At 41.1% G+C, this 138,669-nt stretch overlaps 2 protein-coding genes across 8 annotated transcripts; both read right to left on the reverse strand.

Annotated features, from left to right (window-relative positions):
• Positions 1–12,542: 12,542 nt before the first annotated feature.
• gemin7 (gem (nuclear organelle) associated protein 7) lies at positions 12,543–22,535 on the reverse strand. 5 transcript variants are annotated; one of them, XM_039768067.1, is made up of 2 exons: positions 22,515–22,535; positions 12,543–14,253 (listed from the first exon to the last, which is right to left on the reverse strand). In XM_039768067.1, exons 1-2 carry the CDS (start codon positions 22,527–22,529, stop codon positions 13,846–13,848), a joined length of 423 nt encoding a protein of 140 aa, XP_039624001.1. In that variant the 5' UTR covers positions 22,530–22,535; the 3' UTR covers positions 12,543–13,845. The 5 variants fall into 5 exon arrangements, with proteins under 5 accessions (XP_039624001.1, XP_039624004.1, XP_039624005.1 ...); XM_039768070.1 differs by lacking the exon at positions 22,515–22,535 and adding an exon at positions 21,956–22,054; XM_039768071.1 differs by lacking the exon at positions 22,515–22,535 and adding an exon at positions 21,817–21,880.
• A 9,164-nt stretch (positions 22,536–31,699) lies between these two features.
• On the reverse strand, positions 31,700–73,463 carry LOC120538681. 3 transcript variants are annotated; one of them, XM_039768072.1, is made up of 6 exons: positions 73,437–73,463; positions 72,984–73,232; positions 72,727–72,845; positions 72,552–72,642; positions 54,285–54,588; positions 42,276–43,296 (listed from the first exon to the last, which is right to left on the reverse strand). In XM_039768072.1, the coding sequence occupies exons 2-6, from the start codon at positions 72,990–72,992 to the stop codon at positions 42,938–42,940; spliced, it is 882 nt and encodes a 293-aa protein (XP_039624006.1). In that variant the 5' UTR covers positions 72,993–73,232; positions 73,437–73,463; the 3' UTR covers positions 42,276–42,937. The 3 variants fall into 3 exon arrangements, with proteins under 3 accessions (XP_039624008.1, XP_039624006.1, XP_039624007.1); XM_039768073.1 differs by lacking the exon at positions 73,437–73,463 and having other exon boundaries at positions 72,984–73,058; positions 73,200–73,288; XM_039768074.1 differs by lacking the exons at positions 42,276–43,296; positions 73,437–73,463 and adding an exon at positions 31,700–31,805 and having other exon boundaries at positions 72,984–73,300.
• Positions 73,464–138,669: the final 65,206 nt, after the last annotated feature.

Consider the following 138,669-nt stretch of genomic DNA (forward strand, 5'->3'; position numbering starts at 1 on the left):
CGGAGGAACATTGTGTCTTATGTATTGAATGACTGCGACAGGTTCAAGGTGTGGACTGATGACGGTACAGGAGATAATTAGACTACACAGGAGCACTAGAAGAGTGAAATGCTTAAGCCCTTCACCTATGGATCTGCATGTGAGTTGATGGCTGCCGCTGAATTGTTTGGTTGTCGCTTTCAAGTGTACCAAAATGGCCAAATATTTTACACCTTTCGACAACGCCAATGCCTCTTAAACATCTTAGATTCACAGGTGATGATTTCAGTAGTGGACACTTTGATGTTTATGAATGTTTAAACTCTCAAAAGCTGGATGTGATTTTATCGATGAAACTGGTTGTGTGCTTACAACGCTTGACAAATGCTGAATGTCACTTCAACACAAGTCCTACAAATACTGTCGTAATTGAAACAAACCATGAAACTCAAACTGATTATGAGTATATACCTGTATATATACTCAGCAAAAAAAGAAACGTCCTCTGACTTTCAACTGATTTTACTTTCAGTAAACTTAATGTTTAAATATTTGTATGAACACTAAAAGAGTCAACACCATAAGACATAAACTAAAAATGTTTCACAATGTGTCCCTGAATGAAGGGAGGCTCAAAATCAAAAGTACCAGTCAGTATGTGGTGTGGCCACCAGCTGCTTGAGGTGCTGCAGTGCATCTCCTCATCATGGACTGGACCAGATTTGTCAGTTCTTGCTGTGAGATGTTACCCCACTCTTCCACCAAGACACCTGCAAGTTTCTGGACATTTCTGGGGGGAATGGCCCTAGCCATCGATCCAAATCGATCCCGCTCCAGGGTACAGGCCTCGGTGTAATGCTCATTCCTTCGACGATAAACACGAATCCGTCCATCACCCCTGGTGAGACAAAACCGGGACTCATCAGTGAAGAGCACTTTTTGCCACTCCTGTCTGGTCCAGCAAAGGTGGGTTTGTGCCCATAGGCGGCGTTGTTGCTGGTGATGTCTGGTAAGGACCTGCCTTACAACAGGCCTACCAGCCCTCAGTCCAGCCTCTCTCAGCCTATTGCGGACAGCCTGAGCACTGATGGAGGGATTGTGTGTTCCTGGTGTGACTCGGGCAGTTGTTGTGGCCATCCTGTACCTTCACGCAGGTGTGATATTCGGATGTACCGATCCTGTGCAGGTGTTGTTACACGTGGTCTTCCACTGCGAGGATGATCAGCTGTCCTTCCTGTCTCCCTGTAACGCTGTCTTAGGTGTCTCACAGTGCGGACATGGCAATTTATTGTCCTAGCCACATCAGCAGTCCTCATGCCTCCCTGCAGCATGCCAAGTGCACGTTCACGCAGATGAGCAGAGACCCTGGGCATCTTTCTTTGGGTGTTTTTACAGTGGTAGACAAGTCTCTTTAGTGTCCTGCGTTTTTAGAACTGTGACCTTAAATGTCTACTTTCTGTAAGCTGTTAAGGTCTTAACGACCATTCCACAGGTGCATTATGGTTAATTGAACATGCATGGAAAACATTGTTTAAACCCTTTACAATGAAGATCTGTGAAGTTATTTGGATTTTTAAAACATTATTGTTGAAATACACAGTCCTGGAAAAGGGACGTTTCTTTTTTTTGCTGCATACAGTATATATATATATATGACAGCAACACTCATAACAGTGACAAAACAATTACATTGACAATCATGTTACGTTATTTTTAATAACTTCTTTAACACACTACTTCTCCGCTACGAAGCGCGGGTATTTTGCTAGTATATATATATATATATATATATATATATATATATATATTGTGAAGGATGGCCGGCTGTTTATCCCGGCCAATACCCCCAAGCCGCCAGGTGGAGCCCTCCTTGCAGCATGGAGGTCCCAGAAGACCAGCAGGGCATCACGGACAATGTTTTTATGCACCGCCTTGCTGGATGCCATGGGGGCCACGAGAGGGAGCTGCAGGGAGGGACCGAAGAGTTCTTTGTGCCCTATGACCCGGAAGTTTGTCATAGGAAGAGCGACAGGCTTCGGGTTGAAAGAAAGGACTATTTACCCTGACCCGGAAGGAATAAGGACTTGTGGACTGTTGGGCAGGAACACCTCCGGGTCAGGGAGTATAAAAGGACTGTGGGAACTCCCAGATGGCAAGCTGAGCTGGGTGGAAGGGTGGGAACGCGTCTGGGAGCTGGAGGATTGTTTATTGATTGTATTGGTGATTTATATGAGTATTGTGGTGGAGAGTGTGCTTTGTGCACTGTGGCGACAAAATAAAGTCAACTTGAGGACTTTTACCTGGTGTCTGGAGTCGTGGACAGGGGTTCAAGGGAGCAAGAGCGCCCCCTATCGTTCACAATATATATAATATATATATATACACATACATATACACACACATACCGTATACATATATATACATATACATACATACATATATAAATCTATCTATTATATAAAACAAAAGCTTGGGTAGAGACGTGATCATCTCGGAGAGACACTTTGACATCCCGTGAGACTAGACATTACAACCTTAGGAAGCAAGATCTGTGAGACAGTGACTTTTGCACGTCACCGCCTACTTACACACAATTTAAAACAAGCTCACAGACATCTAACGTCGCAGTTGCTGGAATGCTTTTGGCAGACACACTTCATGTGCTCCCAGCTCTTAAAAATGCTATATGTTCTAGACGGAACGTGAATGACTAAGTAAAGAAGAAAGAGCAGCACGTCGAAAAGAGACACGGAAGTGTTGGAGAGAAAAGAAGGCAAAAAAAGGATGCACAAGACAACAATAATAAACTATGTGCAAATACAGAAAATAAGGAAAGTAATAATCAGACAGACAGACAAGTCAGAAAAGGAAATGATAGATACGGATGATTTTCTGGTTTGTCAGTAATTGAACTTAATAACAAGCATACATTCAGACGTCTCTGAATGAAAATGGGCCATTCTGGTCCTGTAGGACGTTGGATATTGTAAACAGGAAAAGAGCCCCTCAGGACGGAATGTACTCCTCGCTGCCCGCCAGAATGGTGTGATGTATCAGGGCACCCCCTCACCCAACCCAACCGGTGGGGCCATGCAGGCCAACAAATAAAGGATGTTTTTTACTAAAGCTGGATGGCTACTTTCCAGGAAAAGTTCTTCCCGCGGATGTTATAAGAGAGATAGACAGAATTCACTGGAAGAATTTTACTTGTAGACTCCAGATTGCTTTGCTTTTTCTTGGCAAAAAATAATAATAATAATAATAATAAATGATGTGGTGCTAAAAAAAATTCTGGAGACCTCTCCATGACCTTAAAAATCGTTAATAAAAAATATTTATAGATTCATGTTTTTAACCCACTTATCCAGCTTACGGCCATGGAGAGTCAGTGACTACCCTGGCAGCATTAGGTGCAAAGAGGGAACTGAAATCCACTTCTAAACGGGGAGAAGTTATGAGTCGTCAATCAGCTTAAACACAGAATTCCTTGGGACGTGGGAGGAAAAACAACAGAGACCCGGGGGCAAAATCCACTCCGACAGAAATAAGGAAATGGGCTGTAAATTAAGTGACTGATCATTTATAAGAATGGATGGCATTGTGGGGCAATGGTTAGTACTGATATGGCTCTATGGATGTGTAGGCTTTTATAGCTGGCTATTAATGTATGTGTTTATTAATTATGCATGTATGATCATTTTTATTGTTAAGCTCACCAGCTTTTAATCTACATTTGTCACACCACTTGACCAACAATGGAATAAGAGTGTGAATCTGTTAAAGTGACTCCAATACCTTCTTATATAATATGCTACCATGGCTGTCTGTTTGTCTGTCCAGGATTTTAAATAACCTGTAGCTCGCAAACCGTTTGACCGATTGACCTGAAACTTGGTACACATGTACTACGTGATGTCTACTGTCCACTTTCAGGGTGATGATTGACCTCCAAGGTTATTCCTCTTTTTATTTATTTATTGTAGAATCAATTCTCAGCAGCGGCCTGCAGGGTGGACTTGCGGTGCATGTGTATGGGCGCCGTTCTTATCCCTAACATCTTCGCTGTCACTCCGCCTAACTCTTCATATCTTAAATCATTCTTGAGGCAGATTGAAGACTTAAGTGCCAGCTTAACTGAAAATTTAAAGAAAAAGTACTAAGTAATTGGAACACAAACACTGACTTAAATCTGTTTTAACGTGAAAAGATGCCGACGGAAGAAGAGAAGAAGCGGGCCGCTAGGGTGGAGAAGAGAAGAGCTGCTCAGGAACAGCAAGAGCATCAAACTCTGAGCAAACGAATGGTAAACGTACAGAGAAAGAGGAGGAACACTAGGAATGCTCAAGTCAAGTGGATTCACTGCACGTTATCATGCAGTGCGCTGTTACAGGTATTAATATTTAAAGATATTATAGTCACTGTAATGTTTCACTTTCCACTTACTTACTATAATTTGCAAAACTTAGGTTATTTTAACCTTAGCAAGAAACATTATAATCATGAATAGTCAATGTAATGTCGAGAGGTTAAGTGACGATTAACTAGTGTGTACTTTACATTGAAATCTCAGGAGCTAAGCAGCTATCTTAGTGTGTGTTACATGAATTGTTTTTCACGTTCAACCTCACAGGCTAAGCGTTACTGATAAACATGATAGATAGATAGATAGATAGATAGATAGATAGATAGATAGATAGATAGATAGATAGATAGATGTGAAAGGCACTATATAATAGATAGATAGATAGATATGAAAGGCACTATATAGATAGATAGATAGATAGATAGATCGATCGATCCCAAGGGGTAATTCACATTAAACCTCAGAGGCTAAGCAGCTTAACTTAAAAGACAAAATCAGTATTTTTTGTTAAATGAAACACAAACATTGACTTAATCTGTTTTAACATGAAAAGATGCCAACAGAAGAAAAGAAGAGGCAGGCCGCTAGGGTGGAGAAGAGAAGAGCTGCTCAGGAACAGCAAGCGCGTCAAACTCTGAGCAAACGAATGATAAACGTACAGAGAAAACGGATGCAAACTAGGAATGCTCAAGTCAAGTGGATTCACTGCACGTTATCGTACATTGCTCTGTTTTTGGTATTATTAATATTTAAAGATTACAAGTCACTGTTATGTTTCAATTTGCACTCACTTACTATAATTTGCAAAGCTTAGGTTATATTAACCTTAGAAAGAGACACGACAATCACTAGGAATGCTCACATCAAGTGTATTCACTGCACATCATCGAGCAGTGCCCTTACTGGTTTCTTTATAAATATCATATGTATGCCCTTCACATTCAAAATTGTGTTTTAAGCATTTTCTAAAAATTGGAAAAAATATCTTGCTTGCCCTGGCATTTTATAATGGAAGATACAGGTCATAGAGCAGCACCAGAAAATAAAAGCCTAACAACTGACTAAATACATCCACTTTGTAGCAAGAAAAGTTTAATTACAAAACAAAATGTTTTCTGTGTTTGTGACAACAAAAAGGATCTGGAAATATTAATTTCATTGCAAATTCCTGGTGATAGTTTTCTCAAGGTAAGAATACGCATTTCTATTTCCTTGTGTAGCAGAAGTTCCTGGGAGGAATTCGCAAATAAATATGGAAGTAAATCTGGAATGGCAGCACATAAATAGCAAAGTAAAGATGACGTGGCAGCATAATGCTAATATTTTTCAACTTTTCCAAATCATCAACATCATAAGAAAAACATGTTATTTTCATAATCCTGGAGTTCCAAAAAATCACTAAAAACATGTATATGTTTTTAATATTCAGTTAGGGTAAACTCCCCAAAAAAATTAAAACTGCTGATTATAGCATATTCTTAAGTATAATAAAATTAATTTGACAAGGAAAAAAAAATCCCAAAAGAATTAAATTACAATAATCTCTCTCTCTCTCTCTCTCTCTCTCTCTCTATATCTCTATATATATATATATATATATATATATATATATATATATAGAGATATATATATATATATATATATATATATAGATATATATATATATATATATATATATATATATATATATATATATATATATATATATATATATATATATATATATATATATATATATATATATACACACAAACCGGATTCCAAAAAAGTTGGGACACTATACAAATCGTGAATAAAAACTGAATGCAATGATGTGGAGGTGCCAACTTCTAATATTTTATTCAGAATAGAACATAAATCACGGAACAAAAGTTTAAACTGAGAAAATGTATCATTTTAAGGGAAAAATATGTTGATTCAGAATTTCATGGTGTCAACAAATCCCAAAAAAGTTGGCACAAGGCCATTTTCACCACTGTGTGGCATCTCCCCTTCTTCTTACAACACTCAACAGGCGTCTGGGGACCGAGGAGACCAGTTTCTCAAGTTTAGAAATAGGAATGCTCTCCCATTCTTGTCTAATACAGGCCTCTAACTGTTCAATCGTCTTGGGCCTTCTTTGTCGCACCTTCCTCTTTATGATCGCCAAATGTTCTCTATAGGTGAAAGATCTGGACTGCAGACTGGCCATTTCAGTACCGGATCCTTCTCCTACGCAGCCATGATGTTGTGATTGATGCAGAATGTGGTCTGGCATTATCTTGTTGAAAAATGCAGGGTCTTCCCTGAAAGAGATGGCGTCTGGATGGGAGCATATGTTGTTCTAGAACCTGAATATATTTTTCTGCATTGATGGTGCCTTTCCAGACATGCAAGCTGCCCATGCCACACGCACTCATGCAACCCCATACCATCAGAGATGCAGGCTTCTGAACTGGCGTTGATAACAACTTGGGTTGTCCTTGTCCTCTTTGGTCCGGATGACATGGCGTCCCAGATTTCCAAAAGAACTTGAATCGTGACTCGTCTGACCACAGAACAGTCTTCCATTTTGCCACACTCCATTTTAAATGATCCCTGGCCCAGTGACAACGCCTGAGCTTGTGGATCTTGCTTAGAAATGGCTTCTTCTTTGCACTGTAGAGTTTCAGCTGGCAGCGGCGGATGGCACGGTGGATTGTGTTCACTGACAATGGTTTCTGGAAGTATTCCTGAGCCCATTCTGTGATTTCCTTTACAGTAGCATTCCTGTTTGTGGTGCAGTGTCGTTTAAGGGCCGGAGATCACGGGCATCCAGTATGGTTTTACGGCCTTGACCCTTACGCACAGAGATTGTTCCAGATTCTCTGAATCTTGGATGATGTTATGCACAGTTGATGATGATAGATGCAAAGTCTTTGCAATTTTAAGCTGGGTAACACCTTTCTGATATTGCTCCACTATCTTTCTGCAACATTGTGGGAATTGGTGATCCTCTACCCATCTTGGCTTCTGAGAGACACTGCCACTCTGAGAAGCTCTTTTATACCAATCATGTTGCCAATTGACCTAATTAGTGTTTATTGGTCTTCCAGCTCTTCGTTATGCTCAAATCTACTTTTTCCAGCCTCTTATTGCTAATTGTCCCAACTTTTTGGGATTTGTTGACACCGTGAAATTTTGAATCAACATATTTTTCCTTTAAAATGATACATTTACTCGGATTAAGCGTTTGATCTGTCATCTACGTTCTATTACAAATAAAATATTGACATTTGCCATCTCCACATCATTGCATTCAGTTTTTATTCACAATTTGTTTAGTGTCCCAACTTTTTGGAATCCGGTTTGTGTATATATATATATATATATATATATATATATATATATATATATAAAATCCAACGTCTGTCTATATGTCTGTCCGATTTTCAAGAGAGAACTACTTAATGGATTTAGATTGGGTTTTTTTCTATAATTTGCTTGAACATTCTGGTTGATTTTGAAAATTCTCTTATTGTGCTAAGTATCATAGTTCGCTTGCGGTATCGATGTATTTGGTGAATCCGAGAGAGCAGGCCGAGGGGAGGCCGGGTCCTCCTCACTCATACGCCAGCCTCTGTTCAAGTCCATCTACTTTTGTAGTGTAGCCTCTGCTTAGCTAGCGATACCAGTTTGTTTAATGATTTTTAAAGTTTGTCCTGTTTCACTACTACTCGGGCGGAGCCATGGGGGACAGCTAGTCTATCTATTATAATAAAAAAATCTTGGGTCGAGATGTGATCTTCTCGGAAGACACTTTGACATCCCGCAAGACAAGGCAGTGAGACAAAAGGACAGCTGCTGTACAGGCTTTTAAATGATCGACGCACAGCGCGACAAACAGAACACGCAGCTCGCCAGCGGCAGCAAGCCAGCAGCTGATCCGTCCGCATCTCCTTAGCCTGCTTTCAGCCCCCCCTTCACAACACGAGCGGCAGAGATGCTTTGAGCAGGGTTTCAAATACAAACAGTTAAAAATACACAAATTATACAAAGCAAAGCCTAAGAGCCAAACAAACGTGCTGTTCTGCAAGACAGGTATGAGTTAAAATAGGGATCTGAAGAAGAAATGCGAGTCAATAACAAAAACAAATTTAGTCAAACTAAAAAGAAAAGCCTAAATCAGGGTTCGGTAACCTTTCAGTGATGTCGTGCCGACCCTATGTTATAAAGTTATTCTGCGTGCTGACATAATTCTACTGATTTTGTTATATGTAGTATCAAAATTGGTCCGATAATAATGGGCTTCAAAGGTAGGTTGACCGTGGAGTGGGGCTCAATACAATACAATACAATACACAGAGCAGAACACAAATAATCCTCAATAAAAATAACAACATTACAAGTCTTGTATCTGGATGCTGCCAAACTTGTATTTGAACAAGCAGGTAAAGAAAATGAATGAACAGTGATGTATATATCTAGGGTTCCGAGTTGGACCCCTGGTTTGGCCACTGTGTATATTGAATTTTCATGATCTCCATTACTGCATGTGAATTTTCTGCCTCAATCCCCTCCTCGCTGGGTACGAGTGGGACTCTGCCTTGCATTAGAGAGCCAGGACCTTGGTGCCATCTAGTGGACACACTAGACTACAGCGTTCAGAATCAAATCTAGAGGCTTCATTTATAAAACAGTGTGGATTTGAGCACAAAAAGTATGCACATTATTGCAGCATGAAGAAAAACAGAAAAATGCATAAAAGAAACAGTCAGGTTTACATAACCTGGCATATGCATATTTCTACACAATGCACCCTTTATACTGAAAATCACAGTCACCGTGTAAATGTGCGTACATGAATGTGACTTGAATGCCATCTTAAAACATCCATATATGAAGCATGTCAATCAGCTTCATAAATATGCAATTGTGATGCTGCAGAACTTAACTGGCTGGTAGAGTACCCACACCCCAAACCCAGCCCACCCATCTGATGCATGAAGACCCTGCATTCAAAGGAATTTGGCTGTGCTCTGCAACTGAGTGAGGAGGAAGATCATGCCTGGGATTACAGTGCCTCTACTCTGCCTTCTAGGGGGTTAGGGTGTGCAGCAATGTCTGAGCGGGTAGCCACAATTATCTGGCACATGTAATGACATAACTGCTGCTACAATAAGTAGTACAAGACACATGACACACTGAGGGTTCGGACTATTACCTTAAAAACAAGCTACACACCACGGATAGCACCCATCATGTCTGTCCAACCTAATCTGCCAGGTTCACCCACCCAGGTCATTGAGCCACAGTATTTCTCAAGTCTCTCTGGCATCACAGACGACTTGTGTGTTAATGGCATATCACTGCTCACAATTAGCAAAAGCAGCTTCATTCTCCCTATGTGCCTTTATTGAAACATGAGTGCAGTAAACTGCTCCGCTTACGCCAGAACCAGACACAGCTACAAATTGCCTTTTTATGTTGGCAAGCTGTATGTATGTATGTAAATGTATGTACACCCACACCATACGGAAACTGGATGTAGCACCAATCAGTCAGTTAATGGTTTCAAGCACAATGGGCAAGAAAAAGTGAAGCTTGGTGACATATTCCTAACCTGTTGGCCAGTTCCTGGGGAAAGTGACAACAGGCAGCTGATATAAACTGACAAATAACCAAAAAAGATCTTCAGTGTAAATACTCAAGTTTGGGCCTGTACATCATTCATCACTTCCATCCATCCATTATCCAACCCGCTGTATCCTAACACAGGGTCACGGGGTCTGCTGGAGCCAATCCCAGCCAGCACAGGGCACAAGGCAGGAAGCAAACCCCGGGCAGGGCGCACGGACACACACACACCAAGCACACCCTAGGGACAATTTAGGATCGCCAATGCACCTAACCTGCATGTCTTTGGACTGTGGGAGGAAACCGGAGCACCCAGAGGAAACCCACAGAGACTCAGGGAGTACATGCAAACTCCACACAGGGAGGACCTGGGAAGTGAACCCGGGCCTCCTAACTGCGAGGCAGCAGTGCTACCCACTGTGCCACCATGCCGCCCCATCATTCATCATCATTTAAAAAAAAAAAAAGGTATAATTTCTACCAAATAGATAACACACAACACGTTACATTTAAGATATTCCAGCTCTCTGCACATTTAGAATCCTCAGATTTATACTTGATGTCATTTTCATGAGGAAATACATTAAAGTATGCATGTTACATTTTACAGATAAGTCGTTAACTTCATTTAAATAATGAACACTGATAATAATTACACATGTTGTGTTGTTATGGTGGCAGAGCGTTAGCGCTGCACAAGGCGTCACGTCCCTGCCCGGAGCTTGTTTTCCTGGTGGGTTTCCACACTGTGCTTCGGTTTCCTTTCAAAGACATTACGTTTTAGGGATTTGGAGACGCTGTATGTGTGTGCCTGTGTTCACCTTGCAATGAGCTGATGCCCAGTCCAGGGATTTTATTTCTTTCTCATGCACGATGCTTGCTGGAATGGGCACATCCCTGGATTTATGGATGTAATCATTAAACATCCTTTTCAGAGATATTGTGGCAAAGTGTCCTCGAATTTGATGGATGTTTCAGGCAATTCACAACACAATGAAACTGAATGTTTTCTCACCGTGATGATATCTCACACTACCAACTGTTGGAATCTGCCAGATTTATGTAAAGTACGCATGCAAGTATGAACAGTATAACACTTGTGTAGCAGTAGTGCCCACTGGAGCACTCGTCACGTGAAGTATAAACCAGGCATTAGTTATGCCATAAATAATATCACAAGCTCAAACCTGCCAACACATGGCAAACTGTTATAACACCTTGCATAAGCTTTGTGCTATGTGTTTAAAATTCCAAATGACATTTCTCCAAAGAATGTGGACTTTATATAAATTATTTTTTAAAAAAGTTAAGCCCATCTTCAAAATAAAATACTTATTAAAATATATAAAATTAACCATAACAGTATTATAGTAACCTTTTCTAACTGAAGTTTATAAAAGTACATATACAGTAAGTTAGTTGTTCTCAAACACAGTCCTGCGGACCTTTGTGCTCAGCTTTTTATTCCCAGACAGTGATTTCTCTCATTTAATTAGCTGAACTTTCTTCTGATCTCTTACTTTGCATTAAAAAAAGACAGCCGTACAATTTTTATATTTACAAGACATTTAAAAATAGCTGTTTTTTTCTTATTAATTTGCTTTTGTTCTGTGTTGCTTGCTACCTTAATTGGATCGTAATATAACAGTTGACAACGAGCAGAGCAGACACCCAGGTAAATGACACTAAACACTGAAAGGCTGCACCTACTTCAGCATCATACCCAGTACTCAGTAGTAATAATGGATTAAATAACCACAACACCTGGAAAAGGACAATGGAAATCATAATCTTGAAGAAAAATCTGAAATACCAAAATAAAAATTAAAAAAAAAACACTAAATTATTCCCATGTGGCATAGAAAAATAAACATTCTAATAAAAGTTTTCCAAACTTAGTTTTGTAATTTCTACATTCAACCCAAGACAAAGAAACTGTTGAATAACTGCTTGCTTAATTAGGCTAAGAGTCCAATTGAAAACAGACCTTGCCTTCAACAAAAACCTGCAGCCAAATGGGTTGGTTTGGAGTTGGATATAAATTAATTTAAAACTTACAAAAAACAAAGGCAGAACACTGTTACCTACTCATTTTATCTAAATTCACAAACTATCTAAAACACTTTTTTTCTTTCAATATAAATTTGACATGTGATAATATACTGAATCTGCTATTATAAGCTAATTTACACATTTCCATTGAAGTAAGACCCCCATTTCCTAGATATTATTCATCCATTTCCTAAACCTGCTTTATCCTGATAGGATGTGGTTTATCAAAACCTTATCTTGTTTGTCCTTTACACAAGAATGTTGCACATCTATCCAGAATTATGAAGGCTGTAGAAACAATAAACAAAGAAGAAAAAAGTTAATACCGATTTCCACAATAAGAGACATCCCCAAAGTTTAAATGCCTCTCTTAAATAGCAGGTTTAAACTTTCCACCAGTAAACGATAATAATGACAATTCTGGGGTAAACTGGATTGAGATGGTGTTTTTAATACTCAAATTTGCAATTAGTTTTAAAAATGTTAAAAAAAGACAGCATCAGTTCTCAGAATTTTCATTTCTGTTTATGATAAATTCCTTAAAGTCAAGAAAAATTAGAAATGTCATCTTTATTGCTTTGTGTGATCATCTTCACTCCATACTTTACCACCTCTTTCCGTCCCTTTGAGTGTGTTTTCCAGGATACAACCCAGTCCATGCACTTTGTTACTCAGTCTTCTTACGTACCAAATCTATATTCTATCGAGTATTTATAGTAGATTCTGGAATAATATCTGCAGCTGTGTCCTTCAACTTATCAAGAAGGTATAAACTGACTGGCAATGCATCTATCCTGCAGAATTCCAGACACTGGCATGAGGTATATAAGCTGTTATGGAAGAACATGGGGACTGAAAACACTGCTAAATAACATCATATTGGTGGTCTCATCTTTTGCCCATTATATGTTGTTTTTACATGTGACGGAATTAGGACTGGTAAGTTCAAAATGATAAAATAACTCAATTACAATATCCAACAGGGTTTATACTATATAATGATCCTAAGGCCCCAAATCCTTTCCATCTTCAGAACTTATTCCACCAAAAAATCTCTGCAATGGCTCAACACACTAATAGTATTTTATATATGACTCCCTTTCTGTATCGGTTGCAGCCAATGTGACCAAATTGGATAAGGCAGCAGATTATAGCCTAATAAGCTGTGAGTCAAACTTCAGATAAAATATGTCACTGTGTGATAGTTAACGAGTCAATGCATCTTCCAGTGCTCCCAATATAGAAGTATGGGCACTCACATTATTGTTGTCTGCCAAGGTGTTGTAGTTGATTTAAGTTAAAGCATCAGCTAACTAAGTATAATGTATCAAACACTTTTGGAGTTTGCTGGTCAGAGCAGCATTCAGAGCTTGACCTCTGTGAAGAGCACAACATCAAAAACCACAGTTACATTTTCAAACCTCCTTAAAACAAGTAAAGAATATACAGAGGCAAATTTAAGCATCCTTTAGGAAAAAAAAAATATATCTTGCATACAAATAAGTTAAGCACTTCAGACATTGCAATATCTATTTACAGTAATAATTCAAATCAAAATATTTAACATATTTAACTAGTCCAGTACTAATCCATCCATCCATCATCCAATCCGCTATATAATAACTACACGGTCACGTGGGTCTGCTGGAGCCAGTAGTCCAGTACTAATGCAATATAAAAATAAAGTATTATATACAACAGTATTGCAAAGTTATAAAATGAAAAGACAATACTGTTGAACATGTCTCTTTAACAACCAGGAAAAGAAATGAAAGTCTCAGGTAAACTTAATCTGTCATCATATTAAGTAACTGGATTGGAGACTTTTCAGCTTTGAGTTCATGCTTGATGAACTGTCAATCTTTCAGACCAGCATCTATGCTGAATGAGTAAGAAATGATATCAGGACACCTGATCAAAGCTTCCTTCTGAACTCCTAGTGGTGTCTGTAAATCAGACACTTGAAAGTTGAGGATATCTATGTCAGAGGCACCAAACACTGCATTTACTTTGACTCTTTCATACATGGTGAAGTGAACATCTTTTTTCACCATGGCCAGAAGGCTGCGTATGTACCGCTCTCTTAGAACTGTACGTGCCTTCTGCTCTTCAACGAACGTTGCTGAGTCCACTGCAGAATCTGAGGATGAGATTGTGGTAGGACAAAGTGCCAGGTAACGTTCTGAAGTGGGATCAAACCCACGACTGCTGCCATCTGGACCACGAGGCATCCGTAATACACACACTGGCTTCATTGCTTGAGCCTAGTAGACAAAATGTAAAAGTATAATAAATAAATAAATACACACATTTATATACATATAAAATGTATATATACACATACAAAACAACTTAAATACAGAAAATAAGTATTTTTATTAGACAGAAATCATAAAAACATGTAAGGAATGATTACACAGAGAAATATGGGGTATTTGACGTCATCCAAGAGTTTCCAAGGTGACTGAAGGTAAACCGAAATCGACATTTGTCTGTAATGCAACAAGAACTTTTTTTCTATGATTGTTTTTCACATTGTTTGCTACTGTCCAGGGTTGGTCACTATTGGGTCCCGTTCTATTAAAAAAACAATGAAATAGCTGCCCTTTAGCAGTCACTGTCCTTGTAATCAATTGTCAGTTTTCAGATACAATCAGGAGAGTAAACCTCAAAGAAAAAGTAAATGAAAAAGACGACAAGTTAAGCACCCAAACATATGACAATAATTCTTATAAATGTAAATCTAAAACTAATGCTCTTTACTGGTTCCAAAATATGAATAAAAATCTGATTAAAACAATTAGATCAATTAAAGGTATAAACAGCTCAGCGATTGTGAAACTGGTTGGAGCAAAAATCTTCAACCACAGGAGGCCCCCAGGACTATTTAGGACCATCCCTTCATTAGGTTAATGCTCTACCTCATCAACTCAGTAAGTTGAGAATCCCTGATCTAGAAGATGGTTTAAACATAATTTCAGCTTCTTTGTAAAGCAATTTCTGAGGAAGATGAAAGCGAAAAGCACAAAATACAATCTCTAATAAACAGGGCTGATATAGGCATGTTGTTTTTAGATGCATATAGGGACGTGACAACTATGGAAATGTTCTTTTGAACACAGAGCAGCACCCCAAAAGACACATAATCAATTAAAAGGCAAAAATACCAATACAGAGTAGAACGTGTGTGCATGAACTAACCTAAGGAGGTTGAAAACGTGTGGCACCGACTGTGTTTAGTATTCATGTTCTCCTAATAAATGGTTGGGTTTTCATCACATTATACAAAAATACTTAAATACTACATCAGTTGACATCTTTAAAATTGGTGAGGTGTCCATTTGGATGTATACGAGTGTACCGTGTTATAAACTGGCATCTTCTCCAAGGCCAGGACAGGCACAAGTTCTGATCACACATAACTCGAAGAGTGCATTTTGAAATGGAAACGTTGAAATTAGGGGGACCAGACTTCTTGGTTTGATTAGGACAGTCCCAATATTAGGCCATACATCCCAGCATCCTGAGGAATAACTAAAATATAACAATGTGTCAGTTTTAACAACTGCTGATCTAAAAAAAGGTTTTATTGTGCAGCAAACACAGCTCAACCAACGCAGACATCAAACCACCAATCGCACAAAAGAAAAGTAACACTAGCTAGGCTTCATACAGCTGTCAATCACAACTGGTTCTTTACACTCTCAGGCAGTTTGGATGTAGCTTTAAGAGTTTCCATTTGCCAGAAAAAAAAAAAGAACATAAAGAGACAAGGATGCTAACCCATGCTGTGAATCTCACAAATCTACCATTCCAAAGACAAAATGTGTTTTCAATCAGGGGCTACAGTAAACGATTCCTTTTCTCAAACCAACACCTAATGATGAGACTAAATCTTTGTGTGCTCATGGCAAAAGTATATTTTGGTCTCACATAGAAGAATGTCAGACACTGATGACCATCTACAGTCAAAGTAAAAAGTATGTGAACCCCTTGGAATTACAGTAATCCCTCGCTATATCGCGCTTTGACTTTCGCGGTTTCGCTCTATCGCGGATTTTATATGAAAGCATAACTAAATATATAACGCGGATTTTTCGCTGCTTCGCGGGTTTCTGTAGACAATGTGTCTTTTTACTTCCTGTACATGCTTCCTCAGTTGGTTTGCCCAGTTGATTTCATACAAGGGACGCTATTGGCGGATGACTGAGAAGCTAACCAATCAGAGCACGCAGTTAAGTTCCTGCTTGCTGAATGCAGTGTTAACCAGGAAGTCTTGTCTCGCTCATTCAGCATCAACGTGTTTCGCGGTGTAAAGAGTTGTGCTCTTTTGTGTTTATCTTTGTGCATAGTCAAGCCCTTCATTATGGCTCCAAAACGATCTGCTACTGCTTCAGGGGCCGTGCCCAAGTGCAAACGGAAGATGTTAACGATTGCGAAAAGGTAAGCGTTTTGGATTTGTTGAAGGCTACGATTCTTTTTATTTAAAAAGTAGGAAAGGAATATAAGATCTACGGCCGCAGTGTCCTTTTAACCAGGGTGCAAAACGAGTTGTAAGTGGATGTAATAAGGCAGTAGTCTGGATGGAATCTGCTTTAGGGATTTGGATTGAAGAAGAATAACGGCAGTGCTACACAATCGCCTGAAGTGGCTCCTTTAAGGGCTGTAACGCTCTCCTTTGTTGTGCAGTAACCATAATTAATTTTCTACTTACAGTACTTAGTACATGTACGTACGTTTAGTGTCACTGTACACACACATTTACTGTATACTATTTTTGTTGCATTGTACGTATTTATTGCTGGAGTCTATCGTAATGGCTGTAACATATGTGATATCGGAGACACTCAATATCTTTAAAATAATATTTAGGTTTTACTGTATATAAACAGTGTGTTTATATACATAATTTCAATGAATCTTACCTAATATCTAAGAGAATACAAAGGGATTATGCTGTATAACTCTGCAGGGAATATTTATAAACAGTGTGGGAGAGTTTATAAGGGCTTAAAATATATAAAAATAACCATAGAAACATATGGTTTCTACTTCGCGGATTTTCACCTATCACGGGGTCTGGAACAACCCCGATCGAGGAGGGATTACTGTATCTATCTTTATGTCTAATTCCCATATAAAACATGGCTGTATCTTCATGTCAGTCACAATAATGAACAAACACAGTCTCCTATAACTAAAGATACACAAATTTTCAGAGAATTGTTGACCATACTGAATAAATCATTCAAACTGTGAAATTGAAGGTTGGAAAAAGTAAGTGAACCCTAAGCTAATAACTTTTTAAAAAGCTCATTGCAGTCAGAATTTTGCACACCTGGAGTCCATTTAATCAAACGAGTTCAGAGGTGTGGCCTTGAATTACTTTGATTGATAACAAACACTAAAACGTTTGAGTATTTGACAAGCAGCATATCCAGATGGGAATCATGCCTCACACAAAAGAGCAGTCTGAAGAGCTACGATCGAGAATTGTTCATCTACATAAGGCTAGAAAGGGTTACAAAGTCATCTCAAAGATTTTAGATATTCATCAGTCTACTGTTAGGCAAGTTGTCTGTAAATGGAGACAATTTGGTATTGTGTCTACTCTGCCTAGAAGTGGGTGCCCTGCCAAGATGACCCCAAGAGCACAACGCAAAGTCAGCAATGAGGTAAAGAAGAACCCTAGAGTGACGGCAAAGGACTTGAAGTCATCAGAACTGGCTAACATCTCTGTTCATGAGTCAACTATACGCAAAACATTGAACAAGAAAGGAGTCCATGGCAGGACACCAAGAAGGAAGCCACTTCTATCAAAAAAGGACATTGCTGAACGCCTGAAGTTTGTCAAAGAGCACTTGGACACTCCACAACGGTACTGGGAAAATGTTTTGTGGAGTGATGAAACCAAAACTGAACTATTTGGGAGGAACAAGCAGAACTTCATTTGGTGTAAAAAGGGCACTGCATATCAACATCAAAACATCATCCCTACAGTAAAGTATGGTGGAAGGAACATCATGAACATCATGGGCCTGCTTTGCTGCATCAGGGCATGGACAAGCGCTTGCCATCATTGAGGAGAAAATGAACTCAAAAGTTTATCAACAAATTCTCCAGGATAACGTGATGGTGTTTGTCCATCAACTTAAGCTCAGAAGAGGCTGGCTGATGCAACAGGACAATGACCCCAAGCACCGCAGCAAATCCACAGCGCAGTGGCTTCAGAAGAACAAACTGCGCCTTTTGGAGCGGCCCAGTCAAAGCCCAGATCTCAATCCTATTGAGATGCTGTGGAATGACTTGAAGAGAGAGAGCCATACACAGAAGACAACCAAAGAATATGAAGAGTTAAGGCAGTTCTGCAGGGAAGAATGGGCGAAAATCCCCCCCCCACAATGTGCAGGTCTGATCTGCAGTTACAGGAAGCGCCTGGTTGAGGCCATTGCTGCCAAAGGAGGGTCAACCAGTTATTAAATCCCAAGGTGCACTTACCTTTTCCACTACCACTGTGAACGTTGAAAGAGTAGAATTTTTTGTGTGTCATTGGCTTAAGCTCATTGTGTACATCAGTACTTGTGACTTACATGAAGATCAGATCCCTCTTTATGACCAATTCATGCAGTAAACCAGATAATTCCAAAGGATTCACATACTTTTTACTCTGACAGTACCTACTTGCCCTCCACAAATGCTATTGAGCAGCATCCAATCTTTAGGCCAATACGTTACCTCATCGACTCGGTAAGCTACCAAATGAACCTGATGTTCGCAGAAGATTATAACTGAATACATTGTGGACCACCAAGGTGGGCACCACTGTCCCAACCCGACACAGGCAAACACAGAGGCATAACTTCAAAGCTTTTTCCTTTTCTCTTGTGAGAAACACCTTCTCCATTTCCCACAAGTATAACAGTCTCAAAAGCACAAAGCACAACACAATTCTCTTCCTTTTCTTTCTCTTTTCTCCTCCACTCCTCCAGGAAAGCTTTGTCTCCTTACTCCCGGAGTAGTGTCTGCTGGCCTCTTTTATAAGGCACCTGGAAGTGCTCCAGAGGCCCGTTGACGCATCTCCAGCAGCTCTTCTGGGTGTGGCAGAAGAGCTGCCTAAAAGGATTCAGCTGCAGCACCCCTGACGGCGCTCACAGATCCCAACAGAGCTGTATCAAACTCCAACTCCCATGAAGCACTGCGGGTGTCCAGGGGGCTGCCACTTAGTGCCAGCGTGAAGGCATCCTGGCCAGGCAACGGCCCCAGATGCACGCCACAACATATAATGATGTATTAACACTCAATACGAACCTTTGAAGACAAACAAAACACACTGAGTTCCATCCATCCATCCTCTAACCCGCTATATCCTAACTACAGGGTCACGGGGGTCTGCTGGAGTTTGTCCATTATTATCATGTATGAAATGCACTGCGATATTTAAAGAACATCAGAAATGTTTATGAACCATAAACTTTAATCTTAATAAATATGTTGTTTGATGTAGACACGTGTTAATTTTCTGAAAGTACTCTCCCCAGTCCCGAACCATCTCTGATAATGGTGAGCCAAAGCAGGAATTACACAAATGACAATGGGCATGAGTTACCGCACATGCATACACGCTACGCAAGTGCCCCAGTTGGGGTCCTTGAAAATCCTCCTAAAATAAAACAATTAAAAAAAAAATGTGAATCATGCAGAAGCTGAGAAAGAACGTACAATATAATTGTTTTTATTGTTTTCTCGAACTAATGCAATGATTTTTCAAATATTTCTCAAATTATATAGTTTAACACAGCGTTTCTCAACCTTTAAGTATTTGCGACCCCAGTTTTCATAACAGTTTTAATCGCGCCCCCCCCCAACATTTTTTTGAAAGGAGCCCACTAATACCAATATTGTTCTTTTGAAATTAATGATATATCATAGATGCATATTTTATTACACCTACTTTTATTGACATTTATCTAGCTCTATACAGTATTTATTTTTCTAGTATCAGAATGTAGTTTAAGTTAAGTTTTGGTATCAATAGAGGTATTTTTCATATTTTTGATTCTTGTTTTCTTTTTTTCACAATTTTGCCCCACTGGGTTAACGTTTACCTTATTGGAGGCTGTATGAGGACTACTGGACTGAGGCTCACTAAAGATCTCGTGTATGAAGTACAATCGTGTTTGGACTCAGAAGGTATTCTGCAAAAGACATGGGGAGACTCCGAAGTAAGCAATCCAAATTACTGGCACATGGACATCTATGAGAAACTCACAGCAGGGGAGGGGGCGTGGATTAGCCCAAAAATAATCAGATGGCATCCTGGCACTGAAATCGTGCCAACGTTAGCCGTTGCAGTTTGGACACAGAGCAAAGCAGACATGCAACAAATTATACGGCAAGATTACACCACTAGCAGAAACGCGCAATTCAAATAGGCTTTCATTTGTGTACATACCACATGAGTTATCAGCTAAAACTGTGTGTTTTTAATTGTTTTCTCGAGATAACGTAGTAATGTTCTCGATGTCTCGACAGAATGAAACTTAAAATCGGATCCTGTCGAACGGCTAACACATGACAATAATAACGAAATAGTAAAAAAGAGCAAATCACGAAACTCGTGTGATATGTACATAAACACAAGCCTATCGGCAACGAATGATTTGTTGCATGCCTGCTTTCCAGTGCTGTCTGTTGCTTTGTGTCAAACAGCGACGGCTAACGTAGGCACGATTTCAGTGCCGAGATCCGATCCGATCCCACACGCCCTTCCCAAAATCTTATATGGCCATCTTCCTTGGACGATCCTCCGCCTTCTTTGCAAAATGCCCTCTGCGTATTTCATGCACATGATCTTTAGTGACCCGCAATCCAGTCGTTAACCCGTAAGAACAAAATGTCCCATTTTAAGCAGCCGAAATGCAAATAGAAACCCGACCATACGCACCTCCCTGCAATTTCATGTACATTTTTTATTTATACAATGGACGGACACACACACGGTACTCCATGGTGGAGCTCCCCCGCCTAGCCTCCGTGGAGACTTAGGTTTTATTTGAGCCTAGCACACTGGTTGAATTAATGAGTTATATTCCGTTTTGGAACCTTGAAAATTTGGTCAGCCTATACCCAACTTTCCTGGTTTGGGTTAGGTCATCCTAATCACACGGTATCCAATAATATAAACGTTAAACTATACGCTCTGGGAAACATTTCGAAGATCCTTCTCTTATCTCAAGAAAACAAAAGAAAAAAAATATATCAAGCGTCCTATCTCTGCTTCCGTAGCAACGCGGAGCTAATCAGCCAAGTCGAACAGGAAGACGACCAAAACTTAAAAAAATGAGGGGAAAAAAAAGGAAAAACATCGAGAAAATTTATAAACTGTATGACTGTACCCGTAAGCTCTTCCACATACATGATGTCAATCCTAAGAAATATCTGAAGTGATATTGTAATATTACGGATGGTAAAAACGTTTAATTAAGTAAAAAAAACTTGCGTAAACCTGCCTAGAGTTATCATTTAACATTTTCAAACACAACATTCACTAGAACCTTTGCACCTTAAAATCAAATAAAGAATGGCAACCGTTATATGACACCGAGAAAGCACACGACACTTGCTAGCTAACCTGTTACGTATAAATTCACACCGCCGCCGCCACCGTCGTCGTCTTATCTTTATTTCGAGCGGGCTGGGAACTGCAAGTGTGTCGTTGTTTGCCAACCGCCGAGAAACAGCAATTGCCGTGCGTTAAAGTTCCGCCCGCTATCTTTTTTTTGTCTACTGTTATTACGTCTGTTCAACTAATCATAACATTATATTACCAGAAAACGAACATCAAAGGTAACTCCTTTCTGATAAAGCTATACACTAGATGTGTTTTGTTTTGAATGTCGTTTTATTTATCCTAATCGAAATTAAGTTCGTTTTAAAACTAATATGAAGTATATTATTGCCACCTACTGGACTGGGGTGCAAAGTGAAGACAGATATTTTCTCGCGCACTTCTTCAGTCTTGCCAGCTGCAGACTTTCGTTCACCTCGTTTTCCTTTAATGCCAGCCCTAAGCACGCACTAATTGTCCAGATACCATCTTTTTTATATACATGCAGGCATTACAAAATGTCATTCTCACATTTACTTCATCCAATGTGGGACAGCAGAAGCCAAAGGCTAACCTACTGAGCGCAAGGCAGGAAGAGATTTGCACAGGAGGATCCCAGTCCATTGGTAGACACTGAAATTCACTTTACTTAATTCTGTTCTATTGAACTAAACTTTTGAATAAATTGATTCTTTTGCTTCGTTTTAATTCATTTCGATTCGTTTGAGTCATCAATAATATCTGGGGCCACGTTGGATAACCTTCTAAATATATAATCAAATATAACAAACTAGCTGAGATACTCAGCGTTGCCCGGGAGTAGGCCTAAAGTGTTTTTTTTAATTGTTTGAGAAAAATATAATTACAAAAAAAACAAGTTAAAAATTAAAAATAAATTAGCAAACAATGAAGACTCACTAATGTGCTTGTCATGCGGTCTTGTACGTATATTATCATCCAGTTGACCCTCATAACCGTGCAACTCTATTTCATTTCAAAAGCAACAGGGACGTGCGGTGGTGCTCAAACATAAAGAATGCGGGCAGTCACCTCCAGTTCGCCCTCTGGTGGTCGTTCCGAGTGTCAACTGAATGATAACGTGCATACAACACCGTAAGATCACCGCACCCGCCCAGAAGGGGTTGGGATAGGGCTGATTTCACAGTACAGTATTTTTAGTCGACCATTGAGAAACATGTGTACCAAGTTTTATGAAAATCGCTCCAGTCATGATGCTGGAACATACATACATACACACATTGACTTTTATATATATAAAAGAAGATTGTATATTCGGGCAGCATGGTGACGCAAAGGGTAGCGTTGCATCTCTCAGTTAGGAGACCCGGGTTCGCTTCCCGGGTTCTCCTCCGGGTGCTCCAGTTTCCTCCCACAGTCCAAAGACTGTGTTGGCTGGGATTGGCACCAGCAGATCCCCGTGACCCTGTAGTTAGGATATAGCGGGTTGGAGATGGATGGAAGATTGTATATTTAGCATGCTGATATTTCATATTGTATTACATTCTGTCCTGTTTCATTGAACAAAGCATGACACATTTAAAATGCATAATAAAGATAAGATGTTGAGAAATGTAAATGAACGGCAATTGTGCAACTCCTTCTCATGCAATGATTCATTTGGTGAATCAAATATTCATGATTTGTGAGACTCATTCTTGGGTACTCTGCGGTGGGTTGGCACCCTGCCCAGGATTGGTTCCTGCCTTGTGCCCTGTGTTGGCTGGGATTGGCTCCAGCAGACCCCCGTGACCCTGTATTCGGATTCGGCGGGTTAGAAAATGGATGGATGGTTGGATTCTTGGGTACTGATTCAGTTCATAAATCAAATAAATGTGATTTGTGACAACTGTTCTCAGGTATTGGTTCAGTTCATAAATCAGAAAATCACGGTTTGTGAGACTCGTTTTTAGGTAATGATTTAGGTCGCAAACCAGATAAACGTGATTTTAATTAAAAAAATAGTTTTTACTGAGGTTTTACAGTAAAAGTGTAAGTTTAAAAAGTACGTGCATGTAATTTCAAAGCCAAACAGAACGAAAACGTATAACGCAAAGCATACCTCTAACGAAACTTGAAACATAATTTTCTTTCTAATTTATTACGTTTTACTATTTTTTACTACTTCAAGCTTTTAGCTACAATCATAAACATTTTTCTCTCATTCTGCATGAAAACATGGGATTAAAATATTTTCTCAGCCATCTCTGCAAACTAGGGGCGGCACGGTGGCGCAGTGGGTAGCACTGCTGCCCCCCGTAGTTAGGAGATCCAGGTTTGCTTCCCGGATCCTCCCTGTGTGGAGTTTGCATGTTCTCCCCGTGTCTGTGTGGGTTTCCTCCCACAGTGCAAAGACACGCAGGTTAGGTGCATTGGCAATCCTAAATTGTCCCAAGTGTGTGGGTGGGTGGGTGTGTGTGCCCTGCGGTGGGCTTGTTTCCTGCCTTGCACCCTGTGTTGGCAGGGATTGGCTCCAACAGACCCCTGTGACCCTATAGTTAGGATAAAGAGGGTTGGATAATGGATGGATCTGTACAAACTACATTTCTCTGTTATAAAAGAAAATCTGGAAACGAGACTTTTGCCAAGAGATTTTTTCAAGTCCCATCCTCCTCTCAACCATTTCAGGTTAACGGCCCGCGCCCACAGTCCTCTCACCTCTCATTGGTGTGAATGCTTTTGTCAGACACAGTTCCTGCGCTCTTAGCTCTTATAAATTTTCACAATCAAATTGGCAAATTCTGTGGTGGGCTGGCGCCCTGCCCAGGGTTTGTTCCTGCCTTGTGCCCTGTGTTGGCTGGGATTGGCTCCAGCAGACCCCCGTGACCCTGTAGTTAGGATATAGCGGGTTGGATAATTGATGGATGGAATTGGCAAATTGGTTAAATGCGTATCAATAGACTATGCTGAAACAGTTGGTGGTAACAATATCCCGTAGAATATCTACAACCGTTAACACCGTCTGGTCTTCCACCGGCCGAATTACTGTTGAAAGGACGACGTATTGTAATGTTATTGCGTCATTTATGTCTAAGTGATGGGCTATGCAATAGGACAAGATTAGTTGTATTCAAACTTGGTCGAACAGTTCTGACATGTAAAATTGAAACAGGCGACAAGAAAGGTAATGTAGTACATCTTCTGCGGATAACATTAGAAACCAAAGGAGATCTTGATATGCCATTCTTAGTAAAACGTTAACAGTTTCCCGTTAGAATAGCTTTTGCTATGACAATTAACAAATCACAGAGACAAACATTTGAAAAAGTCAATTTATTTATAAGAGATAAAGAAATGAAATTCACTCACAGGCAGTTATACGTTGCTGGGGTTTTACAGTAAAAGTGTATGTTTAAAAAGTATTTGCATGTTAATTTCAAAGCCAAACAGAATGAAATTGTATAACACAACGAATACCTCTAACGAAACATGAAACATAATTTTCTTTCAATTTATTACGTTTTACTGTTTTTTTACTATGGTTAATTACTCACTGAACAGTGGTGCTTGAAAGTTTGTGGACCCTTTAGAATTTTCTATATTTCTGCATAAATATGACCTAAAACATCATCAGATTTTCACTCAAGTCCTAAAAGTAGATAAAGAGAAACCAGTTAAACAAATGAGACAAAAATATTATACTTGGTCATTTATTTATTGAGGAAAATGATCGAATATTACATATTTGTGAGTGGCAAACGTATGTGAACCTTTGCTTTCAGTATCTGGTGTGACCCCCAATAACTGCAACTGAACATTTCCAGTAACTTCTGCTCATTCCTGCACACCAGCTTGGAGGAGTTTGAGCCCATTCCTCCGTACAAAACAGCTTCAACTCTGGGATGTTGGTGGGTTTCCTCACATGAACTGCTCGCTTCAGGTCCTTCCACAACATTTCGATTGGATTAAGGTCAGGACTTTGACTTGGCCATTCCAAAACATTCACTTTATTCTTCTTTAACCATTCTTTGGTAGAACGACTTGTGTGCTTAGGGTCGTTGTCTTGCTGCATGACCCACCTTCTCTTGAGATTCAGTTCATGGACAGATGTCCTGACATTTTCCTTTAGAATTCTCTGATATAATTCAGAATTCATTGTTCCATCAATGAAGGCAAGCCGTCCTGGCCCAGATGCAGCAAAACAGGCCCAAACCATGATACTACCACCACCATGTTTCACAGATGGGATAAGGTTCTTATGCTGGAATGCAGTGTTTCTCGAAACATAACGCTTTTCATTTAAACCAAAAAGTTCTATTTTGGTCTCATCCGTCCACAAAACATTCTTCCAATAGCCTTCTGGTTTGTCCACGTGATCTTTAGCAAACTGCAGACAGGCAGCAATGTTGTTTTCGGAGAGCAGTGGCTTTCTCCTTGCAACCCTGCCATGCACACCATTGTTGTTCCATGTTCTCCTGATGGTGGACTCATGAACATGAACATCAGCCAATGTGAGAGGCCTTCAGTTGCTTAGAAGTTACCCTGAGGTCCTTTGTGATCTCGCCGACTATTACACCTTGCTCTTGGAGTGATCTTTGTTGGTCAACCACTCCTGGGGAGGGTAACAATGGTCTTGAATTTCCTCCATTTGTACACAATCTGTCTGACTGTGGATTGGTGGAGTCCAAACTCTTTAGAGATGGTTTTGTAACCTTTTCCAGCCTGATGAGCATCAACAACTCTTTATCTGAGGTCCTCAGAAATCTCCTTTGTTCGTGCCATGATACACTTCCACAAACATGTGTGGTGAAGAGCAGACTTTGATAGATCCTGTTCTTTAAATAACACAGGGTGCCCACTCACACCTGATTGGCATCCCATTGATTGAAAACACCAGACAACTCACAATTCAAACTAACTGATCATCCGTGAGGTTCACATACTTTTGCCACTCACAAATACGTAATATTCAATCATTTTCCTTAATAAATAAAATGACCAAGTATAATATTTTTGTCTCATTTGTTTAACTGGTTTCTCTTTATCTACCTTTAGGACTTGAGTGAAAATCTGATGATGTTTTAGGTCATATTTATGCAGAAATATAGAAAATTCTAAAGGGTTCACAAACTTTCAAGCGCAACTGTAATGTAAAATAGTTCTATTATGCATATGTAGCAATTGTCATTAAAATAACAATCTGTTTAAATTGTACATCTGCTTCCCCAAACGCGAGAGGCAGATCTGCGAAGTGGCCAGTGTGTAGCGCCCGCCAGGGAGCTGGTAAGCAAAGCGAGCCGGGGCAGAGCCCCATAGTTGTACAAAACAAACATCTGATATGTTTTAATATAAACATGTTGTTGCTGTATTGTGCTTGTATGAATGGCAAGAGAATCATTGGTGTCAGAGTTCTTATTCACTTGTAATGATTCAGTTCAGACCAGAAAGAATTGTAGCACTGGTGCCAAAGTAAAAGGATCCTCTTGCACTTTGTATGACTCTTTTATGTAGCTCACTACCCTTAAAAGGATTGCCTTGGAGATATATATATATATATATATATATATATATATATATATATATATATATATACAGTGGTGTGAAAAAGTAATTGCCCCCTTGTTAAAAAATAACCTGACTGTAGTGTATCACACCTGAGTTCAATTTCGGTAGCCACCCCCAGGCCTGATTACTGCCACACCTGTTTCAGTCAAGAAATCACTTGAATAGGAGCTGCCTGACAGAGAAGTAGACCAAAAGCACCTCAAAAGCTAGACATCATGCCAAGATCGAAAGAAATTCAGGAACAAATGAGAACAGAAGTAATTGAGATCTATCAGTCTGGTAAAGGTTATAAAGCCATTTCTAAAGCTTTGGGACTCCAGCGAACCACAGTGAGAGCCATTATCCACAAATGGCAAAAACATGGAACAGTGGTGAACCTTCCCAGGAGTGGCCGGCCGACCAAAATTATCCCAATTGTGCAGAGACGACTCATCCGAGAGGTTATAAAAGACCCCAGGACAACGTCTAAAGAACTGCAGGCCTCACTTGCCTCAATTAAGGTCAGTGTTCACGACTCCACCATAAGAAAGAGACTGGGCAAAAACGGCCTGCATGGCAGATTTCCAAGACGCAAACCACTGTTAAGCAAAAGAACATTAGGGCTCGTCTCAATTTTGCTAAGAAACATCTCAATGATTGCCAAGACTTTTGGGAAAATACCTTGTGGACTGATGAGACAAAAGTTGAACTTTTGGAAGGCAAATGTCCCGTTACATCTGGCGTAAAAGGAACACAGCATTTCAGAAAAGAACATCATACCAACAGTAAAATATGGTGGTGGTAGTGTGATGGTCTGGGGTTGTTTTGCTGCTTCAGGACCTGGAAGGCTTGCTGTGATAGATGGAACCATGAATTCTACTGTCTACCAAAAAATCCTGAAGGAGAATGTCCGGCCATCTGTTGGTCAACTCAAGCTGAAGCGATCTTGGGTGCTGCAACAGGACAATGACCCAAAACACACCAGCAAATCCACCTCTGAATGGCTGAAGAAAAACAAAATGAAGACTTTGGAGTGGCCTAGTCAAAGTCCTGACCTGAATCCAATTGAGATGCTATGGCATGACCTTAAAAAGGCGGTTCATGCTAGAAAACCCTCAAATAAAGCTAAATTACAACAATTCTGCAAAGATGAGTGGGCCAAAATTCCTCCAGAGCGCTGTAAAAGACTCATTGCAAGTTATCGCAAACGCTTGATTGCAGTTATTGCTGCTAAGGGTGGCCCAACCAGTTATTAGGTTCAGGGGGCAATTACTTTTTCACACAGGGCCATGTAGGTTTAGATTTTTTTTTCTCCCTAAATAATAAAAACCATCATTTAAAAACTGCATTTTGTGTTTACTTGTGTTATATTTGACTAATGGTTAAATGTGTTTGATGATCAGAAACATTTTGTGTGACAAACATGAAAAATAATAAGAAATCAGGAAGGGGGCAAATAGTTTTTCACACCACTGTATGTATATATTTTGCAACATTGCAGGCTTGCCATTTTTATGGGCACACCTGTCACTGGCTCTGAAGCTGCTCATTTGATTGATGGAACACCAGCTATTCTGTCCCTGAACGGCAAATTAGCAATTAGCGAGGCTTCTCTCCTAAGACCCAGCCTGTACGGATTGTGTGTCACCCCACTGGTTGTAGTGAATGTCAAGCAGCGCCAATAGCAAAAAGGGAGCCAGGGACATACCAATATGTATTAATTAAATAGTGGGTGGGGGTAGGAATGTACCAATTAGTCTAATAACAACATTAACACAGGCTGCTGTAGCAGCTCACCAGCTCAAACTAATGGTGACTCATCCCTTGCTTGTGCAACTTGTCCAGCACCGTCCCTTCAAAGTCGCTGTCTCCAGCAGCCACTTCCAATTCCTTGATGTGGTGCACAACTCTTCGAAACAGTGCGGTGATCTTCTAATCTTCTCTTCTGCTGAAGCTGGTGATGAGGCCATATCAGCAGGGGTCTTAAGGGCCTCGTTGTCAGATGGAACAACAGGGATGTTGAATGCTGTGCTGTCATGCAGTGCAGTAGAGGTGTCGGTGATTTGTCGATTGTAAGGCCAGGTTTATAACTTCACGCGACGCATAATGCAGTGGATGCTCCTGCTATGCAAGCGTTTTACTGTTTATACTTGCGCGTGTACTTTACGGAAATCTGGAGGAATCCAGCAGGTGGCAGTGCGAGATATTATCACGGTGAGAACAGGTTCGGCATCGTGTGTTATGAATTGCCTCGAACACCCATTAAATTCCGTTGAAACCTTACTGCAATATCTCTGAAAAGGATGTTTAATGATTAAATCCATCAATCCAGGGATGTGTCCATTCCAGAAAGCATTGGGCACGAGGCAGAAACAAACCCTGGACGGGGCATCAGCTCATTGCAAGGTAAATACATGCACTAACATACACTAGCGTCATTTTAGCGGCACCATATCCCCAAATCTGCATCTCTTTGGAAGGAAACCGGAGCACAATGTGGAATCCAAGCAGGGAATACCAGCGACGCGACTCCCTGCGAGACAGCAGTGCTACCGCTCTGCCACCGTGTCACCCCCATGTGTGTAATTATTAACAGTATTCATTATTTAAACAAAATTAACGATTGATCTGTAAAATGTAACATACAGACTTTAATGCATTTCATTATGAAAGTGATATCAAATATAAATCTAAGGATTCTAAATGTGCGGAGATTTGGAATATCATACAATTTATTTTTGTATGCCCCAAAATCACATACATTTAAATGTATTCCGTGTGGTGATCTATTGCTGCTTGCCATAACGATTAAAAACTGGGATGACGTTTAGGACGGTCTGCTTTAATGATAAAGTAAACTACGAGGTTAAAGTGGACATTTCGAGATTAAAGCCGAAATTTCCACTTTAAATCACAAAATGTCCTTAATTTTTTTTCTCTGTGGCTGTACATTATGTTGCTGTTGTGAAGTTTAAAAAAAAAAAAGACGGCACAAAAGATGGTATGTGAGACTTAAAATGTATCGTGTCATTACGATCGGGAATATGTGACACTTGAATATAAAAGCTGCGGTGGGTTGGCACCCTGTCCAGGATTGGTTCCTGCCTTGTGCCCTGTGTTGGCTGGGATTGGCTCCAGCAGACCCCTGTGACCCTGTGTTTGGATTCAGCGGGTTGGAAAATGGATGGATGGATGCTTCTGTATGTCAGCATTTTGCTTCACCACATCGAACCATTCATCAAACATCGAAGCGCGCACATCGATCTTTCTGTCACGTGTAAATAGTAAACAGAGACTCTGACGTCACATTCCGACTTTTATCACACTGTGCCCCCACTACTTTTTGCTGGTAATGCAACTCGCACACGCATCACGTTAATTTCTGAGGACCTGCTCAGGGGATGTATCAAATGAACGCTGGGAACGTGAAGCCATGATGCAGGTGCATACGCGTTCTGAGCGTGAAGCATAAACGAGCCCTAAGTGAGCAGGTGAACTTCCTTTTCTGGAGCTGCATTCCAAGTCTGGATCTCAGTTTTGAAATTCTCCCTCCATCGCTGCCCTGTTATGTCTTTGTGATCTGCCTTGTCCGGTGCCCCTGCAGTTTCATCACCGGCCCTGCTTCACACAACTCACCTGGGATCAGTGGCAACACGATCTGCCACACTTTGTCCCAGCTCCATGAGCTGGACGCACTACGAGTATCCATAAACTCAGGCCAAAATGACTTTAATGTATGGAGGAGCGTTGGTGGAGCCTCAGAGGTAGCAGTCCCTCAGTTGTCTTGCCCCTTGTACTGCTGCTGCAAAAGGCATTTCCAGATCCTGGATCTAAGCCTCAAAGCTCTCCATCAACTTTTCAGACATGCCAAGCAAGTCTGCTTTGCTAAGCCGATCTGTTAGGTCTTCTCATCCCACTGCTAACACCAATGTAGTGCTGGCACCGAGTGCTACAACAGATCGTTTGCCTTTTACAAGGAAATTTCAGGTAGCTCTCTATCCTTAAAAGAACTGCTTGCCATTGCAGTACTAGATGGAATTCAACCTGCGACATTGTAGACTTGCCGTTTTTATAGGAACGCCTGCCTCTGGCTGGTAGGGTGTACTCACACTAGGCACATTGGATTGTCCCCTCTCCCTACTCCACCGCTGGCCTGCACTCACACTGTGCCTGGGCACGCTTTCGTCATCCCCACACGACTTTATGTAAAGCCAAAACAAGATCTGAACATGGAGTGACAAGTCTTCTTCTTTCAGCTACTCCTGTTAGGGGTCGCCACAGCGGATCACCTTCTTCCATATCTTTCTGTCCTCTGTATCTTGTTCTGTTACACCCATCACCTGCATGTCCTCTCTCACCACATCCATTAACCTTCTCTTAGGTCTTCCTCTTGCCTGGCAGCTCTATCATTCTCATCCTTCTCCCAATATGCCCACCATCTCTCCTCAGCACATGTCCAAACCAGCGCAATCTCGCCTCTCTGACTTTGTCTCCCAATCGTCCAACATGAGCTGACCCTCTAAGACAGCATGCATGTCAAAATGACTTTCCTTATTTTGTGGTTTCTTTGGAGTTGTGTAAGGTAGGATAACGCTCTACCCTCTTACAGATTTATTGAGTGTGCAGGGCAGCATTTTACTGTACAAAGACAAATGATGTTGAGGGTGGAGTTTGGAGCTTTTCATGCCAAGTACAATTCATGTTCATCTGTAAGGTGAGAATAAAAAAACTGTTTTTAACTCAAATGGTCTCAAATGAAATGACGTCACATCATTGATGTCACTCAAACTTTAGTGATTGGCAAAAATGGATATAATGAGGGCATTAGAAATAAACTTGATCCATTAGGATTAAAAGTCAAAATGGAGGTAAAGAATTTAGGGGTAACTATTGACTCTGACCAGAATTTTAAATTACATATTAATCAGATTACTAGGACAGCATTTTTTCACTTAGAAAATATAGCAAAAGTTAGACCTCTTAGAACATTGCAAGATGCTGATAAATTAGTTCATGCTTTTGATTTCAGTTGGCAAGATTACTGTAACGCACTTCTCTCAGGACCACCCAAAGACGACGTCAATCAATTGTAACAAGTGCAGAATGGCGCTGCTAGAATCCTATCTAGGAAAAGAAAATCCGAGCACATCTCTCCAGTTCTGATGTCACTACACTGGTTACCTGTGTCATTTAGAATTGACTTTAAAATCCTGCTTATAGTTTACAAAGCCGTAAATAATCTGCCCCATCTTATAGTTCAGAATGCCTCTCACCTTACACTCCAAATCGTAACCTTAGATCTTCAAATGAGTGTCTGCTTAGAATTCCAAGAGCTAAACCTAAAAGAAGCGGTGAGGCGGCCTTCTGCTGTTAGGCCCCTAAACTCTCGAAAAGGCCTGCCAATAGAAATTCGCCAGGCTAATAAGGTGAAGCACTTTAAAAAAACTGCTGAAAACACATTACTGTAACATGGCTTTCTCATAGCTTCATTTTAGTGTAGCCCTGATAATTCTGTATATGCATTTAATTATCTTTTTTTTTTCACGCCTCCACAATCTGTACTAACCCCTACTTTCTCTGCTGTTCTTTTTCCAGTTTTCTGTGGTGCCGATCTTTGCCACCACCACCTGATCAGGACACCATGATGGCCCTACATTGATGGATTAAAGGCCAGAAGTCCACATGACCATCATTATCAAATTCATCCATGTGAACCCTGAATACAATGAGGACTGATTGAGGTCATTTATGTTAGGTAGAATGCCTAGAGGTGGCTGGGTGGTCTCATGGCATTGGAACCCCTGCAGATTTTATTTCTTTTCTCCAGCCGTCTGGAGTTTTTTTTTTCTGTCATTTCTGGCCATCGGACCTTACTTTATTCTTTGTTAATTAGTATTGCCTAATTTTATTTTTTATATTTTGTCTTTTTTCCTCTTCCTTCATCCTGTAAAGCACTTTGAGCTCATCATTTGTATGAAAATGTGCCATAGAAATACTGCCTACTCGTTCTCTTGGCCTGCGCCACCACCACCTACTCAAAGCATCATGATGCACCAACATTGATGGACTGAAAGCCAGAAGTCTACGTGACCACCATCATCAGGTCCTTCCATGAAAACCCTAAATACAAAGAGGACTGTTTGACTTATGTTAGGTAGATTGCCCAGAGGGGACTGGGCGGTCTCATGGTCTGGAACCCCTACAGATTTTATTTTTTTTCTCCAGCTTTTGGAGGTTTTTTTTTTTTTTTTTTTTGTCCACCCTGGCCATCGGACCTTACTTATTCTATGTTAATTAATGTTCACTTATGTTTATTTTTTATTTTTCTATTCATTTTGTAAAGCTACATTTTTTTGTATGAATATGTGCTATATAAATAAATGTTGATTGATTGATTGATAGAAATAAATATTGCTGTTGTTGTTGATGTCTGTGTTCCATTTAGCGATCATACTATTCCTGAATCCTACTAAACCAGGGGTCCTCAATCACGGTCCTGGAGAGCCGCAGTGGCTGCAGGTTTTTGCTCCAACCCAGTTGCTTAATAAAAAGCACTTATTGCTAAAGTAACACTTCTGCTTCACTTTAGTGATTTTGAGCCCTTATTGCTTAATTTTGTCTTAAACAGCTATTTTAATTGCTCCTTATTATCAATAACATGCAAATGACAAGAGAGAGCAGCATTTCTCCATTTAGCTTATTTACATTTACACCTGTGTGTATTTATCTGCACTATTGGGTTTAATTAAATACTTGGAAGAAAAATGAAGAGAAAAAAGTGAAGGACTGAGAATTACTCGCCCATTTTAGCCTTCAAATCATTTGCATGATAGAAAGGGAAAGAAAATCTAGGATATGAGAATGACCTGACATAGCAGAGTTAATTTAATTTCATAGCTTGTTAGAGCTTTATTGGCAAGAATTGCTTTCTAATTAAGCAACCAGGTCAGAACAAAAACCTGCAGCCACTGCGACTCTCCAGGACTGGGATTGAGGACCCCTGTACTAAACCATGCCCAGGCCCACCTCTTTCAAGCCGGCCAGGGTAGAGTATGATTGCCTCATCCTGGAGCGATCACACCAGTCAAATGAACTTGACTTTGGGGGGTTACATGCGGACAAACGTGCTCAGGCACAGAACAAATTGCTAGTGTGAGTACACCCTTAAATCTGTTCTTTTGCATGATTGAATGTCAGCTCATGCTATGGGTGACTCAGCCCTGGCTGATGCATCTTGTTGGTGCCATGTGTGGCCCACCAGGGTACAAACAGCACACATTTGTTTACAGCTGGGGTAGCACTTCTTCCTCACTCCCCAAAACACAGCACAGTACATACGGCATCAAAGCACAATTCACAGTCCTTCCGCCTCCACTCCTCCCAACTCTGACTGGAGTGAGGCGACTCCTATTAAGCAGACCCTGGGAGTGCTCCAGGTGACTCATTAATCAGACCTGGAATCACTACCAGGCGTGGTGAAAGCCCAACAGAGCTGTACCAAACCAACTCCCAGCATGCCCTGTGGGAATCCATGGTGCCACAGCCACCCAAGAGGGCTGCCCTTTAATGGCTCGGGGGAGGTAGTACCTTGCAGATGCCTTCTTCCCTGGTCCTTCAACCAGCTGGTGTCCTGACCAGGTAATGGCTATGGCCGCCCATCACACATGACATCGTCATAACAGAAGTTAAGGGGAATCGTGAATCAGATGGGTGGTACTTGCATAAAGCTGCAACATGAAAGACGCTGACTGCATCACACATACTATACAATGGAATCAATTTGTGCTTGCAAATTAATTTGTATGATGCACTGAAAAGAATTGTTTAAAAAGACCTAGTCATTCAGAAAATTGCCCATAAGTACAGTCCATCACAGTACGTATTTGAGGATATGGCAGGAAAGCTGAAGTACCCACAGGAGAACTCATACAGACACAAGGAGATCATGCAAACTAAAGAACAACAGCGGGGCACAGAATTTAAACCCAGGAGGTTCTGTGGCGTGGCGGTGCATAACATTACGCTACCATGAATTAAAAATGGGTTTCTCAGTTTTTTATAGGAGCACAACCAAAACAGCAATGAATTAGTTTCTAATATTTTGTGGTTATTTAGGCTGTCACTTACCAATAAGCACACATGAAGTTACGATACAAAGTTTCTGCCATCACTCTGATCAGGTTCATCTTTGTCTCGTCTGTCCACAGGACCCTTTTCTAGAATTCTGCAGGCTCTTTGAAGTCCTTTTTTATTAACAGTAATCTGGTCATCCTGTTACTGTGGTGTTCATCTTGCAGTGTGGCCTCTGCATTTCGGTTTATGAAATCTTCTGCTGATAGTCGTCTCTGACACGTCCACATCGGCCTCCTGATCTGCTGGACAGACTTTTGGGGTTTTTCTTCCATGGCCTACCAGGTCCATCGTGATTATTGAGCTCACCAGTGTGTTCTTTCATCTTTATGATATTTCAGTTGATTTTGGTCATCCTAAGGCTTTATCAATGTCTCCAATAGTTTTACTTTTGTCTGTTAACCTCATAATGGCTTCTTTTACTTTCATTGGCACAGCTCTTGTCCTTATGTTGAACAATGGCAACAACAGACTCCAAAGGGTAGAAGCAAGCCGAGGTATTTTATGAAGCCATGAAACACACCTGAGAGACCACAAACACTTGTGATACCAACTGTCCCAAACATTATGGAGCCTTGAAGAGGGATTTGGTGACAACCATGTAATTAAAGTGCTGTCATTTCTACATGGTGGACTGAAATCCCCTTAAGTCACAGTCTGCAATGTGCACCTTAATCACAATGTCTGAACTGCTTGATTTGTAATTTTAAAGCAATTATGGAGGACACTGTATGAGAACTCTGAAGGAGTTACAAGCTAAAGTGGCTGAGACTGGAGATACTGTACAGATAAGAATTTTTGTCTCCATTACCTGACTTGTGCATTTCAATCCCCTTGGAGTGTTCCTTTTGTCTTCATCATGTAGGTTAGTCCTCCATACTAACTCCCCACGTATTGTCTCATCCACATATACGTAGGTGCCAAGAAATTCACCAGTACAGCTTTATGGGAAAGTGGCAAAGAGAAAACCACTGAAAAAAAGGTGAGAAATCTTGTTTTCCAGCAAAATAACAGGCCCAAGTGTAAAACCCTATGCGAGTATGGAGTGGCCGAGTCGGAAACCAGATCTCAATCCAACTGAGAATTTGTAGAATTTTCATTCATGGCCACCGTGACACCCGACAGAGCCTTGTATAATAAGCAGGTTAGGGAGAGGGATGCCTTTAATGTCTGTTCATTTCTTTTTCCAGTTGGGAAGAGGATATGATGGACTACACAACCAAACTAGTTGAAAATTGAAACAAAGTAATACATCATCCCTTAATTCAGAACAAAGAAAACAGATTATGAGTGTGAAAACACCTTTACTGCCCTCCTGAAACCAGCATATTTGAACCTTAAAGTTAGTTCTGTGTTCGCGAGCAGTTTTATACACAACAAGGCTAGGACTCCCGACCTGTAGCTGCACCTGATGTCTCAACACTTCTGAGCCATCTGTTGGCCCAACATGGCCAGGTGTTTAAGGTGGTGTCTTTGCTTCATTCTTGTATTACCGCAGTATTTCCCTCTACCTACTTACCCTTTACCTGTTTTCTCAAGGGCAAGTGTCCTCGTCAAGTTCGTTATCGGGTTGGTCTAATGTTGCACTTTAAGATGAACACACACATACTATACGCATACACACAGACCTAACCACAACAGTGCCCCATGAATGACACACACACGCTGATTAACCTCTAAGCACTTTAAATCACACAAGTGCTTTAGGAATAACACAGCCCGTCACTCACTCAGCACTTCAAGAGACTTACTTATAATGATATCTCAGACCTAAATATTACTTTTGGTCTACAAGAATACATTTAAAAATGCAAAGGCTCAGCATCCTTAACTATAGGGTGGTCCAGATCTAATTATGAAATTTTCATTACGCTAGAATTTATTAAGTTTATTACATAGAAAATCACCCAAAAAATCCCGGACATAGAGAAGTGTGCGAACTGACAACATGAAGAATCGTCTTCGTGCCGAACTGGAATCATCCCCGCATAAATTAAAGTCATCAAGAGGATCTGGATCTGCATAATAAGATCTGGACCACCCTGTATAGGCCATTTATCAGCCAAGAATGCCTTACTTTATGTCCTGTTCCCTACTATTTGGTGGAGCTCATACCCTCAGCCTTAATAAACTTCTTAGCACAGAGGTAATGGCAAATCTCTGGCTGCACCAGGTGTTCAAAGAAATCTAACTTATTACTTCAATCACTCCATAGACATTAAGATAAAGCATATAAAGTTAAAAGCAGCAAGGTATTTATTACAAGAATAATAATAATACCACCACTGGAACAAAGAATAATAGAAAATAAGACTGAGAGATAGAGATAGAGATATATAGATATAGATATATATATATATAATGTTTTTAGAAAAAGCTTACAAAAAAGTTACAGATAACAAGGATGAACACAATCGATGTTCATGAAAATATGAAAATGCTGTTAATTTGACGAACAGATGAAAACTGGTCACACGTCTTTGTTTTCTTTTCTGACGTCACTCTTCCATCGTCGCGGTTTCTCTTCTTCCGACATTATAATAATTATGCCTCATTTGAAAGTAAAGTTTCATGCCGTGGTTTGACAACATGATTGTCGCATGCACCTGATTGGCTGGCTGTCAATATGATGGATGAACTTTGCTCAAACTCATCTATCCTTTCTCAGACTGTAAAACAAATTGTTGTCCCAGATGTCCAACCATACAGTAATCAATAGCCTGAGGCATGGCTCAGTATTCCTTTCCTAGGCTGTAATACGAATTTAGCACTATGCTATGAACAACGGTTATAAAAGTGAGGTGTAAGGGAAGAGGATATGCCTTTTTATTATAATGCCTATGCAAGTGTCCGACATTTGAATTCATCTTGTTGGGACTGAGCAAAATATATAATAAAAATAGATAATAATTTGTAGATTTTATACACCATAAAAATTCTTCTTTCAAGTTTCGGAGCAAATCTGTCCTGTTTAACATGGTGCTGCTGTCAGCTTAGGCTCTGGTTCTGTGGGAGAGAACTTTTAGGGTAACATAGCTTTCATCTTAAAGAAACAGCATAAATGTCAGAAAAATTTGCAGGCATATCAAGAAAGTGAACAACAAAATGTACTGAAAGGTGAGTAAGAAGACAGCAGATGGCCTGTAAACAACAATAATGGACAGTTGTTATATACGCAGAAATTTCAAGGGTGGTGGCTCAACTCAAAAGGTATAATAAGAACCAGAATATAATATAATATATAATATATTATATTATATTATAATATAATATATACACATACATATATACACACACAAAAACCCGATTCCAAAAAAGTTGGGACACTATACAAATCGTGAATAAAAACTGAATGCAATGATGTGGAGGTGCCAACTTCTAATATTTTATTCAGAATAGAACATAAATCACGGAACAAAAGTTTAAACTGAGAAAATGTATCATTTTAAGGGAAAAATATGTTGATTCAGAATTTCATGGTGTCAACAAATCCCAAAAAGTTGGGAAAAGGCCATTTTCACCACTGTGTGGCATGCATATATATATATATATATATATATATATATATATATATATATATATATATATATATACATATATATATATATATATACACACACACACACACACACACACACACACATATATATATATATATATATATATACATACATATATACATATATACATACATATATATATACATACATATATACATATATATAATATATATATATACATACATACATACACACACACTGTGTGTATATATATAATTCACTAAGGGCACGCAAGACACTGAGGGCATGCAAGACAGAGCCCCGCCTGCCAACTCTAACCCTCCTACTGCGTCATGGGATACGCACAAAAGAGCCAAGCAAGCCAACTGTAACCATCCTCCTGAGACCAGAGTTGCTCTCGAGGCACGCAACAACTCACCAAACACAGCCTCAGTCGCTTTCGTCTGTGCAAAAGTCCACATGCACCTCTGAACCACATTGACCTTACACTGCACGCAAGACAGAGAGCCACGATCGCCAACTCACATAGCCCCGCCCACCAACTCTAAGACCATGGGATACGCACGCATTTAGTGTATAAATGGATATAAATAATTGCATGTAAACGATTTGCCAAAATCTGTTGTATGTAAACGATACCATTTAAAATGTTTTTTTTTTTCATCAGAAAATCCGGTTTCCACGTCTACCTGTATTAGTTTAAATGGTACTTTTACCACTCGCAATAGGGCTGACGTGCCGACTTATTGTGTCGACTGGGCAACCCAGTGAATGCAGAGTCTATCTATATATGTCTATGTTTTCCGTAGCCTGCTACAGGAAGGTACTCTCTTGAACATTGGCATTGGTTACGCTCCTTGCAATTTTCGTTATACTGCGACGGTGGTTTCCTAAGCCTTTGCTATACTGAATTCCTTTCTCACCGTTTTCCGTTCCTATTCTTACACCACCATATGCTACGGCGGGCTTCGGCTAGTAATAATAATAATAATAGACTTTCATTTTATAGAAGTCATTTGGATGTAAACCAACCCGAGTAAAATACTATGTGCGAAAAACCATTTGCCCCCTTCCTGATTTCTTATTCTTTTGCAGGTTTGTCACACAAAATGTTTCTGATCATCAAACACATTTAACCATTAGTCAAATATAACACAAGTAAACACAAAATGCAGTTTTTAAATGATGGTTTTTATTATTTAGGGAGAAAAAATCCAAACCTACATGACCCTGTGTGAAAAAGTAATTGCCCCCTTGTTCAAAAATAACCTAACTGTGGTGTATCACACCTGAGTTCAATTTCCGTTGCCACCCCCAGGCCTGATTACTGCCACACCTGTTTCAATCAAGAAATCCCTTAAATAGGAGCTGCCTGACACAGAGAAGTAGACCAAAAGTACCTCAAAAGCTAGACATCATGCCAAGATCCAAAGAAATTCAGGAACAAATGAGAACAGAAGTAATTGAGATCTATCAGTCTGGTAAAGGTTATAAAGCCATTTCTAAAGCTTTGGGACTCCAGTGAACCACAGTGAGAGCCATTATCCACAAATGGCGAAAACATGGAACAGTGGTGAACCTTCCCAGGAGTGGCCGGTCGACCAAAATTACCCCAAGAGCGCAGAGACGACTCATCTGAGAGGTCACAAAAGACCCCAAGACAACGTCTAAAGAACTGCAGGCCTCACTTGCCTCAATTAAGGTCAGTGTTCACGACTCCACCATAAGAAAGAGACTGGGCAAAAACGGCCTGCATGGAAGATTTCCAAGACGCACACCACTGTTAAGCAATTTTGCTAAGAAACATCTCAATGATTGCCAAGACTTTTGGGAAAATACCTTGTGGACTGATGAGACAAAAGTTGAACTTTTTGGAAGGCAAATGTCCCGTTACATCTGGCGTAAAAGGAACACAGCATTTCAGAAAAAGAACATCATACCAACAGTAAAATATGGTGGTGGTAGTGTGATGGTCTGGGGTTTTGCTGCTTCAGGACCTGGAAGGCTTGCTGTGATAGATGGAACCATGAATTCTACTGTCTACCAAAAAATCCTGAAGGAGAATGTCCGGTCATCTGTTCGTCAACTCAAGCTGAAGCGATCTTGGGTGCTGCAACAGGACAATGACCCAAAACACACCAGCAAATCCACCTCTGAATGGCTGAAGAAAAACAAAATGAAGACTTTGGAGTGGCCTAGTCAAAGTCCTGACCTGAATCCAATTGAGATGCTATGGCATGACCTTAAAAGGCTTCATGCTAGAAAACCCTCAAATAAAGCTGAATTACAACAATTCTGCAAAGATGAGTGGGCCAAAATTCCTCCAGAGCGCTGTAAAATACTCATTGCAAGTTATCGCAAATGCTTGATTGCAGTTATTGCTGCTAAGGGTGGCCCAACCAGTTATTAGGTTCAGGGGGCAATTACTTTTTCACACAGTGCCATGTAGGTTTGGATTTTTTTTCTACCTAAATAATAAAAACTATCATTTAAAAACTGCATTTTGCGTTTACTTGTGTTTATATTTGACTAATGGTTAAATGTGTTTGATGATCAGAAACATTTTGTGTGACAAACATGCAAAAGAATAAGAAATCAGGACAAATAGTTTTTCACACCACTGTATATACATTGATTTGACACCATATTTAAATTCAATAGTTTATAACATGAACTTCCATTCTTCGTTTCTCTGACCAGGCTGTAACAGACTGCTTATGAAGGCATTTTGCCGAGGAGTAATTAAAAGATACCAGGAACAGCTTTTCTCCTGCCTGATTACTGATTTGTCCTATTACATGATTTTTCTTTCTTTAATAAGATGTTAAATTTCTACCACAGTTCCCTAACTTGCCAAGTAAATGTGAAAAATATATACAGTAATCCCTCCTCAATCTGGAATGCAACCCCCGCGATAGGTGAAAATCGGCAAAGTAGAAACCATATGTCTGTGTGGTTATTTTTATATATTTTAAGCCCTTATAAAGTCTCCCACACTGTTAACATTATTAGAGCCCTCTAGACACCCTTTAGTTAAAAGTTTAAACTGTGCTCCATGACAAGAGAGAGATGACAGTTCTTTCTCACAATTAAAAAAATGCAAACATATCTTCCTCTTCAAAGAATGTGCGTCGGGAGCAGAGAACGTCAGAGAGAGAGAGAGAGAGAGAGAGAGAGAGAGAGAGAGAGAGAGAGAGAGAGAGAGAGAGCAGCGCGAGTGAAAAGCAAACAATCAAAAAATCAATACGTGCTTTTGGGCTTTTAAGTATACCGAATCACCGCGATAAAGCGCCATTTTTTAGAGGAGTGTCCGTATCCTCTGTGCAAACAGCCTCTGTGCAAACAGCCTCTGTGCAAACAGCCACTCTGCAAACAGCCACTCTGCAAACAGCCACTCTGCTCACACCCCCTCCGTCAGGCTCCCAGCGAAAAATCCGTGATATATATTTAGATATGCTTACATTTAAAATCTGCGATGGAGTGAAGCCGCGAAAGTCGAAGTGCGATATAGCGAGGGATCAAAACCTCAAGAAAAAAATATTCATTTTATTAAACATTAACAGGCCAAACAGAAGTCTTTAAAAAGGGAAAGAACAGCTAGTACAGTAGGAGATATTTCCTCAAGTGAAGTTAAAACACAACAGGATTCAGAACATACAATTCTATGAAGCTTACAGCTAACAGACTTACTTGACCATATTCCCAAAATCTGACTTGTGAGGGGCTAACAGTGAACATCAAAGCGCACTTAAACAGTTGTGCAACCTTAAAATACAAATGTAAACCAATTCAAAGTGTGTCTCCCGTTTCATCACTGATTGTTCCTTCACCTTGTCTCTTAACTTCTTTTGAATTCTGTTTCTTTTGTATGAACTATCTGGTGTTGCTAAAGTTGTTCACACTTTAAACACTAATGTGGTTTTCCTCTAACATCAGGCACCTGGTGCTATACAAGATTTTTTGCACTGGTACAGTTTTTCCATTCTGTGAATTTGCTGCTGGTATTTTTGGTGTCATGGCCAAGTCTCCCCACTGTGCACGATGTAAACATTTGTTTGTCGACTGGTGGTTTAACAGATGACATTCCCACACAGTTTTGGCTTGTATAAAACATCCAAGTTCTCGAAAATTTCCATTGATTCCCCTATTTTTATCTTCTCTAGTCTCACTATGTGTAGACTCACACTGCTACTCGTTAATCTCCAGACGAGGCAGGCTAACTTTGCACATTGCAAATGTACCCTTAACTGCACACCCCACCGTAAAAATATTCTCTGGAACAGTGGAAGAAAAATCTCCTGTAGACGACTCAGCTTTTATAGCTGCTGCCTCCTCCTCCTCCTTAGTGCTGACAAGGCTCTGACCCATAAGGTCCACTGACACTGCAGGTGAATCCAGGTCATGCTTAATGTGCCCATTAATAGGCAGAATATCTTCACCGTTCATTTTAGACGAGTCCATGTTTGAAACCAAACTGCCGACTTCCAAATGATCAATGCCAAACTCGGCCATATCTTCCGTGACTTGGAAAGTGGGCTCTGGTGTTCCTGCATCAAGACACAAAATGAACATTCTCACATGTCGAAGCAGCCTTTGTTATTTTAGGTCCATTTTTATAATCGGTTCTTATGCAGAATGGATAAATTATGTGGACAGAATGGAGGTGGACAGACTGTGTCTGGAGGACTGCTTATATACTCAGATATACTGTACAGTCATAAAACTGAAAAACACAGTCCAGACAATCTCAAAAAAACATGACTGTAATGGAATTGCTAGATCTGAGGTTAGGCAAAATAAAACAAGAATGGAAAGAATCTGCAGCCCAAAAATCTCCCTACATGCCAATGGTATCCCGTTTCTGGGCAATGCCAATTTAGATATTCCCCATATTCTTAACCTACTTACCGTATATACTCGCGTTTAAGTTCTCACGTGGATAAGTCAGGGCTCGATTTTACCATATAATTTCCGGTAGTTTATAATGTTGGTCGTATAAGTCGAATGTGAAAAACTCATGCTATTGGTCCAAGAGATTATGATATGCTAATGCCCACCTCAGAGTAACCATGGAGCACACGGCCTTTTGTCTCTACGTATTGTGCTTACGTGACCACACGGTAATACCCGAACCGTTTTGTGTTTTTGTATCTCACACCCATATACATCTTTATCGTAAGAGTATCCCTTATCTATGATGGAGCATTCAAATCAGAAGAAAATATGAAGCTGGTTTTAAATTAAAAGACATTGAAGTGGCAAAAGAAATTGGTAACTGTGCCGCTGCAACAAAATTCGATGCATTTGAGAAACTGCTGCGAGATTGGAGGAGGCAAGAAGAAAAAAAGTTAAGTGTCGTATTTCTGAACAGGCGTAGAAGTTGAGGTCAGATTTTATGATTGATTTTTCAGGTTTCAAGACTCTACTTATACGTGAGTATATACGTTAATTATAATGAAGCCCTAACTGGCTAGAAAATCTGTTGGCCCAGATTAGACCTCCAGATTTGCCTCTTAAACTGGATTTCTCACAAGTCTTTTCTTGATGTGCTGCATTAATATTTCAACATCAGTGGAGGACATTTCTAAAGTGCCAAAAAAGAAACCCCTCTTCATTTGTTGATTCTATTACAATGACTCGCCCTTTCTAACCTGCTATTAAAATAAATATTGCCATGCTCTTCCATCTCCTTCAATCAAATATTGGTTTGTGGTAAGATCTTTATTCTTAAGTTGCAAAAGGCAAAAAAAACCAAACAACCTCCATCAAGTATTTCTATATGAATCTACACTACTAGTCAAAAGATTTTGAACACTTCAGTCTTTCTTTAAATATCAGTCAGCTGAAATGCAATAAATGACCTACAATGGTGAAAAGGTAAGGAGTATGCCGGCAGAGATTTAAATTTAAAGTTTAGGTTAGCAAAAACCGAAAAAAGGAATTGCAGGATATTACAAATGGGCCTCCTTTGGAAGACTGTGGCGTTAAGGGTCTACAGCTCGCTGAGCAAAGGCCATTTGTTTTAAATAATCACCGCTCAAGCGGCGGCTTAGCGAGGGGGCGTTGGGCTGTAGCAAGCCGTGGGGCGACCTGCGGTGTGGGCATTTCTCACCAAGTGCACAGGTGAGGAACTGCCCACATCCATGACTGATCCCGTGGCTAATATGCTGCAGCTGCTATGGCGCCTCGCTAGGTAAAAGAAGCACGAGTCGGTTAAGGGGGGAGAAACATAGATCGGAAATGAAAAGGAGGACGGAGGTTACAGGGAGCGAGAGAGCGAGCAGGTCGGTGCAGCAGGAAGTGGGTGAGCGAGCGCTCGTAGGCAGCTGAGCAGACAGCCTGGGCGTTAGGCCAACACCCAGGGCGTAGTAGTTGTTGTCGCTCCCTCTGAACAAGCATGTAGCGGGAGTGACCATAGAAGGAGACGGGTGACTCCGCATGGGGCATCGGATGGCAGCGGCAGTCAGGATTTGGGATGTGGTGTCCTCCACGTGAGAGCCTTGGCCGTGTGAGGAATTCCCACTGAATGGTCTGGAGGGAGCGGAACCGAAGCCAGGGATCGGGACGCCGCCAGAACGGTAGTGGCTCCCCTGTTGTGAAGCCTGGACAGGGAGAAGCAGGGGAGTCACCAGTTAAAAGAAGGCACTGAACTACTTGTTTTTTTTAAAGACTGTGAGGAAGAGAAAACATTATTATTTAACTCACAGATATCAAGGACTGTGTTTTGAGTTGATCATACTGCAGAGAGCTATATGATTTGTTCCTGATTTATGCAGAAAAGGAGTTGGGCTGTGTGCACAGAATTAAGGGTCTAACTTTTATCATTTATAGGAAAGGCTGACCTCTGATACTAACAGAAGACCCTGTGAAGAATGTAAGACCTTTATGGACTATAAGAATGTTTAAAACAACTCAAGTGGCAATAGAGGTAAAGAATTTAGGGGTAACTATTGACTCTGACCAAAATTTTAAATCATATATAAATCAGATCACTAAGACAGCATTTTTTCACTTAAGAAATATAGCAAAAGTTAGACCTCTTATATCATTGAAAGATGCTGAGAAATTAGTTCACACTTTTGTTTTCAGTCGACTTGTCTGCTGCAACGCATTCCTCTCAGGACCACCCAAAAAAAAAAAAAAAAGACATAAATCGATTGCAACGAGTGCAGAATGGAGCTGCTAGAATCCTAACTAGGAAAAGAAAATCCAAACACATTTCTTCAGTTTTGATGTCATTACATTGGTTACCTGTGTCATTCGGAATTGACTTTAAAAATACTGCTTATGGTTTACAAGGCCGTAAATAATCTTGCTCCAGCTTATATTTATACACACACACACACATATTATAGTAATCCCTCGCTATATTGCGCTTCGACTTTCGTGGCTTCACTCTGTCGCGGATTTTATATGAAAGCATAACTAAATATATAACGAGAATTTTCCGCTGCTTCGCGGGTTCTGCGGACAATGCATCTTTTTACTTCCTGTACATGCTTCCTCAGTTGGTTTGACCAGTTGATTTCATACAAGGGACGCTATTGGTGGATGACTGAGAAGCTAACCAATCAGAGCACGCAATTAAGTTCCTGCTTGCTGAATGCAGTGTTAACCAGGAAGTCTCGTCTCGCTCATTCAGCATCAACGTGTTTCGCTGTGTAAAGAGTTGTGCTCTTTTGTGTTTATTTTTGTGCATAGTCAAGCCCTTCATTATGGCTCCAAAATGATCTGCTACTGCTTCAGGAGCCGTGCCCAAGAGCAAACGGAATATGTTAACGACTGCCGAAAAGGTAAACGTTTTGGATTTGTTGAAGGCTACGATTCATTTTATTGAAAAAGTAGGAAAGGAATATAAGATCTACGGCTGCAGTGTCCTTTTAACCAGGGTGCAAAACGAGTTGTAAGTGGATGTAATAAGGCAGTAGTCTGGATAGAATCTGCTTTAGGGATTTGGATTGAAGAAGAATAACGGCGGTGCTACACAATCGCCTGAAGTGGCTCCTTTGGAAGAGCTGTAATGCTCTCCTTTGTTGTGCAGTAAAATTAAACTCATTGTTATCGGATAAGTCATCGTGTCATTGTTGGTGAGTAACCATAATTTTCTACTTACAGTACTTAGTACATGTACGTACGTTTAGTGTCACTGTACACACACATTTACTGTATACTATTTTCCTTGCATTGTACGTATTTATTGCTGGTGGCCTGTCTATCGTAATGGCTGAAACATATGTGATATCAGAGACACTCGATATCTTTAAAATAATATTTAGGTTTTACTGTATATAAACAGTGTGTTTACATACATAATTTCAATGAATCTTACCTAATATCTAAGAGAATACAAAGGGATTATGCTGTATAACTCTGAAGGGAATATTTATAAACAGTGTGGGAGAGTTTATAAGGGCTTAAAATATATAAAAATAAACCATACAAACATATGGTTTCTACTTTGTGGATTTTCACCTATCGCGGGGGTCTGGAACGCAACCCCCGCGATCGAGGAGGGATTACTGTGTGTGTGTATAGGTCCTGGTTTCCTCCTAATGCACGACAATGCCCGGCCTCATGTGGCAAGAGTATGCAGGCAGTACCTGGAGGATGAAGGAATTGAAACAATTGAATGGGCTTCACGATCCCCTGACTAAAACCCAATAGAACATCTGTGGGACATTATGTTTCGGTCCATTAGGCACCGCCAGGTTGCTCCTCAGCTTGTACAACAGCTCAGGGATGCCCTCATACAGATCTGGGAGGAAATGCCACAAGACACCATCCGTCGTCTCATTAGGAGCATGCCCCGACGTTGTCAAGCATGCATACAAGCTCGTGGGGGCCACACAAGATACTGAAAAGCATTTTGAGTAGCGGAAATTACGTTTTTGAAAAAATGGACTAGCCTGCCACATCTTAATTTCACTCTGATTTTAGGGTGTCTACACAATTGAGTCCTCTGTAGGCAGAAAACTTTTATTTCCATTAAAAGACTTGGCATCCTTTTGTTCCTAGGACATTGCCCTGTCGTTATTTGTATAGATATCCAACTTCATATTGAGATCTGATGTATCTAATGTGTTTCTTTAAAGTGTTCCTTTAATTTTTGTGAGCAGTGTGTGTGTGTGTGTGTGTATATATATATATTTTGTTGCTGGGGGTGCCAGAATCCATTGAGGAATAAAAATTAAAAACATTATTTGTACAAAATCTTAATTTATCTATCCATTCCTAAATAATTAAATGGACAGGCTATTTTGTATCAGTGCAATACGCTGCTTGTTAAAACGGATGACTCCTTATCTTACGTGCACTTAGTGCTGCATGAGTATTTGTTGAAGTTCTGTTTAAATTTTAAATATAAGTAATTTTTATTTTGTCGACAGAAATATGTTTAGTAGGAATGAAAGTTAAATTTAATCATCATTGCATAAATTTTTCTTCACCATAGAAATTTAAAGACTAAATCCAACTCCCTGATACACATATATACACACACACACACACACACACATATATACATACATATACACACACATATACATATATACATACATATACACACACATATATATACACATATATATATACACATATATATATATACACATATATATATATACACATATATATACATATACATATATATACACACATATACATATATATACATATACATATACATACATATAAACTTTTGAGAATGCAAGTATAGTTGTCCAGGAGAAAAGCAATCTTGCCTGAAATCAATGGCATCGTTTTGTAGGGTCTGTCCTTGAGACTTATTACTTGTCATCGCGCAGCTGAGCCTTACAGGAAATTGGAGGTATCTGAATTGAAATGGGAGATTAGAGGGTATAAAGGGGGCGCGAGGAATACATTGAGTGTGGAGAAACTCTAGAGACAGTGTGTATATTAACTAGTGGATTTCTGTATTTGGTGGGAGTGTGATGAAGTTGCTTCGGAAGACGCCGTTAGCCGCGGAGCTCAGCTCAGAGCGAAATGAGGTAAATGGGAGGGGATATGATGACGTGACTCCTCAACCGCATTAACTGTCAATCCCCCACAAACACAGTCTCTCGGAATTTGCATAAGCACACCCCTTCACCTGCAATTTTAACTTAGTTACAAAGTGATCAAAACTCTTGTTTATATCCTGCGTCCTCTCATTAAACTTGTATCCCGCATTACCCGTGGGCACGAAAAACACCAGCGGCACCCTGTCTATTAATTTAAAGTTTAGGTTTACACCTTTCTTTCCGAAGTAGCAGCACTCATGAATATGGTAGTATATGTCACTCGCTCGCTTCTTATTGTTTCGCTGCCTTCTCAATTATATAATGCATGTTTTTATAATGCATGTTTTCTTCAGCGCGTTTTGGAGCTCTTCCTGGTTTTCTACGTAGTGCGTCGACAGTCAGTTCACGTGATTACGTGGGAGGCGTGATGATGTCACATGAAACTCCGCCCCCCCACGGAACTGGCTGAACTCCATTACAGTAAATGGAGAAAAATACCTTCCAGTTATGACGATTATGCGTAGAATTTCGAAATGAAACATGCCCAACTTTTGTAAGGAAGCTGTAAGGAATGAGCCTGCCAAATTTCAGCCTTCTACCTACACGGGAAGTTGGAGAATTAGTGATGAGTCAGTGAGGGCTTTGCCTTTTATTAGTGTATATATATATATATATATATACTGCTCACAAAAATTAAAGGAACACTTTAAAGAAACACATTAGATACATCAGATCTCAATATGAAGTTGGATATCTATACAAATAACGACAGGGCAATGTCCTAAGAACAAAAGGATGCCAAGTCTTTTAATGGAAATAAAAGTTTTCTGCCTACAGAGGGCTCAATTGTGTAGACACCCTAAAATCAGAGTGAAATGAAGATGTGGCAGGCTAGTCCATTTTTTCAAAAACTTAATTTCCGCTACTCAAAATGCTTTTCGGTATCTTGTGTGGCCCCGACGAGCTTGTATGCATGCTTGACAACGTCGGGGCATGCTCCTAATGAGACGACGGATGGTGTCTTGTGGCCTTTCCTCCCAGATCTGTATGAGGGCATCCCTGAGCTGTTGTACAACCTGGCAGCGCCTAATGGACCGAAACATAATGTCCCACAGATGTTCTATTGGGTTTAAGTCAGGGGATCCTGAAGGCCATTCAATTGTTTCAATTCCTTCATCCTCCAGGTACTGCCTGCATACTCTTGCCACATGAGGCCGGGCATTGTCGTGCATTAGGAGGAAACCAGGACCTACTGCACCAGCGTAGGGTCTGACAATGGGTTCAAGGATTTCATCTCGATACCTTATGGCAGTCAGAGCACCATTTCCTACGCAGTAGATGTCTGTGCGTCCCTCCATGGATATGCCTCCCCAGACCATCACCGACCCACCACCAAACCTGTCATGTTGAAGGACGTTGCAGGCAGCATATCGTTCTCCTTGTCTTCTCCAGACTCTTTCACGTCTATCACAGCTGCTCAGGGTGAACCTGCTCTCGTCCGTAAAAAGTACAGGAGCCAGTGGCGGACTTGCCAATTCTGGTGTTCTTGAGCAAATGCCAGTCTAGCTCCACGGTGCTGGGCAGTGAGCACAGGGCCCACTACAGGACGTCGGGCCCACAGGCCATCTTCATGAAGTCTGTTCCTGATTGTTTGGGTAGAGACATTCACACCAGTGGCCCTCTGGAGGTCATTCTGTAGGGCACGAGCAGTGCTCAGCCTGTTCCGCCTTGCACAAAGGAGCAGGTATTGATCCTGCTGATGGGTTGAGGACCTTCTATGGCCCTGTTCAGCTCTCCGAGAATAACAGCCAGTCTCCTGAAATCTCCTCCATGTTCTGGAGATTGTGCTGGGAGACACATTAAACCTTCTTGCTGCAGCACGTGTGGATGTGCCATCCTGGAGAAGTTGGACAACCTGTGCAACTTCTGTAGGGTTAAGGAATCACCTCATACCACCAGTAGAAATGATTACTTAAGCCAAAACTAGCATGAGTGGAAAACCAGCCAAAAAAGATCAAGAGGGAGAAACTTGAAATGACCTCCACATGTAAAACCAGTCCTGTTTTGAGGGTTTTCTAATTGTTGCCACTTTAGTGCACCTGTCGTTAAGTCCATGAACACCAATACAGCTGAAAGTGATTAACAATGACCTCAGCTGCTTAACCAACCAGAAAATTATCAGACAGGTTTAATTGATTTCAGGCCAGGCCCAATAAAAAAAAGTGTTCCTTTAATTTTTGTGAGCAGTGTGTGTGTGTATATATATATATATATATATATATATATATATATATATATATGCCAGCAACACTCATGACAATGACAAAACAATTACATTGTCAATCATGTTACGTTATTATTAAAATGTTTCCTTTTCTTTTTCATAACTTCTTTAACACACTACTTCTCCGCTGCAAAGCGCGGGTATTTTGCTATTTATGTATGTGTGTGTGTATATATATATATATATATATATATATATATATATATATATATATATATATATATATATATATATATATATATATATATATATATATATATATATATATATATATATATATATATATATATATATATATATATATATATATAAAGAAACACACACACATATACATATACACACACACATACATGTTTAAGAGGCATTGGCAGTTGTCCAAAGGTGTAAAATATTTGGCCATTTCGGTACACTTGAAAGCGACAACTGAACAATTCAGCGGCAGCCATCAACTCACATGCAGATGCATAGGTGAAGGGCTTAAGCATTTCACTCTTCTAGTGCTCCTGTGTAGTATAATTATCTCCTGTACCATCATCAGTCCACACCTTAAACCTGTCCCAGTCATTCAATACATAAGACACAATGTTCCTCCGGATATCAAGAGTGAGCCTGATATGGCCGTGCAATATGTAACAAAGAGAATGGAAAAGGTAGGTGCCGTCTCCGGGCATGGAAACCACTCGGTAAGTGACAGTTCTTTGATCGATGGTGATCACCTCGATAGACAGGTTAATGGGGGTACGGTTGGAATGATAAAGGAAATGGGTATCTGAACAATGTAAAGTAAGTCTAAAATACCTACATAATAACTTTAATCGTAATAAATGAACAATAAAACAGCGGAGAAACTGTGGATTAAATAAAATGGCTGTAGTTATTAGCAGGGAGACGTGAATCCTGTGGCGAAGCAAGGAAGGGAATGTAGAGACCGGAACGACGAACGGCCTTATATAGGCAGGCAGCCAACAACGTGGGAAGCGTTGGGATAGGGAACCCAAAGCCGCCTCACACAGTGACCGAGCTGCAGGCTATGGACGTATATATATACTGTGATGAATGGCTGGCCGTTTATCCCTGCCAATACCCTCAAGCTGCCAGGTGGAGCCCTCCTTGCAGTAGGGAGGTCCCCAGAAGACCAGCAGGACATCATGGACAATGTAGTTTTTATGCGCAGCCCTGCTGGATGCCATGGGTCCACTAGGGGACGCTGCAGGGAGGAATAATGGATATTTTCCCTACGCCCCGGAAGCACACGTGGATAAGAGGAATGACGTGCTTCCGGGGTGAAGAAAAGAACTTGTACCTGACCCGGAAGTGATTGAGAGTCACATGGACTGGTGATGGAGAACACTTCCGGGTCAGGAGATATAAAAGGACTGTGGGAGCTCCCAGATGGCGAGCTGAGCTGGGTGGAAGGGTGGCAACGCGTCTGGGAGCTGGAGGATTGATTATTGTATTTGTGATTGATTATATGAGTATTGTGGTGGAGAGTGTGCTTTGTGCACTGTGGCAATTGAATAAAGTCATTATTGGGACTTTTGCCTGGTGTCTGGAGTCATGGACAAGGGTTCAAGGGAGCGAGAGCGCCCCCTATTTACCACAGTATGTAAGTAGGATTCAGTTAGCGTTGGGAACCTGCGTACCAAATTTCTTGAAGATGGGCCCATAAGTAACAAAGACCGTTGGAAAGTTCAATATGGCGGCTGACAGTGGCGTCATACCACCGAAATAAGTACGTACATCGGTTTCGGTTAGCACAGGGAAGCCGCCTACCAAATTTTGTAAAGATGGGGTCAGCCTTCTACCTACACGGGAAGTTGGAGAATTAGTGACATTGGAAAGTTCAATATGGCGGCCGACAGTGGCGTCACACCATCGAAATAAGAACGTACATCGGTTTCGGCTAGTGCAGGGAAGCCGTCTACCAAATTTCGTGAAGATGAGGCCATAAATAAGAAAGTTCAACATGGCGGACGTTGACGAAAGTTATCACCGTTATGCGTAGTATTTCGAAATGAAACCTGCTTACCTTTTGTAAGTAAACTGTAAGGAATAAGCCTGCCAAATTTCAGCCTTCTACCTATACGGGAAGTTGGAGAATTAGTGGTGAGTGAGTGAGTGCTTTGCCTTTTATTAGTATAGATATATACGTTACTACAAAACATAACCTTAGATCCTCAAATGAGTGTCTGCTTAGAATTCCAAGAGCTAAAATTAAAAGAAGTGGTGAGGCGGCCTTCTGCTGTTATGCACCTAAACTCTGGAATAGCCTGCCAATAGGAATTCGCCAGGCTGATACAGTGGAGCACTTTAAAACACTGCTGAAAATCTCGTTATTGTAACATGGCTTTCTCATAACTTCATTTTAATTTAATCCTGATGCTCTGTATATTCAATTAATTATCATTACTATTCATGGTGGCTCCATAATACATACTAACACCTACTCTCTCTTCTGTTCTTTTTCCGGTTTTCTATGGTGGCGATCTGCGCCACCACCACATGTTCAAAGCACTCCGATGTCCCTACATTGATGGATTAAAGGCCAGAAGTCCACATGACCGCCATCATCAAGTCCTTCCATGAGAACCCTGAATACAATGAGAACGTGGAGGTCATTTATGTTAGGTAGAATGCCTAGAGGGGGCTGGGTGGTCTCGTGGCCTCTGAACACCTGCAGATTTTATTTTTTTCTCCAGCTATCTGGAGTTTTTTTTTCTGTCCTCCTGGCCATCAGCCCTTACTATTATTCTATGTTAATAAGTGTTCTCCTATTTTAATTCTTACTTTGTCTTTTTTTCCCTCTTTCTTCATCATGTAAAGCACTTTGAGCTACATTAGTTGTATGAAAATGTGCTATATAAATAAATGATGTTGTTGTTATTATGATGCCCTGAACCATAAACAAATAGAACTTTAAGAGGGTGTACTTCCTTTTTCACATGACAGTATATTAGAAACACATGTAAACTCCATTCAGAACCTGGCACTGTGAGGCAGAAATGAAAGTTCTGCACTACCATCCTGCTTATGTGCTAAACATCTGTACTAAATTTACTAAACTTCAACCTGATTAGAACTACACGTATACAGAGAAAGATCGGCGTCAAAAATAACTCATAATTTTAGTTAAAATTACAATTCACACACGTCAATTAAAGACCAATACCGGATGACTTTCCATAAAAGTTTTCCAACATTAAAAGGGAGAAAAACTGTGGGTTATACTTACTTCTGCCGAGGTTGTCTTCGATGATCTGGCAACAAGGGTCTGTGGGACTTTTCTGTTTACTACATGGATTGGGTAACACGTGGTCCTCGGCAGCATCCATTTTCTGCTCTTCTAGTTTCATCATTCTGGCTTCCAAAGAGGATATGCGTTGATCAATCCCTTCCAGCTTTTCTGTAATTTTTGTCAGTATTGTTTGGATGCTACCAAATTCATTAGGGGGGTCACACCTGCTCATCTGCACAGAGGGGTTTCGCCTGCGTATAACCGCCTGATGCACCACATCTACATTTTTATCCATTTCTTTCTGAGGAACAAAGATAAAGGGATGTAAGTTAACATTTTTAAAAGTTCTATAGTAATATTAATGACTTAATGATGCTGTTAATAATAAAGAAACTTATTTATTGTCTAACAGCTACTTACAGAATTCAAGAATAAAAGCTCCTAAAGGAACACTCCACCCAAAAAATTCTTTTTAAGGGGTACCAGGGGCCTCTACCCCCAGCTCACTTTGCTCGCCAACAACCTGCCCTGGCGCTATGCACTAACTACTTCACAGCTCTGCCACTCACATACGGGGAGGTGGATGAACAATTTAAACAGATTGTAATTTTCATTCTCCCTGTGTCTGCGTGGGTTTATATATCTCATTTTATTTATCTCTCTCTTTTTATACATATATATACACATACATATATACATATATACACATACATATATACACATATATACATATATATATACATATACACATATATATATACATATACACATATATATATATACATATACACATATATATATATACATATACACATATATATATACATATACACATATATACATATATATATATACATACATACATACAGTGGTGTGAAAAACTATTTGCCCCCTTCCTGATTTCTTATTCTTTTGCATGTTTGTCACACAAAATCTTTCTGATCATCAAACACATTTAACCATTAGTCAAATATAACACAAGTAAACACAAAATGCAGTTTTTAAATGATGGTTTTTATTATTTAGGGAGAAAAAAATCCAAACCTACATGGCCCTGTGTGAAAAAGTAATTGCCCCCTGAACCTAATAACTGGTTGGGCCACCCTTAGCAGCAATAACTGCAATCAAGCGTTTGCGATAACTTGCAATGAGTATTTTACAGCGCTCTGGAGGAATTTTGGCCCACTCATCTTTGCAGAATTGTTGTAATTCAGCTTTATTTGAGGGTTTTCTAGCATGAACCGCCTTTTTAAGGTCATGCCATAGCATCTCATTTGGATTCAGGTCAGGACTTTGACTAGGCCACTCCAAAGTCTTCATTTTGTTTTTCTTCAGCCATTCAGAGGTGGATTTGCTGGTGTGTTTTGGGTCATTGTCCTGTTGCAGCACCCAAGATCGCTTCAGCTTGAGTTGAACAGATGGCCGGACATTCTCCTTCAGGATTTTTTGGTAGACAGTAGAATTCATGGTTCCATCTATCACAGCAAGCCTTCCAGGTCCTGAAGCAGCAAAACAACCCCAGACCATCACACTACCACCACCATATTTTACTGTTGGTATGATGTTCTTTTCTGAAATGCTGTGTTCCTTTTACGCCAGATGTAACGGGACATTTGCCTTCCAAAAAGATCAACTTTTGCCTCATCAGTCCACAAGGTATTTTCCCAAAAGTCTTGGCAATCATCGAGATGTTTCTTAGCAAAATTGAGACGAGCCTTAATGTTCTTTTTGCTTAACAGTGGTTTGCGTCTTGGAAATCTGCCATGCAGGCCGTTTTTGCCCAGTCTCTTTCTTATGGTGGAGTCGTGAACACTGACCTTAATTGAGGCAAGTGAGGCCTGCAGTTCTTTAGACGTTGTCCTGGGGTCTTTTGTAACCTCTTGGATGAGTCGTCTCTGCACAATTGGGATAATTTTGGTCGGCCGGCCACTCCTGGGAAGGTTCACCACTGTTCCATGTTTTTGCCATTTGTGGATAATGGCTCTCACTGTGGTTCGCTGGAGTCCCAAAGCTTTAGAAATGGCTTTATAACCTTCACCAGACTGATAGATCTCAATGACTTCTGTTCTCATTTGTTCCTGAATTTCTTTGGATCTTGGCATGATGTCTAGCTTTTGAGGTGCTTGTGGTCTACTTCTCTGTCAGGCAGCTCCTATTGAAGTGATTTCTTGATTGAAACAGGTGTGGCAGTAATCAGGCCTGGGGGTGGCTACGCAAATTGAACTCAGGTGTGATACACCACAGTTAGGTGATTTTTTAACAAGGGGGCAATTACTTTTTCACACAGGGCCATGTAGGTTTGATTTTTTTCTCCTAAATAATAAAACCATCATTTAAAACTGCATTTTGTGTTTACTTGTGTTATATTTGACTAATGGTTACATGTGTTTGATGATCAGAAACATTTTGTGTGACAAACATGCAAAAGAATAAGGAATCAAGAAGGGGGCAGGCAGGCATACATACATGCATACATACATACATACATACACAGACAGACATATATAGACATGGCTCATGCCCATGCCTGCTGCCTCCCGCACTCTCTCGAAGCAGGAACCTAACAACTGCATTGTGTTTTTTGCCAGTAGCTTTCCTTTGAATATTGTATTAAAAAGTGTATTCTTTTAATAATACAGTGTACCAAACACCAAAAGATAATAAAAAATAAGTTACTTCTGAAAAAAATCACTGTACATTGAAAACAGGAAAACACATTCCCATAATGTACTCAAATGTGGCAATTGGTGCCACGGCCCACCTGCCAAGTTGTTTGCCTGCCTATGGTAAAGTCTGTGTGGATAGCGCTTTGAGTACTGAGAAAAGCGCTATATAAATGTAATGAATTATTATAATGAATTAAAGTCATCCCTGATGGAGGATCACTGGAATCGTGGGGTAGAGGGGTCCGTCCTTTCATCGGATTGGATGTCCCAGCACTGTTTCTCCAGGACTCTAAAAATATCCAAATCTTATTATGAGATATCCTCTATGGTTAAATTTTGCTCCGTACTTCTAAACTTTTTATTTTTATGCTGTATTGAGGATTTGTTCTGGTCTGTGTATTGTATTGACCCCCTTCTTTTGACACCCACTGCACGCCCAGCCTACCTGGAAAGGGGTCTCTCTTTGAACTGCCTTTCCCAATGTTTCTACCATTTTTCGCTACAAGGTTTTTTTGGGAGTTTTTCTTTCTCTTCTTAGAGAGTCAAGGCAGGGCCTGTTAAAGCCCATTGCGCCACTACATGTGTGATTTTGGGCTATAGAAAAATAAACTGTATTGTATTGTATAATACTTTGGTTAAGAATTCCGACTTCATTTCAAAGGCAATGACAGACATGGAGAGGCTTCAAATGGCGCCTTATGGTGCCTTGCATAAAATGACAGTTACTAGACGACTGTCAAACTCAAGTGGTCCACCGTCAGATATGATGTTAGCCAAGTCTTCTAGCATTGTTATACCATGGAAGACCCAAAGAGTGTCGGATTTAAAGAGAACATGCCGTAGAGCTGAGCGTAAATGGAGGAAGACTAAACTTACTATCCACTATGAAATATTAAAAGATAAAATAACAGAATACAAAAACACTGTCCGTCTTGAGAGGCGCTGCTATTTCTCTAAGATTATAAATAACAATGCTAGTAATCCCAGAGTCTTATTTTCTACAATTGATCATCTCTAAACCCAGGTAACTCAAAGGAATGCCTCCTAAGTACTTCCAGTAAAACCTGTGAGGCTATCGCTGTATTTTTCAATTAAAAAATTAATGATATTAGAAATAACATAGTATATCCCTCCAACACTAAGGATCCTCCTAAACCCCAGCATCCTGTTATAAACAAATTAAACTCTTTCACTAGGATAGATTTACCTAAAATTAATATCTCAATTAAAATCCTCCACCTGCGTCCTTGATCCAATACCAACAAGGTTTTTCAAAGAAGTATCAGGCGTGCTAATTGATAATGTTCTTGACATAGTAAATTCGTCATTAGATACGGGGGTCTTCCCAGACTGTCTTAAGACTGCTGTAGTTAAACCCCTACTTAAGAAACATAATCTGACCCTCGCTCTTGAAAATTTTAGACCCATCTCTAACCTGCCTTTCTTAAGTAAAGTTCTGGAGAAGGCAGTCATTATGCAGTTAAATGACCACCTCAATAAACATGCTATTCTTGATAAATTTCAGTCGGGTTTTAGAACAAATCACAGCACAGAAACTGCACTCGTTAAAGTAGTAAATGATTTGCGAGTGAATGCAGACAGAGGCCATTTATCTGTTCTCATCCTCTTAGATCTGAGTGCTGCATTTGACACCATTGATCATAATATTCTTAGAAATCGCCTTAGTCAATGGGTGGGCCTCTCTGGCAGTCTTAAATTGGTTTGAATCCTACCTGACAGGGAGAAAATTTTTGTTAGTTGTGGTAATTACAACTCAAGACACATGATATCCAATATGGTGTTCCACAAGGCTCTATCCTGGGTCCGCTGCTCTTCTCAATCTACATGCTTCCGTTAGGTCAGATTATCTCAGGGCACAACGTGAGCTACCACAGCTATGCTGATGACACACAGCTGTACTTATCAATAGCACCTGATGACCCGATCTCTTGATTCACTAACACAATGTCTGACTTGTATCTCAGAATGGATGAATAGTAACTTTCTCAAGTTAAATAAAGAGAAAACTGAAATCTTAGTGATTGGCAATAATGGATACAATGAGGCTATTAGAAATAAACTGGATACATTAGGATTAAAAGTCAAGACGGAGGTAAAAAGCTTAGGGTGATTGTTGACTGTAATCTGAATTTTAAATCGCATATTAATCAGATCACTAGGACAGCATTTTTTCACTTAAGAAACATAAGTAAAGTTAGACCTCTTATATCACTGAAAGATGCTGAGAAATTAGTTCACGTGTTTGTTTTCAGTCGACTAGATTACTGTAACGCACTCCTCTCAGGACTACCCAAAAAGATATAAATCACTTGCAACTAGTGCAGAATGCAGCTGCTAGAATCCTAACTAGGAAAAGAAAATTCGAACACATTTCTCCAGTTTTAATGTCACTACACTGGTTACCTGTGTCATTCAGGATTGACTTTAAAATTCTGCTTATGGTTTATAAAGCCTTAAATAATCTCACCCCATCTTATATATGGAATGTCTGACACCTTATATTCCAAATCGTAACCTCAGATCCTCAAATGAGTGTCTCCTTAGAATTCCAAGAACAAAACTTAAAAGAAGTGGTGAGGCGGCCTTCTGCTGCTATGCACCTAAAATCTGGAATAGCCTGCCAATAGGAATTCGCCAGGCTGATACAGTAGAGCACTTTAAAACACTGCTGAAAACACATTACTTTAACATGGCCTTTTTATAACTTCACTTTAACTTAATCCTGATACTCTGTATGTTCAATTCCTCATAATAACTATTCATGGTGGCTCTAAAATCCATACTGACCCCTACTCTCTTTTCTGTTTCTTTTTCCGGTTTCTTTGTGGTGGTGGCCTGCGCCACCTCCACCTACTCAAAGCTTCATGATGCTCCAACAATGATGGATGGATTAAAAGGCAGAAGTCTACGTGACCATCATCATCAAGTCCTTCCGTGAGAACCCTAAATCCAAAGAGGACTGTTTCATTTATGTTAGGTAGAATGCCCAGAGGGGACTGGGCGGTCTCATGGTCTGGAATACCTACAGATTTTATTTTTTCTCCAGCCGTCTGGAGTTTTTTGTTTTTCTGTCCCCTGGCCATTGGACCTTACTCTTATTCAATGTTAATTAATGTTGATTTATTTTGTTTTTCTTATTGTGTCTTTTATTTTTCTATTCTTTATTATGTAAAGCACTTTGAGCTACTCTTTGTATGAAAATGTGCTATATAAATAAATATTGTTGTTGTTGTTGGTCCAATACATTTTGAACCACTGTCCTAAACCAATCAAGACATTCAAAAGGTTAATTAATTTGAACTAAGGTGAAAACATTAAAGGCTTTAAATACACAGTGCACTAGTAGATTAGATACACTTTATGAATCCCAAGGGGAAATTCAAACACATACAGCAGCAGAGACATAAAAAACAAGAATACAGACCCATTGGACAGTTAATACTGCCAATCAATCAATCGGACAGACTAGGTGGATGGACAGCCCACCGGAAGTGGAAGAGATCACTAGGGACTTTTTATTCCCCCCAGGAGCTAGAAAGCAGCAACCCTTCGTACCAGCACCCATTTCGGAAACAGAAGGAAATGCTGGGAGTTGTAGTTCGGCAGCGCAGCCCTGCTGGGGTCCATGGGTGCCGCATGGGGGGTGCTGAAGGGAGATGCACTCCCTAATAAGTGGGATTTCTATATGACCCAGAAGTGCTTCAATCGGGCAGTGGCCCTGGTACCGGAAGTAATCACGGGTCCTTAATGAAAAGGGACCGCACTCCTTTATCCAAACGGAGCTAGTTGGACATAGAGCAACACTCGACTGGAGGAGTGCAATGCGGTGAGAAGAGTATTGTTGAGAGAGGGAGAAACTGTGTTTGTGTACTTTTGTAAATTTAAGTACTGTGTATAATAAACACACCATTATTTGAACCCAGGACTCTTGGTGTGATCGTGTTGGGTGCTCGCGGACGCCCTGGTTGCATCACAATGTGTACGTTAGACATACAGACGGGTGAAAAACACTATATGATGAATAGATACTTTAGGAAAGACACTACCAGACAGACAAATATACTTTATTTGTCCCCAAGGGGAAATCAGAACTTTACAAAGCTCAAGAGAGAGAGAAAAAAAATGTATAAAAAATAATACAAACAACAACCCCCTAAACACACATTAAGAACTTGTGGCCTGGATCCTGAAGAGCTGCTGCAATCAACAATAGGGCTATGTGTGGCATTAATATGGGCACATTTGTCCCGACGTGAATTTGAAATCCTGACACCATTCATGTGCGGGGTTGCTTCTCAGCCAAGGGAGTGGGCTCACTCACAATATTAATGAAAAAAAAAAATGGGACCAAAACATCCTCAGAGAGCAACTTCTCCCAACCATCCAAGAACAGTTTAGTGACCAACCATGAACAATCCAGCATGATGGAGCACAGGGCCATGAGGCAAAAGTGAGAACTAAGTGGTTCGGGAAACAAAACATTGAAATTTTGGGGTCCTTGGCCAGGAAACTCTGTACACCTTAATCCCATTGAGAACTTGTGGTCAATCCTCAAGAAGCGGGTGGACAAACAAAAACAAAGCACTGATTATGCAAGAATAACGCAGGTCTTTGTCTCCCCCAGAACGCTAGATGGCAGTGAACCCAGGGTCAGATCCCTGCATGGGTACCCACAAGGCATGCTGGGTGTTGTAGTCCTGAGGGATAGCATTGTTAGATCCAGTGGGGCTGCCAAGGAGTGCTGCGGAATTTACCTCATCTGGTAGTGCTTCGGAGATGAAGGGTCACATCACCAGATGCACTGCCGGATTAGATAAAGGGAGCTGCTTGCCTCACATCGAGGAGCCAGAGTCAGAAGGAAGGTGAACAACACTTGCTAGGAGTGAAGGAGACAGTGACAGAGAAAGAAAAATAAAGAGTTGCTATATGGTGCTGTACTTCTTGCATTTCTTGTGAGTGTGGCAAGAAACGCTTGTTGGGGAAGAATTTCCCACAATAAAGACTCTTTGGGCTTTTATACTTGTGTCCATGCCTGCTTGTGCTGTATGTTTGGGGAGCTGAAGCGCCCCCTGCTGTCTACAGCCAAAAGGATGGGCTGTAGCGAGTTCCGTTTTTAGATTGGTGCATCATATATATAGCCTGGCTCAACTCACGATTCACTCACTCCAAGAAATAGTAGTGTTGGAAACAAACCTGAAAAATGGTGTTGTGAATGATGGTTGGCTAAATCGGTAAAACAAGACATTTTATATTATCCCTTTGGTCAAAACTATATGGTTACATCATCGAGATAAACTTACATCACAATTACTGACAGCAGGTACCCGCTGAAGACGTAGCTTCTCACCCTGCTCACCAACCCACTAATTGAAAAAGAGCAATATTATATTGACCTCCACAGTCAAGCTCTGGTGGTGATAAAATGCTGGTTAGAAGTATCTGGCCAATAATTGTAGCCACATCTCTTACAGTATCCACCGCTGCATTGTACGACAGAACAGCATCTGTCAGCATAAGGTCAGATTGTAAAATGCCAGTTATAAATGTCTAGCCAAGGCATAAATGGTGCGATCCCCAGAATTCCACTACCTCGTCCAGTGGTGCCGACACTCAAATGGTGGGTTGCAACTCGCCTTTTCAAACTGGCTTTGATATCGGACTGCTTCTTTTTGTTTTTTTTTTTTGTGTTTTTTTTTTTTCGGGCACTGCACGATTTTCCGAACTTGAACTTTTAAATGCCTCCGTCACACTGTGCCAAACCATCGCTTTCCTTTTGTTGCTTATACCACTGCTTATGACCCAACTAATACTATTTTTCCTTGCATCCACTTCCCTGACCTCCATTTCACATTTGCCGAAATTCTTTCTTATACGTGTGTGGTATAGCGGGTTCACAGCGCATGACAAAGGGCCATTTTTAAAATAAATAATCATCGTACTCACGGCTTAGCGAGGTGGCATGGTGATGTGTGGCTGAAGTGGTTCCTGGGGGGATTTGCGGTGCGGGCAAGTCTCACTTAAGTGCACAGGTGAGGAGTCGTCCGCATCCGTAATTGTTCCCGGGAGCCGCCGATTGCCACAGGTGGATCACGTATCCGTTATAAATAGAAGCGCGAGGTGGCTAGGAGGGGAAAGAATAAAAAGGAAAGAAAGAAAAGAGCCAGAAGTTGCAGGAGAGCACGAAGCAGCGAGGAGGAGAGAGAGCCGGTGTGAGCAAGCAAGCAAAGGCTTGTAGGCAGGCAGCTGGACAGCTGAGTCCTAGCAGGGGTGTTTGGCCAACACCTAAGGCAGTTGGAAGTGGTCGCTCCCACTGAGCATTTTAACACTAGAATTACCAGAGCCTACGAAAAAACTCGTAATTCCGTCCCACCTTAAACTGCTTCTTAAATCCCTTCACACCTCTCCGCCAGCGTCCTTTGTCTTCTAAATGTGCTGATAAAGAGAAGCCGGCTATTCCATCCCCACACCAATTTAGAACGTGCACGAACTTCTCTCAGCTCAGGCCTTGATTGAGTATCTGGGAGTGAAGTGGAGTTTTAGAGTGGAAATAATGGATCGTTATTTGCAACACACGCATTTCATGTCTGTTCCGTTTCTACAGTAATCTGTGTCAACACGTTGTTAAAACAGAAACGTTTTTTATATTCTAGTAGTAGATGACAAAATGTAGGCATAAACTATATAGTGTATGAAGCCTGAAGTAAGAAGAAACATTTTCACAAGAATAACACAATTGCGCTTTTATTTAAAAATATAACTGCAGAAACAAAAAGCCGCCTTAACATACGACATTGACAGCAGTTTATTATGGCTGCCTCCGTGGTTCAATAGACTCAAAACCCGCTTGGGAACCAAGTGGTCACGAATTCGATCCTGCGCCCCTCCGTTTTGAGAAGTAAACTGCTCTTAGTCTTACTGTTTTAGAATAAAAGCATACATTTGATTTCAGTCTGCAACAGCCGGTGCAATTTATGATCCTTGTAATGGTTAGCTTTTTTTTTTAATTCACTTTTCATTCTCTCAGTCGCATTCAGAATCAATCCATACAACCCCATCTGACACGGCCGTTTTCACTAAAGACGCGCTATAGCTCTGCAGTGTACCACGATGCATACTAACGCCAAACCATCCCCGGGTTCTGACACACAAATGCTGGCGAAGCTGCATTCTTCGTATCTCACCGTCACTTGATTTTCTTTTTATTCAGTTTTATTGAGTGTTCCTGCCAGTCCCCGCATGTTGCTGTATGCTGTTTCTTTTCTACTCCAGGACATGCAGAGGAAAGAATGGTAAAGAGCAGTAACTTCGGTGCTATATGCAATCATCAGACACTCCCCATCTGCCCGTGTCGTTCAAACACAGGAACATATATTGGTGTAAAACTATAACAAAAGTGCACTTTTATTCAAGTGCACTGTTTCCATCGCCTTTTCCTGTAAGAAGCAATGTACACACTTCTCTCTATGCTGTGGTTTCTATTACACACCTGAAAGAAAGAGACAATACATGTGAAAATATAAGAAGTTACTGCTCTTTACCATTCTTTCCTCTGCATGTCCTGGAGTAGAAAAGAAACAGCATACAGCAACATGTGGGGACTGGCAGGAACACTCAATAAAACTGAATAAAAAGAAAAGCAAGTGACAGTGATATACGAAGAAGGCAGCTTCTCCAGCGTTTGTGTGTCAGAACCCGGGGATAGAATGGTTTGGCGTTAGTATGCATTGTGGTACACTGCAGAGCTATAGCGCGTCTTTAGTGAAAACAGCCGTGTCAGATGGGGTTGTATGGATTGATTCTGAACGCTAACCTTTACAAGGATCATAAATTGCACCGGCTGTTACAGACTGAAATCAAATGTATGCTTTTATTCTAAAACAGTAAGACTAAGAGCAGTTTACTTCTCGAAACCAAGGGGCGCACGATCGAATTCATGACCACTTGATTCCCAAGCGGGGGCTGATTCTATTGAACCACGGAGGCAGTTACAATAAACTGCTGTCAATGTCGCATGTTAAGGCGGCTTTTTGTTTCTGCAGTTATATTTTTGAGTAAAAGCGCAATTGTGTTATTCTTGTGAAAATGTTTCTTTGCTATTTGGACTTCAGGCTTCATACATTATATAGTTTATGCCTACATTTTGTCATCTACTACTAGAATATAAAAAATGTTTCTGTTTTAACAATGTGTTGACACAGATTACTGTAGAAACAGAACAGACATGAAATGCGTGTGTTCCAAACAACGATCTATTATTTCCACTCTAAAACTCCACTTCACTCCCAGATACTCAATCAAGGCATGAGCTGAGAGAAGTTTGTGCACGTTCTAAATTGGTTTGGGGATGGAATAGCCGGCTGCTCCAAGCTTCTCTTTATCATCACATTTAGAGGACAAAGGGCGCTGGTGGAGAGGTGTGAAGGGATTTAAGAAGCGATTTAAGGTGGGACGGAATTACGAGTTTTTTCGTAGGCTCTGGTAATTCTAGTGTTAAGGAGGAATGGGAGTGACCGGCAGTAGGACGGCTGGCAGCGGGAGTCGGGAGGCTTGGGTGGTGAATTCCCCGATGCGAGCGTCCTGGTCATTAGGGAACCTAAGCCTCGGTCTGGGGGAGTGCAACCGAAGCCAGGGATCGGGAAGCCTCCAGACCAGTAGAGTGGAGAGAAGGCCAGCTACTGGTAGGGCGACTCTCCTGTTGCGAGGCCCAGATGGGAGAAGCAGGGGAGCCACCAGGTAAAAGACAGCGGGCTTTGTTGTTTTTAAAGGACTGCTTCCAGCACTGTTTAATCTTGTTGTTTTTTTAAAGACTTTTTTCTATTGAAATTTTAACGTATACTTCACAACTGTTTTTATGGATTACTTTTGGAAATTGATACACTGCACGTTGTTTGAACACTTGTTTTTAAATAAAAGCACTTTGCACTTTTTACAACATTTTCTTGCTCTATTTGTTGTGCCTCACTGCTGAGCTCATTGATAACATTACCAACGGTGACAGGTTCAATTGCTCCCAGAAGCAAGATGGGAGCACGGAGCAGAACCTGCATCGTCACAACGTGCTTTTGCCATTGTCCCCATTTAAAAATAAAATATACTTAATTGTACTAAAAATATACTTTAATATCAGAAAGCACATTTCTAACACATTATTGTTTTTGTGTGCTAAAAAGTGCGAAGAAAATAAGACAAATATAGTAATTAAAAATACATTGAGTACTTCAGTGTACGTAATCTAAACATGTTAATTTGCACTAATACTTAAATTGATATTAAGTGTACTCAGACAAAATGTACTACCCCTTAAATACATAAAAATGTGTTATTAGTGCATTACTTTAACACTGTGCTTTGCATGCTTTAAATTTAATTTCAATTTCGTACACTAAGTTCATTTAAAGTGTATTTTACTGCACTTTTGAGATATAATATACAAAAAGTATGCTATATGTGAGTAGTAAATACATTTGAAATATATCACAAATATGTTTTCTATGTATTATACTTGCATTTTGATTGAAATCTTTATGTATAATACGCTACCGTGGCTGTTTGTCTCTCCAGGATTTTAAATCACCTGTAGCTCGCAAACGGTTTGACTTGAAATTTGGTACACTTGTACTACGCGACGTCTTTTATCCGCTCTCAGGGTGATGATTGACCTCCAAGGTTATTCCTCTTTTAAATTTTATTTTATTGTAGAATCAACTTTCTGCAGCCGGCAGGCCATGTGGCGCAAGTGTATGGGCGTCGTTCTCATTCCCTACCACCTTTGCCATCACTTCCCCTACCACTTCATATCTTAAATCATTCTTGAGGCAGATTGAAGACTTAAGTGCCAGTTTAAGTGAAAAATTAAAGAAAACGTACTAAGTAATTGCAACACAAACACTAACTTAATCAGTTTTAATGCAAAAATATGCCGACGGAAGAAGAGAAGAAGTGGGCTGCTAGGGTGGAGAAAAGAAGAGCTGCTCAGGAAACAGCAAGCGCATCAAACTCTGAGCAAACGAATGGTAAACGTACAGAGAAAGAGGAGGAAAACTAGGAACGCTCAAGTCAAGTGGATTCACTGCACGTCATCATGCAGTGTGCGGTTACTGGTATAAATATATTTCCTATACGTTATAAGTGTATTAACAAGTCTCTAAAATGTGGATTCAAATATACTTCAAGTAGAAACAAAGTTCATTTATTAAAGTACAGAAATAAAAGTGTACTTAATTTAAGCATATATAAGTGTCTCAAAATAGCACATTCAAGTACACTTAGTTGTATTTAAGTATATATTTAGTTACACTAATGATATTACATTAGCACACTTAGTACAAAACTAGTGCTTGAAAATAGCACACTATGAACTATAAGTGCACTTAAATTAAGTGCATTTTAGTCGACTTTTTTTTTTTTTTAAAAAACCTTGGTCTTTAAACAAATCACTGAATAGAAAGGGCTATTTATATTTGCATATTCAAATAAGGAAATTTCTGGGAGGAGACAAGGTGGGGCTATGGACAGGTGCATGTGTGTTAAAATTCATCATTGACTGGAATTTATAAAGGGAAACTATGCATAACTTTACTTACTTTTTAATTTTTTTGTGTATGCACATTTCTAGTTTTGTCCATAAGCCATGTTTTACTGTGAATTCTATGCATGAGGTCCCTGGTCTGTCACAGTGGAAATTCCAATCTGCTGGTGTTCTTCTAATCTGAAGACGAGAGCAAAGCAGGACGACTGCACCCCAATGTCGCGGATCCTGTGTGCTGAAGTAACGGCTACTGTTTTGAATGACGCCTTGAAACTGTGACTGCCTTCTCTGTACAGCCTTCATGTCTCTCGTGCAACTCTGCAACCCAAGCTTGACAGTACCTGCATTAAAAAATGGTGTTTCATAAACTACAAAAAATATTTGATTTGATTTTTTACAGAAACAGGTATGAATACAGAATGAAAATGATGTTAGATGTAACCTTTTTATCCTCCCGGTGTAAACTGACACTGTCTCTCACTGTGTTGTTCACCACAAAGAAAACTTTGAGAAGTTTGAACAGTACAGTATCCGCACACGACACAACTACCTACGCGGACGCCCTGTGGAGCGCCGACTAAGAACTCGGCTACATGTATGATGTTGTGCCTAGACTCTCACCAAGACTGCCCAAGAGCGGAAATTTCACAAGAGACTCACTTTCTTTTAGTGTAATAAGTGAGAAGTCAAGCAAAATGACACCTTTTATTGGCTAACTAAAAAGATTACAATATGCAAGCTAGTGAGGCAACTCGGGCTACTTCTTCACCTTGCCTGAATGAGAGGCCCGAGTTGCCTCAAAAGCTTGCATATTGTAATCTTTTTAGTTAGCCAATAAAAGGTGTCATTTTGCTTGACTTCTCACTAAACTCATAATGGCTAACATGGTACAACACCCTAGTACTACATTGGTGTAATAAGAAATAGACAGTTACAGGGTTCCTAAGACTCAACGAAAGTGTATTTGCACCACATCATCATCTTCGGTTGCCAATTTTGGTTGAAAAAAATTATACTGAAATTTACATTTCGTTAAAACAAAATCCGTTAAAAATGATCCTGTATGAACATTTGCCCAGGCGTGCAAAAAAATATATATTCATTAGTCATCGTATGCAATTATTTATTTAATGTGGGAGCCCTTTTGTGTGGAATCTGGTTCAGCTGCACCATATGCTCCATGGTAAATCCAAGAAAAGGAACATTTCTGGGGCGCCTCCATCCCTTAATGCCCCAAGTACATACTTATTTTAGTTTAATAGTTAATCCAGCCTTGTCAAAGGTTTAAGTCCAGTGCACCAATTAAAACACAGCACTAAAGGTGCAGCCACTGGGGATGCACAAACCAGTGTGTTTCTTTGTGCCGGTCCCAAGCCCGGATAAATGGGGAGGGTTACGTCAGGAAGGGCATTTGGTGTAAGATTTTGCCAAATCAATATGCGGACAACAATACAAAATTTCCATACCAGATCGGTCGATCCCCGGGTTAACATTGACCACCACCAGTACTGTTAGCCAACACGGTGCTGGCAGAAACTGGACTGTTGTTGGCCGAAGAAGAAGAAGAGGAGGAGACGTGTCCAGAGGCAGGAGGAGAGGAGGAGAAGGTAAAGAGAGTGGAACTGAGGGTAGAAACTTTGAATGTTGGCAGTATGACTGGTAAGAGAAGAGAGTTAGCAGATATGATGGAGAGAAGGAAGGTTGATATATTGTGCGTGCAAAAGACTAAAGGGAAGGGGAGTAAGGCCAGGTGGATCGTAGGTGGATTCAAATTGTTCTATCATGGTGTGGATGGGAGGAGAAATGGAGTAGGAGTTATTCTGAAGGAACGGATGTCAACAGTGCTTTGGAGGTGAAAAGAGTGCCATGCAGAGTAATGATTATGAAGCTGGAAATTGGAGGTGTGATGATGAATGTTGTTAATGCGTATGCCCCGCAAGTTGGGTGTGCAATGGATGAGAAAGAAAAAGATTTTTGGAGTGAGTTGGATGAAGTGATGGGACAGTGTACCCAAGGGTGGTGATTGGAGTGGAATTCAATGGACATGTTGGTGAAGGAAACAGAGGAGACGAGAAAGTGATGGGTAGGTATGGAGTCAAGCAGAGGAATGAAGAAGGTCAGAGGATAGTGGATTTTGCCAAAAGGATGGACATGGCTGTGATGAATACGTATTTTAAGAAGAGGGAGGAACATAGGGTGATGCGGTTGAGGAAGATGCACACAGGTAGATTACATCCTATGAAGGAGGGTCAATCTGAAGAAGATTGAAGACTGCAAAGTGGTGGCAGGGGAAAGTGCAGTTAAGCAGTATAGGATGGTGGTCTGTAGGATGACATTGGAGATCAGGAAGAGGAGGAGAGTGAGGGCAGAGCCAAGGATCAAATGGTGGAATTTGAAAAAGGAAGACTGAAAGGTTGAGTTTAGAGAGGAGGTGAGACAGACACTGGGTGGCAGTGAAGAGTTACCAGACAGCTGTGAAACTACAGCAGATGTAGTAAGGGTGACAGCAAGAAGGGTGTTTGACGTGACATCTGGAAAGAGGAAGGAGGAAAAGGAAACCTGGTGGTGGAATGGGGAAATACAGGAGAGTATACAGAGGAAGAGGATGGCGGAGAACAAGTGGGATAGTCAGAGAGATGCAGAAAGTAGATAAGAGTACAAGGAGATAAGGCGCAAGATGAAGAGAGAGTAGGCGAAGGCTAAAGAAAAGGCGTATGATGAGTTGTATGAGAGGTTGGACAACAAGGAGGGAGAAAAGGACCTGTGGGCTTGACAGAGGGACCGAGCTGGGAAAGATGTGCAGCAGGTTAGGGTGATAAAGGATAAAGATGGAAACGTACTCACAAGAGTAGAGAGTGTGTTGAGCAGATGGAAAGAGTACTTTGAGAGGCTGGTGAATGGAGAGAGAGAGAGAGAGAGAGAGAGAGAGAGAGAGAGTTGGAAGATATGGAGATAGTGAATCAGGAAGTACAAATTATTAGCAAGGACATTTATGAAAAGTAGAAAAGCCATTGGTCCAGATGACATACCTGTGGAGACATGGAGGCGTTTAGGCGAGATGGCAGAGGAGTTTTTAACCAGATTGTTTAATGGAATCTTGGAAAGTGAGAGGATGCCTAAGGACTGGAGAAGAAGTGTACTGGTGCCGATTATTAAGAATAAGGTGGGTGTGCAGGACTGTAGCAACTACAGGGGGATAAAATTGATGAGCCACAGCATTAAGTTATGGAAAAGAGTAGTGGAAGGTTGGTTAAGAAGTGAGGTGATGATTAGTAAGCAGCAGTATGGTTTCATGCCAAGAAAGAGCACCACAGATGAGATGTTTGCTCTGAGGATGTTGATGGAGAAGTTTAGAGAAGGTCAGTAGGAGTTGCATTGCATCTTTGTGGACCTGGAGAAAGCAAATGACAGGGTGCCTCAAGAGGAACTGTGGTATTGTATAAGGAAGTCGGGAGTGGCAGAGAAGTACGTAAGAGTTGTACAGGATATGTGTGACAGTGGTGAGGTCTGCTGTAGGAGTGACGGATGTATTCAAGTTGGAGGTGGGATGACATCAGGGATCGGCTCTGAGCCCTTTCTTATTTGCAATGGTGATGGACAGGTTGACAGACGAGATTAGACAGGAGTCGCTGTGGACTGTGATGTTTGCCGATGACATTGTGATCTGTAGCGATAGTAGGGAGCAGGTTGAGGAGACCCTGGAGAGGTGGAGATATGCTCTGGAGAGGAGAGGAATGAAGGTCAGTAGGAACAAAACAGAATACATGTGTGTAAATGAGAGGAAGGTCAGTGGAATGGTGAGGATGAGGGAGTAGAGTTGGTGAAGGTGGATGAGTTTAAATACTTGGGGTCAACAGTACAGAGTAATGGGGATTGTGGAAGTGGGTGAAGAAGAAAGTGTAGGCAGGATGGAGTGGGTGGAGAAGAGTGTCAGGAGTGATTTGTGACAGATGGGTATCAGCAAGAGTGAAAGGGAAGGTCTACAGGACGGTAGTGAGACCAGCTATGTTATATGGGTTAGAGACGGTGGCACTGCCCAGAAAGCAGGAGACAGAGCTGGAGGTGGCAGAATTAAAGATGTTAAGATTGGCATTGGGTGTGACGAGGATGGACAGGATTAGAAATGAGGACATCAGAGGGTCAACTCAAATTGGACGGTTGGGAGACAAAGTCAGAGAGGCAAGATTGTGTTGGTTTGGACATGTACAGAGGAGAGATGCTGGGTATATTGGGAGAAGGATGCTAAGGATAGAGGTACCAGGCAAGAGAAAAAGAGAGAGGCCTAAAAGAAGGTTTATGGATGTGGTGAGAGAGGACATGAAGGTGGTGGGGGTGACAGAGCAAGATGCAGAGGACAGAAAGATATGGAAGAAGATGATCAGCTGCGGCGACCCCTAACAGGAGCAGCCAAAAGAAGAAGACGACTAAGATGCAGATCTACTTGGAAAGTAATGAAGCTTAAGCTGCGGGACCCACTCCCAGAAGAGACTTTAGACAACATGGCTTAAACATTAGTGTCTACTGTACGAGAAGGGTCTTTTTAAGTGTAATTCCATACAAAATAGTCAAAATTTACATTTAAAGGTTAATATGTGATTTAGGTAAGCCTTTTTTTTAAAAAAAAAAAAAAAAGGTCCAGTGTAGGATGCGTCATGCTAAATAAATATAAGTTATAGATAAAACACTATTAACATAACAGTTCAAGCTCTTCCGGGCTGGAAAAATAAAGGTACATCACTGAGAGCACTCGTCAGATCCTAAACCTCTCTGCTTTGACGAGTCAAAATGACAGTTTGAAATTTAATTAGTATTTCATATTGCACTGTATTGTACTGGTGCAATAATATGGATAAAATAAATGCGTAACAAAAACAAAAAAAAAAGTGACACGTACTTACTTACGCCGACAGTTCGTGCCTTTTTCTGTATTGTCACGTCTCACAGTACTTTTATTTATCGGAGTATTTCAGTTTTGTCCGAAATATTCCTGCATAGCTGCAGCAAAAAGAGGCAAAACACCGGCATATCAAGTGCAAAGAAAAAACTTACTGCGATTCTACCTTCGCGACACAAGCGCTTCTCCGCGTGCTCCGAGTCCTTCGAGTTGCAATCCTTTACTGGACTACTGTCGCTCTGACGTCTGTGGAAGGGGGGAATCCCATAAAATAAAACGTCACAAGCAAGATAGTTACATTATGCAATTAAAAGGTCAAGAATAGCTCACCTGCACTCGACTAAAATACGCTTCTTTTGAAAGCCAGTAAGGCCATGATGACTCGTGAGATGCCTGGCGAGGTAGCGCGTTCTAGTAGGACATTTGGGACAGGCCTCCGAGTATTTAGTCTGAAAAAAACAAACAAATAGATATTTCATCAATGAAACTAAAAGTCTTAACGTTAACACCGATAGAGAACGCGCTCTGTTACCAAGGTAAGCTTACAAGGCGACCCCTATACGTAACTGTACGGAAACGTCTCTTACCCCAGTCATCTCGGATCGCTCCCTCGCTCGCCGTCAGACTTCTTCAGACGCCCCTCCTCTTTTCTTATAGTCGGCCTATTTGAATTTCAAGCATAGTTGCCCGATTCGATGGTTTTAAATCAGTCGTGCGTTAAAAAACGGCTTGCAATCGTTAACTACTTTGTAAACACAAGAAACGTCTCTTCGTATTTCCACGCCGTTTTTGACTTTCCCTACCTGTTACGGTGAAACATCACAGAACTCCATTCACTGAAAAAAGGGAAATGGCAGGTTGTTACGTTTACAAAAAAGTATTTACTTTATATTACATGTATTGTTTATGTTCCACTTTTGAACATAACTCGATCATGTTTAATTTATTGAATCTTGTGGAATGTACAATATACTAATTTCAGTCATTTAGGCAGAAGTCAAAATGGTTCTATTTAGTCCTCACCGGAAATTAATACGCACCAAGCGGATTTTGCGTCAGCGTAGACAACAGGTTGTTGGTTTGAGTTTTTGTCGCTGGTTAAGAGCAAAAGGTTAGCGAAATAAAAGTTCAAACAAACAAACAAACAAACACACACGCGCGCGAGAAATATGCAGATATTCATTTAAAGTACTTGCATAGGATAACGTTATTCCGTTATGCGTTTTTCCTTGTATTTATTAAACTATGCCCACTAACTACCGTCACAAGTCAGTAAAGGTACTACTAAGTTGTCTCGATTTACTCGCTTGGTTGCAAGGTACGTTTACGTACTTAAAAACCAAAACAAAAGTTCTGACTTTTATTACGAGTCAACAGAATTGCATTGCTGTTCATTAGTATCTCTGTATTATATGGAAAAAAAAAATCCTGGGACGAGACGTGACTTTCTCAGACACTTTCACGCCCCGCGAGGGAAAGAGTAGGAACGTCTTAAAAAATTCCAAAACGCTGACGCGATGCACATGCAGAAAGAGCAGGTTAGAGATAATGGAAGTACAAAAATCTCCAAAAATGATAGTAAAGATCGTATTAGCACAAACAAACAGAAAGTATTACTCGGTGATCTATCTATCTATCTATTATATAGTGCCTTTCACTTCTATCTATCTATCTATCTATTATATAGTGCCTTTCACTTCTATCTATCATCTATCTATTATATAGTGCCTTTCACTTCTATCTGTGTTGGCTGGGATTGGCTCCAGCAGACCCCCGTGACCCTGTGTTTGGATTCAGCAGGTTGGAAAATGGATGGATGGATTATATTGGCACGAAATCACCGTTTCACTTATTGACCTGAAATTTGGTTCACATATACTATGTGATGTCTACTATCCGCTTTCGCGGTGATGATTGACCTCCAAGGTTATCCAACCCACTATATCCTGCCCGGGATTAGTTCCTGCCGTGTGCCCTGTGTTGGCTGGGATTGGCTCCAGCAGACCCCCGTGACCCTGTGTTCGGATTCAGCGGGTTGGAAAATGGATGGAATTATTAAGGACTAGACATTAAGCCCGTTACAGTAACGGGCGCTAGAACAGTAGTGCATAAACATTAGTAGGAACAGTCTATATTAAATGGCAAGGGACCTTGACCTCATTCTGTTTCTTGTCTTAAATTTTTTTTGTCAAAAATATTGTTGCAAGAAGCCTAAAGTAAAATAATAATAAAAATAAAATAGAAACGTTTGACAAAACAGTAAGTATAATTAATATTGCCTTAGTGTAAACCTTTGTAACAATCTGTAATACACAATATCTGAAGAAGATATTTAGGAAAAAATTTCTATTTTTTTACCTCATGAAATTTTTCTATAAAATTTCATTACAGACAACATTTCTTGTAAATATTCTGTCTGAGTTTGGCAACATTTTGTCTTATTCAGGACCATCTACAACCTTGACAACAACATCTGGATAACTTCTAACTCTTGATAATGCCACATATAACTGACCATGGCTGAATACTGGTTCTGGCAAGTAAATGCCAACTTTTTATAAGGTTTGCTCTTCTGAGTCTTTCTCTTTTAGCGTTTTTCTGACGGTCATTTTCTTTTTCTTCAGTCAATCTATTTGCTCGTATTTTTCTTTGTCTTTCAGCCTTTCTTTTGTTGTTGTTGTTTACTTGTTGAGCTGACCGTTCTGCTGTTCCACGAAGCGAGCTAACCTCAAAATCCAGGTTTATTTCGATAATCCCGGCTTAATTTCTCCAAATTCAGTTCCACGAACGAGGCTAACCTGAAGCTCCGCTTAATTACTATGCTAACATATGCTCTTGGACAAGCGTGCTCCGTGGCAGGTTAGTTGTGAAGCTTAGGTTAGCTTGATGAATATGATTGGACAAGCCATGTGATGTCACAGCACGACATTCTGCGGGGCTGGGATTATTCTGATGCTGTTCACTCCCTCTTTCGCACACATCGACCCTCCAATATAAAATTATTACAGATTACATGCAGGCGATTCTAATTACTTAGAAAGTATAAAATGACAAGGAGTGCATTGAAGGCTTTTACATGAATAACCATGGCGTGCCCATTTATTCATAATCCAGTTGATGAGAGAGCGAGGCTCATTCGTAGAGCTTTAAGGCAACAGGTTCCACAATTACTTCAGCCCAGGATAGATCCGTTGCATTTTGCGGATGATTATTTATACGAGCGCTATAGATTTAGTAGACACAGTATTGCATATTTGTGTCAGTTATTGGAACCTTACATTTCTAAAAACACACGTCGCTCTAAAGCCCTTACGGTTGCACAGTCTTTGTGTATCGCTTTGCGTTATTTTGCCAGTGGTTCATTTCTGTACAGTGTGCCGTGAAATCAGGAAGGTTTGCGTTGCATTAAAGTCCTTTTTAAATATATTCATTACCTTTCCTGGCCACCGAGGAATTCTTGCCATTAAGGAAACTTTCTTTGGAATTAATGGTGCTTAATCTTTAAACATCTACTCATTTACAGCACATAAATCATTACCTGATAAGTAACTGAATTTAATTTGTCAGGCTTTCCTAACGTCATTGGAGCCATTGACTGTACACACGTGAGGATAAAGGCTCCAGCAGGTCCAACAGAGCCTGATTACATAAACCGCAAATCATATCACAGTATTAATGTACAGGTAAGTACTGATAATATCTCACATTTATATACAAGAGGTGAAAGTGTAGTCGTCCAACATTAGCAATGTATGTCATTACCATTTCCTAAAATGTTTCAGATGGTATGCACTGCTGAACATCTAATTTCAAACATTGTGGCAAAATGGCCAGGATCAGTACATGATGCCAGAATTTTCACTGTCTCAAAGCCTCAGACAAGGCAAGTCAACTAAAATTCACAAATATACTATAGTTTATTATACTACAGTCTAATGTGTCTACTTTCCATTATAGGAATTTTTCCTGGTGTGCTGCTTGGTGACAGAGGATACCCATGTCTACCGTTTCTTCTCACACCATATACAGATCCTGCAACACAAGCAGAAAGACATTTCAACCATGCCCATTGTAAGACAAGGGCACGCATTGAAATGACATTTGGACAGTTAAAATCCAGGTTTAACTGCCTGCGGCATCTCAGAGTTACACCAGACAGAGCGTGGGACATTGTAGTAGCCTGTGCAGTTTTGCATAATGTGGCAATACTGCAGCAGGAGCGCATGCCAATAATGACGCATTCTTCACTTGCTGCCAGGACCTTTTCGTTCCACTCATGTTGCTCCTGAAACCAAGCATTATTAATAATTATATTAATAATTACAATTATATATCACTTTTTATCCAAGATGAACCCATATAATTAACATGCTGTCCTGTTTATCAATGTGTTAAAATAACCTTAAAGTACCTTACAACTGGTAACAAAATATATATGTAAAAGGAAATTTTAATGACTATACATTTTGAAGGCTTGAAACTGTTCTCATTTAGTTGTTAAATAGTTTGACATCCTTAACACAAAAGTTACTAAAATCATGTTCTTACGCATTTAACTTGTCAGCTATTTTCTGCCATGCAGCCTCACGAGCTTTGGTAATACAGCTCGTGTTCCCCTTTCTAATTATTATAGCTTTGTAGTCCTCATGGGCTTGTAATAATAATTCTTGCTCCGCCTGCGAAAAAAACGCATCTCTTTCCTTAGTTTCCATTCTTACTTATCCAGCATCGAGTAACAAGGCTGCCTTTTATATGGCGTGGACGCGCACGAGCCTCGCTTATCAAGCTTGGATAAAATACACCTGAATTTTGTTCGTGGAACTCAATGAGCCTGAAGTGAACTGTTAAACTAACTCAAGCGAGGCTATTACAAATAATCCTCGATTTTATAAGCTCGCTTCGTGGAACAGCCCCCAGGAGATGTTACTTATATAGGATTTGATTGTCTGTGTCTTTTGTCCTACTTGACGTGTCCTTTTTTTTTGGGTGGCATGTTGTTAGTAGATAAGTCCGTAATATTTTCTCTTGCAGTAATACTGGCTTGTATGTGGCTGTAATATGCGTCACTGTATTGTGTGTCTTTAAATTTCTCTCGCAGTAATACTGGTTTGTATTTCCGTAAAATGTCTGTAATTTTCTCTGACAGTAATACTGGCTTTGATGTCCGTAATATGACTTTAATTTTCTGTCACAACAGTGGGCAATCAGCAGAGTGTCCCCAGCAACTGATATAATGTGTGGCGTGCAGTTGATAATAGTGACTGTTTCGTCTCCCTAGAAAGTACTGTGCAGATCCCTAGCAAGTATTTTAATCTGTGCTGGCGTGTAGTTGATTATTTTATGTGTGGCGTCTCCCCAGCAACGGATTTTATGTGCGCGGCCGCGGCTACCTAATCAGCACTCTCCCAGCAATTATGTCTTTTATTTGCTTATCATGCGCTGCCGGCGGCAAGGCCATTCACTGTGTGCCCAGCTTCCAGTGTGTGTGCTTTATTTGCTTATTATGCACTGCCGCGTATAGGCCATTCACTGTGTTGCCAGCTGCGAGTGTGTGTGCGACCAAGGTGCCGTGCGCATGGGCGGGGCATGGTGCGATGTGCGTCGCGGCCCGCACATGCGCACTTCACCAGAAGACACCCACACGGACACCTGGATGCAGTCAGGGCTTTTATTAAAGAGGATAAGATTGAGCAACACCTGGCAAGGACAGGAGTTATTCTGAACAGTCATCATGAGTTCAGAAGAGGGAGGTCGTGTTTTACTAACATGTTGGAATTCTATGAGGTTGCAACAAAAGGATACGATCAAAGTGGAGCTCATGATATTATTTATCTGGACTTTCAGAAAGCATTTGATAAGGTGCCACATGAGAGGTTGGGCATCAAACTAAAAGAAGTGGCAGTTCAGGGTGTAGATGGGTGTAAAACTGGTTCAAACACAGGAAGTGTGATGGTGTGAGGAACCTTATTAGAACTGGCTGATGTTAAGAGTGGTGTCCAGCAGGGGTCAGTCCTGGGGCAGCTGCTGTTTTTAATTTATATAAACGATTTAGATAGGAATATAACTAACATGCTGGTTAAGTTTAAAGATGATACCAAGCCAGGAGGATTAGCAGATAATCTGAAATCCGGACTTGGACAACAGACAGGTTTGGGCACATTTGTGCCGGGTGAAATTTCATGTCAGTAAATGTAAAGTATTACATGTAGGAAGTAAAAATGTGAGGTTTGAATACACAATGGGTGGTCTGAAAATTGAAAGTAGACCTTATGAGAAGGATTTAGGAGTCATTGTGGACTCTACGCTATCAACTTCCCGTTAGCTTTCAGAAGCCGTTGAAAAAGCAAACAAAATGTCAGGTTATATAGCACCCTGATGTGTGGAGTACAAGACCAGGGAGGTTATGCTCAAGCTTTATAACACACTGGTGAGGCCTCATCTGGAGTATTGGGTGCAGTTTTGGTAAGTAACAAGCTGGTTAAGTTTGCTGATGATATCAAGATAGGTGGATTAGCAGATAATTCGGAATCCGTTATATCGTTACAGAAGGACTTGGATGGCAGACAGGCTTGAACAGATTTGTGGAAGATGAAATATAATGTCAGTAAATGTAAAGTATTACACATAGGAAGTAAAAATGTTTGGTTTGAATACACAATGGGCGGTTGGAAAATCGAAAGTACACCTTATGAGAAGGATTTAGGAGTCACAGTGGATTCTAAGCTATCGACTTCCAGACAGAGTTCAGAAGCCATTAAGAAGGCTAACAGAATGTCAGGTTATATAGCGCCTTGATGTGTGGAGTACAAGTCACAGGAGGTTCTGCTCAACCTTTATAACACACTGGTGAGGCCTCATCTTGAGTACTGGGTGCAGTTCTGGTCTCCAGGTTACAAAAAGGACATAGCAGCACTAGAAAAGGTCCAGAGAAGAGCGACTAGGCTGATTCAGGGCTACAGGGGATGAATTATAATGAAAGATTAAAAGGCTTGAGTCTATACAGTTTAAGACAAAAGAAAATGAAGAGGTGACATGAACTTATAAAGGGAATTAGTCCAGTGTATCAAGACTGAGTGAGTTCATCAAGAACATGGGGACACAGTTGGAAACTTGTTAAGGGTAAATTTCACACAAACATTAGGAAGTTTTTCTTTACACAAAGAACGATAAACACTTGGAATAAGCGACCAAGTAGTGTGGTAGACAGTAAGATTTTAGAGACTTTCAAAACTCGACTTGATGTTTTTTTGGAGGAAACAAGTGGATAGGACTGGCGAGCTTTGTTGGGCTGAATGGCCTGTTCTCATCCAGATTGCTCTAATGTTCTTATGTTCTAATCTTGGCTCGCTCATCTGCTCGGACAGCGACACCCTACCAGATGGCTGAGTGCAAGCCAACATGGCATGGATGAAATGGCATCAGGTCATGGGAGTACTATATGACTGCAAGACCCTGAAATCAAGTCAAAACTGTACAAATCACTTGTCTGACTGGTGGCCATGTATGGGGTTGAATGACGGCCAGCCTCCACCAAGCACGAGCCATCACTTCATGTCATGGAGATGTGGATGCCACAGTAGGTCCTCGGGCTGACCTGGTTTGATCACGTCACAAACAAAGACATCCACATGATCACAGACGTAACACTGATGAATGAGAAGATGTGGAGGATGACTTTGATGGTATCATCCAGAGCAATGACATCTGAGCAGCCAAGGCAGCCCTTCAATTAAGCCCGCAGGGCAAACGGCCACACAGAAGACCAAAAAAAGCTTGATCAACTGAACCTAGTAGGACATGAGACAAGTTGACGTCACCTCAGAAGATGCCCTCATTCGTAACAAATGGCGATTGACCTGTTCGACAGCTAACCCTGCACAAGTATGGGAGAAACGCTAGGAGGAAGAAGGGAATTTCTTTAGTCTTTTTGTTTTACTGGTTTTGAAAATGTAATTATTTTCATCTTTGATCAGAATGTGTCTGAAATGACACCACCTATCACTTATTGTTGCTCAGTTTTTTTATTTCCAGATTTTGTATTTTCTAGATAATTCCTCATAAAGTCAGCTTTCAATTAAATTTTAAAGCATTCACTGGAAGGATACTAGGAAAATTTACAGTAAAGTGAAATGCATTTAAATCCAAATCCTGGAAAATTCCCATTCACATAAAGTGTGGTGAGACTCGAAATATAAGAGCCAAATAACTTGTGACCTCAGGAGGGCATCACTGAGCCCTACATCCCAGACACAATGTTACCCACACAATTCCAGGTTCAAATAAAATGTTTTTTTTTTTATTTTTCCACCACTTTTTAACACAAACACATCATCTTCCTCCTTCCATCTCTAGCTGAGTGTCGCCCACTACCTCCCAACCCTGACTCTCCAATGCGAGACTCCTTTTAAGCTGGACCTGGGAATGCTTCTGGTGCCACATCATGTCCTCTTGGAAGAACATTCAGGTCATATGGAAACCAGGGAGGTCCTCCCACAACAGCGCTCTCTGATGGCACCCAAGGAGTCTGACAGGGTTGCACTCCTGAGGCCCCTATTACAAATGGTGCGTACGCACAAAAATGTTGCATAAGAACGTTTCCACGTTCAAATCGTGATGTATAAAACCTAAACTTGGCGTAAAGCCGCGCACATTTCCACGGTAGCTCATACCCTGCCGCTGATTGGGATTTATGTAGTGGAAGAACATGGAAGTTGGCGTTCGCACAGATTTATGCATCTGGATCTTTCTGTGCGTTCGCACATTCCTGCTTTTGTGCTTACACCATGTTATCGTGTGGGTTCTACGCATGGAGTTATGCATGAGGCCCCTGGACTCCAATTCCCACATACACCACTAGTCTCTGTTTTTTTCCAGTTTTTCTTCAAATTGAATCAGTTGAAATACAATGAATGAACTACAATGGCGAAAAAGTAAACAGTAAATTAGCAGAGGTTTACATTTAAAGCTTGCGTTAGCAAAAAGTGAAAAAAAGGAAATTTCAGAATATTAAAAATTGGCTTTCTTTAGGTTACAACCTACAGATGTTCTGCAGCAATTAAAGTAAATGAAGCCGTGGCAAGTTGAAGCAATTTGCACAGGTGTCCCAGCGTCTGTTGATTACTTACAATCCTTCTGTCTGTCATGAAGTGGAGTTGAGTGTTATTACACCCTCCAAAGTACTGCTTGGACAATAGTCTGGTGATAACGGCAAAAAAAAACAACAATTAAATGAAGCGAGACAGTGCATTATTACCCTTACAAGTGTAGGCCTTTCATTTAGAGAAACTGCAAAAAAAAAGTCAAAGTGTTGGTGAGTACAGTGGCGTCCGCACAACCCAATGGAAATCCAAAGGAAACTGGAATAAAACTCTGAAAGGAGGAGATCTGGCAAACCCAAAGTCACAACCAGTCAGAGGACAAGTTTGTGAGGGTCACTGTGACGATGCGGGTTCGGCTCCATGCTCCCATCGCTGTTCGGGAGCCCTTGAACCCTACACCGTCGATAATGTCACCGAGACGAGCTAGACAGTGGAGGCAATAACATAGCAAGAGGATGGTTCAGAAAGTGCAAAGTGCATTTATTAAAAAGATCAAAACAAAAACAAAGAGTTCATCAAGTGCAGTGATTCATAGTCTTCATCATTAAATAAATAATCCCATAAGAAAACGTGGAGGTTAAAAAAATACACACAAAAAAAAACACTCCTTTTAAAACGAGGTTAAAACGTTCCTTAGGAAGCCATTTTTAAAACAAATGACAATGCCAAGCTGGGTGCTTCTTTTCAATTAGCATCTCATCTGCTTCTCCCGCTTGGGCTTAGCAGCAGGCCCTTTTGTACTCCCGATCCTGGCTTCGGTCTGGCACTCATCCCAGGCCTGAGACTTGGACTCCTTAGTCTCCAGGACGCTCACACCAAGGACTACAACACCAAGCCTCGCGACTCCCACTGCCTTTCCGGTCTTCTGCGGCCAGTTGCCTTTCCCTGGTCACTCCCGCTACCTGATCGCTCAGCGGGAGCGAATTCAACTTCAACACCTGGGTGTCGGGCTAACACCCAGCTTCCTCGCAGCATGCCCGCGATCGCTCGTTCGCTCGCTCGCCCACACGCTCCGTGTGTCTCTCTCTCTCTCTTTCTTTCTCTCTCTTGCACCGACTTGCTCCCCCACTCTCTATAACCTCCGTCCTTTACTTTTTTTCTTTTCATTTCCCAACCGACTCGCGCTTCTTTTTATAATGCGAGGGGCTATAGCAGCTGCAGCACATTAGCCCACGGGAACAATCACGGATGTGGGCAGTCCCTCACCTGTGCACTAGGTGAGAAACGCCCACACCGCAGATCGCCCCGCGGCTTGCTACGATTACTACGCCCCCTCACGAAGCCGCTGCGAGTGCGGTGATTATTTATTTAAAAAAACGGCCTTTGCTGAGCGAGCTGTGGACCCATAACACCACAGTCACCAGCTTGCATAATGGGCGCCTCACAGCACGACAGCTTAGCAGTGCAAGTTGACAAAAGTAAGTCTCAGTTTGTATTCTGAAGAGGTGACTTTGTGCTGCGGGTTTGACAGGGTGAGTGGCAGTAACAAAGCCATTCCAAAATCAGGCCTTGAAATATCAGCTGTGGACGACTGGGAAAAAGTCTTATGGACCGATGAATGAAAAACTAAACATCTTCAGTTCATCACACAGGGTGTGTGTACGCCATTGAGTTGGTGACAGGATGGTTGTTTCAGTGTGTGACATCAACTGTTAGACATGGAGGTCTTTTGTTGGAGGCAAAGTTGGCGACTTGCACAGAGTGACTGGCATTCTGAATCCAAAGGGCTACCACAGTCTGGCTGTTATATCAGCAAAAGGTGCAGGCTACTGGGATGAATCAAAAACTTAAATAAAGTTTTGTACACTTAATGATTCCTTGACTTATTTTTTTTATTTACCATTGTTTATTTGTTCTATGCTTTGATTTCATGAAACTCTAAGATGTGCATTTCCATTGAAACTGAGAAAACTGATGAGGTCTAAAACTTTTGAACTGTTAGTGTCCACCAGCAGGTGTCCAAACTGGGATGCCACGGGAGGACCACTGCCACCTGTCATATGGGGATGGAACTTCTCCTGACCTCCAACTTCCACTGATCCATCCTTTATAAGACTTCAGCCTTATTTCCCCGTCCAGCTGGTGTGTTCATCTGTCCTTCCACTATGGCCTCCCGTCTGGGCAAGAAATTATTCTTTATCTCGGCCGGGATGCCTGTCCTTCCTCCTGGACAAGCCTTTAAAACGTTGACAAATTATCTGGCTGACACAATGGAGTAACTCAGCCATTCGTTAACCAAACAAGCACAATAGGCTGAAGGGTCACTTCTCATTTCTCAGACCTCTTCTGTTCTTATTTTCTCATTGGGGTGCTAATTGAAACTCCAGCCCTGACTTGCTGTGTAACCAGAATGTGTCACTTTACCTTGCATTGTGATTTTTCAGTCAAGCAAATAATGAAATTAAGAATCTGCTTTCAAAACTGTAGATTAAAATAACTTCCCTTGCCTGAAGAATGTAAGGATTGCTGGAGGACCAGAGCTCCCTATCAGCCATTTTATACCTTATAACTATGGTGTTTCCTAAAAGCCACAGGGTGAATATGCAGACTCCACGCAGTTTGTGGGCCATCCTTACGGAGATGTCTGTGGAGTATGAAAAAAAAAATTGTGTTGTATTGTATTTAGATAGAAATAAAAGTAACAAGCCGGTTAAGTTTGCTGATGATACCAAGATTGTTGGATTAGCAGATAATTTGGAATCTATAATGTAATTACAGAAGGACTAGGACAGCATACAAGCTTGGGCAGATGAAATGTAATGTATGGAAATGTGAAGTATTACACATAGGAAGTAAAAATATGAGGTTTGAATACACAATTGGTGGTCTGAAAATCGAGGGTCCACCTTATGAGAAGGATTTAGGAGACTGGTGGACTCTAAGCTATCAACTGCTAGACAGTATTCAGAAGCCATTAAGAAGGCTAACAGGTTATATAGCGCCTTGATGTGTGGAGTACATGTCACAGGAGGTTCTGCTGAAGCTTTATAACACACTGGTGAGGCCTCATGTGGAGTACTGGGTGCAGTTTGGGTCTCCAGGCTACAAAAATGACATAGCAGCACAAGAAAAGGTCCAGAGAAGAGCGACTAGGCTGATTCCTTGGCTACAGGGGATGAGTTATAAAGTAACATTAAAAGAGCTGAGCCTATACAGTTCAAGACATGATTGAACTGTTTAAAATTATAAAGGGAATTAGTTCAGTGGATCGAGATGGTGACTTTAAAATGAGTTCATCAAGAACATGGGGGCACAGTTGGAAACTTGTTAAGGGTAAACTTCACACAAACATTAGGTAGTTTTTCTTGTCCAAGAACTATGGACACTTGGAATAAGCGACCAAGTAGTGTGATAGACAGTAAGACGTTAGGGACTTTCAGAACTCGACTTGATGTTTTTTTGGAAGATTTAAGTGGTTAGGACTGGTGAGCTTTGTTGGGCTGAATGGCCTGTTCTTGCCTCAATTGTTCTAATGTTCTAATTTTCTAATCTTGGTTCGCTCATCTGCTTGGACAGCAACAACCTACCAGATGGCTGAGCACAAGCCAACATGGTATGGGTGAAATGGTGTCAGGTCATGGCACTACTATATGACTGCAAGACCCTGAAATACGTCAGATCAAAGATCTACAAATCATTCATTGGACTGGTGGCCATTTACAGGGTTGAATGCCGGCCAGCCTCCACCAAGGACGAGCCATCACTTCATGTCATGGAGATGCAGATGCCACTGTGGGTTCTCGGCCTCAGCTGGTTTGATCACGTCACAGAAAAGACATCCACATGATCATAGGCATAGCGTTGATCAATGAGAAGATGTGTGAAGGATGACTTCGATGGTATCGTCCAGAGCAATGACAACTCAGTGGCCAAGACAGCCCTACGATTAAGCACGATTGACAACTGGGTCAGGGAACCCTTAACACAACGCATTTAATGTGCTGCATAACTTATGATTGGGTTTGAGAAAATCTAGTAAATCTATACTAATAAAAGGCAAAGCCCTCAGTGACTGACTGACTGACTCATTTACTCACTCACTCATCACTAATTCTCCAACTTCCCGTGTAGGTTGAAGGCTGAAATTTGGCAGGCTCATTCCTTACAGCCTACTTACAAAAGTTAGGCAGGTTTCATTTCGAAATTCTATGTGTAACGGTCTTAACTGGAACCAACTTTCGTCCATATACTGTATACGGCCATAGCCTGTAGCTCGGTCAATGTGTGAGGCAGAGTTGCGTCTCACATCATCACCTCTCACACGTAATTGAGTGCCTGCCCATATAAGGTAAATATTCGCGGGTGAAGGACTGCGCTTAGCATATTCATAAGTGCAGCTACTGCGGAAACCCTCCCTCAGCCATCACTTCATGTCATGGAGATGCAGATGCCACTGTGGGTTCTCGGCCTCAGCTGGTTTGATCACGTCACAGAAAAGACATCCACATGATCATAGGCATAGCGTTGATCAATGAGAAGATGTGTGAAGGATGACTTCGATGGTATCATCCAGAGCAATGACAACTCAGTGGCCAAGACAGCCCTACGATTAAGCACGCAAAGCAATTGGCCACATAGAAGACCAAAGAAGTTTGACATTGTACTACCACACTGCCCCCCACAGAAGTGTGTTATATAAAGTTATTTTTTTTAGGTAGACAGTGTGTTCTAGGAGCCCAGCGATGAAAAGCACTACAGTTTCCGTCCTTCCTGTTGATTCACTGCACTAGAACAGTAACTTCTTTATTGTAGACATAGCCAAACAACTGGGATGATATTCACTATTAGAAGACACTTTAAACATGTTGTGATGTGAAATTTTGTATACAACTTGATAAATATTTTGTATGTCTTTATTTGTAACTTAGACAAAGCGATTTAATATTAGTGTTACATTATTGATAATAACAGCAATAGTTTGATGGTTTAAGAACCCCTTCCCCCCTTTTAGGACTGAGTCTCTTTGAATTTTACGACAGAGTCTGAGAGGGAAGAGCCTCATACAAGTTTGGTAAATGTTTCTCTGAAGTCTCTCAACCCCCATAGGAAAGTCAGGCTGCCTAACCGGCAAACTTTAGCTCAACAAATGGTTTTGGGGGGGTGGCAGGTGTGAAAATGTTTTCTGTTCCCCCATTGGTCTGAAGTATGGCTGTTTGGAATTGGCTTGTATCAGAAGCCTTTAAGTACCACGACGTCCTATTGGAGTCAATTTGTAATTTTACGACAGGGTTGGGGGAAGCGACTCAAACAAGTTTGGCTAATATTTCTCTGCAGGACTCCCAGTCAATCCCTACAGGAAAGCCAGGCTGCCTAACTACCAATATTCACTGGGGTAGGTGTAACGATGTTCTCTGCCCCATTGGTCTGAAGTATGGCTATTTGGAATTGGCTTGAATCAGAAGCCTTTGAGTACCACGATGCCCTATTGGCTGTAGGGGTTGGACAGAAAACCTATAAATTTGCTAGCTTTACCTCACCTTCTCTCTCTCTTACCAAACTGATGAAAGACCATCACACACACCATGAACTGAAAAAGGAGTACACATTGAAGAGCTCAGCTCGGCACCCATATTGAGACAGGCATGCGGCCTGTTCTGAAGAAAGCTGACCACAAATGATGCCTTAACTAGAAACATTTAGAGTAACTTAAACGTTTGTGTGCCTCCTGAAACTGCACATCACCATTTATCAGGTTGTATGGTTGCCAATATTCAAATTTACTTTACATATTGTTATTATTTATGAATATTATCAATAATACATTATTAAAATTGTAACTTAACTCCTGCTTGTCTTTTACTACACCTAATTGCCTGAGGTTATAGAAGTATAACGGTAGGTGGGGAGACATTATATGGTACAATACCTTATAAACAGTGGTAAATCTGTGAGATTTGAGGCATTCTGACAAAGGCTACATATTAATAATACAAAAGGGGAAAGTAGAGTACTCTACCAAGACAAAACAATACATTTCTTTTAAAATCTAGTGGCTTCTAGTTTGTGTTTAGACAGTGTGAAATGACTCTGAATCAAAATAAAATGGAGGTGCTTATAGTGGGTTGTGGTATATGGCCGGCCATTCATCCAGGCCAATATCCCCATCCGCCAGATGGAGCTCTCCCTGCAGCATGGAAGTGCCACGAATGCCAGCAGGGAATCCTAGACAATGGACTTTTTATCCACAGACTTGCTGGATACCATGGGGGCTGCTAGAGGACGCTGCACGGGAGGAACAAGGATTATTTTCTCCACAGCCTGGAAGTACATCCCAGTCACGTAGACAGAAGAAATTACATACTTCTGGGTTGAATAAAAGGAGTTTTTATCTGACCCGGAAGTGTTGCCAGTCACGTGGACAGAGAGAGAAACACGTCCGGGTCAAGGACTATAAAAAACTGTGAGAGATCCCAGATGGGCGAGCTGAGTTGGGAGGAAGGGAACAACGCGTCTAGGTGTGGAGGATTGTTATTGATTTATTATTGTATTGATTTATGAGTATTGTGGAGTGGAGGGTGTTTTGTGCACAGTATTGTCTGAATAAATTTAATTATTGGACTTTTGTCTGGTGTCTGGCATCGGATGTGAGGGTTCAAGGGGACGACAGCGCCCCCTATCTGTCACAGGGTCCATCAGCTAAATCTCAAATTTGTCTTGAGATTCTCAGCTCTTTCTCTGTCTTTTGCAAACCTCAAGTCCGCAATCTTGGTGTTATCTTTGACAGTAACCTCTCTTTTGAGAAACAGGTTAATTCTGTAGTCAAGAGTTGCTTTTTCCAGCTTCATCTATTAGGTAAAATCAAGCCTTTTTTATCTTCTCGGGATCTTGAGAAAGCTACTCATGCTTTTTGTTTTTTCTCGCCTTGATTACTGCAACTCGCTGTATTCTGGGATTAGCAAATCCCTGATACGCAGATTACAGTTGGTCCAGAATGCTGCTGCTCGCTTCCTGGTTGGGGCAAGAAAGTCCGATTCTGTTTCTCCTATATTAGCTTCTTTACACTGGCTGCCCGTCAGTTTTCGAGTTGATTTTAAAATCTTGTTGCTTGTTTTTAAATCTTTACATGGATTTGCTCCTGCCTATTTATCTGAATTGTGTGTTTTACACCAGCCATCTAGAGTGATTAGATCTTCTGGTCAGTTGTCTCTTGTTGTCCCTCGTACCAAGTGTAAAACTAAGGGGGACAGGGCTTGTGCAGCTGCTGCTCTTCGCCTGTGGAACTCTTTACCTCATCACATAAAGGAGTCGTCTACAATTCAAAACGAGATTAAAGACTCATTTCTATTCACTTGCATTCCGTGACCTTCAGTAATACTAATGGTTTCCTCATTGTGATTATGTAACATTACGTCTATTTATTATTTATTTTATTTATGTTCATATATTTTATTTCTATTTATGTTATTTGTATTTTTTTCTTTTATTCTATTATTGTAAAGCACTTTGGCCAAAGCATTCCTATGTTGTTTTAAATGTGTTATATAAATAAATTGACATTGACATAATGCGATTGACTGAAGTGCCAGAATCCATGGTTTCTAGGAGCTCGAGATTTTTATAGCACTCTCTATATATGAAATCCTAAGCCAAAAGTGTGCAGCGGTGACATTTTTATGTCACGTTTTTTGTCACACTTTAAATCGGGATTATTTTAAAACCAACATATATATGTTTGATATCATTCTCTTCAGAATTTTACAAACTTTAATGTGATGTTGTTAGATTTTCAGATTCTTATTCCGCTTTTAAATTATAAATTAAAAAATATCAACAACTCACATCCCACGAGACGAAAATTTGTGCCGAGAGATTTAACCACGGCCAGGGCTGGAAATAAAAGACAAATAGTAGATGACAAAGACGGCTGCTGTACAGGCTTTTATATGCTCAAAGTCCTACACGAGATGCAGATCACGCGGCATGGCAGCAGCAGTAGCAATCCAGCAGCTGATCGAGCAGAGAGGAGGCAAAATAAAAAGACAACTGTATTTGTTTCCCATTACATTACCATTTAAGAGGGGGTTTTGGAGGAGCGATCGCATCTCCTTGGGGTGCGTTCAGCCCTCCTCTTCACAACGTGAGCGACAAAGACACGAACTGGCTGGTGAGTGAAGAGAGCAGAGGGGAACCCCCTAGTCTTTATATATAATACGCTACCATGGCTGTTCATTTGTCTGTCCGGGATTTCAAATCACCTGTAGCTCGCAAACCGTTTGAACTATTCACCTGAAATTTGGTACACATATACTACGTGACGTCTACTATCGGCATTCAGGGTGATGATTGACCACCAAGGTTATTCCTCTTTTTATTTTTATTTTATTATAGAATCAACTCTCGGCAGTGGCCACCAGGGCAGCCATGCAGCGCATGTGTACAGGCACCATTCTCATCCCTACCACCTTCGCCGTCACTTCCCCTACCTCTTCATATCTTAAATCATTCCTGAGGCAGATTGAACATTTAAGTGCGAGCTTAAGTGGAAAATTAAAGAAAATGGACTAAGTAATTGCAACACAAACTCTGACTTAATCAGTTTAATGCGAAAAGATACCGACGAAAGAAAAGAAGAGGCAGGCCGCTAGGGTGGAGATAATAAGAGCTACCACGGAACAGCAAGTGTATCAACCTCTGAGCAAATGTATGATAAACGTACAGAGAAAAGGGATGAAAACTAGGAATGCTCAAGTCACGTGTATTCACTGTACGTTATCGTGCAGTCCGCCATTACTGGTATAATATAATTTTGTTTCTGTACTTCACTGCAATGGACTTGAGTGTAGGCTTTCATCATTAATTCAAAGGGTTTATTCTATGAACTGTTAAAGAATGACAGACATTTTAATACATGGTCTTCCATTTCCAGGGGATCAAAAGTATTTGGACATTTGACTGACAAGCTGTTCCACAGTCAGGTGTGAGCAGGTCCCTCATTATTTCATTAACTATTAAACAGGCAGAAGGTCTGCAGTTGATTCCAAGTGTGAAATTTGCTTTTGGAAGTTGTCGCTGTGAACTCTCATTATGAGGTCCAAAGAGCTGTCCATGCAAATAAAGGCCATCATTAGGCAGAGAAAACAAAAAAAAAACCCTTTAGAGAGAGAACAGAAACACCACGAGTGGTCAAATCAACCATTTGAGAGAACCATTAAAGAGAAGGAACACACTGGTGAACTCAACAACACTAGAAGGCCTGGACAATCACAGAATGATAAGAGAATTCTGTCCTTAATGAAGAAGAACCCCTTCATAACATTTAGCCAAACCAAGAACACAATCTGAGAGGTAGGCCTGTCATTGCTAAAGTCTACCATCAAGAGAAGACTTCATGAAAGGGAAGACAGCAGATTTACCACAAGGTGCAAACCACTGGTAAACCTCAAGAAGAAGAAGGACAGATTACACTTTGACAGAAAATATTTTTAAAAGCCTGTCCAGTTCTGGTACAATTTTCTTTGGACAAATGAAATTAAGATCAATATGTACCATAATGATGGACAGAGAAAAGTATGGAAAATAGAAGGAATGGCTCATGATCTGTAGCGTTCTACGTCATCTGTGAAACATGGTGGAGGCCTTGTTATGGTGTGATCATGCAGGCCTGTGAATGGAAGTCGGTTACTGGTGTTTATTGATGACTAGCACAATACCCGCGCTTTGCAGTGGCGAAGTACTGCCTTAAAATTTTTATTAAATAAACAGAAAATATACCAATAATTATTTGTTAAGGATCTCTTTGTATACCACATTGTCAGTTCGGCCCTCTGGTTGTAATATGACCAAGCTGTGCGCTGAGCTTACTCTTAAGCATGCAACGTACATGTGAACAGTAATCTTGTTTCAAATCTCACAGCTTGGATTACTGCTGTCATAATCGGTTTGAGTTTCATGGTTTGTTTCAATGACAACAGTATTTGTAGGACTTGTGTTGAAGTGACATTCGGCATCTGTCAAGCGTTGTAAGCACACAACCGGTTTCATCGATAAAATCACATCCAGCTTTTGAGAGTTTAAACATTCATAAACATCAAAGTGTCCACTACTGAAATCGTCACCTGTGAATCTAAGATGTTTAAGAGGCATTGGCGGTTGTCGAAAGGTGTAAAATATTTGGCCATTTCGGTACACTTGAAAGCGACAACCGAACAATTCAGCGGCAGCCATCAACTCACATGCAGATGCAAAGGTGAAGGGCTTAAGCATTTCACTCTTCTAGTGCTCCTGTGTAGTCTAATTATCTCCTGTACCATCATCAGTCCACACCTTGAACCTGTCCCAGTCATTCAATACATAAGACACAATGTTCCTCCGGAAATCAAAAGTGAGCCTGATATGGCCGTGCAATATGTAACAAAGAGAATGGAAAAGGCAGGCGCCATCTCTGGGCATGGAAACCACTCGGTAAGTGACAGTTCTTTGATCGATGGTGAACACCTCGATAGACAGGTTAATGGGGGTACGGTTGGAATGATAAAGGAAATGGGTACCTGAACAAAGTAAAGTAAGTCTAAAATACCTACACAATAACTATAATCGTAATAAATGAACAATAAAACAGCGGAGAAGCTGTGGATTAAATAAAAAGGCTGTAGTTATCAGCAGGGAGACGTGAATCCTGTGGCGAAGCAAGGAAGAGAATGTAGAGACTGGAGCGACGGACGGCCTTATATAGGCAGGCAGCCAACAACGTGGGAGGCGTTGGGATGGGGACCCGCGCCACCTCACACGTGACCGAGCTGCAGGCTATGGACATATATATGTACGTAAGTAGGATTCAGTTAGCGTTGGGAACCCGCGTACCAAATTTCTTGAAGATGGGCCCTGTGGACACGGCCCGGACACAGATAGGTGGACATGTTGCTTTCCACCACCACACGTTTATTTACAACCATATTTACAAATTAAATGTCACTCAGACACAGTCCATGCACAACAAACCCCAATACACACAGTCCTGGCCGACGCTAAATGCCTTTCTTTGGGCCGCCTCCACACTCCTCTTGTGCCTCGTCCTTCTTCCACCCGACTCCGGCCCTGAATGAAGGGAGACGGCCCCTTTTATGCATGTCCCGGATGAGCTCCAGGTGTTTCCGACACTCCCCTGTTGGCCACGCCCCAGCGTGGCAGAAGTGCCGGCTGTTCTCCCGGCAGCTCACCGGGTGTCCTTTTTAATCTTCCCCCCAGCACTTCCGGGTGTGGCGGAAGTGCTGAGGTAACAGGTCCCTAAGGCATTGGGGCGCCTCCTGGCGGTGACCACGGGTCCCTGCAGGGTGGGGCTTCCATGACCTCAACCCGTGGCCCCCAAAGCAACCAGGGTGGCGGCCCCACATGATCCAGGGTGGGCGCAGACCCACATCCGGTCCCTCACGGCGTCCCGGCCAGGTCGTTGCCCCTGGCATCCCTGACAGCCCACAGGGAAGCCGCCTACCAAATTTCATGAAGATGGGGCCATAAATAAGAAAGTTTAACATGGCGGACGTTGTCGACCGTTATGAACGTTATGCGTAGAATTTTGAAATGAAACCTGCCTAACTTTTGTAAGGAAGCTGTAAGGAATGAGCCTGCCAAATTTCAGCCTTCTACCTACACGGGAAGTTGGAGAATTAGTGATAAGTCAGTCAGTAAGTCAGTCAGTCAGTCAGTGAGTCAGTGAGGACTTTGCCTTTTATTAGTATAGATGTGACTGCTGACAGAAGTAGCAGGATGAATTCTGAAGTGTAGAGGGCGCTATACTGTCTGCTCAGATTCAGACAAATGCTGCAAAACTGATAGGACGAAACTTCATGGTACAGATGGACGATGAGCCAAAACATACTGTGACAGCAAACCAAGCGCTTTTAAAGCAAAGAGCAGGATATTCTTCAATGGCCAAGTCAATCAACTGACCTCAGCCCAACTGGACACGCAGTTCACTTGCTGAAGACAAAACTGAAGGCAGAAAGTCCAATAAACAAGCGACGCCTGAAGACAGTGCCAGTAAGGGCCTGGCAAAGCATCGTAGGGTGGGCACCCAGCACTTGGAGATGGCAATGGGGCTTAGACTTTAGGCAGTCACTGACTGGAAAGGACTTTCAACCAAATATTGAAGATGATCATCATATTCATGATTATGTTAGTTTGTACAAATACTTTGGAGCCCCCAAATGGGTGGACCGTGTATAAAAATAGCCGTCTTTTTTAAAAGGCTCATGCAATGTTTTTGTTAAACCCCTTGAATTAAAACACTAAGTCTACACTTCAATCACATTTTGATTTCTTCTTTTCAAATCCATTGTGGTGGCACACAGAGCCAAAATCATGAAAATGATATCACTGTCCAAATACTTACAGATCTAACTGTATGTTTTCATATTCCTAAGCTATAAATATGTATGACCAGTCACATTTCTACCTCGTCTTCCAGATCCATGAAGGATAACCATATTGACTCAGTCTCTGAAAGTCAAATTTCACTTCTTAAGATTATTCAGACTTTCGCTGGCCTTTCACTTGACCAAAACACAGAACTCGACAACACTGAGATCTGCAGTCTGGGAAGATGGACATTTGAGGACCCCAAGACTACATTTTCCCACAGTGAACGCCACACAGGCCTTCAGTAATTTCCAGCGCCATCTCGTTTGGTGGCATATAGCTCTAGTGGAAGTATAAAGCCAACGATGAACAATATAATTGTTCCCATCTTGTTATCACAAATCTTTCAAAAAATAGGGGTGTAAAATTTCGTATTTTTCTTTTCTGCAAAATCCCTCTTTCTTCTGTACTATGGAAACTGGTACATTGGAGATTAATAAAACAACGAGCACTGGATCAAGTTGCCTGAAAGATGAATAGCTGGCAACTAATTCAACAGATACTTCTTTTCAATTAAGTTAGCTGAACATATTAATCCCTAATGTGTCTAGGGAAGGAGCCAAAAATGGCCATTTAATGAGAAAGCAGCAAAAAGAAAGCTTCAGTCATAGGAGTTTAAGGTATAAATTAGGCTGAGCTATGTAAGCTGAAACCACTGACCTGTTCTTCTCTCTCATCTCCTAATTAGTGCTGAGGGGTACTTTAGAGAATTAACGTACCACACACCGCGACCTGGGATATGGAGACTGAGCTAGCACACCTACAGCCTTTGGCCTGGGAGTAGCAGTGGATTTTATTTCTTTATTAAATGGTGGTTCTGTGTTTGGCCAAATCCATATTACTGTATAAAAACATACAGTATATTGTTCCCAAAGTGGCTAACCTACTGGCCCTCGGAAGATGGAGGACAAGAAAGCAGCATTTCTAGGGGGAAGCTCTTTTCTTTCCACTATAAATAAAGGTCACTTGATAGGAAGTTGCTTTAACCTCTAGTTTTTGGGACTTAACAATTTTTTTAATTTAGTTGGCTAAAATGTCACAATGGTCAGTGAATGAGTCAACTTACACGGCACTAGACTGCAAATTTACCCAGCAACCTTGTGCTTAACAGTCCAATACATTACCATTAGAAGGTTTCATGGCCTTACCTGCTTTACTTTATACTAGAAAAATTACCTGTCAATGGCGTGTAATGAAATAATTTAAAAATATTTGCTATCTCTTGATAGATAGATAGATAGATAGATAGATAGATAGATAGATAGATAGATAGATAGATAGATAGATAGATAGATAGATAGATAGATAGATAGATAGATAGATGCGGTGGGGTGGCAGTATAGATAGATAGATAGATAGATAGATAGATAGATAGATAGATAGATAGATAGATAGATAGATAGATAGATAGATAGCTGCGGTGGGGTGGCACCCTGCCTAGGGTTTGTTTCCTGCCTTGCGCCCTGTGTTGGCTGGGATTGGCTCCAGCAGACCCCTAGTGACCCTGTAGTTAGGATATAATGGATTGGATAATGGATGGATTGATAGATAGATGTGAAAGGCACTATATGATAGATAGATAGATAGATAGATAGATAGATAGATAGATAGATAGATAGATAGATAGATAGATAGATAGATAGATAGATAGATAGATAGATAGGGGCCGCCTGGATGGTTTCTGAGTCATGGACTGCAGCACTTCCACCACACCAAGAAGTGCTGCCTGAAGATCATCAGGGAGCGCCTGGAGCACATCCAGGTGTGCCATAAAAGGGGCCATCTCACTCCATTCAGGGAGCCGGAGTTGGGTGGAAGAGGACAGAGCTTGCGATGGGAGGAGTGGAGGCAGCAGAAGAAAAGAAATACAAAAGGGACTGTGAGCTTTATTGTGGTGTTTTGTGCACTGTGTGTGTTGTGTGCAATAAACGGGTGTGTTTTCGACATCTGGAGTCTGTGTCTGTCTGTGTTGATGCTGGTCTTTCACAATGTATAGTGACCCATAAGGTTTACATATGACATTGCTGTTACTGTCTGCTTTGTTCTGTCTCTTCAGTGCAGTTGTCCAGGTCAATCTGGCAGTGGTGATAAGAAAGACGTGGGTACATCGAAAAAGGGTTTGGGGCAGACACCCATATATTGTGCCCTGACTGCAAAAGGTTAATTTTTTGATGAGTTGTGTTCAGGTTGAAGTCCAAAACAGAACTGATTTTGGTTTGACAAGATGGCAGTTTTAAAGGCCATGACAGGAAGTGACATCATCTGCAGCGGAATTGGAAGTGACGTCTTCGGGGACCGGAAGTGACATCATCTATAGCGCTGGCACTTAGTGGGATTTCGTGTATATAGTCTGCAGAGGATGGTACTAATATTATTTAGGCCCTCTAGCTGCCTCCCAATCGGACGCATGTGTGACACAGTCTTCTTCTCTGCCTCCATGGTGTATCTCCATGTTTTTCTTGGTCTTCTTCACTTTCTTTTTCCTTTCAGAGCTTAAGTTAGTGCTTCTTTTGCGGGGTAACCAGAAGGCATGCAGCCCACATTCACATGTCCTAGCCACCTCTATCAGAATGGCTGTCACATTTTCCAATTTATTGATATTATGATATCTTGCTTTAGATCAGTGGTTCTCAAACTGTGGGGCCACAAATGCCTTCTTCTCGGGCCGCCGCCTCCACTCTCCTTTCTTGCCTTGTCCTTCTTCCACCCGACTCTATCGCTGAATGAATGGAGACGGCCCCTTTTATACAGTCCCCGGATGAGCCCCAGGTGTTCCCGGCATTCCTCGCTTGGCCACGCCCCAGCGTGGCGGAAGTGCCGGCTGTCCTCCCGGCAGCTCTCCGGGTGTCACCCTAAATCTTCCCCACACCAGGAAGTGCTGGGGCAACAGGTCCCCAATGCATTGGGGCGCCTCCTGGCGGTGACCACGGGCCACTACAAGGTAGGGCTTCCATGCCCTCAACCCGTGGCCCCAAGAACAACCAGGAAGGCGGCCCCCACGTGATCCAGGGTGGGCTTTGACCCTCTTGCGGTCCCTCACGGCATCCCGGCCGGGTCGTTGCCCCTGGAATCCCTGACAGTAGGTATAATAAAATATGCATCTATGATATATTATTAATTAAAAAAGGACAAATTGGTATTAGTGGGCTCCTTTCAAAAAAAACGTTAGGGGGCGCGATTAAAACTGTTATGAAAACTCGGGTCGCAAATATTTAAAGGTTGAGAAATGCTGATTTAGATATTGTGGCTATCCAGTGGAATTTCGTGAGTCTCCTCTGTCAGTTTTTATGAAGATTTGAGAGTCTGCTTGTGTCCTTCTACGAGATGCACCAACATTCTGAGCCAAACAGGAGAACAGAAAGGGCATTGCTTTAATAAATTCTCAGCTTGGTGTTAGAAAGATTCACTGATCTTGACTTTGCTGACAATGCTGTGATCTTCACAGAGTCAATGGAGGCTCTGAGACTGAGTGAGGAGTCTGAGTGTCTGGGCTTGTGAGGGTCCTGATAAAAACCAAGAGCCAGGCCTTTAGTGACCTCTTGGGCACGGCCATCAGCAGTGTGTCTGTTTGTGGAGAGAGTGTCGACCTCATTGAGAGGTTTACTTACTTTGGCAGTGACATTCATGTCTCTGGTGACTCTTCCTGTGAAGTCAGTAGACAGATTGGGAGAGCATGGGGGTCATGAGGTCACTGGAAAGGGGTGTGTGGCGCTCCTGATATATCTATGCAAAAGGACGAAGGTCCAAGTCTTTAGAGTCCTGGTGCTTCCTGTCTTGCTATATGGTTTGTGAGACAAGGACGCTATCCAGTGACCTGAGACGAAGACTGGACTCCTTTGGTACTGTGTCTCTTCAGAGAATCCTTGGGTGCCATTGGTTTGACTTTGTGTTGCTCATGGAGTCCCGAATGAGGCACATTATCTGCATTGTGAGGGAGCGTCAGTTACTGCACTACGGCCATGTGGCGCGTTTCTCCTATGGTGACCCGGCTCATAATGATACTCATTGTTGGGAACCCGAGTGGCTGGACCAGACCAAGGGGACGCCCACATAACACCTGGCTGTGGCAGATAGAGAGTCATTTCCGGAGGGCAGGGCTGGACTGGGCGGCACGGTGGCGCAGTGGTAGCGCTGCTGCCTCGCAGTTAGGAGACCCAGGTTCGCTTCCCGGGTCCTCCCTGCGTGGAGTTTGCATGTTCTCCCCGTGTCTGCGTGGGTTTCCTCCGGGCGCTCCGGTCTCCTCCCACAGTCCAAAGACATGCCGGTTAGGTGGATTGGCGTTTCTAAATTGGCCCTAGTGTGTGCTTGGTGTGTGGGTGTGTTTGTGTGTGTCCTGCGGTGGGTTGGCACCCTGCCCAGGATTGGTTCCTGCCTTGTGCCCTGTGTTGGCTGGGATTGGCTCCAGCAGACCCCCGTGACCCTGTATTCGGATTCAGCGGGTTAGAAAATGGATGGATGGATGGAGGGCTGGACTGTGTGTCTGCCTGGGGGGATGCAAACCGGGATCCCGAGTTGTTTCATCGTGTAGTGGGTGCGGAAACGCACTATACCAGTGCATGCTCCCCAACTTGACTTGACTTGACTTGGTGTTACTTGAGTAGATGGACGAATGCCGGAGAAGTCCAAGTTTGGCAAAGGTTGCTCTGGTTTTTCCAAGGCACGTCTTAATGTGTTCTTCAGTGCCCCGTTGGATTTTGATGATATTGCCTGGGTACTGCCCTAATGACACAGATGAAGAGACGCAACGTCAAAACGAAGCAAACACTGCAGCTCAACAACGTGCGAGTGAAACACCTCAGCAATGGAGGGCAAGGCTTGAAGATTTCACAAAAAAAACATTGTCTATCTGGAGGTATTTACTCGAGACAAAGATTAATAGGACTCATATGCCAGTGAGATATGGTATTGCCAGTGTCTTCTTACGAAAGCCAGTGGGGCAGCAAGCACAGGTGGGTCCACATCCTCTGCCCTGAGTAAGTTAGCTAAAACTTCTCCGAGTTCACCAATCTAGTAAAACTGCCAGGGGGTCTTCGGGTTGTTTTTTGTCCTGAAGACCACACGCAGCTAGTTAGTAAAATCATAAAAGAAACCAAGGAGTAGGAGCAGAGGAAGCACAACTTCTCAATTTCTATTTATGTAACGTCTGACGACAACAGTGGCTCAGGATTTGGAAGTCTTTGAGAGAGTATTTCACACTAAATTGCAAGATAAGCAAATTCCTAGACGTGCAGTTCTCATTATATTGTATGAAGCAATTCACATTGAGCGAAGTTTGGTCGCTTGTGCTGGCTGCGTCTTTGGGGCCGTAAAAGCTCATTTGATTAACTTTGCAGCTTAAAACACGGCCCTTCTTTTTCAGGTGTGTAATGCAGAAACGATTCTTTGAAATTGTGGAACTGTAGTTATAGAATAAACCTTGGGAACGTGTGGGGCTTGTGCCCAACACATCTTTTTATTTTAGGAAACACTAATATCCAATATGATTTTCAAATCACAAATACATACAAGGCACAATATAAGAGAAACTTTAAAAGCACATCATCCCCACCTTGAGGCATGGTGGTGGCAGCATCAGGCTGTGGAGATGCCTCTCAGCAGCAGGCCCTCGGAGGCTTGTGAGGGTAAAATGAAAGACGCAAAATACAAGGAAATCCAGGAGGTAAACCTGATAGCGTCTGCAAGAAACCTCCACCCTGGGAGATGATTTGTTTTACCGGCAAGACAGCAAACCAAATCTACAAAGGGATGGCATCAAAACAATGATGTGAATGTCATGTCAGAATTCAGATCTCAATCCACCTGAGAGTCTGTGGCTGGATTTGAGAAAAGCTGTTCTTTCACGACTACCACGTGACAGTTTAGCAAAGAAGAAGAAAAAGAAGAAGGGGAGAAAATGGCAGATGTGATAGAGCAGCGGATCTTAAACTGTGAAGCTGTACAAGGGGCGTTGAATAAATGAACAAGACATCAAAATTAATTTTAAAATTTTTATTTCAAATTTAAATTTGCAAGCATATAATCACAACGAATGCATTAGTAACTACAATTAAAATAAAACATTTCTAAGGTATCGATCTAATGACTAATATGTGCCTGCTTTAGCATTACACAGCCTGTCCAGGTTTGGTCTGATATTCCAGATGGACACTCTGAGCTCCTTTTCTATTTGAAGTTTGTTTCTATGACGGCGCGCTGCTGCCGCTTTTATAGTCATGATTTTCAATCCAGAAAGTTTGAGGCGTATCGGTATCTGTCGCAAACATTCGGGTAACAGTAGATCAGGTGATAACGTGGCGCGACTGCACCACAGCAGCGTAGCCAATATTGCCAAATTGAGTTAAATAATTTACTGCGTATTGGGTTGTTTTCATGATACAACTAACAGCGGTATAATATTTGTCGGACGAAAATACGCTCGTCTCGCGCAGATTGACTTCATCGGTGTCCTCGTTTACGAGATTTTTAAAAATGAAAACATATACTGCTCAAAAGAATTAAAGGAACACTTTTTAATCAAAGTATAGCATAAAGTCAATGAAACTTATGGGATATTAATCTGGTCAGTTAAGTAGCAGAGGGGGTTGTTAATCAGTTTCAGCTGCTGTGGTGTTAATGAAATTAACAACAGATGCACTAGAGGGCAACAATGAGATGACCCCCAAAACAGGAATGGTTTAACAGGTGGAGGCCACTGACATTTTTCCCTCCTCATCTTTTCTGACTGTTTCTTCACTAGTTTTGCATTTGGCTACAGTCAGTGTCACTACTGGTAGCATGAGGCGATACCTGGACCCTACAGAGGTTGCACAGGTAGTCCAACTTCTCCAGGATGGCACATCAATACGTGTCATTGCCAGAAGGTTTGCTGTGTCTCCCTGCACAGTCTCAAGGGCATGGAGGAGATTTTAGGAGACAAGTAGTTACTCTAGGAGAGCTGGAGAGGGCCATAGAAGGTCCATAACCCATCATCAGGACCAGTATCTGCGCCTTTGGGCAAGGAGGAACAGGATGAGCACTGCCAGAGCCCAACAAAATGACCTCCAGCAGGCCACTGGTGTGAATGTCTCTGACCAAACAACCAGAAAGACTTCATGAGGGTGACCCAAGGGCCCCATGTCCTCTAATGGGCCCTGAGCTCACTGCCCAGCAGCATGCAGCTCGATTGGCATTCGCCATAGAATACCAGAATTGGCAGATGCACCACTGGTGCCCTGTACTTTTTACAGATGAGAGCAGGTTCACCCTGAGCACGTGACATAAGTGAAAGGGTCTGGAGAAGCCATGGAGAACATTATGCTGCCTGTAACATCATTCAGCATGAGCAGTTTGGTGGTGGGTTTATGTTTGTCTGGGAAGGCATATCCATGGAGGGTCACACAGACCGCTACAGGCTTGACAAAGGCACCTTGGCTGCCATTAGGTATCAGGATGAAATCCTTGGACCCATTGTCAGACCCTATGCTGGTACAGTGGCTCCTGGTGCACGACAATTCCTGGCCTCATGTGGTGAGAGTATGCAGGCAGTTCCTGGAGGATGAAGGAATTGATACCATTGACAGGCCACCACACTTTCCTGACCTAAATCCAATAGAACACCTCTGGGACATTATGTTTTGGTCCATCCAATGCCACCAGGTTGCACCTCAGACTGTCCAGGAGCTCAGTGATGCCCTGGTCCAGATCTGGGAGGAGATCCCCCACAACACCATCTGTCATCTCATTAGAAGCATGCACCGATGTTGTCAGGCATGTATACAAGAACACAGGGGCCATACAAAGTGCTGCGTACAATTTGGAGTTGCTGCAATTAAATTTTGGCAAAATGGACTAGCCTGCCACATAATGTTTTCACTCTGATTTTTGGGGCGTCTTTGAATTCAGGGCTCTGTAGGTTGATCATTTTCATTTCCATCAAACGATGTGGCATCCTCTCGTTCCTAACACATTACCCAGTCTATATCAGTATAGATATCCAGGAGGATTTCTTTTTCCCATTGAGATCTGATGTGTTTTCAAAGTGTTCCTTTAATTTTTTTGAGCAGTTTATTTTATCGCTTCTTTACATAAAAAATTATTAAATAAGAATAAATAATTTATTCTTTGGTTTTGGTATTAGAATTACTACAATAAAAAACAACACAAAGCATTTTAACAGTTATTAAAGCACTTTAAAAAAATAAATTGCAAATATTTCATTGAAGTTAGCCGAACACATGCAAATCTTCTGGAAGTAAAAATGATAGGATACCGCGACACCGCACGAGTATCATACCTTTGTTAGTTGTATCGTGGGTTATTCTCATCTATCTTAAATTATGCAGGGGGCGCGAAATATGAAAGTTTGAGAACCGCTGTGATAGAGAGAGAGAGAGACAGGCGCACCCAAACTCTAGGCTGTCATGGCCGCCATCTAAAGATATGTAATTGAAGGGGCGAACACTTATTCTATTAATTATATTGTTTTTTTATATTTTTAATTAATTTTGATCACTCGGCAGATATCTCTTTCACTTTAATTTTACCTTAATTTTATTTTTATTATTGCTTTACACCCTCCCACACCATAACCTATCATTTATGAAGGAGGAGCAAAAGATTTAGATTCATAAAAAATTTTGATCTCCGGTTTTCGACGTTTTAGGGTCCAATGATATGAAACATCGATATCTTGATAATGGGTGTGTGTCATGGTCTAAAGATAAAACAGCAGGACTGAAAAATACCAAACTCGAAACTTAGGCATGATATGAGATGTCGATGTGCTGATTCATTTTTGAGCCAAATCGTGCAAGAGAAAGGGGCACTCTAGAGGAACCCGTAATTCTGCAATTAATTATGAATTCTTCTCGTCAAGTGCTATTGCAATGACCTCTTTTATGATTAGAAAGATCAGAGCGGTAAATAATTAATGAAATGTTATAGAATAGTTTGGGTAACTTGGTTCCTAGGGTGCAAAGCCTGCTGACACTCACGTCCAATTTTTTTTTTGTTTAAAAGCCCATTGAAATCCAATGTGATATTTAATAAAATGTGAACATTTCCAAGAGGGTGAAGACTTTTAATAGACACAGTGGATGGCAAACAGTAAGTCATTGCCCAAGCGCTATATCCTAACACAGGGTCACGGGGGTGTGCTGGAGCCAATCCCAGCCAGCACAGGGCACAAGGCATGAACAAACCCTGGGCAGGGTGCCAGTCCACTGCAGGGGGATTTACCAAGTAGTGTGATAGACAAAGGGAATTTTGAAGAAATTTGGTGAATAAGATTGGCATGTTTGATAGGTTACCTGTACTGTACGGTACCTGTACTGAGCAAAAATGAGCAGAAATGTTCCAATCTTTATATTGTGACAGAACCACTAGGGGGCATGCCAGCCACCCAACCCGACACAGACAGACGCAGCAGGCACACTTATAAAAACACAAATGTTTTATTTTTTTCCCCTCGTGCAGAACGTCTTCCCCGTCCCCACAAGCACAATAGCGCACAATAGCACATAATAGAAATAATTCCTCTTCTTACTCTCTTTTCTCCTCTACTTCTTAGTAAGCTTCGTCCACCTTCCACCCGACTCTGGCTCACCGAGTACTGTCCACTGGCCCCTAATATAAGGCATCTGGAAGTGGTTCAGGTGCTCGTTGCCCCTCTTCCAGCAGCACTTACAAACATGATGGTGAAAAACATGAGCTCAGGAGCAGCTGCAGTGCCCCATGGTGGTGCCCCCGGATCCCAACAGGGCTGTGTCCAACTCCATCTCCCAGGATGCCCTGCGGGAGTCCAAGTCACCCAGGGGACATTTATTACAGTATCCTAATAAAGATGTGGTGCATTTCCTAATTATCTGAAATCAAATCTTTTCTATTTCTTAATTTATAATAATTCTGGTATGCATTCAGACCAAAGTTTTTTTTATTATTTTTTATTTTATTATTTACTACTTGCTTCTGTAATTTCCCCCTGCGAGCAAATAAAGATCTATCTATCTATCTATCTATCTATCTATCTATCTATCTATCTATCTATCTATCTATCTATCTATCTATTATATAGTGCCTTTCATATCTATCTATCTATCTATCTATTTATCTATCTATTATATAGTGCCTTTCATTTCTATCTATCTATCTATGTCTTTCACTCCATCTATCTATTATATAGTGCCTTTCACATCTATCTATCTATCTATCTATCTATCGATTATTTAGTGCCTTTCACATCTATCTATCTATCTATCTATCTATCTATTATATAGTGCCTTTCACATCTATCTATCTATCTATCTATCTATCTATCTATCTATCTATCTATCTATCTATCTATCTATCTATCTATTATATAGTGCCTTTCACATCTATCTATCTATCTATCTATCTATCTATCTATCTATCTATCTATCTATCTATCTATCTATCTATCTATCTATTATATAGTGCCTTTCACATCTATCTATCTATCTATCTATTATAGAAGAAGAGTGTTCTCCTCGGCACCTTGAGCCCTGTGTATTTGGTAATTAAGTTTCATAACAGTGCTTGATTTATTGAACTGACAAAAATATGTTACCTAATGCCTAACTTCCTCTAAGTACATGGCTCAGGAAAGAAGAAAGATCATAAGATTGCAGGGCATATGTGCAAGGCACCTGTATATTTTAAGGGGAACTTAGATAATGTCTAGTTCAGATATTACATCATTTACAGAATCATAAGATAGAGGGGTATTTAAAGCTCCCCCTAGCCATTGTTCAGGGTTCAGAGGAACAGCCTGCTGCGACGGACTGGGCTCTCTGGATCTCTACTTTCTGTGACTCCTGATGTAGAATAAACAAGAACTTGTGAAAAACATCACCTGCTGTCGAGTCTGCAATTTCTTTCGCCCACACTATCTATCTATCTATCTTATAAAAAACACACTATATAGATGAACAGGAAGTGCAGTATCATGATTTAGGTTGAAAATTGATGCTTTGTAGCCTTTGTACTGTTGTTAGGGCCACGTCCCTCGTTTCTAGGGGTGGGGTCCCTGGGGTCGTGACTGTGGCTTAATCGACAATCTTCATAAAAGGTCAATCTTTCGCTAGATCTGCAGATAAAATCCTTAATTTCATTTTGATCAATTGTATATCTCCTCTTTTTGTACTGCCTGGGTTGCGGTCGCTACGGTTTATTTTTATTTTCTTGTGTTTTGCTTTTTGTCCATTTCTCCTGGTTCCTCACACAATCAGTTCTCCCGTTTTCCTGTTGAGTCAGGGTAAGTGATAGTATTGTCCTGCATACATAGTACAGTGAAATTCTTACTTGCACGTCCTAACAACATGAAACATCTCCCCATGACAAAATGTAAAACAATTGATGTTTAGTCGTGAGGAATGGATGGGGTTTGCATTTGTGTTATAAAAAAATCCAAACTTTCATAAAAGGAATGCAGTAAAAGAAAATCGCCAAAGGCATTGTAGTTGAAGTAGAATTGTTACTGCTAACGTACTGAGTATGTGTTTAAAATTAGATATACAAGACAAGGAGAAGGTGCTACGTAAAATGCATAGAAGGATATAAAATGCAGTGTATAAAATGTAGAGAGAGGAAAGACACAACAGAAATGGATATAAAAGACACTATATAATCAAAAATTAAAACATACTATTAGGCAAAGTTATACAGGTAGAGATATAAAGAGACATAAAAGTCATTACATAATGGGTAGATAAATAGAAAAAAATGTTCTACTTCTATACAAAAGAAAGATGGGAAAGATGCAACATAAAATTAGACAGCCCTTTGTCTTAAATAGTGCTTTCCATAATGAATACCATTCCAGGTTCCTTTTCCAGGATTGTAGAACTGAAGTGACAATATACAGCAGTGGGTTTAATTTGATAAAATGGTTAATTAGCCACTAAAACATGATTTCATCAGAGGTTTTGCCAAGGAAGTGATTCATTGCATTTTGGCTCTTCATGCCTTGAAGGCTGATGAGTTATCAGCCCCCAACAATCCACTCGGACACCTTGCTGAGTATGGATCCCTATGGATGGGCTCTTCTACACAAGTTGTCTCTCGAATCCTTTGGTCTCGTTGGAATTCCCGTCTCTCTCTCGCTCTTCTGTTCTGAAACCAGATCTTAACCTACAACAGAAACGTATTAAAGGTGAGGCTTCTGGTGCATTTCATGGTCAACAGCGTACTAAGGCTTTGAGAGTCTTCAGTGGAGCAGAAGTCAAATAATTAAGTTAGTTTTTGTTTAACATCATTGGTAAAACCTATTTTAGTTACATTTTAATATATTTAAATGAGGCCATTAACACCATCCTACAAACTTGCTTCATACGTTCAGAGTTTTGGGGAACTGAACCCCATCCCTGTAGCAACTCCCCCTGGAATGTCAGTCCATCACTGAGCGCACTTTGTTTCTGTATGTGGGGTTTTGTTATTTTTATTTTATCATGTGAAACTGATTCGTAGGAGTTGCTAATCAATTTTGGTTTATTCTCACATAGTTCATTTTTAGTATTCCATTTCTTTCCATTCTTTCCTCTGTGTGATTTGGGGGGCATGTCACGTGACCGCAATCAGCCCATTTGTGACATAAGCGATAATTACATAGTATGGCAGTGACTCTGTATTTTGGACAGCTTTACATTGCACATTAACCAGATTACAAAGACTGCATTGTCCCCATTTAAGGAACATTGCAGAAGTTAGACCACTTATAACACTGATAAATTCATTCTTGCTTTTGTTTTTAGTCAGTTAGATCACTGTATCACACTCGGAACTTCTCCACCTAAGAAAGAAATCCATCGGTTGCAGTTAATTCAGAACGCAGCTGCCAGAATCTTAACCAGAAACACAAATTTTGAGCACATCACACCAGTCCTAGCGTCGTTACATTGGTTATCGGTGTCTTTTAGAAAAGACTTTAAAATATTACTAATGTTATGTAAAGCTTTAATCTTGCTTCTTCTTACATTTTGGAGTGCATATCAACTTACAATCCAAGTTGTAATCTTTGATCTTCTAATAGTGATCTGCTAATTATTCCAAGAGTCAAGCATAAAAGAAGTGGTGAGGCAGCAATTTGTTGTTATGCACCTTAAATCTGGAATATGTTACCAATAGAGATACTCCAGACTAACACTGGGGATCATTAAAAAAAAAAAAACTTCTAAAAAACCTTTCAGTTTTGCCCTTTGTGACAATAGGAGTCGCTGTTGCCTTGTGAAACAGACAACACATTCATACACCAGGTAAATATATAAGAAATAAATTTTATTTCTTCAATAATGTGCACAAAGCACATTCACCTCCACAATGCACAAATAATCATCAATAATAATACAATAATCAATCCTCAACTCCACCCAGCAGCTCTGTCACACTTCCTCCCAACTCTGGCTCCATCTGCTGGGTTTTTCCCACAGTCCTTTATATAGTTCATGACCTGGAAGTGCTTCTGTCCTTCAGTCCATGATTCCATAGTACTTCCGGGTCAGCTGAAAATGTCTTCTTTTCTTCAGCCCGGAAATACTTAATTTCTTCCATCCCCGTGACTAGAGATTACTTCCGGGCTATAATAGAAACATTAGCGTCTCCCTGCAGCGTCCCCTGGCAGCCCCCAGGGTATCCAGCAGGGCTGTGAAGTTGAACTCCAATGTCCATGATGCCCTGCGGGAATTCAGGGAACCTCCATGTTACAGGGAGGACTCCATCTAGTGGCCTGGGGGTGTTGGCCAAGATAAACTGCCGGCCATCCATCACACCATTTCACAGTTTAGTTCTATAGTTAATAAATTATATATGCATAGAATGATCATACTCTTCAATGAATCTGCGGTCTTTATTATTTTTCTTATGTTTCTGTTTTCTTTTCTGGGTCGTCTTTGGTGGTATTCTGTGCCACCACCACCTGATCAGAGTCCCGTGCAGCTACCTGTGATGTATAAATGACAGCGGATACCCAAGACTGCCACATGACCCAGTGTGTGAAATCCTCAAAGACGAATGAGGAATGCTAGGTAAAATGCCCAGTGGGGACTGGGGGTCCTTTGGCCTGGAACCCCTGCAGATTTTGTTTTTCTCTCCAGCTTACCTGGAGTTGTTTTTTTCTGTCCACTCTGACCAACTGACCTTATCATTGGACTGTCATTTGGAGACTAAAAAAAAATTCTATTCCATTTAAGGACTTTTAAGGACTTCTCGTAATTATATCTCTACTAGCTGCGTGTGGTCCTTGGGACAAAAAAGCAAACCAAAGACTCCCTAGCATTTTTACTAAATTTATGAACTTGAAGAGGTGTCAGCTAACTCTGAAGAATTACACAGTGCAGAGGACATGGACCCACCTGTGCTTGCTGCCCCAGGGGCTTTTTTAAGAAGACACTGACGATACCATATCTTAGCTGTATTGCTGGCATATGAGTCCTATTCATCTTTCTCTTGAGGAAATACCTCCAGATAGACAATGTTTTTAGTAAAAACATCAAGCCTTGCCCTCCATTGCTGAAGTGTTGCACTTTCACGTTGTTGAGCCGCAGAGGTTTACTTCATTTCGACGTCGTGTCTCTTCCTCTGTGTCATTAGCCTGATGCCGTTTGTGGCACACAGGTCTGTCCTAGTGAGCAGTGTGGTGCGTGCAAGCTCCGAATAAATTTAAAAGTGCATGCATGCGCCATCTAGTGGCTGTGGTTGAGCATGAGCAGGTCTTTCATTTATATATGTCTTCTTCTTCTTTCGGCTGCACCCGTTAGGGGTCGCCACAGAGGATCAATTTTTTCCATATCTTTCTGTCCTCTACATCTTGTTCTGTTACACCCATCACCTGCATGTCCTCTCTCACTGCATCCATAAACCTTCTCTTAGGCCTTCCTCTTGTTCTCTTCCCTGGCAGCTCTATCCTTAGCATCCTTCTCCCAACATACCCAGCATCTCTCCTCTGCATATGTCCAAACCAATGTAACCTTGCCTCTCTGACTTTGTCTCCTAACCGTCCAACTTGAGCTGACCCTCTAATGTCCTCATTTCTAATCCTGAATTCTGTCTCCTGATTTCTGGTCAGTGCCACCGTCTCCAGCCCATATAACATAGGTGGTCTCACTACTGTGCTGTAGACCTTCCCTTTCACTCTTGTTGATATCCATCTGTCACAAAGCACTCCTGACACTCTTCTCCACCCATTCCACCCTGCCTGCACTATCTTTTTCAGTTCTCTTCCACAATCCCCATTACTCTGTACTGTTGATCCCAAGTATTTAAACTCATCCACCTTTGCCAACTCTACTCCCTCATCCTCACCATTCCACTGACCTCCCTCTCATTTACACACATGTATTCTGTTTTGTTCCTACTGACTTTCATTCGTCTCCACTGTAGAGCATATCTCCACCTCTCCAGGTTCTCCTCAACCTGCTCCTTACTATCGCTACAGATCACAATGTTATCAGCAAACATCACAGTTTACAGAGACTCCTGTCTAATCTCATCTGTCAACCTGTCCATCACCATTGCAAATAAGAAAGGGCTAAGAGCGATCCCTGATGTAATCCCACCTCCACGTTGAATGCATCCATTGCTCCTACCGTAAACCTCACCACTGTCACACTTCCCTCGTACATATCCTGTACAACTCTTACATACTTCTCTGCCACTCCCGACTTCCTCATACAATACAACAGCTCATCTTGAGGCATCCTGTCATAAGCTTTCTCCAGGTCCACAAAGACGCAATGCAACTCCTTCTGGCCTTCTCTAAACTTCTCCATCAACATCCTCAGAGCAAACATCGCATCTGTGGTGCTCTTTCTTGGCATGAAACCATCTTGCTGCTCACTAATCATCACCTCACTTCTTAACCAAGCTTCCACTACTCTTTCCCATAACTTCATGCTGTGGCTCATCAATTTTATTCCCCTGTAGTTACTGCAGTCCTGCACATCCCCCTTATTCTTAAATATCGGCACCAGTACACGTCTTCTCCACTCCTCAGGCATCCTCTCACTTTCCAAGATTCCATTAAACAATCTGGTTAAAAACTCCACTGCCATCTCTCCTAAACAACTCCATGCTTCCACAGGTATGTCATCTGGACCAATGGCCTTTCCATTTTTCATCCTCTTCATAGCTGTCCATACTTCCTCTTTGCTAATCCGTTGCACTTCCTGATTCACTATCTCCACATCATCCAACCTCTTCTCTCTCTCTTGTTCTCTTCATTCATCAGCCTCTCATCAGTCTTTCATTTATATATGTCTAATGTTATGTAAATATGCATTATTTATTTTTGTATACCATTTACGCATTATTTTCCTTATCTAATTTTAACTTATTAATTCTAATTTTCAAATTCTCATCTAATTTTTCTTTGCATGTAACTATTTCTTTGACATCTTGTAAAATACTTTAAGGTACATAGTTTGTATGAAAATGTGCTCTAGAAATAAATGCTGTTGTTGGTATCCCTCGGTCGAATAAGCTTTGGAGATCTTTAGCTGCAGTTTGTTTGTATTTCATGTGGGCCATGTTGGACAAGTGCTCGGTTTCGGTTCTTCTTCTGAATTTTTACATTTTTGGACAGCCGCTGTGCTGTGCTCACTTGTGTTTTTTTTTTTGATCTCCAAGAGATCTCGACCCAAATACAAATCTCATCTTGCGTTATTAATTCTCAACCTTTTCTTGTCTTTCAATAAGTTTTGGAGACACTGTCTCATAACAATACTCCCTCACGTTCACTCATACCAGTGTTGCCACTTAACCTGTGGAGTCTATGGGGAAACCAGAGTACCCTAAAAATAAGGACACACAAACATACAGACAACTTTCAAACATCTCACACAATGAACACACTGGCATTTGAGTGCAGGTCCACTAGACTCCGTGCTCCTATGCCATCTATATACCAATCATCTCTGCTTGACATCCCATTGCCAAGAAAGGCGGATTGAGAAATGGGGGATGACTGGGACGGCAAATGTAAACCAAAATCAAAGTCAAAACCGGAAATCTCTCCTATAAGTCATCATTACCAAAAAACTAATCAGTGAATCATAGTAAGGAGACAAAGCAAAGAAACCAGGGAATCTGAAGCACAGAAATCTAAACCAGGGAATCTGAAGCACAGAAATGTAACATGCATACCTGCACAAACGTTCTGTAAACTGGAAGAATGTTGTGTCTGATGCATTGCTTTTTATATAATCTGGTCAATTACATTAAATACAGTATTTCTGTGGACGTGCTACACAACAATTAACATCAAATCATAATGATAGCAATTCAATACGTCAATGTGCAAAAAAAAAAAAAAGAAAAAGAGATAGAAATGCACAATTATTATTTTTAATACATTACAATATGTAATGAATGCCCAAACAACAGGCCATTCAGCCCAACAAAGCTCCCCAGTCCTATGAGGTACGCCCAGAGTTCCTCAAGGCTCTGGACGTTGTAGGACTGTCTTGGTTGACACGTCTCTGCAACATCGCATGGACATCGGGGACAGTATCTCTGGATTGGCAGACCAGGGTGGTGGTCCCCCTCTTTAAAAAGGGGGGCCGGAGGGTGTGTTTCAACTACAGAAGGATCACACTCCTCAGCCTCCCTGGAAAAGTCTGTTTGGGGGTCCTGGAGGGGAGGGTCCGTCGGATAGTCGAACCTCGGATTCAGGAGGAACAGTGTGGTTTTCATCCTGGTCGCGGAACAGCGGACCAGCTCTACACCCTTAGCAGAGTCCTGGAGGATGCATGGGAGTTTGCCCAACCAGTCTACATGTGTTTTGCGGACTTGGAAAAGGGGTTTGACCGTATCCCTCGGGGAATCCTGTGGGGGGTGCTCCGGGAGTATGGGGTACCGGACCCCCTGATAAGGGCTGTTTGGTCCCTATATGATTGGTGTCAGAGCTTGGTCCGCATTGCCTGCAGTAAGTCGAGCCCGTTTCCAGTGAGAGTTGGACTCAGCCAGGGCTGCCCTTTGTCACCGATTCTGTTCATAACTTTTATGGACAGAATTTGTAGGCGCAACCATGATGTTGAGGGGTTCCGGTTTGGTGGACTCAGGATTGGGTCACTGCTTTTTGCAGATGATGTCGTCTTGTTTGCTTCATCAGGCCGTGATCTTCAGCTCTCTCTGAATCGGTTCGCAGCTGAGTGTGAAGCGGCTGGGATGAGAATCAGCACCTCCAAATCCAAGACCATGGTCCTCAGCCGGAAAAGGGTGGAGTGCCCTCTCAGGGTTGGAGGCAAGATCCTACCCCAAGTGGAGGAGTTCAAATATCTCGGGGTCTTGTTCACGAGTGAGGGAAGAATGGAGCGTGAGATCGACAGGCGGATCGGAGCAGCATCTGCAGTAATGCAGGCTCTGCATGCGGGCTCTGCATCGGTCTGTCGTGGTGAAAAAAGAGCTGAGGCGTAAGGCAAAGCTCTCAATTTACCAGTCGATCTACGCTCCTACCCTCACCTATGGTCATGAGCTATGGGTAGTGACCGAAAGAACGAGATCGCGAATAGAAGCGGCTGAAATGAGTTTCCTCCGCAGGGTATCTGGGCTTTCCCTTAAAGATAGGGTGAGAAGCTCAGTCATCTGGGAGGGGCTCAGAGTAGAGCCGCTGCTCCTCCGCATCGAGAGGAGTCAGATGAGGTGGCTCGGGCATCTGATTAGGATGCCTCCTGGACGCCTCCCTGGTGAGGTGTTCCGTGCACGTCTAACCGGGAGGAGGCCCCGGGAAAGACCCTGGACACATTGGAGGGACTATGTCTCCCGGCTGGCCTGGGAACGTTTTGGAATTCTCCCGGAAGAGCTGGAAGAAGTGGCCGGGGAGAGGGAAGTCTGGGCCTTTCTGCTCAAGCTGCTGCCCCCACAACCTGACCTTGGATGAGCGGAAGAGGATGGATGGATGGATGGATGGATACAATCTGTAATGAATGCCCAAACAACAGGCCATTCAGCCCAGCAAAGCTCCCCAGTCCTATCCCCTTAATTCTCCTAAAATAACATCAAGTCAAGTTTTGAAAGTCCCTAAAGTCCTACCGTCTACCACGCTACCTGGTCACTTACTCCATGTGTCTCTGGTTCTCTGTATGAAGGAAAACTACCTGTTTGTGTGAAATTTACCCTTAACAAGTTTCTAACTGTGTCCCCGTGTTCTTGGTGAACTCATTTTAAAGTCACAGTCTTGATCCACTGTACTAATTCCCTTCATACTTTTAAACACTTCATTCAGGTCACCTCTTAGTCTCCTTTTCCTTAAACTGTAAAGGCTCAGGTCTTTTAGTCTTTCCTCATAACTCATCCCCTGTAGCCCTTGAATCATCCTAGTCGCTCTTCTCTGGACCTTTTCTTGTGCTGCTGTGTCCTTTTTGTAGCCTGGAGACCAAAACTGCACACAGGAGTCCAGATGAGACCTCACCAGTGTGATATAAAGCTTGAGCAGAACCTCCTGTGACTTGTACTCCACACATCAAGGCGCTATATAACCTGACATTCTGTTAGCCTTCTTAATGGCTTCTGTACACTCTCTGGCAGTTGATAGCGTAGAGTTCAATACGACTCCTAAATCCTTCTAATAAAGGTTTACTCTTCATTTTTAGACCACCCATTGTGTATTCAGACTTCACATTTTTACTTCCTATGTGTAATACTTTACATTTACTGACGTTAAAATTCATCTGCCACAAATCTGCCCAAGCCTGTTTGTTTTCCAAATCCTTCTGTAATGATTTAATGGATTCAAGATTATCTGCCAGTCCACCCATCTTGGTGTCATCTGTAAACTTAACCAGCTTGTTACTTATATTCTTATCTAAATCATTTATAGATATTAAAAACAGCAGCAGCCCCAGCACTGACCCCTGTTGGTCACCACTCTTAACATCTGGCAATTCTGATGAGGTTCCTCACACCATCACCCTCTGCTGCCTGTGTCTGAGCCAATTCTGCACCCATCTAAAAACATCACCCTGAACTTCCACTTCTTTTAGTTTGATGCCCAACCTCTTATGTGGCACCTTATCAAATGCCTAAAATAATAATAATAAAAGCTGAAACAGGAGCTCAGGATACTGTATATTAAATACAAGGAATTATAACAACCTAATTTTTACTTTGCATAATGCCTTTAAGGGGGTTACATTACTGTGTCTTTCCATGACTTTGATTAAACAGGCAAGAAGCTGGCAGCGATAATGCAGGAAAACTACGATCTGTCTGTGTTGTAATGAATGTCCAAATGAGTGACCAAAGGGAGATACACCATGAAAAGCCCTGGTCAGGGTTAAACTTGATTTCAATAATTAAAGAAATACAGTATATTCAACAAATTAGGAAATGCCAAAAGTGTATTTACCAAAAATACTAAATCCAAAAAGAAAAAAGAAAAACCGTATTAAGGACCAAAAGTAGAAATAAAAAATTCAAAAAATCAAAAAGATACCAAGCATACACATAAACAATAATCAAAAATAATTACATTGTTTTAAAAAAATCAGAGGAAGCTCAACAAATATAAATAAATATACAAATCTACAGGGTGGTCCAGATCTAATTATGCAGATCCAGATCATCTAGATGACTTTGATTTATGTTGGGACGATTACAGTTTGGCGCGAAGACGATTCTTCATGCCGTCAGTTCGCACACTTCTCGATGGTCTGGCATTTTTCGGGTGATTTTCTATGTAATAAATTTAATAAGTTATAGCATAATGAAAATTGCATAATTAGATCTGGACCATCCTATACAAAATGCTATGACCAAGTCAAAATCCAAAATCCAAATTCCAAAATCTAAATCTTGTTTTGATTCTGTATATTAGAAAATTTTTGTACACTTGTTTCAGCCTTTCTTTTTTAATTAATTAAGGGTTAATTTCCATTACACATTTTTTGAGTCTGTGGATGCGATTTTTGCATTTGTTTTTATTATAAAAGCTGTTGTCAGCTATTAGAAAGTATTTTCCGTTGCTTTCTTCACCATTTCATTTTTTTCTGGGTTGCCAGCATTTTGTGTCGTCCCCATCGTGACACGACTGTGGTTGCAGTGGTATGTGATCCTGGAAAGTAAAAGGCTTACGTCATCAGCTACGAGAAACAGGCAACGTGCCAGTCTATGAGTGTTATGTGTCCACAAGTTCATGTTCTGTATTTTCTGTTTGTGCTTCTTTTTGCTGCCTTTTTTTTATTTAATATTTTTTAATTTAACATTTTTATATACTTATAATCACAATTTATTTTGTGTTCATAATATTTCAGTCTTGTGTAATTATGTTTCTATGTGGAAGTATGTGATCTATTATGATCCTTGTGTTTTTCATAGGTGTTCCCCAAGAAGAGAAGGGCCTCCTGTCCGTCTCCATTTAGGAGCCGCTCCCAGCCCTATAACGGCTGTGGAGACAGGCAGTTCAATGGGAATCATTCATTATTGTAAGTATTTTTGTTAATTATTGGACTTTCTGGATTTCTGATTATATTTGCTCTTTCTAAGAATTATGGTTGCTGGACTTTGTTTTCTGGGACTTATTGTTTGCTGTGGATTGCCTTTTTCATAACTCCTTTCATGCCTCTGTTTGCTCTGTGGACCTTTTGCTGCATTTTTTGATATTTTGCAAATCTTTTTTTATTTTGTTCTATCTGTGCACAAGCCAAAGTTTTATAGTTACCCTCCTCTTATGTGTTTTTTATGATATTAAAGATATTACTAACACCCCTTGTAGCCCTTAAATACTGTTCATATTTCATGCCTTCACAGTATGGTCTGGGTCAGTTTTGACCCGGGCCAAGAATTCCCTCGTAATAAGTGTCCATACTGAATTCTGAAGTGCAAATCTAGAAAGTTTAAGTAGCCTATTTGACATTAATAAATGGATAAATAATCCTTAATATTTCATAGAGCAAGGAGAGTGTATTTATTAGGTTTTACAACACGTGATTCTGGAGAAAACAATCTACTATCACACAATATCTTGTCCTGTTTTACCTAAGACATGGATACATGACCGCCATAATGATTTAAATATATTTTATTGAAAGTTAAAATGGCCAACTCTACTCCCTGCATCCTCACCATCCCACTGACCTCCCTCTCATTTACACACATGTATTCTGTCTTGTTCCTACTGACCTTCATTCCTCTCCTCTCTAGAGCATATCTCCACCTCTCCAGGGTCTCCTCAACCTGCTCCTTACTATCGCTACAGATCACAATGTTATCAGCAAACATCACAGTTCACAGAGACTCCTGTCTAATCTCGTCTGTCAACCTGTCCATCACCATTGCAAATAAGAAAGGGCTAAGAGCGATCCCTGATGTAATCCCACCTCCACCTTGAATGCATCCATCGCTCCTACCGTAGACCTCACCACTGTCACACTTTCCTCGTACATATCCTGTACAACTCTTACATACTTCTCTGCCACTCCCGACTTCCTCATACAATACCACAGCTCCTCTCGAGGCACCCTGTCATAGGCTTTCTCCAGGTCCACAAAGACACAATGCAACTCCTTCTGACCTTCTCTAAACTTCTCCATCAACATCCTCAGAGCAAACATCACATCTGTGGTGCTCTTTCTTGGCATGAAACCATCTTGCTGCTCACTAATCATCACCTCACTTCTTAACCAAGCTTCCACTACTCTTTCCCATAACTTCATGCTGTGGCTCATCAATTTTATCCCCCTGTAGTTACTACAGTCCTGCACATCCCCCTTATTCTTAAATATCAGCACCAGCACACTTCTTCTCCACTCCTCATCATCCTCTCACTTTCCAAGATTCCATTAAACAATCTGGTTAAAAACTCCACTGCCATCTCTCCTAAACAACTCCATGTCTCCACAGGTATGTCATCTGGACCAATGGCTTTTCTACTCTTCATCCTCTTCATAGCTGTCCTAACTTCCTCCTTGCTAATCCTTTGCACTTCCTGATTCACTATCTCCACATCATCCAACCTCTTCTCTCTCTCTTGTTCTCTTCATTCATCAGCTTCTCATCAGCCTTTCATTTATATATGTCTAATGTTATGTAAATATGCATTATTTATTTTTGTATACCATTTACGCATTATTTTCCTTATCTAATTTTAACTTAAAAATTCTAATTTTCAAATTCTCATTTAATTTTTCTTTGCATGTAACTATTTCTTTGACATCTTGTAAAACACTTTAAGGTACATAGTTTGTATGAAAATGTGCTTGAGAAATAAATGCTGTTGTTGGTATTCCTCGGTCGAATAAGCTTTGGAGATCTTTAGCAGCAGTTTGTTTGTATTTCATGTAGGCCATGTTGGACAAGTGCTTAGTTTCGTTTCTCCTTCTGAATTTTTAAATTTTTGGACAGCCGCTGTGCGTTTTACAAGACGTGATTCTGGAGAAAAAATCTACTATCACACAATATCTTGTCCTGTTTTACCTAAGACATGGATACATGACCGCCATAATGATTTAAATATATTTTATTGAAAGTGAAAATGGCAAGAACATTGTAGAACTGTTGGGATTTATTATATAACCATGAACAACCATTACAACCATTAAACACTGTCCTCACTGCTATATCATAAAAAAATCCTCATAACCATCAATAATTATTAGCATTAATTCAACCTCAGACATCAGCACCTGAGGCGTTGCACCACAGTGGCTGGTCTGCTTATTTGATGGGGTCAAAATCGGAATATTACATGCATAGGTCTGATCACAATCTGATATTTGGGTGGTTACCTAGCAGGTAGCAAAAGTGGTTGGTTGGCCAAACACAGATCAGTGGCTGACATCTGAGGTTCTACCCCTGAAAGGGAAAGCAAAAGTGCATACAGCAGGCAGCTCACCAGCAGCAGAAAGCCAGCAGATGATCCGACCGCTTCTCTTTAGCGTGCGTTCAGCCCCCTCCCCCCCTTCATAATGCGATCGGCAGAGAAGCGAAGTGGCAAAAGGACAGCTGCTGTACAGGCTTTTAAATGATCGACACAAAGCGCGACAATCAGAACACACAGCATGCCAGCAGCAGCAGCAACAAGCCAGCAGATGATCCAACCGCTTCTCCTTACCGTGCATTCAGCCGCCCCCCCTTCACAACACGAGCACCATTATACGTCCTGTGAGAAAAAAACTTAACCACGTCCAGGTCTGGAAATAAAAGACAAGTATTGTTTTTACAAAAGTTTTAAAGTAAAAGTGAAAAAAATGCATATGTAACAATTTCCATGAAAGTAACAATCTCTTTAAATTGTATATCAAACCCAGGGGTGAGCGGAGCCCCCTAGTATATATATATATATATATATATATATATATATATATATATATATATACAGTGGTGTGAAAAACTATTTGCCCCTTCCTGATTTCTTATTCTTTTGCATGTTTGTCACACAAAATGTTTCTGATCATCAAACACATTTAACCATTAGTCAAATATAACACAAGTAAACACAAAATGCAGATTTTAAATGATGGTTTTTATTATTTAGGGAAAAAAAAATCCAAACCTACATGGCCCTGTGTGAAAAAGTAATTGCCCCCTGAACCTAATAACTGGTTGGGCCACCCTTAGCAGCAATAACTGCAATCAAGCGTTTGCGATAACTTGCAATGAGTCTTTTACGGCGCTCTGGAGGAATTTTGGCCCACTCATCTTTGCAGAATTGTTGTAATTCAGCTTTATTTGAGGGTTTTCTAGCATGAACCGCCTTTTTAAGGTCATGCCATAGCATCTCAATTGGATTCAGGTCAGGACTTTGACTAGGCCACTCCAAAGTCTTCATTTTGTTTTTCTTCAGCCATTCAGAGGTGGATTTGCTGCTGTGTTTTGGGTCATTGTCCTGTTGCAGCACCCAAGATCGCTTCAGCTTGAGTTGACGAACAGATGGCGGACATTCTCCTTCAGGATTTTTGGTAGACAGTAGAATTCATGGTTCCATCTATCACAGCAAGCCTTCCAGGTCCTGAAGCAGCAAAACAACCCCAGACCATCACACTACCACCACCATATTTTACTGTTGGTATGATGTTCTTTTTCTGAAATGCTGTGTTCCTTTTACGCCAGATGTAACGGGACATTTGCCTTCCAAAAGTTCAACTTTTGTCTCATCAGTCCACAAGGTATTTTCCCAAAAGTCTTGGCAATCATTGAGATGTTTCTTAGCAAAATTGAGACGAGCCCTAATGTTCTTTTGCTTAACAGTGGTTTGCGTCTTGGAAATCTGCCATGCAGGCCGTTTTGCCCAGTCTCTTTCTTATGGTGGAGTCGTGAACACTGACCTTAATTGAGGCAAGTGAGGCCTGCAGTTCTTTAGACGTTGTCCTGGGGTCTTTTGTGACCTCTCGGATGAGTCGTCTCTGCGCTCTTGGGGTAATTTTGGTAAGCCGGCCACTCCTGGGAAGGTTCACCACTGTTCCATGTTTTTGCCATTTGTGGATAATGGCTCTCACTGTGGTTCACTGGAGTCCCAAAGCTTTAGAAATGGCTTTATAACCTTTACCAGACTGATAGATCTCAATGACTTCTGTTCTCATTTGTTCCTGAATTTCTTTGGATCTTGGCATGATGTCTAGCTTTTGAGGTGCTTTTGGTCTACTTCTCTGTGTCAGGCAGCTCCTATTGAAGTGATTTCTTGATTGAAACAGGTGTGGCAGTAATCAGGCCTGGGGTGGCTACGGAAATTGAACTCAGGTGTGATACACCACAGTTAGGTGATTTTTGAACAAGGGGACAATTACTTTTTCACACAGGGCCATGTAGGTTTGGATTTTTTTTTCCCCCTAAATAATAAAAACCATCATTTAAAAACTGCATTTTGTGTTTACTTGTGTTATATTTGACTAATGGTTAAATGTGTTTGATGATCAGAAACATTTTGTGTGACAAACATGCAAAAGAATAAGAAATCAGGAAGGGGGCAAATAGTTTTTCACACCACTGTATATATATATATATATATATATATATATATATATATATAAATAGTCATGCAAACGTGTCTGTGGATCACCCGCAGGGCTCCTCTAAGATATGTTCTCCCACCCCAGTTCGTGAGTGGGCACTGTCATTAATCACGTACTCTCCTTTTCCTCCCACAGCATCAAGAAGACCCCAGTGAGGGCACCTGACTCTGCCCCTTCCGGTTTCATGGCAATAGTATATATCATGGGCTCAGCACACAAAGATGTCATGCTGCGAGCAGAGCACAATGTGGATAGAGTTCCTGTAATATTCCTAAAACCTAATATGGCTGGCCTGGCTGAAGCTATTTCACTTAGTTTAATTTGTTACCTCCATGCCATGGGGGTCCTTGTGTTTTTCATTAAGACACATAGCAGTAAATGGGGATGATCAGGTTGGTGCCTCAACATCTCCTTTTCCTTGTCTGGGACTTGTAATTCTTCACTTGTCTCATAATATAAATATTGTAATAGATATTGATGGGCTCCCTTTCCTAACCTGGCTGGGAGGCCCCAGGGGCAACTAAACAAGAAGTGTGGCAGTGTGTTCAATGCATTAGCCAGGAAACTGGCAGAAGATACCAGTATCGAAGTGTGTATGCTAGCGGTCTAACTGGGTTAAACCTAGGACTATTACTCAGCCAGAAAGAAAACAGGGAGTCAACCTGTCAGGGTCACATGTGACCCCTGACACATGAGGTAGCAGCATCCCTGGGCAGCACTACCAGTATGGACACCCACAAGGGATGCTGGGAAGTTTTGTTCTATAGATTGCCGCCTTGTTGGATTCCATGGGTTGCTGCAGAAATCCATATTTTGTGGCACTTCTACATAACCTGGAAGTACTTCCTATGGGTCATGCCCCACCACAAGAAGTACTTCCGGGTTCAAGTTAAAAGGAGCTTCTCTGTCCCATCCAGATGACTTGTACTTCGGTGGAACAAGGGCACCTGGGAGGAGTGGAGGAGGAAGAAGAGAAAATTGTGATTGTGTTTAACAAGAAGCCTCTTTTGAGGTATTGATTGTAATAAACCATGTTTTTGCACCGGGACTTATGTTTGTGTGGTTGTGTCTGGGTTTTGGGGTGCTTCAATGTCCCCTACAGGTCACTATATATATACTGTACTAGCCATCCCTGACGGCTCCACCCACGTAGTACTGAAACAGGACAGCGAGGAGAGTCCTGCCCGGCTCCCCACTCCTGACATCACGCTTTTCTCCCTCTGTTCAGCCCACAGCCTCTGTCTCAGATTAGCGCGAATATAGCAACTATGATTCTTAATGCGATGAGAGAAATCACAAAATCAACCAGAATGTTCAAGAAAATTATAGAAAAAATCCAATATATATCTGTTAAGTAGTTCTCTCCTTCGCTAGATAAGAGGGTGGCGCATGAGTGAGGAGGGCCCCACCCTGCTTCTCTCAGCCCATTGCATGTCTCTCAGATTTGCAAATAAATCGGTACCCCAAGTGAACTATGATACATAGTGCAATGAGATAAGTCGCAAAATCAACCGGAATGTCCAAGCAAATTATATAAAAAACCCAATCAAAATCAGTTAAGTGGTTTACTTCTTCGCTAGCTAAACGGAGGTAAGGAACGCCCCGCGGCTGGCACGTGAGTGAGGAGGGCCCTGCCCACTTCCCATTAGCCCGCTGCATCTCACTCTCTCAGATTAGCCAAATACATCGGTATCGCAAGCGAACTATGATACTTAACACAATGAGAGAGTCGCAAAATCAACCAGAATGTTCAAGCAAAATATATAAAAAACCCAATCTAAATCTGTTACGTAGTTCTCTCATTCACTAGCTAAGAACATGGCACGTGAGTGAGGAGGGCCCCACCCCCCTTCTCTCGGCCCACTGCGTGTCTCTCGGATTCGCACAAATAAATCGGTACCGCAAGTGAACTATGATACAAGAGCGATGAGAGAAGTCGCAAAATCAACCGGAATTTTCAAGCAAATTATAGAAGAAAACCCCATCTAAATCCATTAAGTAGTTCTCTCGTGAAAAAATGCTAGACATGCAGACAGACAGACAGACCGAAAGACGTTGGAGATATTTTGAGGTGTTTGTGACCCCGTCAACCCTCCCAATTACACTGTGTGCCGAAATGCTGCTAACACAGACAGGGATTGCTTGTTCGCCGCCAGTGCAAGTGCAAGTTCACACGCTCACCGTGCAATGCGTCTGTTGCCTGGTGGTTGATGCGGGGAACATTTAAAACTGTCCTGACCGTGAGTGCCCTTTCTGTCTCCTCGTCTGTGCATGAAATGCTTTCAGAATGTTCCCACCTTCACAACAATAGAGCTAATGTTTTTGGGGACCTGGGACTCACCTCCTTCTCTCTTGTGCAAGTCTATGACAAACACGTCACAACATATAAAACAAAATGTAACTTAAATATGAAAGTTAGTAAACTCCTGTTTTCTGCTGTCACAAAGAAGCAGGTAGTATGGCATCTGGACAGAGATTTAAACATGAACGGTTTAACGAAGATACCCTCTTTACACTTCATCTGTATTTCGGAATAGAGGTTACTTATAAATATACATTTTATTGATGTTTTGTTATTATTATTTTTTGACTGTCAAGGAGATGTACAGAGAATATAAATATGTGTATATTAATGTATCTTTGTGTATCAGCATACTCCAGTTACACCTTTGTAATTGTTTTTACTGTGATTCGTTACACCACACCATTAACATTTTGCAATTCACAATTCACTCAGTCTTAGTTATATATTAAACTAGCAAAATACCCGCACTTCGCAGCGGTGAAGTAGTGTGTCAAAGAAGTTGTGAAAAAGAAAAGGAATCGTTTTAAAAATAACGTAACATGATTGTCAATGTAATTGTTTTGTGAGTGTTACTGAGTGTTGCTGTCATCAAGGATTTGATTATCATTATTTCTTTCAATCAGGTTCGTATTTGGAGGATGTGTTGTGTTCAAGTTACATTCCGTGTTTGTCAACCGTTGTAAAGATAACAGGTTTCATTCATTGAAGTGATCACTACCCAAATCGGTACTCGAGAATCTAAGATGTTCAACAGGCATTCCTGGTATTAAGTTGTGGATTTGCCTGCGAATATTTAGCGGCAGCGTGTCTATGAACTTAATTTAAACTTAAGCTTTAAACCTTGTTTTCCTATTGATATGTCTACAAAGGCTTGTTCAGCTTCAGAGGGTTGTTCCTTTCTTACTGTGTCAATAAACAGCTCGTCTTCCTCTTTATCTGAGACATCTCACACTGCATGCACGGGTTTACCTTTCCCAGTCCTGCAAACTTTAGCGAAGTGGTTCAATTTACCACATTTTTTACACTGTCTTCCTTTAGCTGGACATTGACTTTTTCCACCGTGTGCTTTGTTTCCACAGTAGCTGCACTTATGAATATGCTTGTATGCGTCACACGCTTCATATTCTTTTGCTGCCTTCTCAATTGTGTAATTCGTTTTTTGTTCAGCGCTCTTTGGAGCTCTTCCTTGTTCTCTGCGTACTACGTTCACAAGTCAGTTCACGTGAGCCGCTCGGAGTACATGCATCGAAGGATCTCAGCTGTGCTTGTGCTATCTCGTGTGATCTTGCGATGTCCACGGCTTTATTTAATGTTAGCTAAGACCCGGCACTTAAAAGTTTCTCTCGCACTTTCGCTGAGTTTGTGACAAACACTATTCCATCCCTGACCATCTCATTTTCGTTTACATAAGCACAGTCCTTCACCAGCAATTTTAACTCCGTTACAAAGTGATCAAAAGTCTCATTTATACCCTGCGTCTTCTCATTAAACTTGTATCTCGTGAATATCTCGTGCGATCTTGAGATATCCACGGCTTTATTTAATGTTAGCTCAGACCCGGCACTTAAACGTTTCTCTCGTACTTTTGCTGAGTTTGTACCAAACACTATTCTATCCCTGACCATCTCATCTTTGTTTACACTGTCTTCCTTTAGCTGGACATTGACTTTTTCCACCGTGTGCTTTGCTTCCGCAGTAGCTGCACTTATGAATATGCGTCACTCGCTTCATATTCTTTTGCTGCCTTCTCAATTGTGCAATGCGTTTTTTGTTCAGTGCTCTTTGGAGCTGTTGCTTTTTGTCTGCGTACTGCGTTCACAGTCAGTTCACGTGAGCCGCTCGGAGTACATGCATCGAAGGTTTGCTATCTCGTGCGATCTTGCGATGTCCACGGCTTTATTTAATGTTAGCTCAGACCTGGCACTTAAAAGTTTCTCTCGCAGTTTCGCTGAGTTTGTGCCAAACACTCTTCTATCCCTGACCATCTCATCTTTGTTTGCATAAGCACAGTCCTTCACCAGTAATTTTAACTCCGTTACAAAGTGATGAAAAGTCTCGTTTATACCCTGCGTCCTCTCATTAAACTTGTATCTCGCGAATATCGTATTCGTCTTAGGCATGACAAATGCCAGCGGCAGCGTGTCTATGAACTTAATTTAAAGTTAAGCTTTACACCTTGCTTTCCTATTCGTTTGCATAAGCACAGTCCTTCACCAGCAATTTTACCTTCGTTACAGCAATTTTAACTCCGTTACAAAGTGATCAAAAGTCTTGTTTATACCCTGCGTCTTCTCAATAAACTTGTATCTCGCGAATATCGTATTCATCGTAGGCATGACAAACGCCAGTGGCAGCCTGTTTATGAACTTAATTTAAACTTAAGGTTTACACCATGCTTTGTTTCCGCAGTAGCTGCACTTATGAATATGCTTGTATGCGTCACTCGCTTCATATTCTTTTGCTGCCTTCTCAATTGTGTAATGCGTTTTTTGTTCAGCGCTCCTTGGAGCTCTTCCTTGTTCTCTGCGTACTGCGTTCACAGTCAGTTCACGTGAGCCGCTCAGAGTACATGCATCGAAGGTTCTCAGCTGTGCTTGTGCTATCTCGTGCGATCTTGCGATGTCCACGGCTTTATTTAATGTTAGCTCAGACCCAGCACTTGAAAGTTTCTCTCGCACTTTTGCTGAGTTTGTGCCAAACACTATTCTATCCCTGACCATCTCATCTTCGTTTGCATAAGCACAGTCCTTCACCCATGAATATTCATCAGCAGCATGTCTATTGGATTGCTGCAGACAGACGGCCTTATATGGGCAGGCACTCAATTACGTGGGAGGCGTGACGATGAGGGACGCAACTCCGCCTCACAAGACGACCGAGCGGCAGGCTTTGGCCGTATATATGTACATAAGTAGGTTTCAGTTATGACCGTTACGCATAGAATTTCGAAATGAAACCTGCCTAACTTTTGTAAGTGAGCTGTTAGGAATGAATCTGCCAAATTTCAGCCTTCTACCTACACGGGAAGTTGGAAAATTAGTGATGAGTCAGTGAGTCAGTCAGTCAGTGAGTCAGTCAGTCAGTCAGTCAGTGAGGGCTTTGCCTTTTATTAGTATAGATAATCTAATCTAATCTAATCTTACTCAGCTAAACCTGCCTTGAGTTCAATTGCAGTTATCTGCGGGTCTTGCTTGGCCTTCCTGCTGTTCTATCCTTCACTTTTCTTGGTCTTCCAGATATGATACTGACCTCCATGGTTCCCCTAAACCAACGTTTCTCAACCTTTAAGTATTTGCAACCCGAGTTTTCATAACAGTTTTAATCTCGCCCCCCCTAAGTTTTCATTTTAAAGGACCCCACTAATACCAATTTGTTCTTTTTTAATTAATGATATATCATAGATTCATGTTTTATTATACCTACTTAACTTTTATCGACATTTGTCTAACTCTTTATTTGTTTTTCTAGTATCAGAATGTAGTTTAAGTTAATTTGTTTTGTTTTTGATAGATGTATTTTTCATATTTTCGATTCTTGCTTTCTTTTGTTCACATCTTCGCGACCCCCCTCTTTGTTACTTCGCTCCCCTCTAGGGGGGCTTACCCCACAGTTTGAGAACCACTGCCCTAAACTGTTACTTCTTAATGACATTTCAGACACTGGAAATTGCTAGCTATGATATCATTTTATAGCTGTCCCCTGATTTCTAGACATCCAATAATTTAATTTTTAGATCCTCATTTGATTTCTTAGAACAGCTTACGGTTTTTGCATGACGTTTGAAGAGTCATAGAATGTCTGAGGCTCTCCGCTGACAATCCCTAATGATAATTCATGACTGGACTAACACCTAACATACTAAGCGAGTGAAAACTGAAAGGGTGCCCACACTTTTGCAAATACCACATGTACTCTTTAACCTTTTTTTTAATTTTTTTTCACATCAATCATAACTGTGCATTAACATTTTCTTAAAGAACTTTTATTTTTTATATTTTTTGCTGTCAAAGCTGTATTTATTAATTTGTACATCAAATGTCAACAAATATGTAATTTGGACATTTTGTACATGAAGCTGTATGTTACCTAAGAAATAAGATTATTAGAGTCTTCTTTCAGCCTTGAAATACAATTACATAAAGTATACAACAACACACAACCCACCCTGTTTTTCGACAGCTCCCCTACCCCGGCTTGAACTGCTATAAAGACAAGAAAAAAAAAAATGTAGGAAAAAAACTGGAAGAAATCTTGAGAAAGGCAATTCAGAAAGAGAGACCCCCTTCCAGGTAGGTTGAGCATGCGATGGGGTCAAAAAATGGGGTAAATACAAGACACAAAACAGAACACAAGGCATCCTCTCCACAGAGCTCAATGGCCAATCAATCACAGCCACCTCAGAAGTAGAGCACAACAGTACAAACGACTTTGTTCTTACAGCTCCTCACCACATGCAGACACAGAGTCACGCAAGCATTAAATATATAAAGGCAAAATATTTTAAATTGTTTACCTAGAAATTTAGTAAGAACTAGAAAGCTAAATTTTAGACTACCTAAACCAGAGGAGACATTCATAGGCTGCCTTTGTTGCAAAGGGAGTATGAAGAAATACATCAGATGGCAGACATGGTGGAAGTGGATATACTGTATGTATAATGGTTAATATAATAAATAATATTCATAGGCTCTCATTTTCAAGTTTGCTCTATTGGATAAATTTGGCTCATCTAATAAATGGAAGGATTGGCACAATAATAATAATAATAATAATAATAGTATACATTCTGAGATCATGCATTAAAGATAACATTACATTTTTTTCATAGTATTGATGTTTGATATCCTGATTTCTCTCAAAAAGTAATAAATAATCTATCTTTATACCTTTCTTCTATATCTATTTATCCATCTTTTATATAGCACCTTTCACATCTATCTATCTATCTATCTATCTATCTCAGCATTTTCTACATCTATGTTTTTATTATAGATAGATAGATAGATAGATAGATAGATAGATAGATAGATAGATAGATAGATAGATAGATAGATAGATAGATAGATAGATAGATAGATAGATAGACAGATGCTTTATTATTCCTAAGGGGAAATTCACATAATTATTCAATATTATTTAGCTTGCAACAGTTGAGGTATAATTGGTTTACATTTCTTTTGATGTAGAACCCAGGCAAATAAAGTGACTTCCTCATGGTCTCTCAGTTTCTAGAGTGGAATTTGAACCCACAACCTCAGGGTTTGAAGTCCTCAGCCTTAATTACAATACCACAATAATATCTATTATACAAGCACCTATCCATCTGTTATATTGTGACTTTCTTATCTATCTATCTATCTATCTATCTATCTATCTATCTATCTATCTATCTATCTATCTATCTATCATATAGTGCCTTTCATATCTATCTATCTATCTATCTATCTATCTATCTATCTATCTATCTATCTATCTATCTATCTATCTATCTATCTATCTATCTATCTATCTATCATATAGTGCCTTTCATATCTATCTATCTATCTATCTATCTATCTATCTATCTTTGTTTCTTTCTTTCTTTCTTTCTGTTATATAGTGCCTTTCATACCTATCTATCTATCTATCTATCTATCTATCTATCTATCTATCTATCTATCTATCTATCTAAAGTGGTATGATCTTTAACCATTTCTCAAGCATGTAAGCTTTAATTTTTGTAAATCAAAGTTGCCACATGGAGTTTAAGCTTCCTTACCCGGTTTTCTGTCAGTCCAAGCACGGAGGCGATCTCTCGCACCTGTACTGAGCTCAGATAGTGGCTTTGTCCAAAACTCCTTTCAAGTAGATTTAGCTGAGTTGGGGTGAAAGGAACCCGGGGGCTGCGTGAAGTTTTACGTGCAGCACCTGCTCGTTTCATCTCTGAAGAAAAAGAAAAGAAGAACATTAGTCATTTTTTACTTTCTCATATACAAAGTATAGGGAAATTATTGTAATCCTCAAAAAAATCAATTTCGAGATTTTAATGAATCTCAACATTTTAGACATTTTTGGAATTATGTCTGTCTGTGTGTGTGTGTAAATACAATAACTTGAGTATGCTTTTACTTAGGTCAATTAAATTTTGCATGCGATTATTAGATACAAAATGTAGATTTCTGTCAACTTTTGGGCTATTTCTGCTACCCAGAAGTGATACTTTTATATTCATGCAGTTGTAGAGTCCGATTTATTTACCATCCATCCATCCATATTCTGAATCCACTTGGATCCTATCCCAGAAGTGTTGGAAACAAGGCAGGGACCATCCCTGGATGGAAGAACGTCTCAGTGCCTGGCACTCTCCGTCACACACATACCCACAGTCACTTTAAATACACCAGACATTATTAGTGTAAGATGAAATTTATGGTAACAAAAAGAGTAAGTCAACTTCTACATTCAAACCATGCTGTCCTGAAGTCACGTTCAGTATTGTCCTTTTTTCTTTATTTCTCCCCAACCCGAGTGCTCTCTGTGGTCTCCTTCCCCTCATTCTGTCTCTGTCAGCCCTTGAGTTTAACTTTGTTACTTGTACATCAGCTCCTTATGAAAGTGGTTATGCAAAATGAAGTTAGATATCTTAATAAAGACAAAGCACTACGTGAAGAACAATGATTTGCTCTTACTTGGTAGCTTGGGGGGCTTAAACCGTGTACAGTGGATCCAAGCATATCTGTCCTCCTCAGGGGCTCTTTGTAAGGTTCTGGTCACTCTTCCCTTTTGAATTTGGGCCGTCTCTGCTTCTGCCCCGTCTCCCGAGTTAGTAGCTGAAAAGTCCTGGTCCAGAATCGAGCGGATTGTAAAGTCTGTCATTCTGCAGGACTTGTTTGCTGGTAAAGCGGCAGGAATGCAGAAGCTTGAGCCCATACCCGCAAGAGGCCAAGGAGCGATAATCTGAGTTGTGTGCTCCAGGAGGAAGAGGTGGCAGGTGATGTGCAGGTTTCTTCTGTCTTGAGGGCTGCAAACCAAATGCAGCCGGTTCATTTTTATCTTAAAGCTAAGAAAGCACCAGCTCTGCTCTCAGTTTAGGTGAATCGTTAAGCGCAAGAGGGATACAGAGAATTTAAACCTTGCGTCGGTTGGACCAAGTGGAGATTAGACCACACTGAAGTGGGATTAGAGGTGTACCAATCACAGGCGCAAAAAGCTTAATTTGATATTGTTACCTGGGAGACTCCCCTCACCTGGACTGAGTGACGTGCACGGATAGGCAGACCTGTTTACCATCTGTCAGCACACTACGATGGGTCCTGAGCAACAATAGTGGGCTTCTTTTTCATGTTTTTTTGGCCTGCCAGTTTGGTTTCATCCCACATGAATAGGGCCAGAAGCTTTTAACTAATTATATGAAAAGTTGCATTAGCATTGAGACCAACAGGCAACTATTTAAGTACAAAAATATACACAGTAGTGGCAACGAATTTGCAGGGAGCTGAAAAGCAGAAACGTGAGAAAGGCAGAGGCAAAAGAATGTTAAGTCATGGCCTGAGGAAATACAAGACAGTGTTAGAGGAAAAATGAACCTCAGCAACCCTAAAAAAAGAAGGGATCAGCACTGTTTTCAATATGGACAGAAAAAAAAGGTACTTTCAGTTACTTAATTGAAATAAATCAATCATTTAGTGTGCTACAGACATCTATGAATCAATACAATCTATTACATCTCTATATATTGTCACACACGTGTGAATAGGAGGCAATCAAAAGGTCCAGAGGTGAGTGAATGGCTACAAGATGGGGGGGTCGTATGATGGTGCTAATGCCTCTCTTTCTGACCCTGCAGAATGAAGGAAGAAAAATAATCATTTCATACCCACAACAACCCATATTTTAATCGGTTCACCATACACTTCAGATCCCAATATGATGACGTCACTTCCGGTTCCCACTGATGACATCACTTTCGGCTCCATCATGATGACATCACTTCCGCCTCCAGAGAATGATGTCACTTTCCGGCTTCACCATGATGACGCCACGTCCGGCTCCTGCAGATGACGTCACTTTCGGCTCCATCATGATGACGTCACTTCCGGCTTCCGTTATTTCCTGTAGCCACTATATAAAAGCCGACTGAACCAAATCACGGTTGTCGAATGTCTGATAAAACGTTTATTTATCAACTTGACCAAAAAACATTATACGGGGCCATTCCCCAAACCTTTATGATTGTCTTTGTGACTAATTTATCACAATATATAAAATCCAACGTCTGTCTGTCTGTCTGTTCACTTTTCACGAGAGAACTACTCAACGGATTCAGACAATTTGCTCGATTTTGCGACTTCTTTCATCGAGCTAAGTATTATAGTTTGGTTGCGGCACCGATTTATTCACGCAAATCCGAGACAGAGGCTGCTGGCTGAAGGGAGGGTGAGGCGGGTGTGGCCCTCCTCACCCCCGTGCCAGCCTCTCACGCCACATGTTGGACTGTACCTTGCCTCCACTTTGCTAGTGATACCTCTACAGATCTACAGATTGTTAAGGAGAAGTGTTTGATGTTTTTGAGAGAGAGATCACAGCTACGTCTGTTTTAGAGCATAACTGCTCATTGTCAGAGATATCACGCTTATATAAAATCCAATGTCTTTCTGTTTTTATTTATGTCCGCTTTTCACGAGAGAACTACTTAATGGATTTAGATTTGTTTTTTTTCTATAATTTGTTAGAACATTCTGGTTGATTTTGTGACTTCTGTCATCGCACTAAGTGTTATAGTTCAGCTCCGGCAACTAATTCATTCGTGCAAATCTGAGAGACAGGCTGCGGGCCAAGGGGAGGGTGAGGTGGAACCTCAGGAGTAGGGAGTCGGATGGGACCCTCCTCAATCACGCGCCAGACTCCGTTCAAGTCGATCTACCTCTTCAACAACAACAACAACAACATTTATTTATATAGCACATTTTCATACAAACAGTAGCTCAAAGTGCTTTACATAACAAAGAATAGAAAAATAAAAGACACAATAAGAAAATAATATAAGTCAATATTAATTAACATCGAATAAGAGTAAGGTCCAATGGCCAGGGTGGACAGAAAAAACAAAACAAACTCCAGACGGCTGGAGAAAAAAATAAAATCTGTAGGGATTCCAGACCATTAGACTGCCGAGTCCCCTCTGCCCCCTCTTGCCATGTGTTGGAGTGTACTTTGCCTCTGGTTAGCTAGTGATACCTGTTTGTTCAGCAGACATTATCATCCAGAGACTGCTGAAGACGTTTGACGTCTTTTAGAGAGAGATAAGAGCTTACGTGTGTTTTAGAGGGCAGCTGCTCATTGGCAGAGATATCACGGCCACGTGGGGGACACTCTCCCGTCAGAGCTGATCATGATCAGATACAGTGGCAACATTTGACATTGGAGCATACCTTCCTTCCACTTGGCCAGAGATACCGTTCCAACTTTTTGAGATTTACAGCTACATTCTCACCCCGATAGCCAAACCAAAATATTGTATATCAAGTGGCCCTCGGATATGGAAGCTATCAATATAAATTCTTCTCAACACAAAGTTTAAATTTTTTTTTTATTGATTTTAACGTTTGTCCAGTTTCATTACTACATGGGTGGAGCTGCAGGGCACAGCTAGTAAGAAATAAACAAGTAAGTTAGGTAATTTTCTTCAAGGAATTAATTTATTAATTAACTGTTGAACTTTTCAGTCTCGTGGTTAATTAATTGCATACACTGAAGCCAGCAATTATGCACTGTGTTCAGTATGTTAATGACAGTAAATCAGAATTAGACCAATTTTTAATCAGTTAATGAAAATATAGATAGAATTTTATAGAAGGAACAAGACAAAGCGAAAGGTTTGGGGATCCATTTATTTGAAAAAAAGATCATTTTTGGTAGGCCTTTACACACGTAAGCTCAAACCAGAACTGAGGGAGAAAGAGTACATGGGTGCCATATATAGCTCGTGGACAGGAAGTGATGTAATGGATTGGTGGAATTCTGGGAACCAGAAATGACATCAGATGGAGGTAGGATCTTGAGGATGGGAAGAGGAAGTGACATTGGGTGTCTTCTGAGGAACAGAAGTGGGTTTAGGCTGAGGGTTCTTCGGCTGGTCTGCAGGGAAAGAGGTGAAAGAGTTGAGGGCAGCGCCAACACCTGGTCTGGTTTTTGAGCCCATAAGCTGTCTCCCAAGTGCCCGTGTGTGATAATTGATAGAACTTTATTAATCCACAGGGTGAAACTTGGCTTTTTACAGAAGCTCTTTAAATAATAAATACATAAATAGATAGATAAATACATAAATATACACCCTGTGAGGGATAACTGGGAACCGCACCCAGCAGGGAAGCCCACTGTGCAGAACTACAGTGGGGGAGACAGCATGCACAGGGCATTGTCTTCCTCCAAACGCTAGATGGCAGCCCCCCAGAGTCCCACAGGGCATCATGGAAACTGGATTTCTTTGGCTCAGCCTTGTTGGGTTCTGTGGGTGCCACCACGGAGTGCAGTGGGGACTGGGGAGCCCTAATTTGTTGGGCTCCAGCCTAACCTGGAAGTGTTCCCGGGCCATGATTATGGGACACCAGAAGTACTACCGGGTTTAATTTAAAAGAAGCTGCCAGCCTCATCTCAGAGTGCCAGAGTTATAAGGAGGAAGACAAAGCTAGCTGGGAGGACTGGAGAAAGCAGAGAGTGAGAGACAGAGAGAAGAACAAAAAAGGGAATTCCTCTGTGTTGATTGTGTCCTTTGTAGCTATGCTTAGTGCTGTGGGAAACACTCACTTGAAGGGTTTCCCACTGAATAAAAACTCTTGTTTGTGGCAACTTGTGTCCAAAGTCTGTGTGTCAGGTGTTTGGGATGCCCCCTGGTGGCCACATCCCACACTATGGTTTGAACCCACACCAGAATGACTAAAAAGCAATAAAGTTAAAAAGAAAGAAAACTTTTGACTTATTAGTCCCAGTCCCCCTGAAGCACTTTACAGATGTATTGCTGTTGGTATAAAGGAGACCCAGTCGTGTTTCATGACACTCTTGTGCTGAATGATTCGTTGGCTGAAAGTCCTCAGTGTTGGTGTGTTAGAGAGATGATGTGCAGCATTGTTCATAACTCCCCTTTGCTACGACCTCCAGGGGTTCCAGAGTGTGTCCAATAACTAAGCCCACCCTTTTAATTTAGCTTGTTGATATGATGAACCACTCTTAATGTGATGTTACTAGCCCAGCACACCACAACATAGAAAATCACACTGACCATCAGTGAGCTGTAGATGTGAAAGATGTCACTTCTAGCCTTAAAGGAACACATAGGTAGATAGGAATGACTCTATATAATAGATAAGTAGATAGGAAATGTACTATATGGTAGGTGAATAGATGTGAAAGACTCTATATAAAAGAATAATAGATAGGTATATGTGAAAGGCATTATATAACAAATAGATAAGATAGAACAGTCTGCTCTGCCCTTTCTTCTGTAGCTCCTCTCTATTATGAAGTCAGTCCACTCTGCCATGGATGTGGACCCCAAGTACTTGTAGGAGTGGACCACCTCTACATCCACTCCTTGAATAGTGACCCGAAATAGAGGCTCTTTGGTGTGATGAAAGTCAATAAGCAGATCCTTAGTTTGCTGATGTTAACACGGAGACAATTCTCTTTAGACCAAGAAACAAAGTTCTCCCCCAACTCCTCTCCTCTGCCTCATCCTCTTTATCAATACACCCCATAAGTGCAGAGTAATCTGAGAATTTCTGCAAGTGACATGACCTTCTGTTATATTTATAGCCTGAGGTGTTCAGAGTGAAGAGAAAAGCAGACAGGGCTTTTCATGGTGGTCCTCCAGTGTTGCTCACACAGTCCTTATGTCTCACAAACATCATCCAGGACACCACAGGCTCGTCCATCTGCATACAGTATCTCTGAATTTACCCCTTAAAAGGAATGGCTGGATGGTACTGAAGGAACTGGAGAAATCAAAACATATAATCCTCACAGTGCTGCCACCTTTGTCCAAGTGAGAATAAGCCTTGTGGAGCAGATGGATAATTACATTCTCCACTCCAATCTTTGTCCAATAGGCAAACTTTAGTGAGTCCAGGTGGTCTACCACTAGAAGACTCGTATAGTATGCGAATTTCCCCTTGGGATTAATAAAGTATCTATCTATCTATCTATCTATCTATCTATCTATCTATCTATCTATCTATCTATCTATCTATCTATCTATCTATCTATCTATCTCTTACTACTATGTAGACTTATTTTACCAATTAGGAACAATCCCAACCAACCTTATATAACTCAATGAAACAGAATGTATATCTCAAATTAGAAAAACAATGGACTTCTGTTCAAGTGGATATGTCCAAAACATTTATAAAAAAATGGCAGGAATTCATTAATGCAATTTTAAAGCATAGCCAGCCTTAGGGCGAAGTGAACGAAGCGACCGCTTTGGGCCCACAGCTGGAGGGGCCCACTGCGCCCAAGGTTTTTTTTTTCCTGTGATGCGACGCTGCTGCGGAGGGCCCAATGGAGCAACAGACTGCTTCACTCCAACCACTATTACTAATTTTTTTATATATATAATTCACGGGCAACATATTCTACCACCTAATTACTCCACGTGGACATCTCCACTCGGCACTCCAATCTTCATTACGCTTCACTCAGGCCCGCACGCCTGTTGCCGCCTCCACGGCTCATCTGTGCCTCTGTCTTCAGTAGGCGGCCACTTACGCTTCAGTCAGGGCCGCTCCGCCGCAATGCATTCTCGACAGAGCATAAAAGGGGCCCTTCTCTTCGTAAAGCCATCACTTTCCTTCATATCAATATATTTCCATTTTGTTAGAAAGAACGTCTTGTAGATAGTTGTTAGGCCTTGCAGAATTTCCACAGTATGAAATTATTGTATTCCAAATGTCTTCAGTTCCACCGCCAAAGAAGCATAAATCAGGTGCTCAAAAACGTAAAGAAAAAGCAGCGAAAGATGAATTCTTCGCTACCCAAAAAGGTGCTTTGCAATGCCTTCCTAACGAAAACGGTTAGCTCTAGCAGCAGCAGCAGCACTAAAACCAGGACTGAACTTCCATTAGTCGAAGATACCGCAATGCCGTCCAAGCCCCATGAACCTGTATTCAATTCCGAGGAGTCAGAAGCCGATGACGTTAAAAATGACATGGACATGGGTTTTTCGTCAGGTTCAGCAACGTTGCCAGTCGTTTCGGTTTCTAACCAGAAAGATGAAGATCACGACGAGGCTGATAATGATTTCGATTCCTTCAGTTGAGGAGATCCAGGTTTGTGGGGTGCAGCAATCATCGACAAGGAACGCGTCTTTCTAGTCCAAAAGAGGCCCTTTCGCGAAACCGATTCAATATCCGACAAATGGTGATGGGCGCCATTTCTCTGATTCCTTTTATTCCCGAAAATTACCAAATGGGGAATTTGTTGACAGGACGTGGCTTGTTTACTCAAAGAACAAAAATGCAGTTTTTTGTTTCTGCTGCAAGTTATTCTCGGATATCCAGATAAAATTGACTACTGATGGTTGCGGTGATTGGAGAAATTTATCCCGAGACGTGTGCAGTCACGAAATATCTGCCAACCATATACGTGCCTTTAAGGATTGGTTGGAACTTCAAAATCTCTTGAAGGCAGGATGTACCATTGATAAGTGTGCACAAGAACTTCTTCTAAGAGAAATTGAGCATTGCTGCAATGTACGAGGCTATTATTCAGTTTCTGGGTGAAAGAAACCTGGCGTTTCGAGGTTCTACTGATCATATATTTGCCCCGCATGATGGCAATTTTCTTGGGTTAGTGGAATTGTTAGCCAAATTTGATCCCTGCATGCAAGAGCATGTTCGAAGGATTACAGACAATGAAATCCATGATCATTATCTGGGCAAAAACGTGCAAAATGAAATAATTCAGTTGATGGGTAATGCTACGTTAGAGAAAATAATTTCCCATATTCATAAGGCCAAGTATTTCTCAATCATTCTTGTCTGCACTCCTGATATAAGCCATGAAGAGCAGATGACGATGATAATAAGAATCGTTCATATTGAAGGCTCCTCAGTGGAAGTTTGAGAATATTTTGTAGGGTACATAGCTGTTGATGATAGCACTGGCTCCAATCTCTCAGCCCAATGCTTACGGATGCTCTCGGAGTTGAAATTGGACCTAGGTAACTGTAGGGGACAGGGATATGATAACGGTTCCAATAAGAAAGCAAACACAGTGGCGTTCAAAAACGAATACTGGATAAAAATCCACGAGCATTCTACATCCCATGCGGTTGTCATAGCCTTAATTTGCTTGTTGGAGACATGGCTAAATCGTCACCAACTACCATGTCGCTTTTTGGAAAGTTACATCAGATCTATTTGCTGTTTAATGCTTCTAAAGTACGCTGGCATATTCTGGAGAACTACATCTATCTATCTATCTATCTATCTATCTATCTATCTATCTATCTATCTATCTATCTATCTATCTATCTATCTATCATATAGTGCCTCTATCTATCTATCTATCTATCTATCTATCTATCTATCTATCTATCTATCTATCTATCTATCTATCTATCTATCTATCTATGTATCTAATTTCACTCTAAAGCACATTTGTGACACTAGATAGGAATGCAGGATTGAGAGTGTTAAAGCTGTCAGATTCCAAATAGGCTCTGTGTATGACGCGCTGGTAGATGTTTCTGAAGATTCTAAAGATCCTAAGGCTAGAACTGAAGCTGCTGCATTAGCCAAGCAGCTGAAAAATGTTCCATTTCTTGTTTCCTTGGCGATTTGGTTTGACATTCTTTCACAGATCAATGTAGCCAGCAAAATTTTGCAAAATGAAAATATGCATTATGATGTTGCTCTCAAATGCATCAACAGTGTCTCTGACTATTTGGTTTCGTACAGAGAAAATGGACTAGAATTAGCAGAAGCTACAGCCAGAGAGCTCGCTAATGAATTGGAGATGCCTTCCGAGGATGTCGCATTTCCTGCAATAACCAGTTTACGCAGGAGATGAACAATTTTGATTGTGAAGTCCGGGATGAGTTAATAACTGATCCAAAGGAAAAGTTTCGCACAGAATTCTTTCTTGTCCTTCTGGATCAAGCAATTATGTCCATGAATGAGAGGTTTGATCAAATGAAACAGCATTTCGACAATTTTGGATTTCTGCACAATTATCAGTTAATATCATCCATGGATGATAATACCTTGATGAAATACTCTATGGACTTGAAAATTGCATTCACTGACTCGAAGAATAATGAATCAGACATTGATCTACACGCACTATGCAGTGAAATTTGCATGTTTGCCAATTTACAGGTGCTGGTCATAAAATTAGAATATCATGACAAAGTTGATTTATTTCAGTAATTCCATTCAAAAAGTGAAACTTGTATATTAGATTCATTCATTACACACAAACTGATGTATTTCAAATGTTTATTTCTTTTAATTCTGATAATTATAGCTGACAACTAATGAAAGTCCCCAATTCAGTATCTCGGAAAATTAGAATATTGTGAAAAGGTTCAATATTGAAGACACCTGGTGCCACACTCTAATCAGCTAATTACCTCAAAACACCTGCAAACGCCTTTAAATGGTCTCTCAGTCGAGTTCTGTAGGCTACACAATCATGGGGAAGACTGCTGACTTGACAGTTGTCCAAAAGGCGACCATTGACACCTTGAACAAGGAGGGCAAGACACAAAAGGTCATTGCTAAAGAGGCTGGCTGTTCACAGAGCTCTGTGTCCAAGCACATTAATAGAGAGGCGAAGGGAAGGACAAGATGTGGTAGAAAAAAGTGTACAAGCAATAGGGATAACCGCACCCTGGAGAGGATTGTGAAACAAAACTGTGGGGGAGATTCACAAAGAGTGGACTGCAGCTGGAGTGAGTGCTTCAAGAACCACCAGGCACAGACGTATGCAAGACATGGGTTTCAGCTGTCGCATTCCTTGTGTCAAGCCACTCTTGAACAAGAGACAGCGTCAGAAGCTTCTCAACTGGGCTAAAGACAAAAAGGACTGGACTGCTGCTGAGCGGTCCAAAGTTATGTTCTCTGATGAAAGTAAATTTTGCATTTCCTTTGAAAATCAAGGTCCCAGAGTCTGAAGGAAGAGAGGAGAGGCACAGAATCCATGTTGCTTGAGGTCCAGTGTAAAGTTTCCACAGTCGGTGATGGTTTGGGGTGCCATGTCATCTGCTGGTGTTGGTCCATTGTGTTTTCTGAGGTCCAAGGTCAATGCAGCCGTCTACCAGGAAGTTTTAGAGCATTTCATGCTTCCTGCTGCTGACCAACTTTATTAACCCCATAGAAAATCTATGGGGTATTGTGAAGAGGAAGATGCAATACGCCAGACCCAACAATTCAGAAGAGCTGAAGGCCACTATCAGAGCAACATGGGCTCTCATAACACCTGAGCAGTGCCACAGACTGATCGACTCCATGCCACGGCGCATTGCTGCAGTAATCCAGGCCAAAGGAGCCCCAACTAAATATTGAGTGCTGTACATGCTCATACTTTTCATGTTCATACCTTTCAG

Source organism: Polypterus senegalus, chromosome 11 (assembly GCF_016835505.1).
Source record: "Polypterus senegalus isolate Bchr_013 chromosome 11, ASM1683550v1, whole genome shotgun sequence".
Classification (NCBI taxonomy): Eukaryota; Metazoa; Chordata; class Cladistia; order Polypteriformes; family Polypteridae; genus Polypterus; species Polypterus senegalus.

Coding starts and splice junctions, on each gene's coding strand:
- LOC120538681 (XM_039768072.1), bottom strand. Junction 54,589..72,551: donor GTCGCGAAGGTAGAATCGCA/GTAAGTTTTTTC, acceptor TTTGTTCCTCAG/AAAGAAATGGATAAAAATGT. Junction 43,297..54,284: donor CGAAGACAACCTCGGCAGAA/GTAAGTATAACC, acceptor GTCTTGATGCAG/GAACACCAGAGCCCACTTTC.